General features: G+C 37.6%; 3 protein-coding genes and 1 long non-coding RNA gene across 26 annotated transcripts; 1 reads left to right on the top strand and 3 right to left on the bottom strand.

Moving 5' to 3' along the window:
• Positions 1–41,109: 41,109 nt before the first annotated feature.
• Positions 41,110–45,105, top strand: LOC114293908 (heavy metal-associated isoprenylated plant protein 29). Of its 3 annotated transcripts, none has more exons than XM_028237996.2 (4): positions 41,110–41,242; positions 42,645–42,720; positions 44,504–44,574; positions 44,728–45,105. In XM_028237996.2, exons 1-4 carry the CDS (start codon positions 41,237–41,239, stop codon positions 44,956–44,958), a joined length of 384 nt encoding a protein of 127 aa, XP_028093797.1. In that variant the 5' UTR covers positions 41,110–41,236; the 3' UTR covers positions 44,959–45,105. The 3 variants fall into 3 exon arrangements, with proteins under 3 accessions (XP_028093797.1, XP_028093796.1, XP_028093793.2); XM_028237995.2 differs by having other exon boundaries at positions 44,725–45,105; XM_028237992.2 differs by having other exon boundaries at positions 44,504–45,105.
• Positions 45,106–63,628: 18,523 nt separating this feature from the next.
• On the bottom strand, positions 63,629–71,083 carry LOC145798768 (uncharacterized). The gene is made up of 3 exons (XR_014340330.1): positions 64,503–71,083; positions 64,323–64,421; positions 63,629–64,118 (listed from the first exon to the last, which is right to left on the bottom strand). It is a non-coding gene; the product is annotated as an uncharacterized LOC145798768 (long non-coding RNA).
• Positions 71,084–83,751: 12,668 nt separating this feature from the next.
• Positions 83,752–115,612, bottom strand: LOC145798767 (uncharacterized). Of its 10 annotated transcripts, none has more exons than XM_082887697.1 (7): positions 115,268–115,612; positions 115,072–115,165; positions 114,878–114,966; positions 113,339–113,472; positions 112,465–112,697; positions 112,130–112,371; positions 83,752–83,999 (listed from the first exon to the last, which is right to left on the bottom strand). In XM_082887697.1, exons 1-5 carry the CDS (start codon positions 115,464–115,466, stop codon positions 112,656–112,658), a joined length of 558 nt encoding a protein of 185 aa, XP_082743823.1. In that variant the 5' UTR covers positions 115,467–115,612; the 3' UTR covers positions 83,752–83,999; positions 112,130–112,371; positions 112,465–112,655. The 10 variants fall into 10 exon arrangements, with proteins under 10 accessions (XP_082743823.1, XP_082743820.1, XP_082743822.1 ...); XM_082887694.1 differs by lacking the exon at positions 83,752–83,999 and adding an exon at positions 91,033–91,298 and having other exon boundaries at positions 112,130–112,374; XM_082887696.1 differs by lacking the exon at positions 83,752–83,999 and adding an exon at positions 91,033–91,298.
• Positions 113,365–138,506, bottom strand: LOC114293905 (lipid droplet phospholipase 1). Of its 12 annotated transcripts, XR_014340329.1 has the most exons (14): positions 138,274–138,495; positions 137,916–138,060; positions 130,890–131,034; positions 128,976–129,043; positions 128,111–128,181; positions 127,255–127,521; positions 123,257–123,420; positions 123,107–123,162; positions 122,935–122,987; positions 120,258–120,408; positions 120,077–120,174; positions 119,840–119,985; positions 115,384–115,420; positions 115,141–115,267 (listed from the first exon to the last, which is right to left on the bottom strand). XR_014340329.1 is itself a non-coding variant. In XM_082887680.1 (13 exons), the coding sequence occupies exons 1-12, from the start codon at positions 138,478–138,480 to the stop codon at positions 119,869–119,871; spliced, it is 1,542 nt and encodes a 513-aa protein (XP_082743806.1). In that variant the 5' UTR covers positions 138,481–138,495; the 3' UTR covers positions 113,365–113,483; positions 119,840–119,868. The 12 variants fall into 12 exon arrangements, 11 of the variants coding, with proteins under 11 accessions (XP_082743806.1, XP_082743808.1, XP_082743807.1 ...); XM_082887680.1 differs by lacking the exons at positions 115,141–115,267; positions 115,384–115,420 and adding an exon at positions 113,365–113,483; XM_082887682.1 differs by lacking the exons at positions 115,141–115,267; positions 115,384–115,420 and having other exon boundaries at positions 119,783–119,985; positions 137,916–138,163; positions 138,274–138,506.
• Between the last annotated feature and the right edge of the window lie 5,673 nt (positions 138,507–144,179).

The raw sequence follows: 144,179 nt of genomic DNA, 5'->3' as shown, positions 1-144,179 counted from the left end.
GTGTGGTGGAGATTAATTTGTGTAGTGTGGGGTCCATGTAGGATGTGGTGGAGATTAATTTCTGAGTAATTTCTAGGTTGATAAGGATGGGTTTGTACTATTACTCTTTTTAAATTTTAAAAACACAACTTCGTGCCTAATCAATAAAACATAGACTTCCAATTAAGAAACTGAGACATTCATTTCATAAGATGAGCTTTTTTTTTTAATATGTAATAGAAAAGAAGTATGAAAAACAAAAAAATTTGGGGGAAGAAAACATTAAATCACAGAACCGGCAGAAAACCATTCTTAATTGTTCTAGTAGAGGTATATAGTTTCTTTTTATTTCAAAATGAAATTGTATATTTTGATTTTCAATTGTAGACACAAATTAACTGATTAACAATTATAGACACAAATGAAGGAGCTCGCGACGCAATCCCGTGCTACAGATGAGGAAATCTTCACACAAGTTCTAGGCCCTGAGCAACCTAGTCATGTTCCGATAGATGTTTTGGAGGTGGATATAGGCATTCACAGGAACAGACTTGTCCCTTCTAGAAGCAAGTCCAAGAGCAACTTAACCAACATAAAGTACAAATGGAGCTGCAAATGAAGGAGATGATGGATGCTATGCGTAATGAGATGCAAGGCACAATCCAAGCTCAACAAGCACGAATAGAGCAGTTGGAGTTTCAACAGGCCATGGGTGGACCTGTTGCACCAGCTGCTACACATGTGCATTCACAACAACAATCCTATGCATGCACCTCATTGTTCAATTGCCATCGTTCATCCCAAGAAGTGAATAAATAGTTAATTATGAAATTTTCAATATGACATTTTATTCATGTTGCTTGATTTTGTTCTTGTTAAATGTTGTTTCAAATATCAAAGGGGAAGGAAAAAAAGAAGTGAATGTGACAAACTGAGTGAAAGAGGGCCTCATTTTTCTCGTAAGTTAGCTTATCACTTTGATAGTTTCTAGCATCAGTTGTGCTATATGATGGGGTTGTTCACTTAGTAAGATTTTTTTTTTTTCTTTGAACAGGTTCACTTAGTAAGATGACACTGCCTTAATGAAATTCCATTTTATTTTATTTTTTGATAAGTACATCTATTAGGATAGATAAACTCAATATAGCAATGTCTTAACTCAATATAGGATACTCATTGTGCTAATCTTGTGGGACATATTTGTATTCTGTGTTTTTTGATATTTCAGATTTATTGGACGAAAATTTGGAGATAACAACTGAATAGATAAGATTTTGCAATATTTATTAATGGGAAACTTTTAGAAAGTCTTGTCTATGCATTTATTTATTGTCTGATTTTGCCTAAATGAGGAAGACCATTGCATGGATGTTGTTTTCAACTTTCTTACAACAATTTTGTCATGTGGACAACCTTGCAATCTCATGCACATTTGATGAACACATAATGCTCTTGCTTTTGGTTTTGTTTATCCATGGCATATGTTTCCCACCCAAATTTGATTACCATGATTGTATCATCCCTTTATATGATCTTACATTTTCTTAGTTGTTGCTTGTTTTTATTGTTTTTGTGCCTGATATGTCGACATTAGGACTTACATGTGTACTCTTCAAACCCTTGATGGAGCCTTACTTAAGTTTTGATGCATTTTTCTTTGACACTCTTTTTACTGACTTCCATATTACTACTGTGAATCTGCTTCTACTTTTTATAGTTGTAAACAGAGTAAATCTCTCACCCTGTTTAAGTGAGCATTGTCCTGGGGCCTATCCTATCATATGTGATGTTTCCAGGATAGTTAGTATTTGAAATGTGCATTCTATTGTGGGGAGAGAGACAAGCTTCCAAGAAAGGACCACACGGTACTATCCACGACTACTCTGTCTCTCTGTGTGTGTACTGATTACATAACTCAACCAGTAATCAATCATCACGTCCTACGCGGCTATGAACACAATTGAGCTCAATGCACCAATTCTAATAATTAACCCATAGATTATTAAACACACCCATTCTCAGAATGACAGCATCCCTATAAGTAGTATCCATATTTGGTCTACCTTTTTCTGAGTAGTGTCTAAGTAAATGTGACTAAAGCATTTGAAGCTCAAATACAGATACAAAGGTTTGAACTTCTCTACATTAAATTCTTTATACCAACCCTAATTGCAAAGAGATAACTTAGGAAGAGGGACTCAGTATGTGTCTAAGACGAATTGAAAGGCATCATCAAGACACGAGCAGGTTTCATATTTCTTAAATACTTCTAAAGTCATAGAGACGAATCTGTTGTGCCTGGTAAGGGGTGAATATCCCAAATTAGGATATGATATCGTATTGGTTGACATTTTCCATTGCCTACCATTATTAGTTACGAAAGTAGTAATGAGTTTTTTTTTTTTTTCCCTTCAGAATTTTTTTTGCTTCTCTCTTGCATTGGTGGTGGATATCCATTTTTCAGTTTGAATGCTCTAATTGTTATTGCATACTACTCGATTGACATGGGCCTTTGGAGATGACAGAAGTGCCCTTGGTTGGTGCTGTGTTCTTGTGAATAGGGTTAAAAAAAAAGCTATTCTAGTATAACTTGCCCCCTTAGTTGCTCTATTTTAATCTGTTAATCACAAAGTAACTAGTTTCATGTTTGTATTTTTTTTCTCAGATTTGTGTATCAAAATTGGATTCCTTTGTTTATTTATGTATAGAATAACTGGCGAAACTGTTTTGTGTTGTTCTCTCTTACCCCTAATGCAATTATTGTATTAAATGTGTAGCCTACTTTAGCTTTGTACCTAGACGAATGACATTTGTGTTAAATATATATGCAGATCATGATAAATTTTGAGAAACATGAAAGATGAAGAAGACCACTGAATGTGCTTTTGTATGGGGCATGTATGTGGGTGGAATTTGTGTATTTGTTGGCCTTTTATGATTGAACTGGAAATTCTTAATTTGTGTTTTCTTAGTTAAATGTGAGAGACTTACTACTTACGCCATGGATTCATATAAACTTTTGGGCTTTTCTTGTGATATTGTTCCTATTGCATTAATGGGTTTGAATATAACTTTGTTTCTAATCTTTTTGGTTAAATTCAATATTTTGTTTCTGATCTTGTTGGTTAAATTCAATATCTTGTTTTAATGGTTTGAATGATATCTTTATTTATGTTTTTGTGGGATAAAATTAAATCATTTTATCATCTGGTTAATTGTAATTAAATTTTCAGTGTATATATCTTGCTTTTGGTTCAAGGGCACTAGAAAATGAGTGATTGTATATATTTTTAAGGGGAAATTATTCAATAATCTCATAACACTACGTGGTCATACTCCAAGCCAATCACCAATTACTTAGTCCCATGTTGTTCCCTCATCCCCAACATAAATCGTGAGTCCTTACCTCTCTCTACCAATCAAAACCTTATAGAGCACCACGTGTCCATACTCTGGGAACACTAAATAATCACCCATATTTTTACAATAAATAAATAAATAAGATGCAAATTTTTTATTTAAAACGCCCCTGAATGATTGTATTTATTTTCACAAAAAATGAAAAGGATAAAATGGCATTTTTTGAAAAACACTACTAAATGATGTCATCATGACATCATATGTTAACTGTGACGGAAATAAAGTTAGCAGAGGAGCGTTTAAAAAAGCACCGCCTACAAACATTGACAGCGTTTTTAAAATGTTGCAAAACTAGGATGGTTGTTGCATCAACGATAAAAATTGTGAACGTCATTATAGTCTTTTGTGGCGTTTGTAAGGCTCATAGCAACATTTAAAAACGCTACTAATTTTGAATTTTCTTGTAGTGATTCCCTCCGACCTAGATTTTTGTTTGGGTTTGTGGAGTCCACCACGGATTCTGTTTTGATGATTCAAATTATTCATTTTGTTGGACACTTTGGATATTCCATCTGTAAAAAAAATTTAGGTCAATCCGATAATTATAACCTATTCAATTTATGACGTTTATCATAAAAAAAAATGAATGATTTATTTTTTAAAATACAATTATTGTTTTTTTTTCTGTGTCAAATGTGGTAAATTTTATAGAGTACGATTACCTGATCAACCTAATTTTTGTGTAGATGAAATGCACCTCTGCCCGAAAAAATAAAAGTTTCAAATTATCGTAACATGACTCGTGATGAACCCCACATGCCTAAACAATAGCTTCTGATCTAAATTATGGATGGGAGAGAATCCATTACATGCACTTCAATAGTTGATGATAAATGAAACCGTACAAGTTAAGAGTCGAAAGTATGTTGGGTCTGAAAATTTTTCCCTTTTCTTCTCATTGGGCTGAGTGTGTCTCACTTTTCTCTTATCTCTCTCTCTCTCTCTCTCTCTCTCTCTCTCTCTCTCAAAACACATTTCTCCCCCTTCTCTCTACTTTTCCCTCACCAAACTACATTAAACCCCTTGATTTCTCCAAATCCATTAAAGTTTTGACCTAGTTCCCTCATCAACGTTTGAGAACTCTTCGAGGGTTACAATTTGTGCGGTGGAGATTAAGTTTCAACACCGTCAAATTCAAGAGTTTTCTTCTATCTCCTTCTCCAAGGCTTGAGGTAGGGATTTCTTAGAGTTATATATATATATATACATTTTTGCAAGTATTCTTATTGGGAGCTTTCCTTATATTTGAACTTATGATTTTGGATTAATGTACTCCAAATGATTTTTAAAGTGGGTTTTCTTTATATTCTCCAAATCTTTGAGAGTATGAGCAATGTTGTCTTGTGTATGTGTGTGTGTGTGTGTCGCTTAGGCAAAGGCCCTTTCAAAAAATGAGGAAAGATCAAGTTTTGGTGAAACCCTAGAAATTTGGACATTTTGGAAAAGTGTTGAGATATTATGAAATTTATGATTCATAAAGTATTATGGTTTATAAATTGTGGAGGATTGCCATGTTTGTATTTAAATGAGGAAATTCTTGGAAAGATGAGAAATGTTGAATTTGGATGCTTGATATATATATATATATATAGTATATCACTGAATTGTCTTGAAGTGGCTACTTTGAAATAGTTGATTAATATGTGGAGGATGCATTGAAATGGTATTGTTATTTACCACTTAATGGATTTATTATGAAATTACTGTGAGAAGTGGTATGGAGATTTTGATCACAATAAAAGATTGTGTAATGGAAATTAAGATTGGAATTATTCAATTACATTGTTGCATATCGTATTACCATTCCATTTCATTTGTTATCATTGATGTCGAGTTTCAATTGAAAACTATTGCTTTGAGAAAAGAACTATTTTGAAAATGGAAAGTGATTTGTGAAACAAGATCATATCGAAATTTTTTGAGGTAAATACATTGGTAAGTCTGGATAGGGGGTGTAGATGGTATTGGTTAAGTTGGCCTGAGTATCCATGGTGAAAGACCTAAAACACACACGAATGAGGTATCATGTGCCTTCTAGTTAGCTACCGGTAAAGTGGGGATTTGGTAGTGCTTGTTAAGCCCACTTGCAGACACCAACCTAGGGACTACCCGAATCGTATTTATCACCCCTGTTAACTACAATGAAATTGTTAAAATGTTGATTTCTCATGATTGCATTATGCACGAAGGTTTCTTTTCAAAAGATAAAAATATGTGTTATATTGAACATGGGATAGCATGTTCATTTATCTTGTGAGATTGTATAAAATGTATATATTTTGTTAAGTTTTTCTTATTGGGCTTTGTGCTCACTCCTATGGGATTTTGTGGAGGAAAATATGTGGTGATTCCGCCGAGTTAGAGGGGTGTGATATGTTTTGAGAGCACGAGGATCTTTCTTTTTGTTAAAGTTATTTTTGCAAGCCAAGGGCTTTATGTGTATAGGTTGAAACCATTTTTGTATAGCCGGGCTTAAACCTTAGAAATTGTAGCCTTAAGGGCATTTAATTGTGTTTGAACTGCTATGCCACGTGTTATAAATTCACATACTGGGAATGTTGAATGTATAATTGCATGTGAAAATACCTTTTGTAAATCTTGTTGTATAACTGTGTACTTAAATAAAATAAATAGATTCATATTGAATAACCACTTTGAATTTCAGAACAAGAACATGCTAAAATTTATAGAAATTCATAATAAAATAAAATTAGTAGAAGGAAGTAAACCGAAACTTGTGTGATACCACAGTGTCCTCAAAACAAATTAGCCGTCTCACTGTGGGTGTTGGAGGAACGTCGACTTCTATCTCCCAAGATACGACGGTTTAGACCGAGCTAATGCAGAAGCACCTTCTGTTAGCTTTGGCGAACTTGATAATGGTTACACTCTCTCTAACAAGAACCAAATAAGGGACTAGCAAAAGATAGGAAAATTTTTCTTTGGTGTGAAAAATCATCTCCAACTTTTTATCTCAAAACAACATCTCCATTTTCCAGGAAAAAAAAAAAAAAAAAAAATCTCTTAGAAATCTTCTTCTAAGTTGGAGGGGAAAGGCCATTTTTATACTTGTAGGAAAGAGGTCTTAGCCATGAAGGCTACCATAAAACCTAGCATCAATGGTCATCAACTCTAGCCTTTAGGGCTAAAGTTACAAACGTGCAAAACTCTCATGTGCATAATGATCATCAGCTCTATCATCAAAAGATGAGAGTTACAAAGATTGAATAAATATATATATATATATATAGATATAATGCTATTTAAATAATCCAACTAGATGGGTCGCAAAATGGATACGGGTATTGGGTCACAACCCAATCCACACCCAGTCTAAAACATATGCATAAGACAAGCCCAGTCCAGCATAGCATAATCCAGCCCATGCCCAAGACTAAGTCCAACACATGCACATACACAAGCCTAGGCCAGTCCAGACCAGACCAAGACTAAACCTAAGTCCAAGTCCAAGTCCAAGTCCAAGCTTAGGCCCAAGCCCAACTTCTATTGATGCTTACTTTATGAGACAATTTTCATTCACAACTCAATGGTTTCGGTGTAATCTTCTCACTTGAGAGAATACAAAACCACTCAGACCCACCTCAACCGGCTGTTGGGTCCCACTTTAATTTCGAATTAAAGTTGCTAGAAATCCATTATTTTCCAACAATCCCCCACATGAATAAAATTGACGGAATAAAGAAAAACAGACAACGCTTTATAACAAAGACACAGAGAAAGAGAGCACAAAGAATAACCCTGCATCAGAAAAGATAATTGTCAGCCTTGAACCTTTCATAGTGAAAGCCTATCGGATTTACTAGCTGACCAGTGAACGTGATGTCTTGAACTATTCTGCCGTTTGTGTAAATCGAGACAATAGATCTCACACAGGAGTTACTCCAACCATTATTCTTGCTCTCATTGGTGTGTCCAGTTTGGCCCTAGAATACTAGCTTGGTTCAATGAGTGTTTTTAAAGAATTCAGCCTTGTCAATTCTTAAAGAAGCGGCCCCACTTTGCACTCACATAGGTGACCTACATAAGGTATCTCTCTATACCACGGTTGACTATTCACAACACTTAGGTCATTAAAAACATCAGCTTAACCTCGCACCCCACAGGGTATAACTATATAAAAGAATGGGTAAGAGAATTTACCTCCACAGTGACTCATTCGTTATATGCAATTAGGTTGTCCCTTTGAACCTAAATCTTGGGATCTCCAGTCAACTAGGTTGGGTTTTCCATTCCGGTAACATTACTAAAGGCTTTAACCTCATTCCTCTTGACGACGTTTTTGCTAACTCTCGAATTAACCCTTTGGTTAGCGGATCTACAATGTTGCCCTTAGACTTTACATAGTCTAGAGAGCCAACTCCATTTAAGAGTAGTTGTCGTATAGAATTATGTCTATGACGGATATGTCTAGACTTTCCATTATACATATGACTCTGTGCCCGTCCAATCACCGATTGGCTATCACAATGAATACATATAATAGGCACAGGCTTCGGCCAACGTGGAATATCCTCAACGAACTAGCAAAGCCATTTAGCTTCTTCAGTTGCTTTATTCAAAAGCAATAAACTCAGATTCCATCATTGATCTCAATATACACGTTTGCTTGGAAGATTTTCAAGATAGGGCTGCCTCTCCGAGGGTAAACACATAATCACCAGTGGATTTGGAGTCCTTTATACCAAATATCCAATTAGCATTACTATACCCTTCTAGCACCGCTGGTATCTGCTATAATGCAGCCCATAGCCTTGGGTGTAGCGTAGATAACCTAACACCCGCATAATGCCCCTCCAATGAGTAACATTCGGATTACTTGTATATTTACTAAGCCTGCTAATAGAGTAGGCTATATCCGGCCTTGTACAGCTTATCAGATACATCGAACTTCCAATGACCCAAGAATATTCTAGCTGAGAGACACTTTCACCATTATTCTTGACCAAATGTAGACTCACGTCCTCCATTGTCCTAGACACACTTGTATCTGATTTACCAAATTTCTCAAGTATCTTCTCAAGAATAATGAGATTGAGAAAGTACAATACTAGATGTTCTGGTAATCTTAATACCCAGAATGACATTTGGAAGGCCCATATCTTTCATGTAAAACTTAGAGTTTAACAATCTCTCGGTAGTTCGAATCATTTCATCATTACTACCAACAATGAGTATGTCATCAGTGTCCCTAACATATACGCAATTGTTACACTCATTGATTCTAAATCCATTTGACAACATAACGTTGTCAAATTTCTCATACCGTTGTTTAGAAGCTTACTTCAAATCATACAATGATTTGACACGCTTACAAACTTTCTTACTTTGTCCTGGAGCTGAAAACCCCTCGGGTTGCTCCATATAGATTTCTTCATTCAAATCTCCATTTAAGAAAGCTGCCTTTACATCCATCTGATGTATCTTTAGACCACGTAAAGCTACTAGCCTAATCACAATGTGAATGGATATAATCCTTGTCATAGGTGAATACATAGCAAAGGAATCCAGGTCTTCTCACTGCATATATCCTTTGATAACTAGCCTAGCTTTATAATTATTAATTAATCCATTTTCTTTCATCTTTCTTCTAAAGATCCACTTGCTCCCCAAGGCCTTATTGCCTAGAGGTAGATCAACCAACTCCCAAGTATGGTTTTGTAAGATGGAGTCAATCTCACTCTTAATTGCTTCTTTCCACGAAGGACTTTCCAATGAAGTCACAGCTTCATGGAAAGTTCAAGGTTCTCCCTCTTACATATAAGTCAAAAAGTCTGAACCAAAGGACTTTGCGATCCTAGCCCTTTTACCCCTTCTTGGCTGATCTACATCTTCAGCTTGATCATCAACTTGATCATCAACTTGATCATCTAAGTGATCATCTATTTGATCAGCTATGCGATCATTGTCTCCTTTAACCTCTTTCATGGAACTTTGAATCCCTCCTAGGAGACGACATTGAAATACATTTTCAAATAAAAATGTATTTCTTGATTCCATGATAGTATTCTTGTGTATATCTGGAATAGCATATTTAAACACAAGAAATCGATATGCACTGCTATTATGTGCATAACCGTTAAATTCAAAGTCAATGGATTTTTAAGCTTATCCTAACCCTCTTGGGTTTAGGTATTACCACCTTTCGTATAACACCCGCACATATGTAGAATTTATACAAAGGCTTTTGGCCTTTTCCAAAAATTCATACAGGGTCTTTAAACAATTCCTTGTATCACAATAATTATGAAACTCTCAAAATCATATCATAGTAAATATATTTCCAGAATGTCATCAACAGAATTAGGCACCCAAGCAAATTTGGTCCAACCTATCACTCTGAAGCCAGTAGTCTTACTATTAGGAAACACAAATCTAGTGTTCAATAGTCTACTATTCAGAACTTCATAACATGGTTAATAGTCTTATCACTAGGAATCACTCATTTCTTATCATGTGGTCAGTAGACTCTCCACTATTAGGAATCACAATGTTTTGACATGTGATCAGTAGTCACTCCAATACTAGGAATCATAATGTCTTGACATAGGATCAGTAAACCATTTCATTAGTAGGAATCATCATGTCTTGACATATGATCAGTAGACTCTTTTACTACTAGGAACCATCATGTCTTATCATATGATCAATAATCTATTTACTACTAGGAACCACAATCTCATAACTGAGTAGCCAGTGGTCTAACACCTCCTAGGAACCACTAGTTTCCTATCTTTGTGATCAGTGATCTTACACTCACTATGAGCCACCAATTTAAGAATATATTTGGAATTTTTAAAAATATATTCGCCCACCCTATCAAGTTGTCTCATCTTTGCTTTCAAGCAAAGTCACATAGTAATTATATATGCTATAATTGACACAAAGATAGCATACTAATTGTCTCTGATAAATTCAAAGATGCAATCTTATGATTTCCTTTTATCATATTTGATCTCTCAAAATCTTCCTCTAAGAACCTCGCAAGGTTTAAGATTTTCAGGTGGAACAACATTTATGTTGTCACCTCTTGAAGCCATTTCTAAAAAATACAATATAATTTCACTTTCTGTGTTTCTAGAAATTAAACTTGACACTAGAAAATCCTACAATTGGAAATTTAATTCAAAACTAGTCTCACAACTTAACCTAGAATCGAATATGGCCAAGAATGTTCCTAGGAAGACTGGAGGAGTCACATTGGTCCCACTTAAAACCCAGTTAACCATTTGACAAAACTTTCAAGAGTATGTTGACTCCTAGTTCATGGGAAACAATTTAGAATTAAGTTTTCTAGGGGATAAACCAGGTTAAAACAAACAAATTCCCAAGTAAATAAAATTTGCTGCCAGAATTACACCACTCATAAAAGTTAACTGGTACTCCCGGAACTGAGCCTATTATTTTTTAATAAAAATTAGAAATATTTTAGCTAATGCTAAAATTTGGTTTCTTTTCTCAAAACCAAAACACTTTAGAAATAATCAGATTATAGCTGAAGACTTTCTGCATACTTGGTTTTCTAACACTTTGGGAATAAAATGATTAAACTCAAAGACTTCTTCAAATCCCAAAGGTTTGAAACCAAATCTGTCTTAGTTTGTCATTTCTAAACAAATAAGAAATACTCTTTAACCAAGGCTAAACACTTTGGTTTCTATTACAGAAAACCAAACTAAATTCCAAACTTACAAGCAAATAAATAAAATTGCTAACAATTACAAGCAATATAAAAAAATGTTACAATAATGATTAAGTAAATAAAATGCTTCTAACAATACAAGCAAATAAAACTTGCTTTTACATAATTGGTAAAAACCAACTAAACCCAAGCCAAAAATTGCTTCACTAAACAAATGTAAACCAATCCAAATAGGATTATCCATTTTCGAACCTCCTTTCCTTGCTTAGCTATTTTTGTTCAACACAAATGGTTAGTAGTCCAAACTTATGATTTTTTTTTTTTTTTCCCAAACCCAAATACTATTTGTTTGGATTTGTATTTTTGTTTCCATTCCCTTGCGGATTAGTATTCCTGCAAAGAAGGTTAGCAGAAAATCACAAGAAAACACAAGCCAAACAATCTAAAGAAACTTGAAACCATCTAGCAAACTATTTAATAATAAAATTAATTAATGAATTAAAATGCTAGGTGAGTTACAAAAATAAACTTATAACTCTACAATTAAATTAAATTAATACTAAAACTCCAAAATTAAATTTACAATTTAATTTACACAATAAACAAGTAAATAAATATAGGCAACTTACAAAATTAAAATTTATGACCCCACAACCTTAAATTAAATTTAATAGGCAATAATTATATGAATTTTTTTCCAATGCAATAAACATGTAAATTATTCTAACAATTAACATGCAAATAATTCTATTAAAATAAAATTTTAAAAACTAAAATCCAAAAAAATTAGAACATGCAAATTATGCTTCAAATCTATGATCTAATGAACATGTGTTTATACTAGAAAAGTAAAAACCAATTAGCACGTCAATTTTAATTTAATCACTTACAAGCACGCAAATTTTATTATAAAGCTATAAAATAAAACATGCAAAGAATGGTAGGAAATTAAAAATCATACTCATAAAACTTATGCATCTATGACAAACAATAAACCATTTATTTAATTATCAGCAACCTAATTTTTTTTTCATGAAGCAAAATAAAACATGATAAAGATATTTATTTATTTAAATTGTAATCATGACATTTATATATGTAACAGTAGCCTTATTATTAAAGCATGTAAAGTATTGAAACAGTAGCAATTTACATGCTGTAACGGAAGAAAAGAAAAACCAAATTAAAAAACTCTGATCATGCACTTAAGTACTTGAATAAAAAAGCAGTACAATAGTATGCAAATACAATTAAATTTATATAAAACATTGGCCTTGTACACTGTACCACGTCTTGATTTTTCCAAAAAATAAACATAGCAGTAGCAATAAACAAGTCTATGAGTCAATAAAATTAATTCAATTTTTTATGCAATTATAGAAGCAGACTATGAATATAATAAAATCAATTAATCTATTGTAAACTGCAACTATGACACAGTATGCAATCCTAATAATATATGAATCTATTTATCATAATTCGTGGAAAACAAATATAACAATCTATTTTAAGCTTGTTGTATAATTGTGTATTTAAATAAAATAAATATCTTCGTATTGAATAATTACTTTGAATTTCAGAACAAGAACATACCAGAATTTATAGAAATTCATAATAAAATAAAATTAGTATACCGAAACCTGTTTAATATCACAGTATTCTTAAAACATATTAGCCGCATGACCATGGGTGTTGAAGGAACGTCGACTTCTGTCTCCCAGGATACGACGATTTAGGGCTAACACAGAAACACCTTCTATTAGCTTTGGCGAACTTGATAATGGTTGCACTCTCTCTAACAAGAATCAAAGAAGGGACTATCAAAAGACAGGAAAATTTGTCTTTGGTGTAAACAATCATCTCCAACTTTTTTATCTCAAAACAACATCTCCATTTTCCATGAAAAAAATCTCTCCAAACTCTTCTTCTAAGTTGGAGAGGAAAGGCCATTTTTATACTTGTAGGAAAGAGGTCTTAGCCATGAAAGTTACCATAAAACCTAACATCAATGGCCCTCAACTCTAGCCTTTAGGGCTAAAGTTACAAACATGCAAAACTCCCACGTGCATAATGATATCAACTCTATCATCAAAAGATGAGAGTTACAAAGGTTGAATAAATAAATAAATAAATAAATATATATATATATATAATGCCACTTAAATAATCCAACTAGATGGGTAGCAAAATAGATATGGGTATTGGGTCACAACCCGATCCGCACCCAGTCTAAAATATATGCACAAAACAAGCCCAATCCAGCATAGCGCAATCTAACCCATGCCCAAGACTAAGTCCAACACATGCACATACACAAGCCTAGGCCAGTCCAAACCAAGACTAAACCTAAGTCCAAGTCCAAGCCTAGGCCCAAGCCCAACTTCTATTGATGCAGACAATTCTCATTCACAACTCAATGGTTTTAGCTCCTCATTTTTATGTTGTAATCTTCTCACTTGAGAGAATATAAAACCACTCAAACCCACCTCAACGGGCTATTGGATCCCACTTCAATTTCAAATTAAAATTGTCAAAAAATCATTATTTTCTAACAAAGCTCTAAAGGATTGATGAATACAAACGTAGGAGGTTTGTATATGATGTTGACATTGAACACTTACTCATTCTTATATTTAACAATGGGAATTGGTGAATATTTATTGTGGAAATTATCGGGCGTGATATTAGACATACAAAACAAACAGATCATAGACAAACTGTCGTTACAAAGGCCAAATCAAACAATCTACTAAATACGGCTCCGCCCCTCTCACCTGGTCAGCAATTGCCCAGTGTGAGAGTTTGGTGGGTCCCGCTGTCAAAAAAACCAAAACATTCCAGGGCTCTCCTGGTGTGGGCTCAGACTTCCACCATCATTGGGCCTCGCATGCGGGGTGAGGCTTTAGGGCCTGTGCTGGTTGGGCTGGGGCTATATCACATCGGATAGTCTTTGGGTGTGTGTGTGAGTATTTAAGGCTCCGCCCCTCTCACCTGGTCAGCAATTGCCTAGGGTGAGAGTTTGGTGGGTCTCGCTGTCAAAAAAAAAAATAAAAAAAAATCTACTAAATACATATTGTGCATAAGCACTGAAAATATAAATAGAGACAAAGCAAAAATTCCAGTGAGAACAAGCCAAAACTTCAAAATAAACATTTTAAGCATCTAAGCATAATCATGAGAAAGCCCTGGAATGCCTTGGCAGCAACACGGCAAAAAGTAAAAGGCAGTGCTCCTCTCCCGTCTACTAGAGTGTGTTGTTAAGTCTTTGAGCCTATCACGAAACTTATATTGATAGTTTGAATCGTTGGATGTGTATAATTTGTCGAGTATTTTATCTCTACAAAATATCACGTTAATCGAATATTGATAGTCATTTGATCAGATCAAATTTGTATCAACAGTAATTATGATTTTAAAAATATATTATTGACACAAATATGATATGATCAAGTGGCAATTAATATCCGATCGACATGATTTTTTACAAAGATGAAATACTTAACGAGATTTACACATTGAAATATTTCGGATTATCAAGACAGATCCAAAATGGGTCGGACTAGACCCTCCAATTGCAATAGTGAACTAGAGACGGTCCAATCCCAAAGTAAAAATAACTTGTATATGTTGAAAAAATAAATATTATTAAAAAGCAAATAGAGAGTGGGTTAATTGGTGAAATCTAAATTATTTTATTTTAGATTTAAGGGTGAATTACATTAATGATCCCTGTAGTTTGGGATTTGTGCCACTTTGATCCTTAATTTTTTAATTATAATATATTTGATCTTAAATTTTAAATATTGTTCCAAGTAAGGACAATTGAAGATACTGTTACTCCATTTCAAAGGTAAAGTCATCAATTTGATAAAATATAAACTAGTTTGATAAAAATAAGAGTCAAAAAATTATTTTTGAATTTTTAAAAATTATTTCTACCCACCAAAGATAAAATTATATAAAAATGATAAATCTTTTACATTTTTATTTTTTTTATTTTTTTACCAAATTAATTTTTAGTATATGTCTAGATAATGACCATGTAACGGGTGATTGTTTTCGTTGATGTTTTTAGATTATTATCATGTAATAGATGATTATATTTGTTAGAGATATTTTTATATGGTTATCATGTAATTGATAGTTATTAGACTTTAATATGTAATTGATATGTTTAATATAGGGCAAATTACACTAACGGTCCTTATAGTTTGACTCTTGTGTCACTTTGGTCCTGACCTTTCAATTGTAATATATTTGACCATAAATTTTGAATCTTATTCTAAATAAAAATAATTAAAGACATTGTCGTTATATTTCAAGGGTAAAGTTGTCAATTTGATCAAATATAAACTAGTTTGACAAAAACAAATGTGAAAAAAACTATTTTTGAATTTTTAAAAATTATTTATACCCACTAAAGATAAAATTATATAAAAATGATAAATCTTTTACATTTTTTTTTACCATATTAATTTTTAGTATGTGTTTGGTTGATGATCATGTAATGATTGATTATTTTTGTTGATATTTTTTTTATGGTTATCATGTAATAAATAGTTGTATTTGTTGTTAATAGATATTTTTGGATGGTTATCATGTAATGGATGGTTATTAGGGTTTTATATGTAATCGATATATTTAATATATGAAACATTTATAATTTTGGATTTTTTTAATTTAATGGATGGGTTTAATAATGACATCAATATTGTTGCAATGTTTGACTTTTGAAAGAATAGAAACTAATTTAACTAAAATAAATATAAATAATAAAAAAAAAAGTTTATTTCTACCCCCCCATAAGATAAAATTATATAAAAATAATTTGTTTTTAAATTTTTTTCATAAGTCAAACATGGCGATAATTTTGATATGACATTAAACCAATCCATTAAATAAAAAAATCCAAAATTAAAAATATTTCATATATTAAACATATCAATTACATAATTAAAAGCCTAATAACCATTCATTATATAATAACTATTCAAAAATATTTGTTAACAATAAATACAACCATCTATTATATGATAACCATAAAAAAATATTAACCAAAACAACCAACCATTAAATGATCATCATCCAAACACATACTAAAAATTAATTTGGTAAACAAATAAAAATGTAAAAAATTTATTTTTTTTACATAATTTTATCTTTGGTGGTTAGAAATAACTTTTAAAAATTTAAAAATAATTTTTTTTCACATTTGTTTTTGTCAGACTAGTTTATATTTTATCAAATTTTCAACTTTGCCATTGAAATGGGGCAACAATATCTTCAATTGTCTTATTTGGAACAACACTCAAAATTTAAGGTCAAATGTATCACAATTGAAATGTTAAGGACCAAACTGACACAGGGACCATTAGTGTAATTTACCCTGTAATATATAAAATGTTTTTAGTATTGAATTTTTTTATTTAATGTATTGATTTAATAATGGCATCAAAGTTGTCACCATGCTTGATTTTTAAAAAAAATTGAAACTAATTTAATGAAAATAAATATTAAAAAATGATATTTTGAAAAATTATTTCTACCCTCCCAAAAAATAAAATTATATAAAAATAATATTTTTTTTACCAATTTAATTTTTAGTTTCTTAGAAGAAAAAAAAAATTGAAAATAGATTCTGAAAACCAAACAAAAAAAAAAAAACTTTATAAACATGAAAGTTCCAACATTATTTATTGAAAAAAAATCATTACATTTCAAACAACATACAAGTTAATCAACACAAGATAAGTTGTATGACAACATTACTTTTAAAATGAGCCATATGCAAAAGAAATATTTTTGATTGTCCTTCTTTGGAACAAGATTCAAAATTCATGGTCAAATGTATTGTGTGAGTGATTTTCTGATCACACTGCCAACTTAGTATTCAGCTGGAGAGTACTGACAGAATAGATGACACCTGGCTGACCTGCAATAGAAAGAGAAGATTCCGGCGGTGGTTCGTCCACCCGGGGGCACTCCGACGATCAAGTCAGTATATCTCTCAAAAATAATCAATAGTGCTAATCTCACTGTTCAGAATACAAATTGCGTACCTTAAACCCATGGGGGTGCCTCTCTTTTATAGTTAATTCAATCTTAGTCCCAATAGAAGTCTTGCTCTAATGGACTTAGGGTTACTGCTAATCTTGGACTCTCCAATTGATAAAGATAAACTCCCTAAGAGTGTTATCATTATCCATGCTAAAGTCATTCCTCATTCTAGAACTCTTGTACCTTATCCGCTTATCTCGGATTCCGATATCTTCGGAGATAACCTCGGCCTAACCGAGATCACCTCGGCGTCATAACCTGGACACGTGGCACCTCGGCTGACACGTCGGCATCACCTTGGCCACGTGTTGGTACTCAAAAAATGTATCCCCACAACTGCCCCTTAGGTTCTATTACCTCGGCATTCTGAGGTGATGGAACCTATATCGGTACTTCCTATCATTATGTCGGCTTAACATATCCCAACCGAGATCATCTTTTAGGCCAATATGCCTTCTTATAGAACAAGAATTTCCAAGTTCTCTTTCATCCGTATGAGCTGTCGTGCATAACAACTCAACTGTTTTAGCCACACGTCTTTCTTTCACTAGATCGTACAAGATACGCACCTATAAATCGAACCATTTTCGCGTGCGCCGTCTAACGCATACGTTCTTCTAGGCTCATTAATGACCTCTTTGCCGCCATTTCTATGTTTTAACAAAAATCAATTCCTCTCTCTCCGTCTTCTCACTTTTGTATCCCCAAGCTCTCAATTCTCTCTAGATTCTGAATACGCCATTGTTCCAGTCTTACAAGCTCTATAACCGTTTTCATTCGTCTCCTCCGGTGAGGTTTTCGCCGTTCCGCCACTTTTGCAATCGTTGTTTGACTTCGGCGATCCCCACACCGGTCTGACATTCTCTGGTAAACCACTGTTCCTTTTGCTTTCAGTTTTTTGTTGCCCTCCAAGGAGTTTTGCCTCATTTTTAATCGCCATTGGTGTTTTACTCAAGTATTTGATTCATGAATCATGCATCTGAGCGTATTTACTTCACGATTTTGATCTTTACCCATATCTTGAATATTCGTACTGCTCACGACTTTTCAACACTTTTGCCATTGTTCTTGACCTTATACCCTTCGTACTTACAACGTTCTTGATCGTCCATCTTTGTTCTTGATTCTGAAGCACATTCTTGCTTTTCTGTTTTTCAGATATCGCGCCTTCAATCTTTGTTTCCATAGATCTAGGTTTGGGATTTGCTTGTAGAACCCATGATTATTAGGAAAAACTGAGAACGATCCCCACAATTTCTTACCCCACAAAGTTTTAGGTTTTTGCCGAGGTCCCAATAACCCTTTTAAAACACCTTCATTCTGAAACCCAGTTCCTCCTAGTTAGGCCGATATCATGGGTATGTGGAAACATAGGATAGATACCCCGAGCAAATTAGAGCACTTTAGGCAAGAGTTTGACATCCCGGCCGACGTTCATCTGAGGTTAGCTGGGGAGGATGACTCCATCATGCCCACAGCTGATTCCATGCCCCTTCCTGTTGCAACTTTCATCGAGTGCGGACTTTGGCTCCCACTCAATATCCTTTTTCGTGAGATCATTCACTACTATAAGTTGAACCCAATGCAGCTTGCCATCAACTCCTACCGAGTTATTAATGGCATCATAGCCTTAGCCAAACAAGAAAACTTTAGGGTTACCTTAGCCGATATCCAGTTTTGCTATACCATGTGTGGCCTCAAAAAAGATACGGGCTACGTTTACTACCTCAAGCCGAGATCTACAGAGTACAAAATCGTAGCCGACCTCCCAGACTCCAACAAGGGAGCTGGAGACGACTATTTGATTACCTCGGGGAACTGGGAGTTCGCTCCAAATGAGGACCTCCATCTTTACCCTCTTCCTCGAACAGTTTTTGTAGAGGGCAATGGTAAGAGCCCTGTGTCCATATTAACTTGTTTGTTTTAAAGTCTTCAATACTTTATTTGTTTCTAATGTCTGCTTTTCTTGCAGCTCTTCCTCAGCCACCAAAAGGCTTCTGTCAATCTTTCTTTCCCAGCAAAGGCTTGAGGAAACTGTTAGACTTGCCAGTCCACAAACGGAAGGCCCCTCTTCTTCTTAATTTCATTCCTACGTACAAGTCAGCTCTTCCCGACGTCCCCAAGAAGAAGAAGAAGAAGAAGAAGAGTCTATCTCTCCCTTCTGCCACAACTCTTCAGACTGCCTCCACATCTCGGCAAGATCAAGGATCGACTTATGATCTAGCCGAACAGCCGTTAACCTCGGCTCCTTATCTGATCCCAATATCCCAGCGCCAACATCGGCGACGAATTGTCTTTCTTGCCGGGATGGGTCGCCAGAAAACAGTTGCCAAAGATCTCTTGGCCAGCATCCCACCAACCATTGACGCTCCACCAGCGCAATCTTAGCCCCCTACGAAGCCGAAAAGAATAAAGAAGGCTCAGCCAAAAGCAAAGGTGACTCAAGTTGACACAGAAAATACTTTGTCAATTTCGAAATTGGCTGAGAGTGAGAAGACCACATCTGCTACTGAAAAGAGGTTAGCCGAGGCCCAACTATCTGAATCCCCAAAATCAAAGAAGCCGAGGTCATCCGCTGCAACCACATCGGGTTCTCGAAGGCAAAATTCCCCCTAGGCTCCCCAAATCACACTGGAGGATAAGCCAGTTAGGGCTAGCGACAGCGCCGATGACTAATGTCGGCGTTGCCCTTAGTACTGCTCTGCTTTGTCCCGGCGATCTCGACCGAAACGCCGAGTTGAGTGAATTTGAAAACTATGCTCTGATGCTTCAACGCTCTGTCTAAGTGAGTGTCTTTATTTGGTCATTTTTCTTTCTTTCTTGTACTTAGAAAATTTTCTAATAACTTTTGTCTTGTTCACTTTCAGGCCATCCAGCATGCTCATTCCTTCTCAATTCAGTCCTTTGAGAACTGGAAAGAACTGGCCGATAAGAAGAGGGAAGTTGCCAGTCTGCAAAAGGCCAACAAAAGCTTACAATCAAAAATGAAGAAGTTGGAAGACCAGGCCGAGGCTTCCATCAAGGCCCAAAATGTCACCGAAGGAAAAGCAGAATCTGCCGAGGCCATTAAGAAGGTCCTAGAGGCCGAAAAGAAAGAGGCCGAAGAGAAGATGACCCACGCCCAGAAGAAACTTCAGGATGCCTTGGCCACAAAAGACGCTTAGCTCAAGGTAGCCAATGAGAAGGGCTACAATGAGGGGTTGGCCGATGTCACGGCTGACTACCAAAAGCAAGTGAAGCAGGCATGTAACAAGGGTTTCACCCTGGGTTCGATGTCTCTTCTAAAAAAGCTTGAAGTCCCCGAGGACTCGCCCCTCAGGAACGCTGACGTCATTCCTCTTCCATTCCCTCCAGCTCCAAGTCAATCCGACAACGAGTCTGAGTCTGAGGAGAAGACCTTGGTGAGGAAATCCAAGGAGGCTGCTAGAACCAAGTCCCCTTCTCTAAATGAGCAAGTTCTAGACTTGACTCAAGATGAGGAGGGTGAGGAGGTTCCCAAAGATGCTATAGCTAAGAAGGCATCAGCCGACATGCTTCTTGCCGACAAGAGCCTTGACGAAACCCTTCAAGAGATTGATGCTGAGCTTGCGGCGGAAAAGGCTGCTGAGGTGTCTTCCCAGCTGTCGTCCAAACTTCAGACCTAACCATCTGTCGTCGCCGAAGAGTCTTGACTTTGATGTCTTTTTCCTTTGTATTTTGTATTTTGTTTTTCTTTTTGAAGTAATGTAAACTCTTTACATCGTTGATGTGCCTTTAATTCAACTCTTTTGTTTTGAATGCTCGCATGTTTGCCTTGTATGCTTCCATACTTGGAATATTTTGTATATCTTTAATAATCACTTCAATACTTGTGCAACCTTCTCGGGGTGACACACCTCGGTTATACAAATTGATGATTTACCTCGGCAAGTACCCAAGTGTCTTTCTTGGTAAAACCTTGGTTTCATTTGTAAATTTTTTCATAAAATTTCAACAAGTGTTTAACCTTAGTCTAACTTCGACTTGTAAACTTGTTAAGTTTCAACAAGTGTTAAGCATAATCTCGTTTTAACTTTATCTTGTAAACTTTTTAAGTTTCAACAAGTGTTAAACATAATCTCGATTTAACTTCAACTTGTAAACTTTTTAAGTTTCAACAAGTGTTAAACATAATGTCGGTTTAACTTCAACTTGTAAACTTTTCACAAGTTTCAACAAGTGTTAAACATAATCTCGGTTTAACTTCAACTTGTAAACTTTTTAAGTTTCAACAAGTGTTAAACATCATCTCGATTTAACTTCAACTTGTAAACTTTTCACAAGTTTCAACAAGTGTTAAACATCATCTCGGTTTAACTTCAACTTGTAAACTTTTCACAAGTTAAACATCATCTCGGTTTAACTTCAACTTGTAAACTTTTCACAAGTTTCAACAAGTGTTAAACATCATCTCGGTTTAACTTCAACTTGTAAACTTTTCACAAGTTTCAACAAGTGTTAAAACCATTTTTCTTCTCTCTGCCCCCTAATGTGAACCTAACTTTCACTTGGGTTCTCATTATACATGTATTCTAGAAACATTGGCGAGTATCTTATCAGTCATAAATGTAGAAGAATTCTGCTAAAATTTTATTCATTACTTCGGCAAAAAACAAGGAAAATCTAATGATAGAAAAATTTCAGATTATAAGTATTCCAAGGTCTTGGCAACTCTTTGCCTTCATTATCTTCAAGCCGATATGCCCCATTGCCCAATATCGAAGTAATTCTATAGGGTCCTTCCCAATTTGGGCCAAGCTTGCCCTCCCTATGATCTTTCTTGTTGCCGACGACTTTTCTCAAGACTAGGTCGCCGACTTGAAACTCCCTTGGGTTAACCCTTTTATTGTAAGCCCTGGCAAGCTGCTGCTGGTATGCTTCTAGCTGAATTGCAGCTTTCTCCCTCCTTTCTTCTAGTAGATCCAGATCTCGAGCTAAGAGTACATCATTAGTCTTATTCTCTACTCCCTGGGTTCTGATCCCTGGGATGCCGACCTCCAGTGGAATGACAGCTTCTGTGCCATAAGCCGTGGCAAAGAGGGATTCCCCTGTTGATCTTCTCGGCGTAGTCCGATATGCCCAGAGTACACTTGGCAGCTCGTCCACCCATTTTCCTTTCGCTGCTTGCAGCCTCTTCTTTATTCCATCCAGGATAACTTTGTTGGATACTTCTGCTTGTCCATTGCTTTGAGTAAAGCTTGGGGTTAAAAAATAATTTTTGATCTTGAATTTTGCACAGAAGCTTTTGATTAGCTTGCTGTCAAATTGTGTTCCATTGTCGGCAACTATTGCTCTTGGAATCCCAAATCTGGTAATGATATTTCTCCATATGAAGTTCTTCACGTCCACATCTCGGATCTTGGCCAGGGGCTCAGCTTTTATCCATTTGGTGAAGTAATCTGTTGCTACCAACAAGTACTTCCTTTGTCCAGTTGCTTGGGGCAGTTGCCCAACGAGATCCATGCCCCATTGGGCAAACGGCCAAGGACTGGATATTGGGTTCAGGTTTGCTGCTAGTTGGTGTATCAGATGTGCAAACCTTTGGCATTTTTCATACTTTTTCACATAGGCTTCTGCATCTCTCTGCATGTAGGGCCACCAATACCCCTGCGCAATGGCCCTATGGGCAAGTGATCTACCCCCTGCGTGGCTTCCACAAACTCCTTCATGTATTTCATACAAAAAATCTTCAACTTGTGAAGGATGTACACACCTCAAAAGGGGTCCAGTGAAGGATCTTCTGTAGAGATGTCCTTTCGCTGTCAGACTGAATCTTGCCGACTTCAATCTGATCTTGTGTGCCTCTTTGTGGTCATCTGGCAACTTCCCTTCTTTTAAGAATGCTACAATTGCATCCATCCAGCTTGGTCCCATATCCACACACATTGCTTCGTGCTCTGTGATCGGTGTTTCAATGCTCGGGCCCGACAGGTATTCGACCATTATCATCCTTGCTTTTCCAGGCTGTATTGCACTAGCCAGATTGGACAGTGCATCGGCGTGACTGTTATCATCTCAGCTAACCTGATGTAGTCGGCAATTCTGAAACAAGGCCACTAACCTGTTGACTTCCTTTGCGTAGGCTGACATCCTTTTATCTCGGGCTGCAAACTCGCCCGTTGTCTGGTTAACTATGAGCTGGGAGTCACAAAAGACTATCACTTCATCTGCTTCTGCTGCTACCGCCCGCTTTAGTCCTGCAATCAATGCTTCATACTCTGCTTCATTGTTCGAGGCCTTAAACCCCAATCGAATGGACTGTTCCAATATCTCTCCATCTGGAGATACCAGTACTACTCCTACCCTCGCTCCTTGCCAGTTTGAGCTCCCATCGACAAACAGTCGAAAGGAGTCGCCGATATAAATGCTGCAGGGTCTGAGTTTTTCCTTCTTCCTTTGTTCTGTTGCATTCGGCTGGGCTTCTTCTTGCCTGTTTGGACATCGTTCACCTCAGCTCAATGGAGCCTGATGTACGATGGATTCTAGTGTGAACTCAGCCACGAAGTCGGCCAAAACTTGGCCTTTGATTGCTGTTCTAGGTCTGTACTCCAAGTCATACTGTCCCAAGGCCACTGCCTATCTGGCTATTCTTCCTGTCAGGTCTCCTTGTTGCAGCAAGGACTTCAAGGGGTGTTCAGCTAGCACCACAATTTTATAGGCCTGGAAGTAATGGTTCAGTTTCTTTGAAGCCATTACTAAAGCCAGTGCCAATTTCTCTAAGGGTAGATACCTTGTTTTTGTATCGGCCATGGTTTTGCTTACATCGTAAATAGCCCTTTGCTCCCCTTTTTCTTCTCAGATTACCACTACACTTACTGCGTGTTCTGAAACTGCTAAGTACAAAAACAACTCCTCCCCAAGTTCTGGATTTGAAAGAACTAAAGCTGTGGTCAAATACTTCTTCAAGTCGGCCAGGGCGACCTCGCATTCTTCTGTCCATAAAAAATCTGTGGCTTTCTTCACTAAGTTGAAGAAAGGTTTGCACTTGTCTAAGCTTCTGCTTATGAACCTATTCAGGACTGCGGCCCTTCCAGTCAACATTTGTACTTGTTTTGCCGGCGTCAAGCTCTTCAATTCCAGGATGGCCTTAATCTGATCTGGACTAGCCTCAATGCCCCTTCTAGTCACCAAGTATCCCAAAAACTTACCAGATCCCACTCTAAATGCACACTTCGCTGCATTGAGTCGGAGCCGATATGTTTTGAGGATGTCAAAGACTGCTTTCAGGTCGGCCAAATGACCTTTAGGTTCCTTGGTCTTCACGACCATGTCGTCAATTTAAACTTCCACCGTTCCGCCAATCAGGTGTTTGAACATCTTGGTTACCAGTCTTTGGTAAGTTGCTCTTGCATTTTTCAACCCAAAAGGTATCACTCTGTAGCAGTACAGACCTTTTGAGGTGATAAACGCAGTCTTCTCCTCATCTGGGGGATACATGGCTATCTGATGGTATCCCCTGTAGGCGTCCAGGAAGCTCATCCTTCCATGCCCCGAAGTGGCGTCTACCAGCTGGTCAATCTTGGGTAGAGAAAAACTGTCTTTGGGACAGGCCTTGTTCAGGCTGGTAAAGTTCACGCAGACCCTCCATTTACCATTCTTTTTCTTCACCACCACTGTTTTTGATAGCCATGTCGAGTAATTTACCTCTCGAATGGCACTGGCCTCCAGAAGTCTGTCTACTTCCTCTTCCACTGCTTCGACGTGTATCAACGTCGGTCTTCTTGCTCGTTGGATTATGGGTTTTGCCGATCTATCCACATTCAGTTTATGGCAAGTGACCTCGGGGTCAATGCCAGGCATCTCGTAAGATGTCCAAGCAAACACCTCAATATTTGCTCTCAAGAAAGCTTCCAACTCTCTTTCTTCTTCTTCGGCTAAGCCTGAGCCGAGAAGAAAGAAGTGTTCTTCATCCCCCTCCTGGACGAGGATTTTCTTCAGTACTTCTTCACTCTTCTCGGCTAGCTCCTTGCTGACATCCTCTAAGACCTCCATGTCTTCGTCTTCGATCTCTGCCTTCTCTGGTTCTCTTATGCTATAGGTGGATTTCATTGCTGCCATGGAGCAATTCTTTGCCTACAGCTGATCTCCTCTGACCTCCTCAATCCCATGCTCTGTTGGGAACCGCAATAGTTGATGCAATGTTGAGGGAACAACCCTCATTGCATACAACCATGGCCTTCCTAGGATGATATTGTAAGGGGAAGGCGTGTCGATTACGGTGAACTCTGTCTTTATCTTCTTGGTGCCAGCCTGTACCTCCAAGCTCGTTGTTCCCAGAGGCCATGTCGGCATTCCATTGAACCCAACCATTGGGCTATTGGATTGCTCCATATCGTCTGGGTAAAGGCCAAGCTCCTTGTAACATCTGGCGTACATGATGTCACAAGAGCTGCCTTGGTCGATTAAGATGCGTTTCACTTGGCATTCCCCAACCTGGAGGGATACTACCAAGGCATCGTTATGCGGATGTTGTACCATCTCAAGGTCGGCTTCAGTGAAGGACACTACTGGTCCTTGGCACTCCTCTACCCGATGTCTCTTCTCCCCGACTTGGTAGACATGTTGTAAGTGTTTTACCTTCTGGGTCTCCCCCCGAATCTCTTTTTCGCTGACCTTCGAGTGAATTACATTAATTACCTGAGGTCCTCCTGCTTGAGGTTGCTGTGCTGGGGGAGGTGGAGCTGCTGTCGCCTGAGGCAATCTTGCCTGTTCTTCCCTTGTCCTGGCCTCATCAACAAGGTCTCTCAGATGGCCTTGCCTCACCAGGTCTTCTAAGTGTGTTTTCAGGGCTCTACAACCCTGAGTCATGTACCCATCTTCATTGTGGTAAGCACAATGTCTGTCGAGGTTTCTTTCCATAAACTCTCCTGGTGCCCTTGCTGGTGCTTTGAAATAGGGTTGGTTCCGAACTTTGTCCAGGACTTTGTGAATTGGGATTCGGAACACAGTCGTAACTGCCTGTGTAGCCCTCAGTCCTATTTCTTGCTTGCTGGATCCGTTGTTACCTCGGCCTCGCTTCGGCGAGCCGTTTTCTTTTTCTTGCTTTGCCTCCTTAGTCCCCGATGTATCTTCCTCGGCTCTGGCATACTTCTCGATTCTCGCCATGAGCTCTTCCATACTTTTTGGCAATGTTTTTGCCAAAGATTTTCGTAGTGGACAGTCATCTTTTAGGCCGTTCTTGAAAGATACAACTGCCACCTCTTGATTACACTCTGGTTTTCAGTTGAACACCTCATAGTACCTTTTTGCATAAGCCCTAAGGCCTTCATCCTTACTGATCTTCAGAGCCATCAATGCATTCACCCTTAATGGCTGCAGCTTGTTTGTCACGAACCTGACCACAAACATCTCGGCCAGGCCTTCCCAGGTCTTCACACTTCCCTTCGGTAGTTTGTGAAACCAATCTGATGCAATCTCCCCGAAGGATGAGGGGAACACTTTGCAGAGCAACGGCTCGTTCCCACTATATAATGCCATTGAGTTCAAGTATAATCCAACGTGGAAGTTGTGGTCTGACTTACCATCATATATTTGGAACCTCGGCACACTTAATCTCTTCGGCGCCTCAAATTTGTCCAATTCTACCGAGAAGAGTGTTCTTGGCTTAACAAGTGAAGTTACTTCAGCATCAGCATTATGTTGTTTCCTCTTGAGGTTATCTCTCAGGTCTTCTTTGCTTCGCCCAAGAGCTCAACTATCTCCCGACTTCAGTCTTTTCGGCATACTACTCCCAGCTTCGTTGTGGGCCCTTTTCGACCTTTCTCCATGAGTTGTGTCGAAGCATAGCTCCTACCTTTGAACATGTCAATGTTCTTTGGGGTCTGCTTCTTTAGTTCAATGTGTCCTTTGTGACTCTTCTTTCCTCGACTCTCCTCGCCCAACCTCCTTGGAAGGCTGGTAAGAGTGTTTTTCGCTTCTGGTGTGCTAAGGGGCTATTAGGATTGGCTTCTGCCCCCTCTTCTGGGTATTGGCCGCTAGAATCGGCGTGTCCTGCAGCGGGTTTGGTGGCTGCATAACATTACTTTGCATCATAAAATTGACGATCGATTGCAGGTCTGCCAACTTGTTTGCCATATTTTTCACCTCTTCGTCCCTCCTCAGGCATCTATCCTTTCATACCTGGAGGTCGTCCTCTTTGTAGTATCCGCTTCGATCTGGTTTCTTTGGCACGTTGCCATCCTGATCGACGTCTTTCTTGCTGTGATTTTGGTTCTGAGTCTCCTCATTGCGACCATCTTCTGTCACGTTTGGGTCAACGTGTTTTCCATTCCCAGCAGGGATTTCGTCCCCAACATTATCCTTCTGTCCGTCATTGGCCATCTATTCTCCTTTCTTTCCACAGACGGCGCCAAATTGTGTGAATGATTTTTTGATCACACTGCCAACTTAGTATTCAGCTAGAGAGTACTGGCAGAATAGATGACACCTGGCTGACCTGCAACAGAAAGAGAAAATTCCGGGGGTGGTTCGTCCATCCGGGGGCACTCCGACAATCAAGTCAGTATATCTGTCAAAAATAATCAATAGTGCTAATCTCACTGTTCAGAATACAAATTGTGTACCTTAGACCCATGGGGGTGCCTCTCTTTTATAGTTAACTCAATCTTAGTCCCAATAGAAGCCTTGCTCTAATGGACTTAGGATTACTGTTAATCTTGGACTCTCCAATAAAAATAAACTCCCTAAGAGTGTTATCCTTATCCATGCTAAAGTCCTTCCTCATTCTAGGACTCTTGTACCTTATCCGCTTATCTCGGATTCCGATATCTTCGAAGATAACCTCGGCCTAACCGAGATCACCTCGGCGTCATAACCTGGACAAAAGGGAGGTAAAACCTGTTTTTATTTGTCATCATTGTGGTAGGTATGGCCGCATTCATCCTTATTGCTTTGAATTGTTTGGTAAGGTGTCTCAAAAGGGTAGAAATTCGAATACTTTTTGGGTTAGGAGACAACCTTACATGTCTAGGCGGAATACCAAGATTCATGAAGGTGTTCACAACGCCAAGATATTTACCAAGACCGCCAGACCTGATGTTGTTACGACCAAAAAGATTTGGGTAAGAAAAGATGATTTGACTTGTTTAGTTGTTCACACTGCTCTAAAAGCATATGACTCACACATGTGGTGCCTTGATAGTGGGTGCTCTCGTCATATGTCAGGTGACAAATCCTACTTCACCTCCCTTGAAAAATATGAAGGAGGAATTGTTACCTTTGGAGATGGTGGCACTTCTAGAGTCATTGGTAAGGGCTCTATAAGTGTAGCTGGTCTTCCCAAGCTTTATAATTCTTTACTTGTTGATGGTCTTAAAACAAATCTTTTGAGCATTAGTCAAATGTGTAATTCCCACCATGAAGTATTGTTTTCAAAAAATAAATGTGAAATTTTGGATAAAAAGGGAAATACTGTCTTGTATGGGGTTCGCACATCTGATAACTGCTATGGGATTGTTACTACTAATGATCTCACTTGTCACTCTGCCATCATAAGTAACATTGATTTTTGGCATCAAAGATTAGGTCACATGAATTTCAAAGACCTAACTAAGATAGCCAACAAAGAGCTTGTGAGAGGAGTACCTAAACTGGGTAAGAATCTGAATCATGTGTGTGGACCATGTCAACTTGGGAAACAAACCCGTGCCCCTCATGAATCATGTGTGTGGACCATGTCAACTTGGGAAACAAACCCGTGCCCCTCATAAAAAGGTGAACAGCTTTACGACCAAACATCCTCCTGAATTGGTTCACATGGACTTAATGGGACCTACTTGCACCGAAAGCATTGGAGGTAAAAGATACATTTTTTTAACTATAGATGATTTTACTCGATTTTCGTGGGTAAATTTTTTAAGGGAAAAATCTAATACATTTGATGCTTTCCAGGCCTTAGTCCTTAAAATCCAAAATGAACAGGGTGTTTCCATTGGGCGTATCATAAGAATCCGAACTGATCATGGTCGTGAGTTTGAAAATAGTTCATTTTCGGATTTTTGTGATATGCATGGAATTAAGCATGAATTTTCTACACCTATTACACCACAACAAAATGGAGTGGTTGAGAGGAAGAACAGAGTTGTTCAAGAAATGGCTGGGGTCATGCTCCTTAGTAAGAAACTTCCTCCAAAGTTTTGGGCTGAAGCCGTAAACACTGCTGTTTATGTCATAAATCACGTGTATTTAAGGCCCGACACTTTACAAACTCCATATGAATTGTGGAAGGGATTGAAACCTAATGTAAAATACTTCAAAACTTTTGGGAGTAAATGTTACATTTTCAAAGATAGAGAGCCTTTGGGAAAATTTGACCCCCGAAGTGATGTAGGTATTTTTCTAGGGTATTCAACCACTAGTAAGGCTTTTCGAGTCTATAACCTGCGAACTTCTTCTTTAATGGAATCAATCAGTGTGGTTATAGATGACACAGTTTCCCCTACTCCAGCAACAAATGAGGATGAAAATGGTGAATCTCCAATCTTGGATATTGAACCACAAAGTCAAAGAGAAGTTGAGGTCCAATCATAAGAAATTGAGACAGCACCATCCTCACAGGTAAGTCAGAATCCAAAGAGTGCTCAGAAAGACACCACTACTGATGCTTCTATCACCGCAAGTCCTGAGTTCAAACCATCAGCAAGGGTGAAACTGAATTATCTAGCTCAACAGGTGATTGGAAGTGTATCGAATCAAATGAAAACCCAAAGACAGATTTGGGGTGAGGTATCTCATATGTGTTATGTTTCATTAATTAAACCTCAGAATATCAAAGAGGCCTTACTAGATGATAGTTGGGTTAATGCTATGCATGAAGAATTAGGTCAATTTGAACGTAACAATGTTTGGACTCTAGTTCCCAGACCTAGAGACATGAACGTGATAGGTACCAAGTGGATCTTTAAAAATAAATTTGATGAGAATGGTATTGTGGTTAGAAATAAAGCCAAGTTGGTTGCTCAAGGCTACACACAAGTACAGGGTGTTGACTATGATGAGATGTTAGCCTAGCTGCACATCTCGAATCTATTCGTATTTTACTTGGTGTTGCTTGCTTTCTTGGTTTTAAATTGTTTCAAATGGATGTGAAAAGTGCCTTTCTGAATGGGTACTTGAAAGAAGAGGCTTATGTTGAGCAACCAAAAGGGTTTGAGCACCCTAAATGTCCAAACCATGTCTACAAGTTACACAAGGCTTTGTATGGGTTGAAACAAGCCCCTCGGGCTTGGTATGATAGACTTATTACCTTTCTTCTTGATAATGACTTTAAAAGGGGTAGTGTGGATAAGACTCTATTTGTGAAACATACTAAGTCTCATATTCTTGTTGCTCAGATTTATGTTGATGATATTGTGTTTTGATCCACTGCTGATCATCTTGTGAAATATTTTTCAGATTGCATGACACATGAGTTTGAGATGAGCATGATGGGAGAGTTGTCTTATTTCTTGGGTCTTCAAATTAAACAGTCTCCTTCGGGTATATTTGTTTCTCAAGCTACGTATGCCAAAAATCTTGTGTCAAAATTTGGTCTTGAGTCTGCCAGACATGCACGCACTCCCATGAGCACCGGTCTTCACCTGTCCAAAGATTCCTCTGGTATTGATGTCGATCCTACCCTTTATAGAAGTATGATAAGGAGTCTTCTTTACCTCACAGCCAGTCATCCTGATATTGCTTTCAGTGTAATTGTTTGTGCCCGTTACCAAGCCAGTCCTAAAGAGTCTCATCTTCTTGCGGTCAAACGCATCATTAAATATGTTAATGGGACATTGGGGTATGGGTTTGGATTTCTACTGATACTACAGCTGAAATTACTGGTTTTTCTAATGTCGACTGGGCAGGGTATGCTGATGATAGGAAGAGTAAATCCGGGGGTTGTTTTTACCTTGGGAATAACTTGGTTTCCTGGCATAGTAAAAAGCAAAATGCTATCTCTCTTTCGACTGCTGAGGCTGAGTACATTGCTGCAGGGAGTTGTTGTGCACAAATGCTATGGATGAAGCAAATGCTTCATGATTATGGGATAGACCAGAACACTCTCACTCTTTTCTGTGATAACACAAGTGCCATAAACACTCAGTTACTCTTGCCGGAGGTACAACCATCCGATCACTATGAGGATTAATTCTAGTTCTGTGGCCTCTCATGGATTGCACACACATACATTATTTTTGTGAGCTCTCATACTGGTTTCTGAGTTGTACATTCTCATGTAGCTTATGTTCATTGTTTTGAGTTTATCTGACTTGCTCATGATTATTTGCTTCATCTTGTCAAAATTGTAGGTTAGCGGGCTTCATGGTTTGTAGATTATTTCATCTTAGTATAACCTTCATGCTCTTGTGCTCACTCACTTGTGTTTCAAGTTTCACGACATAGTGTGAGTATTGGATTTTTGTTTTAAAAAAAAAAAATGTTTTTTTTTTGTTGTTTTGTTTTTTTTCCTTCTTCGCTCGAGCGAAGGATTTCTCGCTCGAGCGTGCTTCTGTCACTGATTTAGACCTGAGAGCGTGCTTTTTAGGCTCGAGTGACAAGATCTTGGCTTGAGCGAACCTGTGCGCATAAGTGCTCTCGCTCGAGCGAGAGAGTCTTCACTCGAGCGACCTATCGTGGTTTAAATACTGCTACCGCGTCTCTTCACTTCAGATTTTTCCCTCTTTGCTTCGAGTGTTGTCTCTTTCACTCCCTTTGGGCGATTTCACTTTCATTTGTGTTCATCCCTTAGATTTCACTCGTGTTTGGGGGTTTTTCTCTTCCTCTATCCAGCATTGTCATTTTTGGTAAGATTTCTTTTTCTTTTCTCTTTGTTTTATACTTCTCGTTTTTTTTTAGTGTGTTTGTGAGTCTGCTCTATTTTAATCTAGGGTTCGTCATTGATGATTGTGGTTATTTCATATGGTTTAGAGTCTCTCTTTTGCATTTTGGTTTACGGGTATAGAACATTTTTGCTAGGTTTTTCTGCTAGGGTTTCATTTGGGGTTTTATTTTTAGTGTTTAATATACTAATCTATGTGGTCTTAGTACATTGATTTTATGATTATTCTCTTAGCGATATCTCTGTGTCTGTGGTCTTTACCCTAATTTTGTTTTTCCTCACATTCATCTTCTGCTAAAGTTTTATGTTTATCTTTTTAACAATATTGGACGAATGGTGTTTTCATGGTTACTGTTGTTTTCTTTTGGGGTTCTAATATTGTCATTGGGTGTCTTGTGTTGTCGGTTGTGGGTTGTTTAGTAATGGCTAAGTCCTCCAAGCGTCATAAAACCACTATGTCTCGCCCAAGTTTCAATCCTGACAAATTTGACTCTAAGGAAAAATCTAAACTATTTAGAGAGTTCTATGCCACTAGAAAAGTCCACCTTGAGAGGAATGTTCTATCGAGTGCCTTTGAATTACTTCTCATCCGTTCCTTATTTGATTCGCTAGGTGGTGATCAAGTTTTGGTTTTTTTCGGCCCTCAAAATCTCAGTTTAGTCTGTGAATTTTATTGCAATATCCATTCTATTCGTAAAGAAATTTCTTCCACCTTTCGCACTTGGGTTAGAAAGACACCTTAGACATCACAGAAGAAGTTTTTCGATTATTTCTTGATCTTCCAGAAGTCCCTAATTTTCATTATCCTCTCCTTACTCGTACTGGTGTCGATTTTGATCGAGTTGCGTCTGAGCTGTGTGGATGTTCCCGGACTTGGTTTTCCAGGGCACTCATTCAACAGAATGAGCTTCTCCCTAGGTTTCGTCTTCTTAATATCATTGTTTGTGCTAATCTGCATGTGACTACTCACTCTTCACATATTACCCGAGATCAGGGTTATGTGTTGTATTGTATCGATCACCGGCTTCCCATTAACCTACCGGCCATGATAGTTTCCAAAATGATTGCGGTCTTTGATGGTTGCAAGTCATTAGGTCTTCCATATGGGTGTTTTCTCACTCACTTTCTCTCGTCTCATGGTGTTCCCACTCTTGATGATGATGAGTTTGCCCATCCTATTAAACCCATCACCAAGTTAACAGTTTCTTAGAGTCAAGCACATGTTAGGGGGGGTGTGTCGGGAGTTGGGATGTCTGACACAGGTGATGATCCCCTTGCTGAGGAGGAGGAGTTTGATACAGCTACTGCTGGTCCACCAAATCTGCCTGAGATGCGTCCTCGATCATTTCGTGGCCAGCTGCAGCAGTTTGAGCAGTCTGCCACGCATCGACTTGACTAGTTGGATGCTCGGATGGATACCCTTAATAGTCGACTTGATGAGAAGAGTGTTATGCTTGCACAGATTCTCTCCTTACTCCAGATGCAGCAGCCACCTCCTCCTGATTTTTAGTTTTTGACAATCTTTGGATCATACTTTTTGGATAGTTTTTTTGTTCTTTTCTTGGACACTTTTTCTGTCTGTCTATTCTTGTTTCTTGTTTCTTTTGTCACTCCCGGACAGAAAGGGGGAGAAATTTTTTGGGGGGTATATATGATTTTTTTGGAGGGCATATATATGGATGTATATGAATATATGTTGTGCACTCATGGTGGTTTTTGCAGGGAAATAGCATTGGAGTAGAATTGGACTAATGTTTTGTATGGGATATTCATTTCATTTGTTTTCTAATTTATTATGTCTTGATGGTCTTGATGGTTTCTTATATCTCTGTTTTTAGTTTTATAGGTTTCCATCAAGATTGGTTTGTTAGTTCAAGATTGTTTTGAGATAGTTGTTTTCCATTGAGTTGGTCAGATTTGCTAGTACTTTTGTTTTCTAGGAAATTATGTTAGAAAGTTTTGTCCAGGTATTGACAAAGGGGGAGATTGTTAGGTCCCTTAGTCTTGTCAATCCCGCGAATAAACTTGTGTGATTGAGTTGTAAATTTCCTTGTTGTTTTGTCTTGCTCGCTCGAGCGAAGGAGTCCTCGCTCAAACAAAGACAGCATCTGGCAAAAACCTGAGAGAGGTGAATGTGCGCTCGATCGCAAGTTGCGTGGCTAGAGCGAAGCCACTTATGGAAATCACGTGGGATGAGTTCCTCGCTCAAGTAAGAGAAGCTTCGCTCGAGCGAGCTTCGCTGTTCCAGATTTCTATAAGTATTTGTTTTAATCCGAAACTAGGATTAGGTTTTTGAGATCTACTTTGAGGTTTTCTAAGGTTTTCTTCTAGAGTATTTTTGTGAGTTTTCCTTGATAATTTGAGTGAGTATTAAACTCATGAATTGATAAGCACATATCAAGGAGGTTGTTTGATTATATTCAAGTGTGTTATTCTTCGGTGGATTCTGGAGATTCAAACGTGGAGTTTCAAAGGAGTGTGACATTGTGCGTAGTCGTCGAGTTGACAAGTGAAGTTGTGGATTCAACTTCAGATTAATCAGTTTTTAAAACGAAGGCTTGGTGAAAGAGTTACAAAAGGTTTGAAGACAAATTGGATGAGTTGGGTAATTTGTTTGTTATCTTTGTAATCTTTCTTTCTTCAGTAGTAGATTGATTAGTGACGTTTCGCCCGTGGTTTTTTATTACAATTGAAGGTGCTTCAATTGTGGTTTTTTTACGTAAAAATCGTTTGTGTCGATTTATTATTTTTGAAAACAACAACCTAAATCACTTTCGTAAGTGCTTTGATGATTTAGATTATGTGATTTGTATAATTGGGAATTTGAGTAATTAAATCTTAATCTAATCACGAATCACTTAGGCTTTTCAATACAATAAGTGTGAAACACGTGGAAGACATAAGGGCGTTATATGCTCATTTTTTAATTTCAAAGGGGTAAATCACAAATAGAATAAAGTATAGGAGTTTAAGTGCACTTTGCCTTCTAAATAAATGACGAAAATATCTGTAATTCACACACTTAAGTTACTTATATACATGGGTATTTTAGTCTTTTTTATTAAATCGTTAACAGACCTAACGATACACTTCAGTCCACAAACCACGTGGGGATTATGTGATCATTTCCAAACGTTAGGGAGGTAAACTGCACATGGCTCAAATCAGAAAGGGATAAAGTGAAGTTTGCCCTATATTATAGTATAGATATAATATTATAGATATAGATAAATATGTTAACTGTGGTTTCATTTTTTCCATGTTAACATCTTAACATGAGAAAATTTGAGGGGCATATCGTTTTGATAATTCAAGTCTTTCATTTTGTAAGACCTCCAATGTATATCATTCATAAAAGTAATTAAGTCAATTCAATAAGAGAAAATTGGTCTAAAATCCCTCTCTAACATTTAGTAATAAGAGAGGTTCACAATATTTTTTTTGTAGTCTAAGGTCTCTCACCCACACTCATGTATCACACATACACACACTCTCTCTCTCTCTCTCTCTCTCTTTCTCTCTCTCTCTCTGTATATATATATAGCAAATCTTTATTCCTCTCTCTCTCTTCTGTCTCTGTATTCTCTCTCTCTATATATATATATATATATATATCTGTGAATTTTGGTCCACACTTCAAATCTTTGATTAGGGTTTTCACTTACTCTATCTCTCTCTCTCTCTATATATATATATATATAAGAAGGATTGATGTTTGTGGTGGTGTTTCAGGAAGAATTGGCTAAAAGATTAGTCCAACACGCAGTTTGTGCTTGGAAACGTAAGAAACTAGGTATGGTAGTGGATGATATCTCTGCTATCTACCTCTTCTTCTAAAATTCGACATCATCAAGCTTCCATAGGTGTCTGTGGTATATTCTTTCTTGACTCTAGTGTACTTAAAAATGAATATAGAGTTAAATGACAAATATATTGGTGACCAAGTCCTTGTTTTTTGTACAGGCGATACATACATTTCTAAGACAAATATTTGTATCACTTGTTGAATTACTTCCCTTATAGAGGGAAGAATTAAAGGGTTGACAAAAAACTATTCCATTTTTTTTCTTCTTCTCATCTCTGTATGATACATAGAGAAATTTCTTCAAACCAAAGAAATTTCCAAAACACAGAGAAAATCAAAGAAATTTCTTTGAATTTCTCTAAGTTAGGCGAAATTTTTTTGAATTTCTCTGAATTGGGCCAAAATTTCTCTGAGTCGGGCGAAATTTTTCTAAGTTTGGGCCAAAATTTTGATTGATTTTCTCTAGCATTTGAATTTTCACTGACCCATCAAATTATGTTGCTTGTTTGATTTTCACTTGTTAGTTGTGTCCTTGTATGTAATTTTCCTCTTGAAATGAATTTTCTTTGGCATCACAATTTTCTCTAAACACATTGGATTCACTTTACTTTATGTACCTTGCTTGATTTTCTATCGCTAGTTGTCTCTTTGATTTTCTCTCTAATTTTCTCTGGCATTTTAATTTTCCCTAACCACATTAAACTCCCACTAATTTGTGTTGCTTGTTTGATTTTCATTGGTTAGTTGTATCTTGAGCTGAATTTTCTCTGACATTTGAATTTTCTCTGAAAACATTAAACTCCCACTAATTTAGGTTACTTGTTTGATTTTACTGATTAGTTGTCTCCTTGTGTGTAATTTTTCCTTTGAGATGAATATTCTCTAGCGCTAAGATATCCCTTTTAAATTAATTTTCTCTAAACACATTGGACTCTCTTTCTCTCTGTGCCTTGATTTTCTCTAACTAGTTGTCTATTTGATTTTCTGCCAAATTTTCTCTGGCATTTGAATTTTCCTTACCCACATTAAGCTCCCACTAATTTATGTTGCTTGTTTGATTTTTACTGAATTTCTAACTTCAAATTTTATTTTTGATCTTTTAGGATGTGTAGTGTTTGTTGTTTTTTAAACTATAATTAAATTTTGTATTCTAAGTTCTTTGATGAACTTAGCATGTGTTTTCTTGTAAAAAAAATATAGAAAAATTAGTTTGTGAGTAGCTCAATTTTTTCTGTAATTTTCTCTGATTTGTTCAAAATACAGAGAAAATTTTGAGCATATCAGATAAAATTGGTCAAAACACAAAGAAATTTGTGAGCAAATCAGAGAAATTTCAAACTAGAGAAATTAAATTTCACTGTGTTTCAAAATTTCTCTGGATTGAAATTTCTCTGCTTTGAAATTTCTCTGTAAAAGTTTGAGGAACCTCAACTATTGTGAAAATATATCATGTCCTTTATGCTATAAAATCTTAATATGAGGGACCTTAAAAAACATTTCCCATCCAATAACCGTAACTTTTTTATTTTATGGCATTTGTTTAAAAAAAGTGGATAGTCTATTTTCAATAATATATTTTCGTCTATTTTTTTCAAAAACAAATACGATAAAATGAAAAGATTACAATTATTGAATCAAACTAATTTTTCTTTTGTGTGAATGATATATCAAACAAGGTAAATTATTAATGATAATCCTAATTATGATTAAATTTTTACTAGGTTTGATGCCTTGATTTAGTGATGAAGGAGACCCCCAACTACGGGTGTTAATCTGGCTCGGGCCGGCCCATGTCGGGTCTCATGTGCTCCTGCTAAAATTTGGATCGGGTTGGGCCGAGCTGGCCCACGGGCCAAAAAATTAAGCCCAAGGATATTCGAGCCTTGGGCGGACAGGTGGGCTGTCGCAATGGGCTTGGGCTTGGGCTTGGGTGGGCCTGATCAATTTTTTATTTTTAAATTTTTTCTACCAAAATTTTATTATTTTTCATTAAAAAATATACTAGGCCTCAGGCTTCGGACCGGACCCTAAGTGGGCCTTAAGCAGGCCGATGGGCCGGGTTTCAAAATGATGACCCGGGTCCTAGTCCAGGGGCTCAGACTAGGCTCGAGCATGGGCCCAAGCGGCCTAAACGGGCCTGGCCCATCTTGGGTCATGGGCCATTTTTACACCCCTACATCCAACCATTAGGCTAGGTACTTTGCTCAACTGTAAATTGATTTATAAAAAATTTACAAAATATATATATATATATATATATATTTCTTTTTCTCTATCTTTGAGTAGGGAATACTCCAATCTTCATTCTTCTTCTTTGTGCTTTTCTTGCCCTCCAAGTTGAAGAAAAGTTGGATAATATTCACACATCTGATAAGATACATGTATAAAATTATATTTTGATTTTTCCAAAGTTATGAAATTCATGAGTTTAAGTAATATCAATAAAATTTTTAAATATAAAATTCACAATTTTAAATCAATCAAATAATATATTATTGTTCACAGACCTTATCAATCAGTGTGTGTGGAAAAAAATGCATATTGCAACTTGCATGGAAGATTCATGACAGGCTAGACTTTGTCAATGACAAAAGGCCACTAATGTCTTTTGGGGGTCATCATCATGTAAATTACTTAGCACCTGCATCCCTTTCAACTCTTTCATTAGTTAGTTTTATTTAATTTTATTAATGCTTAGATGTTTTCTACATCTCTTGTCATGCTTCTGAGATCATGCCCTGATGTGAAGGAAATCATCACTTCTAGAATAATGTTTGCAAACATTATTCTAATAATAAAAGAGAAAATTACATTAGGCATTACAAGGAGCAGTTGTAAGTCAACAAATAATTCAAAAATTATCATACAACTGCTGATAGTAATAAAAATATTATTAGGCATTATAATAAAAATTATCATACAACTGCTAATAGTAATAAAAAATTATTAGGCATTATAATAGTTTTATTTGTTTACTCACAACTGCTGCGTGTAATGCCTAATGTAATTTTCTCTTTTATTATTACTTGTTTAAAAATAAATAAAAAGATATCCTCTTTTGTTAGTCACTGAACATTCATTTATTTATAGATTTTAAAAATAATATCTTTTCTTATTACATTATGTAATTTGTTACTATTGCATTAGAAATAGACATAACTGATAGAATCAATAAAACCAATAATTAGGCTTTGTTTGAGCTCATAAAACCCACCATAAGTCCTGTTTTCAAAAACACACTAATTTTTTTCGAAGCAATTACAAAAGTATTACAATTATTGAAGTGATCTAATTTTTTTCCATGGATGATATATACACGAAAAATCTGATAAAATAACTGATTCAAATTATCGAAATAAAACACATAATAGGTCTTATGGGCTCAATCAACTCTCTCAAGTTCATTCAAATCTAAGCATGAGGGAAATCCAACCCTTCAATCAATATAATTGTGACAAATTATATGATAAATAAAATATAATAAAAAATGTAATTATGATAACATATATGACAAATAATTAATTTTAGGAGGTAGGTGTCCAAATTAGACATAAAGCATTATATTAAGGGGTGTCATCATCTATTGATGTCCCAAAAACTGAATAAAAACAGAACACCAAAGGTTTGTCATGATAAAAATTACCCAACACCCACCCTTCCTTACATAGGTTTCCAATTCAGTTTCAGTAATCTTACAAATTCAGACATAAAAATTTAAAAATTATTTAAAAATTTACATTAATAATTTAAATTTATTTTATATGTGAATTTCAAATTTCATCAATTTTATTTCCGCTACATATATTTATTTCGAGATAAATTTGGAATCCCAAATTCTAACACCCTAACTTTTTTGATTTAGTTTTAGTATGATCAGTGATATTATAAAATCATCAATCATGTTTGAAGCTAATCTCACCAGTTGGTATCATGGTCAACCAAAAACGTGGCAGGATTTTATTGGAAGATATTCACACGTGGCATTATCTTAATGGATGGGAAGGGTCACTGGCCTCTCTGGAAGGGTGAACACTGAACAGAGCAGGAATCCATTCAATGTACCTCCTTTTTGTGCTCTGTACAAGGCCCACAAAAGTGTATTGTACTTAGCAAACCAAAAAAAACAAAAAAAAAAGGAGGAAGAAAAGTGGGGTTCGGACCATTTTTGTATTTTGTTTCTTCAAAAATGCTTTAGAACTCTAATAAAAGAGCTCTAATAGCTCTAATGGGAAGGTGGGGCCTACTCTGATGTGATGTTTGTGTCTTGTTTTGTTTTATTTTTATTTTTTTTTTGCTTTGACACATCACTAGAGCTCAAATTAGAGCTCTAGATTTAGAGCTCTCTAGCATTTCCCTTTGTTTCTTACCTTACTTTCTCTGTCCTATGTAACTTCTTATCCAATTAAAATGAAGAAAAAAATTTATTAATATATAAAATTTATGATGTGTGAGTAGATTATTATAAATATAAATAATGTTTTGTTTTAAAATGAAATGTCACTATTAAATTACGTCATTATGAGTAAAAATTATATATAAATTTTCTTTTTATATATCATCACTAAAAAAAAAAGGCTATAGAGTTATATATATGATATGAAAAATAATTAAAATATAAAAATGAGTGGATCAAATTTATTTTTGGTGTCACCATGTTATATAATACTATAGACATTACATTTTATGCCTATTTTTTAGACTAATTTTTTTTGTTTCCATGACTTTTTTTTAGGATACCTTACTGTCCATCCTATTGATAAAACTTATTTACTTATAAGACGTGCTCTTTTTTTCACCTATTAATATTTTTTAGATGGAAAAAAATTGGAACAATAAGCATTTTAGAACTTATTGATGTATTAGAAAAGTGTACAAGATGTATAAGTATTTAAGTCCATCACATAGGATTAACTTATAATTTATCTTCTTTTTTCAAGGAGATGGTTGTTGTTAAATTCATTGGACCTACTATCATGATTTAAATCGTTTATTTTATAAGGTTTGCCAATAATATAATTCATGTAAAAAAATTTAAATTGATTAGATATCAGTAATTACATAATCATATCACATTTATCTTATAAAATTAAACAACAAACAAGATTTTGACAATAACTGTTTATTTATTTATTTGATACAAATATAATTTAATTATCAAGTTATTATGTTCGATTAATATAATTTTTAAATTTTTAATTTTTTTTATTTATAAAATAAATGATTCCAATAATTTAAAGTAGGACTCAGAGTGAGCCCACCAATTTAATAACACATCACAAATTGAATAAACCAATTTTCAACGACGAAAAGGGCGAAGTCTTTCTAAATCCATTTTTTAATGACGAAAATGGTGAAGTCTTTCTAAAAATTCTATATATATACACACTGGTTAGTGGGTTACCTTCACACACTCAAAGATATTCATGCATCCTCAGAAATCTTAGGAAAGACTAGTATTTCTCTACTCTCAAGGCTCATCAGCATGACGGTTAGCTTCTCCCTCTCTCCCTCTCTTTCTCTTTTGTGTGCTATTCACAAAGGAACATTCTAAACATATATAAAATTTATATAAAAAATTTAATAAGAATGATATGGTAATATCATCATTGTAAATAAATCCATCTTCAATAGTGTTTTATTTTGAAATAAAATATTCACAATGAGTTATATCATTATGTATGAAAATTATGTATAAATTTTTTATTTGTATAACATTATTCATTTGCAAATGCTTGATAACATGCAAAAATAATGAGGTTTTGACATAGCTAAATATATAGTTAACCTTATTCATAAGTGTATTTATTTCAATATATATTGTTATGTATTCCGCTCTGATGCCGATCTGAACTCCCTAACACCTGAAAAGAATAAAATCTTAACAACAAAGGTGTGGTGTTAGTGTTGGTGTTGGTATAAGGTACTCTGACGATCAAATCAGTTGTTATAATGAGAAACTCTCTCCTTGTATTAAAAAAAATTGCTTACCTTTTACCAGAAATGAAAGGAGAATATCTATAAGCTACGAGCACATGCTTAAAAGTGGTCTCGCATTCTATTTTGCTTTGAAACCTCCACGTATCCTCCTGATAGTAGAACGGTTATAACGGTTTTGTTGATTTGTGTGTCAACTGGGTTGGGTGATTGTATTATGGCCAATCAACAAGTTTTGTTTTGGTTATGGGCTGGACCAGGCTAGGCCAGTTGACCAAGCCGAGCCCAACTCATGTGGGCACTAACTGAGTTTTTTTCTATCGATTTACTCTAAGGTTTGAGAACATCACTTTCTATTTTAAAAGTTAAAAAGTCTTAAAAAAAAATCAAAAAATCAACAAATTATACAAAAAAATCAAAGATTTTATTTTCTTTTTATTTTTTGTACATCTTTTCATGAGAAATCAAAAAATCATCCTAAACATACTAATTTTTTTTGTCTCATATTTTAGCCAAAAATCAAAAAGTTATTAAAGTAATCTGTTTCCAAATATATATATATATATATATATATAGAAATTGGGACACTATTATGATGCTTCAAAAATAAAAAATAAAAAAACTTAAAAATAAAGAAAGTAATATAGATTTAAACTTGATTTCATGTCAGCTGCACTTGAAATAAATTTATTTCACACATTTTTATTTTTAAAATACTTTTTCTGAGTGTTCAGAATGTTGAGTATATTATGTGAAACCAAATGGTGCTGTTGATGTTCAGAAGTGCTATAAATTCCACAAGTCTTTGTGGGGCATGTCTCACTAAAATTCAAACTTAATCATCCTCATGGTGGGTCCTCATAGCTGTCTAATTGTAGGCATGATGATATATATTAACTATAACTAAACTAGTCCTATATGAATTTTAAATCTCCAATGTTTCTTTGTTCATTCAGATTGTGGAGATGAGAGTGCACATGGACTGTCCTGGATGTGAGAGCAAGATTAAAAAAGCTCTTCAAAAATTAGATGGTACAACTCACTTCTTAATCTCCATCCCTCGTAATATATGGTGGTGGTTGGCAAGGGTTATTTTAGTCTTTTTCAAGTTAAAATTTATAAAAAGATAAAATAGATTAAAATAATTAATAAGATAAAATATTACATCAAATTTATAATGATTTTATTTTTTCTCTCACAAATATCATATTCAACTACAAAAAAATTCAATATTTCCAAACACAAATTTTAACCTACTAAAATAGTTAAAAATTAAAATAACCTACTAAAATAGCAACTTTCTAAACACCCACTACATGTATATATACATCCTTATTAAGGCTTCGTTTGGGAAGCCATGGTTTGAGTTTTTTTGGCTATTTTAGCCACAAAAAACAAAATAGGCTATTTTAGCCATAACAAACAAAACATCACATCCAACCCATAATCATTACATTCTTCTCTCACAAAAAAACTCAAAAAAGTCAAAAAGCCAAAAAACCCTTTCCAAACCAAATTTTTAAGCCCAGGCTAAAATAGCCAAAAAAAATCAAAAAGACAAAAAACCAACCCACTTCCCAAACGGAGGCTAAATTACTTACGATTTTGTAAGTAAGAAGCCTTGATCATCCATGCAACCAACTAAAATATTGGGAAATAGGTTCTTAGAAGTGTTGATAGAGATAACATGAGTAATAAGATGAATACAAAATTTCTTGGTATCAAAGTTTTATATAGTTTGTTTGGTTTGAGTTTTCTGGATTAAATTTTTTAAAATTGACTTTTTTAGTTTTTGTGTTTTTTTATTTTTAGTGAATATTTTTAAAATTTTAAACATTTTTTTTACTTTTTTAGATTCACCTTACTTAAATGTATCTAAAAAATAAAAAAATTGTGAAAAAATATTTTAAAAAATTAATAAATACATAAAAATACAAAAAATATACTGAATTCTTGTATTTTTTTTATATTTTTGGTATTTAGTGAATTTTTAAAATATTTTTTTTACAATTTTTTTTACAATTTTTTTACTTTTTAGGTGTATTTATGTTAGGTGTGTCTAAAAAGTAAAAAATTGCTTAAAATATTAAAAAAATTCAATAAAAACAAAAAAATATGGAAAATAAAAAAATAGAATTTTTTGAAAATTATTTTTTAAAAAATAGAAACAAGCAAGGTGATAACTTTTTGAATTATTAGTTTAAGAGAATTAAAATAACTTGTAATTTTGTTTGGTGAAACATCTGATAATTTATTGAGAAGAGTTGAACATGTTTCATTAAATAAGTTGAAATAGTTGTTTTTTATTTTATTTATTTATTTATTTATTTTTGTGTGCCAATATCTAAAATACTTTCCAAAGTCATAATTCAAACAAAAGAGTTGGCTCTTTATTCATACGAATTTAAGAGTTTCAAATTAGAGGGGGAAAAAAATACAAATCTTAATTTTTAGGTCAAATATGCCAAAAAGTCAACAAAAAAAAAATTCTAATTTAAAATTAGAACAAAACACCATTATATGCGAACAAAAGAGACCAATGTGTAGAACTTGTTTAGTGTAGCTTATTGAGACTACCTATAACTTCTTATTTTAAGATCAAATATTTAGTCCAATTTTTATTTAAAATTTATGAATAAAACAACTTAAACAAATTTTTTTAAAAATTAAATATTTATTGAAAAACTAAAAAGAGGTGATTTTAACTGTTGCTTTCTAATTGTCTACTTTATGTAAACTATAATCACAACGGCCCTTTTTGGTTCGATTTGGCCATTGAGACATCACACTTAAGAGGGTTTGAATGTGATTTCAGGAGTAGATGATATTGACATAGACATGAACATGCAAAAAGTGAGAGTCACTGGTTGGGCAGATCAAAACAAGGTACTAAAAACAGTGAGAAAGACAGGAAGAAATGCTGAGTTATGGCCATTCCCATACAACCCAGAATACCACAGCTTCACCCATTATTATAATAATAATAATAATAATAATAATAATAAAATTAATAATTACCACCATGATGATCATCAGCAGATTCAGTACCATCATCAGAGCCGTCGAAAAGCAAAGTACTATCATCAGAGCCGTCCAACAGCAACGTACTACATGTCTCAGCCTTCCTCTTCTTCATACAACTATCGGGTTCATGGATACAACGGTCATGACCATGGTTACTATCCTCAACCTCTTTATTCAACAATACTTGATGAGAAAACCAGTTCTATGTTCAGTGATGACAATACCAATGGTTGTTCTATAATGTGATGATGATTTATAAGTAGACATCAGTGTGTGTGTGCGCGCGCACTTGTGTTGATCTATTCAATAATATGTAATCTGTTTGTAAGAATGAGTGAATTGTATGTGCCTCTTTAGGCATTTTTGTGAATTATAAATCTTTGGTCTTTCTAATTTGGGAGCTTTATTTCTACACACTAAATGCACTCCATGCACACATTTAATGAATTTTTTAATTATTATTTTATCTTAAAATAGAATTACCATAATACCCCTGCCTTCTACATTTCAAACCCTATTTCTAAAACCATCAGTACAATTACCTTTCATTGCCAACATTGCATCTCCTCTCTGCCATTCTTCCCATTGTTTCTTTCCTTCTACCACTGTGATGTCCTTCCACTTGCGACCTCCCTTTGCCACACACCACCGACTCTTGCAAACCCTCTCCATCCAAGCCCCTGCTGCCATGAGCAACTCCCAGCTACGAACAACCAATCGCAAAACTACCTCTGTCACGAACAACCCCTATTGCAAACCACCTTCACTATGAACCCTCTTTGCAAGAGAGAGAGAGAGAGAGAGAGAGAGAGATGAGGAAGTGGGGATTGCAATGGTGGCGTTGGTGTGTGGATGGTGAGGCTGTGAAGGGATTGGGGGTGGCAATTGGTGTTAGGAAGTAGTTAAAGGTGACAATTGGCACTGGAAAGGGACAAAGGTGGCAATTAGAAGTGGATAAGGCTAGGGAGGTGGCGACTAGGAAGAAAGAAGGTCACAGTGACGCCGACATTGGTGGTAGTGGGTGGTAGCTAGTTAGGGTTAAGGATTAGAGTTAGAGTTTGAATGATGAAAAAGATTAGGGTATTTTTGATATGGTGAGCTGTGTAATGAATAAAATATGAACTTTTAAAATTCATTAAATGTGTTTCTTGAAAATAGATGTGCATAAAGAGCATCCTATGTATGAAAAAAGAAGGTCTCTTTTAATTTTGTAAAGCCTTCATATAAAATTCTTAAAATGCCCTTGTTTCCATTATTGATGACAAACATTGACGTCAAGGTATAACGTTTAACAAATTATTTGTTGGGGAATTTTCAAAATGGTTTTTAAAATTTATAGTTTAGTTTTTGGATGTTTCCAAAATCTTTCTTGATTTTCTTTGGAAAGCATTAATTAAGTTTGGGGACTTTGTCCCACATTAAAAAGAGAGCAAAACATGGAGCACTTAATAAAGTGCTATATGAAATATTCTTTTGAATATAGAATTATGGGATGAAAACTAGTGTGCATGCACCCACAACGCAAAGTTGGTGCTTCGCACCATCCGCACACGCGCGCGCGTGCGTAGCGTAGGCAGTGGGCTGTGTGGCGTTTGATGGCGCACTTTGCACTTAGCACAGACACATCGGTGCCATGAGGGCGCTTTCCTATTTGTATCGGGCAGATTAGAGCGATGATGTGGATCCGGCTGTATTGTCATCCGTTGGCGATGAGTCAACCAACTGATCAAACGATTGTGTGTCTGATCTGGAGTGGGTTGATCATAACCGTTGATTGGAGATGCGCGCGATCATACGGATGAGATGGCACCCAATCCTGATCACGTGTGATTAGTCAAGGCATCTATTCTGTGTTAGAATGATCTGCACCATAGATCGTCGATCCAATGGTCAGATCTGATCGGATGCGATCAAGGGACATGATCATTCGATTAGATCCATTAAGGCCTATAAATAGGCTACGAAATCAGCCATTTCATTCCATCCAAAATCCTGAAAAGCATTCCTGTAATTCTCTCTCTCTCTCTTTCTCTCTCTCTCTCTCTCTCTCTCTCTCTCTCTCTCTCTCTCTCTCTCCCTCTCCCTCTTGATTTTGAATTTTCGATCAAGAGTTTCTTAAGCAAATTTCTGTTTTTCTTATTGATAATCAAGTTCTGCAGAGTTGATTATCATTGTCTTGGTTTCTTGATTATATCAAGAGTGTTCTGATCTATTGTCGTCAATGCAGACGCCGATAGACTAGATCTTTATATCAGGCTTCATTGTATCCTGGAGGCAAATTTGTTGTAACCCCCTGCACACTTTTTGGTGGGTACAAATATTGTCTTTAGGAAAGCGACTTAGTAACGCGACTTGAAACACTAAGGACTCAAGATTTGAAGAATTCAAGACCCTTTGTTCCAACAATCTAAAGACAATATTTGGATATGGCGATGTCTATTCAGAAAATGACTCAAGATTTCATGAAGCTTGACCGTTTTGATGGAGGAAATTTCCAACGCTAGCAAAAGAAGATGCATTTTTTTTTCACCACTCTCAAAGTGGTCTATGTGTTAATTACTCCCTATCCGGACACAAGTTCAATTGCTCATCGGGCATTCGACTTTCGCGGCAGAACGTCACAGATTTGAGCTTTCCAGACCCTGTATCCTTTCTGCCTCATTCTTGGACCATGACTTGGTCCTTTCAGCATCTTTCTCCTGGTGCACTGCCGGCCATGGTCTGGCACTACCAGCCATGGATTTGTTTCTGCCGGCCATTGAGTGAGCCTGCCGGCCATCACTGATGGCCGGCAGAACCCTTGTCTCAGCTGGTTTTACTCCAGATATTTTGAGCCAGCTGGAATCCTTTTATCTGCCCTCCATACATGTGTATGGAGGGATGAAGCTCTTGCCAAGCTTCTTGAAGAAGCTTTGCATTGTTTTCCTTCTATATAAGAAGAGAGCCTCTCTCCTTAGAAGAGGTTCAGTCTTTTGAGAAGGAAAATCTCTCTCTCTCTCTCTCTCTATATTGTTGTCCATTTGTGCTTTGAAGTCCATTTTCCTTGCACTTTTACACTACAACACTTAGAGATACACCACCACCTTTGGGTTGAGGTTCTTGGGAGGACTTCTTGAGCTTTGAAAGTAAGTTTTTGGCCCCTGAAGTTGCTGGTCTCGAAGTGGTTCTTCAAGGGTAACTTTCTTCCGCTTTTTAGCACTTTCTTGTACCTCCTTTTGGCCATACTTGCATGACGTTTTAGGCCTTGCTTTCAACTGAAAAAAGTCTTGTATTTAAGTGCTTTTGAAGTTTGCTTAAGGTCTTTTGACTGTTGGGGGTCTTTGTAGACACCCCATTTTTGACCGACCTTAAGACTCAGACGTCACCAGTTGAGCGCTCGGTGATATTGCATTTTGTGCTCGTTCAGAAGTTTCAGAGTCTCGGCTGCGAGCCTTGCCTCCGGACTTCCGGAATCTTTCGTGCCTTGCCTCGGTTTGCAAACCAGGCTCTGTTTTCTCTATTTTCTCTTCCTGAAGGGAGAGAGAGGTCTCGTAGATCATCTCTCAGTGGCCGTAGGCTACGTTTTGTGGTCGTAGGCCATTTTTCCCATTTGGAGCCTGGTTTCCAATTTTTCAGAGCCGACGACCGTGCGCCTCGGTTCGGGACCGCCTAACCATCTCCGTTTGCTCCGGTTTTTGGTATACACTTTATTTTCTTTCTTTTGAGGAACACTGTGGATTGAGAGACCAACTTCGTGGTCGAACGCCACCTCCGGTGCTTAACAGCCCATTTTCGGGGCCACGGGCCGCGCGTTTCGGTCCCCGAACCTCCGTTTTGCATCCGTTTTGGTTCATTTTTGGTGGAGACCTTATTTTCATAGTTAGGAAGCTTGTAGGAGGGTGGGAGGCCAGCAATTGTTCTGAAAAGCCAGCTTTATTCCTTTATCGCTCTCCGACGCCCGTTTTCCTCACTTGAAAGCCAATGTTGACCACCCCGGGGCCACTTTCTTGAATCCTAAACCCCATATTTGTGTTGTACACACCTGGAAGGCCACCAATATTTGGTGGTCGACCAGTAATTGTGCCTGACCCTTTTAACCCCCTCTAAAAATTGGTCTTTTCTCTCTCATGGTTCACTTTTTCTGGGTTCCAACCATATAGTTCTGTTGTGCACACATGGGAGGCCACCTTTTTGAGGTGGCCGACCAGTAATCCTGCTTGCCCCTTTTGGCCCTTGGTCGGCCGGCCATGGGAGGTGGTCGGCCGGCCACCTGAACCCTCAAAACCTGGCCGGCCATGACCCCCTCACCTGGTTCCTTACAAATGTGACCTCTTTTTTTCCCCAGATCCTGTATCCGAGGGGGACTCTTTTGGGGGGGGAAATTTGAATTTCATTTCCCCCCCCCTTTCCTCCATTCTTTAGCCTATATAACCAGCACCCCCAGCTGCATTTTGAGGGGTTACCAAAAATTGTTTAGGGCTCTTGCATTCAATCTCCCTCTCTCTCTACTCCAAGCCTCAAAACCACCTTGCTCCTACAATATTTCTACACCAACCCATAGCATAACACCACCATCATCCATTCCAACCATTTGAGGCTGATTTCCAGAGGTTGGGAGCTCACAAGCCTGGTCCAAAGGCTACTAAAGTTTGGTTCTACAAGGGTGATTCCCATTTTCCCTCTTTTGTGCCTTATCTTGCTTTGTATCTAAGCCATACTTGCTAGCATTTTTAGGCTCCGACCCGAACTGTAAATAGTCATATTTTGTGTTCATCTCCATGCTTTATTAAGGGTCTTTCTCTGTTTGAGGTCATCTCCTCACCCTTTGTGTTTAAACTCCCTTTTAGGCCAATTTTTGCATAGTATTTTAGGCCTATTTGTGAGTTCGTTTTGGACTTTTCCATAAACTATAAAATAACTTTTTTTGAGCCCCTCTTCAACATTGTTGAAGGTCTCTCCTCTGTTTGAGGCCTCCTTCTATCACTTGCTTCTTTAACTCCCTTTTAGGCCAATTTTTGCATAGTATTTTAGGCCTATTTTTGAGTTGTTTTGGACCTTTCCATATACTTTATAATAGCTTGTTTTGAGCCCCTCTTCAACATTGTTGAAGGGCTCTCCTCTGTTTGAGGCCTCCTGCTATCACTTACTTCTTTATTTCTCTTTTAGGCCAATTTTTGCATAGTATTTTAGGCCTATTTGTGAGTTGTTTTGGACCTTTCCATAAACTGTAAAATATCTTGTTTTGAGTCCCTCTTCAACATTGTTGAAGGGCTCTCCTCTGTTTGAGAACAGAAGCTGCCACTTGTCTCTTTACCCTTCTTTTAGGCTTTTTCTTGCATGATAGTTTGGCCTTATTTGTGATTATTTTCGTGGCTTGATGTAAACTGTAAAGTGCCCTGTTTTGAGCTCCTATTCAACTTTGTTGAAGGGCTCTTTGCCATTTGGGGCTAGATGCTGTCCCTTTGTGTTTAATCTCTATTTTGGGGCTATTTTTGCATGATAAGTTAGCCCTATTTGCGTTTATTTTTAGGACTTGTTATAAACTAGAAATATGCATGTTTTGGGACTTTCTTATATCTGTCTTTATGCTTCATGATCAAATAATGCATGTTTTGTATAGCTGTAAGTCATTCCATGTGCCTAGTTTCGAATTTCGGGGTTCATCTCGTGCATCAGGTGCCATATTACCATGTTTCGGGGTTGTTTAGCATCATATTTTAGTGCTGAACTTTGCATGTTTGCATACCATATTCCATGCCTTGCCATGCTTTGGTAGAGTGGCATTTGTTGCCTTAGGCTCGGTCCTCGGTTTGCATGCATGCGTGCACGTATTTCGAGAGTCTCATTTTTCATCCAATGGCTACTGATGTGAGTGTGGCTGAGGTCCACTCATGTTGGTGTAAGTCCATTGTGCATTGTGTATGCCATTTTATTTCATAGCATTGTGTATGCTAGGTTGTATGTTAGAGCATTGTGTATGCCTTGTTACATCGTGCATTGTGTATGCCATCTCATAGCATTGTGCATGCTAGGTTGTATATTAGTTGCATTCATGCATGTCATGCATATTGCATTGTGTTTGGGATAGGAGTTAGCCCGAGCACGGGAAACGAGGGACGTTTCGTACTTCGAGTGACGGAACGTGTCTCAATTCCCAGTCACCGACACTCCGAATTATCCATGATGGAGTTTAGGTCTTGTTGTGTTTATATGTGCATTCATTTCATATTGAGTCGTGCAATTCGACTCCTTGGCCATCATGCATCGATATGCGTGATTGGTGGCACGAGGATTGAGGACTACACTCCCTGAAGAGTAGTCATGCATACATATGTGAAAATACTTTGCCATGCCCCTTCGTTGCTCTTTGTTGCAGCAAATCAGAAATCGACAGCCTTCCGGAGCTTGACACGCATTCCAAGAACAATTGCAAACAGAGGCAAACCGGGGCATCACAAGGGATTTTCCGACAAAGGCAACCGGAGCATGCATCATTCATCATTCGGAACAAAGCCGAGGCAGTCCCTGGCTTGCATACCAATTTATTGCTTTCCTGATTTAATTTGTTAATTAATTAGGGTTTTGTACATATTTGGACTGTAATTATTCATTTGGGACTATATATTATTTATTCGGACCCTCTGCGCGAGGGCAATGTTGTAATAAGTGTGCGTGCGTGTGATGTATGTCTTCCAACCCTACGTCTTTCTCCCTTTTATTTACCCGCTTATGATGGTTAGATTAGGGCATGTTTCAATTAGCATACAGTATGATAGCATGTTTGCATTCATTCATCTATCTTGCATGCACCGGGCTCGGCGCATCACACTAACTGCATTTGTATCTCAATTCCAAGTTGAATACATGTTAGTTGTAGCATTTCACATGCCATCTTTAGAATAGCCGAGCCTATCTTAGTTGCATTTTGCATGTGTTGCACTAGGCATTTCTGTATAGTTAGGATCATGCATGGATTTCTAATTAGCTTCTGTTTTGGCTTGGAGTACTCGGTAAGTTTAATGCTTTAGCATCCTTGCATGCGTGTGAGTGACTGCCATGATAGCATGCTTACCATGAGGCTAATTGCTTATGTGATATAACTGCCTGAGTGCCTGTGGGTGAAGGTTGGGTTATTTGGATTGGAACAATTCATTAAATGCGAGTTTAAGCCCCCTAGATAGTGGCAAAATCATGTTTTCTAAGCCCACCTGAGGGTGGCAAATCCACGTCTTAGCCTACTTGCGGGTAGCACCATCAAACCATTTTCAAAACAAACAAACATGAAATGTTTTGTTCCAATTCAGGCGACCCAGTCTATACTTGTATGCTGTGCGCATCACATAGTAAATCTAGGCTAAAAACCGGAATAAGAACGCATAATGTTTTCAAAAATAAATATCATGGTTAGTAGAGGCCGATCTTTGATCGGGCGAGCGGGGGTGCTCACGAAGTGACCTTCCCCAATCGTACCCAGGTTCCCGAGCCGAGGCAACTTTGGTGATGACGGACACGTGGCCTTAGGCAAACAAGTCAGGGTTTCCTAAATTTCTCCAAAATAAAACATTTAGGTGGCGACTCTGTATCTGGCAGAGCAGTCCATGTTTGGCACTTCTTTCAAAAATCTGTTTTCTCAAAACGATTTGCCGGATTTGGACTCGTTGGTTCAGATTTAGAACTGTGACAATTTGAGAGTCCGAACTTGTAGTGACCCCAAATGAACAGAACGGGACCTCATCCTCCCGGGGCGTTCGGGGACGTCTACAGTTTCTGGCGACTCTGCTGGGAAACTTAGAGAACTTGACTCGAACTCATGATATCTTGTTTTGACTACACTTGTGTGTTTCTTTGCATTGCATGTGCATTGGTGCGCCTAGGACACCGTGTTTGCCATCTGCTATTCCTGAACGGTTTGCCGGAGGCTTGTCTTGTCAAGGCATGACCATAAGGCTGACTGGTTATGGGCTCTACCAGTATGGGAACACAAACCCCGGTTTTACCGGGGCACCCTTTTTAACCATTCAACCTAGTGCATATTCGGATCCATAGTGACCATTCCAAACTAGGACAGGTTGCTTACTCGTTTATAGGTTGTTTGAAACCGCTGCATGCGTAGTGAAACCCTAGCTCCTGACAAAATAGGACAGGGAAAACCCTACCCCAACATAGGGGTGTTTTGGCTCTCACTTATCTGCTATGTGCTTTTAGAGTGCGTCTCTACAGGGAAATGCATGTATCAGTTTATGAGTTTGGACATCAAGCCTGCAAGCATCAGTCAGTATTTGAGAATCAGTTATCCGTGGGTATCAGATTCAGTATTGGGAACAGTGATTCAGGGACAATGATCAGTGTTTGAGGACAATGGGTATTCAGCTTATCGACCGTGTGTTGTTATACCCAGCTGTGTGTTGTGCATTTATTTTAAGCTGTTATGCTGTCCGTTTATCTGTTTATTTATTTCCTTATTGCTTTATTTATCTTTTTACTAGGGGCAGTTTTAGCACAATTGCTTCCGACCCAGTAGATATTCCCCAAGCACTTTGGACAAGAGGCCGTCGGCTCAATCGATCCGAGGATCTGGTTGACAGACAGCCAGTGTTTCATTCTCTACCCCCAATTGTCAGAAGAAGGCCAAAAACACGCAGTATGTCTGAGCAGAGGTTACCAGAACAGTGGTCTACCTTAGCAGTGAACAGTCGGGCTGGGTTTTAGTTTCTGCCATAGAAATACACATACTAGTCAGTCAACAGGATCAGCAGAGCGTAGCCGGATTGGAGGAAATGATGCGTCAGCTCCAAGAGAGCATGAAGCAAATGTAGGAGGACGCTGTCCGCCAAGCGGAGTTCTCTAAATAGCAGGCCGCAATCATGGCCCAGCAGGCGGAGCTAATTACCCGGCTCCAGCAGCAAACCGAAGCGTCAGCCTCACATCCAGTTCCTCCCCCACCAGGGATCCCGTTACCAGAGCAGACACCAACTGTCCAGAATGTCCTGCCAAATGCCCGGAACACCTTGCCAAATGTCCAGAACGTCCAGGAGGACACAGACCTTCCAACGGGGCCGGCTCCGCCCCCACTTCTGCCTCAACAGTCCAAGGCGCCTACGCCTATCAACCAACCGGACTCTCCCTTCGAGTTCGAAATAGACCCAATGGCACTGAAATTGAGCAAGCTCGAGAAGATTTTTAAAAAATCACAAGGGGTAAAGGCTATTTTGGATATCGAAGACGGATATACCGATGTGGCCGTGACGCTACCGGATAGATTTAAAATGCCGCAAATCGATCGCTTCGACGGGTCTGGGGATCCCATGGTCCACCTCCGGCTATTCTCAGATATACTGTGGCCAATGGGCCTAACTAGACCCCAGAAGCTTTCACTATTTGGCCGGACCCTGTCGGGTGTGGCCGCCATCTGGTATGCAAAATTGAAGAATGATGTCAAGCGGAGTTGGGATGAAATGGCTGAAGCCTTTGTTGCACAATACTCTTATAACAGTCAAATTGAGATTACAACTCGTGATCTCGAAACGACAAGGCAGGAGCCCAAGGAGAATTTCTCGGATTTCGTAACCCGGTAGAGGGCGAAGGCCTCGATGATGACTTTAAGGCCCACCGATAAAGACCAGATCAGGATGATTGTGCGCAATCTCCAGCCAAAATTGATGCAAAAGATTATTGTACTCCCCTTCCCCACTTTTTCAGATCTGCACGAGATGGGGGTACAGATTGAAGATGCAATGAAACAGGGTCTGATCGACCAAGATAGGGAGCAACCAAGGAGGACTTTCAACCGTAACAACAATGCAGGCCCGAGTGGCGCTGCAACTGCAAGAGCTTCAAAGGTGAGCATGGTCACTACCATTCCCCCTCCCCTTCCAAGGCCCATGGCAGCCACGCCCTTCTCCGGTGCATCCGGAAGTAACACCCAAACTACCAAATACCAACCCAGAGGCCAAAGAACCTTCACACCCTTATACATGCCCCTGTCCAAAGCTCTAGGGGTATTAATCTGGAAAAAGCATTTGAAGCCCCTAGAGCCGAGGCCACTACCAAATCCACTCCCTCTCTCTCATGGCCAAGCAAAATACTGCACGTATCACCAACAGCACGATCACGACACCGACCGTTGTTTTAGATTGCGTCATGAGATCCAGGATCTTATTGACAAGCAGGTGATTGCGCCTCCCGACAAACCCAATGTCACAACCAATCCTCTTCCACCGCATAACCAAGCTCCCCCTCCCAATAGAATCAATTTTATCCAAACTGGGGTCGCATCTTATGATCCTAGTATCTATATCACCCCATCCCACCTACCCAAGCCGGAGGTGCTCCTTCCTGACTACACCGACTCTTTGTGCATGATGGACATCTCCACAACCCAACCAGAGCCGACGGTGGTGACCATCGAAGATGGGGCAGTGCAGACTTCAGAAAAGAATGGAATTGTTGAGTCTGGGATTGAACAGTCTGAGAGTTTTGCTGGGGAAGTCTATGATCCGAGTGAGTACATCTTGTCAACAAGCCAAATTGGGCTGGGTATAGAATTGCCAGAGAAGGAAGCGCTGTGTGTGATCCAGGAGGATGGATTTGAGCAAGGGGCAAATAATTTGACAGCTGTGGAAGAGGACTTTGCCAACCTACAGTTTTTGGATGACCAAGAATCGGGGGGCGCGGCAGTCAACTGGTTTGATTATAAGGAATCAGCAGAGGCCACTGGGTGGCTGGATGATCAATCGGATGTGGTGGAAGAGTCCCAACAAGAACAGGGCCCAGCAGGGGCGAGAGTATCAACTGTGGCCGGAAGGGCCGGAAGTCAGATTACATTGCCAAAGAGCGCCGGTATGAAGAATTTCGCTCGGAACTCGAGCATTGTGGATGCACAGAAAGTTGAACAACAAACTACACCGACACCGGTAGAACAAGAAAAGATTTGGGATTCCGAGAGAATCAGGAAGGCAAAATCCCATGAAGGGGCCGAGGGTGCTGTGGGCACAAGAACAGAAGACACTGCGGGCATGCGGGCTGAAGGTACTGCGAGTACAATCATACCAAGGCCGGACAGGTGTCTGTCGGCCGCTGACGGAATGTGGTGGGAAAACGATGATTTATGTCTTGCCCACACAGATGAAGATTGGGGAAACCATCAGCCAGACGACACCTGGTATGTCGGAGAGGTCGACCATATGACGAGGAGCGGGCGGTATTTCAAGCCCCCACACCTGGAACAGCCAGAGGCATCTGAGAAGGATTAAGAAGTTGAGAAACAGAAGGAGAAACAGCTTGAAGAGGAGGCTGTACTCAAACAGTTAAAGAAGATACAAGCAGACATCTCCATCTGGGGGCTGCTTATGGCTTCACGAGTGCACAGACAGGCTGTCCTATCTGCTATGGACAAGGCCAAACTCTCTATAGATACCACACCAGAGCAGCTGGTTGGACTGGTCTTTCCGAGAGGAGGTTCCCCGACTCTGACCTTTTTTGACAAAGAACTACCGCCTGAGGGCGCAAATCACAACAAACCTCTCTACATCTCGGTGGAATGTAGAGGCAAATGGGTACCAGTGGTTCTCATCGACACGGGATCCGCCATTAATGTATGCCCGTCAAGGACGGCATATGCGATCGGGTTGAAGCCCGCGGACTTCGTGCCGACTACTCAAGTGATCAGAGCCTATGATAACACCAGCAGGGAGGTAATGGGGACTGTCAAAATTCAGACCCAGGTTGGTCCAGGACAACACAACATTGAATTCCATGTCTTGGACGTTCCCGCAACCTTTAACCTACTTTTGGGGCGACCGTGGTTGCACCAGGTCAAGGCAATCTCTTCCACCTTGCATCAAATGTTGAAGTACCCTCATGGGAAAGGGGTAGCTATTGTTTTGGGGAATTCATCAATCCATCCACCGCCAGAAGTGTCTACACCAGTCTTGGAAATCGAGCACGGCATGGAAGATGTGTTCTTATCAGGGTTTACTCTGGCTGAGGCCCGGGTTGTGCAGAATATCATGGTTGTTAATGAGGGAGTATATATCAGCACTCAATCTGTATACCTCATGAACAAGCTACAACACATCCCCGGGATGGGATTGGGAAAGAGCGGCCGGAAGGGCGTCGCAGCATTGGCCGAAGTGCCGCACAATCCACATACCTTTGGCTTGGGTTATCTGCCCACCAAAGAGAACTGGGTGAGGAAGGGTAAAGAGATGGCTGGGAGAGCCAAAGCAAAGAAGGTAGGGAAGCCTTTTGAGTTAATGCATCGACCCATTCAGGGTACCCTAAACGGACGCTTCGTCCGGAAGGGGGAGGACTTCCCATTTTGTGGCTTCCCAGAGCCGTGGCTGAACGCGGAGAGGAAGCGCGTGCCGGGGTTTGAGATTTTCTTTGACCTGCAGTTATTCGGGGATGACATTGTCGAAGAGCAGACAGACCCATCAGCTGAGGTTGAACAGAGTAAGAAAGTGCAGTCTGAGGACACCGAACTTGAAATGGGGGTAGCACTGGCATGTCTACTTTCAGATCCTTTGATCGACCAGGAGTGCTTGGGGGATAGCTTCTCGGTATGCGTGATCAGGAATGGAACGGCTGCGGGCCCGCCAGCAACTATTTTGGATGCATCTATCGCACCCTCTCTCATTTGGCAATATGAAAAGGGATTTTTGTCCAGCAGTACCGAGTCAGGTAGTGAGCCGGAATCTAATTCCACTGAGTCTTGTGAGTTAGAATCAAGTTCCAGCTCGACTGAATCTGAGTCTGGTAATCCTGGGGATGATAACCCGGATGCCACAGTCTTGTCCAGGTCGTCTTTTTCTTTCTCTTTTGAGTCTGTTGTAACCGAAGAATCGGACGATTTGGATGTGCTTAATGAGAATCAAGTAGCTGTGGTTTCTGAGTACTTTTCTGTGCCCTTGATTTATTGCATTAACTCAGACTTTCAAAATTTTGACAAAAACGATGAGGACGAAGTTCCTCCGATTTTGTAACGCTTAATTGAACAAGAGTAGGAAAGATTTGTTAAATCCCTGGTTGATGAAATCACTACAGTAAATATTGGTACTGAGAAGGACCCGCGGCTGGTCCAGATCGGGTCCACGTTGTCTTCGGAGGAACGCGAGCGCTTAGTCGCTTTATTAAAAGATTTCAAAGATGTTTTCGCGTGGTCCTACGAAGACATGCCTAGAATCGATCCTGAGATTGTACAGCACCGGATCCCTCTTGACCCCGAGGCCCGACCTGTTAAGCAGAAACTCAGGAGGATCAGCCCCGACTGGGCTCTCAAGATTAAGGAAGAGGTCACCAAGCAAATCGACGCAGGCTTCCTGCTGGTATCCGAATACCCGACTTGGTTGGCCAACATCGTCCCGGTGCCGAAGAAGGATGGCAGGATCCGAGTGTGCGTCGATTTCAGGGATTTGAACAAAGCTAGTCCGAAGGAGGACTTTCCCTTGCCGCATATTGATGAGTTGGTGGATTTCACAGCGGGGCATGCTTTGCTTTCGTTCATGGATGGCTTCTCAGGCTATAATCAGATAGTGATGGCACCAAAAGATAGGGAAAAGACTGCTTTCACCACCCCGTGGGGGACTTACTGCTACAGAGTGATGCCATTTGGGTTAAAGAATGCTGGAGCTACATATCAACGGGCTGCGACTACAATATTGCATGATATGATCCACAAAGAGGTTGAGGTGTACGTGGATGACATAATTATCAAGTCCAAAGAAAGAGAGGGCCACTACACTGCCTTGCAAAAGTTCTTTCAAAGGATCAGAGAATTTCGGCTGCAGCTAAATCCTCAGAAGTGTATGTTCGGTGTTGCAGCGAGAAAAATGTTGGGATTTCTGATTACACAAAGGGGCATCGAGGTCGACCCTTCAAAGATCAAGGCCATCTTAGAAATGCCATCACCAAGGACCGAAAAGGAGGTGCGAGGCTTTCTAAGTAAAGTGCAATTCATAAGACGGTTTATCTCAAAATTAACCTTGACTTGTGAACCACTTTTTGGTCTCCTGAAGAAAGGCAAGAAATTCCAATGGGACGGCCGATGCCAAGCTGCTTTTGAACAGATCAAGGAATACTTACAGAACCCGCCCGTGTTGTCACCGCCAGAGCCGGGGAGACCGTTGATATTGTACCTTTCAGTGACCGAGACCATAATGGGCTGTATGCTCGCACAAGAGTCAGAGGACAAGGTGGAGAGAGCCATCTACTATCTGAGCAAGAAGATGCTAGAGTATGAGACTCGCTATACGCCGTTGGAAAAGGCTTGCTTAGCTTTGGTATGGGCTACCAGGAAGCTGCGGCACTACCTGTTAGCTCACTCCGTAATGTTGGTTTCACGACTCGATCCCATCAAATATCTTTTTGAGAAACCGACACTTACGGGTAGGCTAGCTCGTTGGTTGTTGTTGCTCTCCGAATTCGACCTAAAATATGTAACACGCAAGTCAGTCAAGGGAAGAGCAGTAGCAGAGTTCTTAGCCGATCATCCGGTGGAAGGAGGTGAAGCAGTTGAATACTTATTCCCAGATGAAGCCATTTTTCACATCAACGACGAGTATTGGACGATGTACTTTGATGGAGCGTCAAATCAGTACAAGTATGGGATAGGAGTGTTGCTAATAGCACCCGACAATTCCCGTATCCCTCTAGCCTTCAAACTCCGGTTCAAAGTCTCGAACAACAAAGCAAAATATGAGGCATGCATTGCCGGTCTAGAAGCAGCCCTGGAACTAGGAGCAAGATGGTTGGACGTCATCGGGGATTCAAACCTTGTTGTGTCTCAAGCAAAAGGAGACTGGAAGGTCAAAGAAGAAAGGATGATGATGTATCACCAGACCTTGGACTTGTTAATTCCTAGGTTTGAGAAGCTAAACTTTGCTCATCTTCCAAGAGAGAACAAGGTTCGCAGATTCGTTAGCAACTCTATCTTCCATGATAGACATCCCGTTTGGAATCCAGATGCGTCCAGTCGTCATTGACCAGAAATTTGCGCCAGCCTATGAGTCGATCACTGCTATGGATGAGGTTCAGGACGAAAACCCCTGGTATTATGACATTTGGAATTTCTTGGAGAAGGAAGCATACCCGCCAGGGGTAAATGCCAAGGATAAAAGGGCAATCAGAAGAATGGTCGTTCAGTTCATCATCTGTGGGGGGTAAGCTGTATAAGAGAGGTCATCTAGGAATGCATAAGCTGTGTGTTGAAGCCGAGGAATCGAAGCGCCTGATAGAGGCCATCCATGGAGGAGAATGCGGTGCACATATGAACGGAGTAATGCTAGCACGGAAGATCCTCAGACAGGGTTACTACTGGTCCACCATGGAGGAGGATTGTATCGGTTTTGTTCGGCGATGCCACAAGTGTCAGATTCATGCAAACCGCACGAATATCCCGCCGTCGAAGCTGTACAACATGACTTCGCCATGGCCGTTTTCAGTTTGGGGAATTGACGTGATCGGGGCTGTCACTCCGAAGGGGTCGAATAGGCATGAGTTCATCCTGGTCCCGATAGATTACTTTACAAAGTGGGTCAAGGCCCAATCGTATGCGGTGTTGAAGGCGTCGCACGTTGCAAAATTTATCAAAAACAACATCATCTGCCGCTACGGGGTCCCAAACGAGGTCATTTCAGATAATGGTTCCCACTTTAAGAAGGAAGTGATTGACTTGTTGGAAAAATACAACGTGGCTTTCCATAAGTCATCCACATACCGGCCGCAAACCAACGGAGCGGTCGAGGCCGCCAACAAGAATATCAAACACATACTGCAGAAGATGGTGGAAACCTACCGGGATTGGCCAGATAAGCTGCCATTTGCTCTGTGGGGCTACAGGACTTCAATTAGAACTTCTACCGGAGCGACTCCGTATTCATTAGTTTATGGGATGGAGGCCGTTCTAGCTATCGAGATTGAGGTTCCGTCATTGTGAGTATTGGCTGAGTGTCAAATAGCCGAAGCAGATTAGCAGCAGAGCAGGTTTGAGGAACTCATGCTCTTTGATGAGGGAAGAATGAAAGCACTGTACCATGTTCAAGGTTATTAGCGCAGAATTGCCCGGGCTTTCAACAAGAAAGTTAAGTCCAGGAATCTAAAGGAAGGAGATTTGGTGCTCAAGGACAACCGAGCTCCCATCCACGACCCAATGGGCAAGTTCAGACCCAATTGGACTGGTCCCTACATCATTAAAGCTCTCTGGTCAGGTGGAGCTGTGGTTCTGATGGACCTAGATGGCCTAGAATTTTCACAACCGATCAACATGGACAAGTTGAAGAAATATTACCCCTGAGAGGCTTGCTAGGCCGAAAACCCGAAAGGGCGACCTAGGCAAAAGTTAGAGCATTGAAAAATTGGAAAACATAAAAATTGAGCTCGCAAGGTTGAAAACCCGCAAAGGGCGGCCTTGGCAAAAGTTAGAGCATAAAAAGAGAGTGAAAATACTCGAGTGAAAATACTACGTAAGGCTTGATTCCCATCTTCGGGATACGTAGGCAACTTCATCCTGAAGTTCAGCCATAAACATTTCCCTGATCAACTTTGTCCATTTGATCATATCGGTCATCTTTGTCTATCAGCTTCCCTTTGAATCTCCTGTGCAGTGCTATTCAGACTAGGGGCAACTTTCCGTTGCCATGCAGTGCCGCGGTACTCTTCAAACTATGGGCAACTTTCCAGTTGCAGGGATCCGGGGTTGTGCATCTCAGTGACAGATCTCAGGCGTGTCCAGTGCCGATCCATATCGAAAATGGTTTTGAAAAATTTTAATAAAAAAGTTGACTTTGTTCAAATTAATCTTTCTATAACTAAGACCATTTTTGGACCAAAGCGGAAAATTTTCAGTACCACAACCTTCAATTTCATTGATTTCAAAACAGAGTTCTCCTGCTCTTGCATACAATTGAAGTTGCTTTCTATTACATTCATAAAGAAAACTTGAAAGTACTAATAAAGCAATAAATCCGGGGCATAGTCAAGTCAGGTGTCCCTGCACCCCCTCCCAGAGCTGGTCAAAGCTTCTGATACCAAGCTGGGCCCAATCTGTGCCTATTCATTAAGCCAATCCAAGCACTCGTCAGACAAAGTGCAACTAAAAGTGGGAGCGGGGGCCAGGAGTTCTCTCGTCCTCCATGCTGTGGCATATCGGGCAAGATGTGCACCTCGAACTAGGAAGGCAGACGGATACTTTATCCCCTCTGGCGGGCAAATCTGATCATGACCAAACTGGCGTTGGAACCGAAACGGAAAGTAGAATACACAGTGAGTCAGACCAACCAACTGGATCCCGATCTGCCGGAACATACTATAGCTCATTGCCGGGAGACTGAGCCAAAGGCAGCGCCAGGTGATGCGATCTGCAGACAAATTGCACATCCAGTAGAACCACCATCCCTCATCAAAGGCATCGACTAGGCGTTGTCGAAAGAAGTAGCCGCGAGCTGAGTAGGCTGGGCAAGAGTCCACGACTTGCAATTTATCCATCAACCATACCTGGGGAGGGATGAAAAATGAGAGAATAAAGAATAGAGAGGTGTACGATGAGAGAAAAGTAAGACAATGGTTTTGTGAGAAAAATCGAGCCTGAGGGTCGAGTGATGTGAGCATTACATATGTGAGATTGGGTGGGAAACATTACCTGCAGCAGTAGTGGACTCTCCGCAAATCTGGTCGTCTCCCGGCGATGGAAAGCATCCAAGCCCATCAGCGTCTCAGCCAGTGTCATCGCAATACAACTTTTTCCGTCCTTCAAGCCTTAAGCAACTTCAATCAGGCGAATGCTAGATCCACCAAAGCCCGACACAAGCAGAAAGTGAGATAGCATACACAATCAAATGGCATGTTGTCGAAAACCTTGCCAATGATGGTCGCCACGGTCACCGGTGTTAGAAAAGCGATAAATCAATCCGAGGATGTCCAGTTCCCCATTACAGGTCAGAGACCGAGCGTCATGCGTGGTGAGTCCACACATCCGCCCTAAAGCTTGGGCGTGGCCAAAGTGAAACTGAGGCAAGATCTCTTCATAACTTTTGGATTCCATCAAAGCTTGAAAGTCTTCAAAAGTTGGACATACTTTTTGCCCGCTGAAGCTAAAGACATACGTTATCGGGTTCCAAAACCTTGCCGCGGCATGAAGGAAAGGAAGGTGTAGCGGAGTGCGGCTCAGCGTGAATAGTGCATTCAAGCCAAAGCCCCAGAAATTCAACTTTTCCGAGCCGTCTAAGGAAGTAATCCAAGCTGTGAAATTTTCGAGGAGAAACGCTTCCATTTTGGTGCAAAACTGAGATAAAATGAATGAGCCACGGAGCTAGGACTTTTAAAGAGGATAAGGCACTGTTCAGGGGGACACGTGTCGAAAATTTGGTGGTGGCTGAATTAAGTGGCCGGCCGGCCACCTTTTCTAGCAGGCCGGCCACCTCTACCCCTCTCAAATGCAAAAAGCTGGTCGGCCAGCTCCCAAAAGTGGCCGGCCATGTAGCAATCTGCGTATTTGGCCCTGTTTTACTCTCCAAAAGAAAGTTCCTAACATTTCCATGCATTGAGAGTGTCAAAAGCCTCCATCTCTCTCGGTTTCGGATGCGTTTCGTCGCCCAAATCGTCCGAAATACACTTTGTTTATAGAGTTGTTAAAATTTTTCTTGTCGAGTTGTTGTTTTGCTTATCGAGTTGTTGTTTTGTTGGTCGAGCTATTTTATGTACCGAGTCTTGTGTAATCGAGTCGCCGAGTCTTGTACATTTGAGTTGTTACTCTTTGTTTATCAATTTTGTTGTGTTTTGCTTATCGAGTTGTAAACTTGCTGAAGTTCAGTAAGATTAGGTTGTTTAGTTTGTCATGTCGGTTCGCTACCTAACTTGGCACATACACAATGCACATTTACCGTTCAATCTCTTTACTTACAAAATGATGCGATGCGATGCTGAGAACATAAAATACAACACCTTTTCAAAAAAAGTTGTTTCATTCCATCATGCTTCCTTTGTTACAACATTTTACAGCAAAGGTACAAGTTTTACAGAAAATAAAACTGCCTAATAATGTACAATGTGCTATAACTACTAGTAAAAAGATAAATAAAGCAGGAAACAGCTGCACCAATGCTCTCAAGAGCAGGAATAGAGGCCCTCTTTATCCTCTTCTGCAGAACAGGCTCTGCACCACCGGCACCATCTGAGTCGGAACTGTCATCCTCAGGATCCTCCTCTCCATCCCCGGAACTAGGGTCGGAACCCTCCTCTCTGTCGGTAGAGGTCTCTGACTGACGATCTGTAGCCTCCTCCTCCTCCTCGTTCTTATCGGGCTCCTGCTCTACGATGTGTACCCCACGTCTGCGGGACGACTCCCCTCTCCCGGCCCCGCAAAAAGGCCGAGATGGCTCGGCTCCCCGAGAAGGTCGAGATGGCCCGGTTTGTGGCAGATATACTGGTGGCATCTGAAAATAAAAAGTGCAATTTGGATACATCAGCTCAAAATGTGTGTATCAGATACAGATGCAAGCAAACTACATGAAATGAGGGTGCATACGGATACAGTATATGAATGTGGTGTGTCAGATATGCTCTACACATACAATTAATCAAAGCAGTAAAATGTTCAAGGTCAGAAGTACGGTAAATGTGAGAAAACTAAAGAGTACCTAGAAACCCATGATGGACAGCTGCGCCTCTCTCCGCATGACCATGCCCTCGAGTGAGGCCACCAATCCGATCACCCCCTACATGTACTCTCTGGGTGGCTGCAAATACAAGCTCAAATCATCAATGAATAAAGGAGTGTCTAAGTATTTGAATGATAGATGAAAAGCAGTAGGGCATACCGGCGGTGAGTCGGGATCAATGACATATCGATGATCAGGCATGGGAGGCTCTATCGGAATTGGGTAGGAGGTCCTGTATCGCCATCCTGTCAACTCGGTCGGCATGTCTGGCCATCCGGCATGATGATGAGTTGGAGGAATCGGGGGGACCAGTCCAATCCCTCCTCTCGATGTGCCAGCCCTGCTGGTAGAAGGGGCGCTGCAGCTCGAGCTCGACTCAAAGACGGCATGTCAATAGACCTCCTCGAGGGAGTATGGACACCTGTCAATGGAGGCATCAAGTAGGTGTGACGGTAGGTCGCGTACTCCCCGTCCTCTATATGCGGCAGTGCATCAATGCCCAGCCTAGCGTCAATGACACCCTGGGGAGTAAGCCTATCAGCGAGCCGCATATCGTCTGGAGGTGTTGAGGGAACACTCGGCTCAGGAAAGCCCATAGTCTGACGAAGGAAGCGTTCTCCCAGGAACCAGGCCCTACCAACTGGCCCCTCGAACAAGATCCTATACCGGGAAGAGCCCCATCCTCCGGCAAACTGAAATCGAAGGTCCCCACCCAAAGGCAACCAGGGCAGCCAAGCAATCTGCGGGTAACCAATGCATAGGCTGATCAGAAACCGTAGATGTATGGAATAAACCAGAAATGAAAACATTGGGAATTAGGAATTTTGGATTACCTCTGATGGTTGCACCGTGTCGAAGTACAGCCATAGGTAGAGAAGAGTCTCCCGAGGCCGCGGCCGGTACTGGCCCTTGAAAACAAGCAAGTAAGGGGTCACAAGGGGCACCTCCACCTCCAGCTCTGGCGCTAGTACGGGAAAATATGCGAAAACCCATAGCTGCGGAAAACGGGGCAAAAGCCATCAGAATGTAGAATGCTGAGTGCAGGATGTCAGGACAGAGTATAAAATGTGTCGTGTGTGCAATATACATACATTGAAAAGCAAAAATGTAAAATCAAGAGGGCAGAAGGTACCTCCCAGGCTCTCCAGTAGCCGCCGACTATGTTCTCCCGTCCGCGGGAGGTCACGCTCATATAGCAATAAAGGGTAGCCAAGCTGGCGCCACCGCAATCATACCGACTAACCTGTGTGAGGTCTGCCAAGGCACGCAACAGATATAGCCCAACAGTGTTCCCCCTACTGGCGAACAGAGTGGTCCCAAAGAGGAACATCAGAAACCCGCGGGCGTACTGTGAAATCTCCTCCAGAGTCTTGGGCTCAGTATGCCTAAAATGTGAAGAAAACCAAGTATACCGAACTCGGCCCGACGATCGGTCGACCGGTGGACAAGCTCCTAGTAAGTAGATCCAAGCGGCCTCCCACTGGCCCATATCCTCGTCATATGGGATCGCCCAGCCTCCCACATCAAGGCCGGTCAATACGGTAAAGTCAAAAGGAGTCATGGTCATATCCCCGGTAGATGAGAAATGAAAGGAGTTAGTGGTATCCCACCACCTCTCCACCAGGGTGCCCATCAACGTCCTGCTAGCTGGATAACGAGATATCCCGGAACAAAAAGGCCCGAATCCTGCTAAATCAACCCAATCGCGGACGGCCTCTGGGAGCTCCACGTACCAGTCTCTCGCAATAATGGAGCCGTACCCCCGTGTAACACGGGAGGACACCTGCATTCACGGTAAATACGTATATTCAGTTTCAGAATGAAATAAACAAGCTGCGTGCAAATGGGATATACAAGCTGCGTGCAAACAAAATGTATAAAGCTATATGCAAAATCAAATCAGAAATTCAAAATATTTGGGCTATGTGTTCAGATTCCAAAATCAGTGGACTGTGTATTCACCTCAAAGTTCCAGCCGAGTGTTCAACATCAAAATATTTGGGCTGTGTGTTCGACTCTCAATCAATGTGGACTGTGTGTTCACCTCAAAGTTCGAGCCAAGTGTTCAACATCAAAATATTTGGGCTGTGTGTTCGACTCTCAATCAATGTGGACTGCGTGTTCACCTCAAAGTTCGAGCCGAGTTTTCAACATCAAAATATTTGGGCTGTGTGTTCGACTCTCAATCAATGTGGACTGTGTGTTCACCTCAAAGTTCGAGCCGAGTGTTCAACATCAAAATGTTTGGGCTGTGTGTTCGACTCTCAATCAATGTGGACTGTGTGTTCACCTCAAAGTTCGAACCGAGTGTTCAACATCAAAATATTTGGGCTGTGTGTTCAGATTCCAAAATCAATGGACTGTGTGTTCACCTCAAAGTTCGAGCCGAGTTTTCAACATCAAAATATTTGGGCTGTGTGTTCAGATTTCAAAACCAGTGGGCTGTGTGTTCACTTCAACTTGGGCTGCGTGTTTAGAAATTCAGAGTTTGGGCTGTGTGTTCTACTCTCAACAAGTGTGGGCTGTGTGTTCACCTTCAACTTGGGCTGCGTGTTCAGAAATTCAGAGTTTGGGCTGTGTGTTCTACACTCAACAAGTGTGGGCTGTGTGTTCACCTTCAACTTGGGCTGCGTGTTCAGAAATTCAGAGTTTGGGCTGTGTGTTCTACTCTCAACAAGTGTGTGCTGTGTGCTCACCTTCAACTTGGGCCGCGTGTTCAGCAATTCAGAGTTTGGGCTGTGTGTTCTACTCTCAACAAGTGGGTTGTGTGTTCACTTCAACTTGGGCTGCGTGTTCAGCAATTCAAAGTTTGGGCTGTGTGTTCTACTCTCAACAAGTGTGGGTTATGTGTTCACCTTCAACTTGGGCTGCGTGTTCAGAAATTCAGAGTTTGGGCTGTGTGTTCTACTCTCAACAAGTATGGGCTGTCTGTTAACCTTCAACTTGGGCTGCGTGTTCAGAAATTCAAAGTTTGGGTTGTGTGTTCTACTCTCAACAAGTGTGTGCTATGTGCTCATCTTCAACTTGGGCCGCGTGTTCAGCAATTCAGAGTTTGGGCTGTGTGTTCTACTCTCAACAAGTGGGTTGTGTGTTCACTTCAACTTGGGCTGCTTGTTCAGAAATTCAGAGTTTAGGCTGTGTGTTCTACTCTCAACAAGTATGTGCTGTGTGTTCACCTTCAACTTGGGCTGCGTGTTCAGAAATTCAGAGTTTGGGCTGTGTGTTTTACTCTCAACAAGTGTGGGCCGTGTGTTCACCTTCAACTTGGGATGCGTGTTCAGAAATTCAGAGTTTGGGCTGTGTGTTCTACTCTCAACAAGTGTGTGCTGTGTGCTCACCTTCAACTTGGGCCGCGTGTTCAGCAATTCAGAGTTTGGGCTGTGTGTTCTACTCTCAACAAGTGTGGGCTGTGTGTTCACCTTCAACTTGGGCTGCGTGTTCAGAAATTCAGAGTTTGGGCTGTGTGTTCTACTCTCAACAAGTGTGGGCAATGTGTTCACCTTCAACTTGGGCTGCGTGTTCAGAAATTCAGAGTTTGGGCTGTGTGTTCTACTCTCAACAAGTATGGGTTGTGTGTTCACCTTTAACTTGGGCTGCGTGTTCAGAAATTCAGAGTTTGGGCTGTGTGTTCTACTCTCAACAAGTGTGTGCTGTGTGCTCACCTTCAACTTGGGCCGCGTGTTCAGCAATTCAGAGTTTGGGCTGTGTGTTCTACTCTCAACAAGTGGGCAGTGTGTTCACTTCAACTTGGGATGCGTGTTCAGAAATTCAGAGTTTGGGCTGTGTGTTCTACTCTCAACAAGTGTGTGCTGTGTGTTCACCTTCAACTTGGGCTGCGTGTTCAGAAATTCAGAGTTTGGGCTGTGTGTTCTACTCTCAACAAGTGTGGGCTGTGTGTTCACCTTCAACTTGGGCTGCGTGTTCAGAAATTTAGATTTTGGGCTGTGTGTTCTACTCTCAACAAGTGTGTGTTGTGTGCTCAACTTCAACTTGGGCCGCGTGTTCAGCAATTCAAAGTTTAGGCTGTGTGTTCAACAATCAACATATATATGTGCTGTGTGTTCACCATTAGGTTATGGGCTACGTAATCAAGAATTCAAGCGTTCAAAACGCAAACAGAATACTGTACTATGGGCTAAGCATCAGAACAAGCTACGTTCTAAAAGGAGCAGATATGCATAACAAGAGGCATGAAACGTGCAAAAATGCAGAATACGTTGCAGAAATGTAAAAAGGGGCGAAGTAAATACCTCTCGTGTCTCATGAGAGAGGTAAGACTCCGGCTCTCGTAGAAGCAGATCCCCAGGCGCTCGATCATCAAAATCAGCGAAGTGATAAAAAATAGCCCGCGGGAGCACATGTGTCGGAGGGTCGTACCTCTCGGGTATGAAGGGTCGAACCCTCGGAGGCAGAGCCATAATATCGGGATCATCCCCGGCGCCCGGAGGACCTCCACTGTGAGGGAAATGACCAGCCATTTCAGAGAATCTGCAAAAATGAGCAAAATGAGCCAAAATTGGAAAAAGTCAACAAAAGTCAACTCTCGGGAAAGAAAAAAGTCAATAAAAGTCAACCCCCGAGGAAATCTTCCAAATGTTGAGACAAACTTACCTCAAGTGGTGAAAATGAGAAAGAAGCGCCGAAATTAAAATTTAATCGGTCCAAAGTGATGAAAACTAAAAGATTTCGCGAAAACAACTTGCGTGGGGCGTTGAAAAACGCGTATAGAGCTCAGATCTGAAAGGAAAAATGGTCTAGGAAGGTGGGGAAAGTATTTTCGGGGCTGAGGTTGCGAGGACGGAGGCTTTGGCCGAGTGTATTTAAAGAAATGAGAGTGAAATGACCGAACTGCCCCGGATTTGGGCTAAGTGGTCGGCTGACCACCTTTTGTGGCACACCGACCACCCCCTTTGCAAAATGCTGGTCGGTGGCCTCTCCCTGGGACGAGACCTGGTCAGTGGTGTTCCCCAAGTGCCCACCAAGCTCTCTGCAAATTTTGGGAAGGATTGGAGTCCCCGAGACCTGAAAAAGTACAAGAGAAGTGCACTTTCTGTCGCGAAATCGCTCTACCGGAACATCAACTCCAACTTTTGATGCGTTTTTCATCGTTACTCATCAAAGTGAGATGTATCCTTTTTGAACATGTTGCGACCCTTCCGGGAGTTAAACCGGAGGTCACAATTGGGTCACCCTCATCAAAAACTCGCATTTCTTTGCTCATCATTTTACGACAAATTCGCATTCGAATTCACATTTATTCTGCATTGTTATGCACATCACTTGCATTCTCATGCACACCACTCATACTATTGTGCACGTTTCACAGGTGTAGTCAAATCCTCGTGCTTAACCCGCGTTGTCACGCGTGTTACTCCTCGCATTGCGATGCACTTTTCTATTGACGCCGCGATTGTCTGCATTCAATATCGCTTTGAACATGTGTTGCTAATTATGTTGTGCTTGTCGAGTTTCTTTCTTTTGCAGGCACAATATTGTATGTACGGTTCATTTTAGGCTTGTGCGACCAGACAAACTGCGCAGGTATTGTATCTTCTCCGTGTGAGACGTGGCGAAGATTGAATAATTCTCCGCATTCTTAAACTACATGAAATGTAGTTGTTGCTTTGCATTCTTGCTTAAAACTGTTGCATCTATTGTAAATATGTGCTTCATTACAGCTTGCTGCATTTGCATGATCATTGAGTTACCTTCGGCTTCTTGCATTTTCGGTTTCATTTTGCCCCGGCCTGCGGGCATGCCTGCGGGCACATCTCTGTTTGTCTTGCCTGTTTGTCTAAGTCTTCAACCTTGTCAAAAATGGGTCGTCTCTGGCTTTGACATTCACTCCCGTCACTTATGACTTCCAAGTTCTGTCAAAGAGGGGCAACTGTAGACACCCCATTTTTGACCGACCTTAAGACTCAGACGTCACCAGTTGAGCGCTCGGTGATATTGCATTTTGTGCTCGTTCAGAAGTTTCAGAGTCTCGGCTGCGAGCCTTGCCTCCGGACTTCCGGACTCTTTCGTGCCTTGCCTCGGTTTGCGAACCAGGCTCTGTTTTCTCTGTTTTCTCTTCCCGAAGGGAGGGAGAGGTCTCCTAGATCATCTCCCAGTGGCCGTAGGCTACGTTTCGTGGTCGTAGGCCATTTTTCCCGTTTGGAGCCCGGTTTCTAGTTTTTCGGAGTCGACGACCGTGCGCCTCGGTTCGGGACCGCCTAACCATCTCTGTTTGCTCCGGTTTTTGGTATACACCTTATTTTATCCCTTTTGAGGAACACTGTGGCCCGAGAGACCAACTTCGTAGTCGAACGCCACCTCCGGTGCTTAACAGCCAATTTTCGGGGCCCCGGGCCGCGCGTTTCGGCCCCCGAACCTCCGTTTTGCATCCATTTTGGTTCATTTTTTGTGGAGGCCTTATTTTCATAGTTAGGAGGCTTGTAGGAGGGTGGGAGGCCAGCAATTGTTCTAAAAAGCCAGCTTTATTCCTTCATCGCTCTCCGACGCCCGTTTTCCTCACTGGAAAGCCAATGTTGACCACCCCGGGGCCACTTTCTTGAATCCTAAACCCCATATTTGTGCTGTACACACCTTGAAGGCCACCAATATTTGGTGGCCGACCAGTAATTGTGCCTAACCCTTTTGACCCCTTCTAAAAATTGGTCTTTTCTCTCTCCTGGTTCACTTTTTCTGGGTTCCAGTTGTGTTGTGCACACATGGGAGGCCACCTTTTTGAGGTGGCCGACCAGTAATCCGGCTTGCCCCTTTTGGCCCTTGGTCGGCCGGCCATGGGAGGTGGTCGGCCGGCCACCTGAACCCTCAAAACCTAGCCGGCCATGACCCCCTCACCTAGTTCCTTACAAATGTGACCTTTTTTTCCCCCAGATCCTGTATCCGAGGGGGACTCTTTTGGGAGGGAAATTTGAATTTCATTTCCCCTCCTTTCCTCCATTCTTTAGCCTATATAACCAGCACCCCCAGCTGCATTTTGAGGGGTTACAAAAAATTGTTTAGGGCTCTTGCATTCAATCTCCCTCTCTCTCTACTCCAAGCCTCAAAACCACCTTGCTCCTACAATATTTCTACACCAACCCATAGCATAACACCACCATCATCCATTCCAACCATTTGAGGCTGATTTCCAGAGGTTGAGAGCTCACAAGCCTGGTCCAAAGGCGGCTAAAGTTTGGTTCTACAAGAGTGAGTCCCATTTTCCCTCTTTTGTGCCTTATCTTGCTTTGTATCTAAGCCATACTTGCTACCATTTTTGGGCTCCAACCTGAACTGTAAATAGTCATATTTTGTGTTCATATCCATGTTTGATTAAGGGTCTTTCTCAGTTTGAGGTCCTCTCCTCACCCTTTGTGTTTAAACTCCCTTTTAGGCCAATTTTTGCATAGTATTTTAGGCCTATTTTTGAGTTGTTTTGAACTTTTCCATAAACTGTAAAATAGCTTTTTTTGAGCCCCTCTTCAACATTGTTGAAGGGCTCTCCTCTGTTTGAGGCCTCCTGCTATCACTTGCTTCTTTAACTCCCTTTTAGGCCAATTTTTACATAGTATTTTAGGCCTATTTGTGAGTTGTTTTAGACTTTTCCATAAACTGTAGAATAGCTTGTTTTGAGCCCCTCTTAAACATTTTTGAAGGGCTCTCCTCTGTTTGAGGCCTCCTGATATCACTTGCTTCTTTATCTCTCTTTTAGACCAATTTTTGCATAGTATTTTAGGCCTATTTGTGAGTTGTTTTGGACCTTGCCATAAACTGTGAAATATTTTGTTTTGAACCCCTCTTCAACATTGTTGAAGGGCTCTCCTCTGTTTGAGAACAGCAGCTGCCACTTGTCTCTGTACCCCTCTTTTAGGCCTTTTCTTGCATGATAGTTTGGCCTTATTTGTGATTATTTTCGTGGCTTGATGTAAACTGTAAAGTGCCCTTTTTTGAGCCCCTCTTGAACTTTGTTGAAGGGCTCTTTGCCATTTGGGGCCAGCTTCTGTCCCTTTGTGTTTAATCTCTATTTTGGGGCCATTTTTGCATGATAAGTTAGCCCTATTTGCATTTATTTTTAGGACTTGTTATAAACTGGAAATATGCATGTTTTGGGACTGTCTTGCATCTGTCTTCATGCTTCATGATCAAATAATGCATGCTTTGTATAGCTGTAAGTCATTCCATGTGCCAAGTTTCGAATTTCGGGGTTCATCTCGTGCATCGGGTGCCATGTTACCATGTTTCAGGGCTGTTTAGCATCATTTTTTAGTGCTGAAATTTGCATGTTTGCATACCATATTCCATGTCTTGCCATGCTTTGGTAGAGTGGCATTTGTTGCCTTAGGCTCGGTCCTCGGTTTGCGTGCATGCATGCACGTATTTCGAGAGTCTCATTTTTCATCCAATGGCTACTGATGTGAGTGTGTCTGAGGTCCACTCATGTTGGTGTAAGTCCATTGTGCATTGTGTATGCCATTTTATTTCATAGCATTGTGTATGCTAGGTTGTATGTTAGAGCATTGTGTATGCCTTGTTACATCGTGCATTGTGTATGCTATCTCATAGCATTGTGCATGCTAGGTTGTATATTAGTTGCATTCATGCATGTCATGCATATTGCATTGTGTTTGGGATAGGAGTTAGCCTGAGCACGGGAAACGAGGAATGTTTCGTACTTCGAGTGACGAAACGTGTCTCAATTCCCAGTCACCGACACTCCGGATTATCCATGATGGAGTTTAGGTCTTGTTGTGTTTATATGTGCATTCATTTCATATTGAGTCGTGCGATTCGACTCCTCGGCCATCATGCATCGATATGCGTGATTGGTGGCACGAGGATCGAGGACTACACTCCCTGAAGAGTAGTCATGCATACATATGTGAAAATACTTTGCCATGTCCCTTTGTTGCTCTCTGTTACAGCAAATCAGAAATCGGCAGCCTTCTGGAGCTTGACACGCATTCCAAGAACAATTGCAAACAGAGGCAAACCGGGCATCACAAGGGATTTTCCGACAAAGGCGACCGGAGCATGCATCATTCACTATTCGGAACAGAGCCGAGGCAGTCCCTGGCTTGCATGCCAATTTATTGCTTTCCTAATTTAATTTGTTAATTAATTAGGGTTTTGTACATATTTGGACTGTAATTATTCATTTGGGACAATATATTATTTATTCAGACCCTCTGCACGAGGGCAATGTTGTAATCAATGTGCGTACGTGTGATGTATGTCTTCCAACCCCACGTCTTTCTCCCTTTTATTTACCCGATTATGATGGTTAGATTAGGGCATGTTTCAATTAGCATACAGTATGATAGCATGTTTGCATTCATTCATCTGTCTTGCATGCACCGGGCTCGGCGCATCACACTAACTGCATTTGTATCTCAATTCCAAGTTGAATACATGTTAGTTGTAGCATTTCACATGCTATCTTTAGAATAGCCGAGCATATTTTAGTTGCATTTTGCATGTGTTGCATTAGGCATTTTTGTATAGTTAGGATCATGCATGGATTTCTAATTAGCTTCTGTTTTGGCTTGGAGTACTCGGTAAGTTTTTTGCTTTAGCATCCTTGCATGCGTGTGAGTGACTCCCATGATAGCATGCTTACCATGAGGCTAATTGCTTATGTGATATAACTGTCTGAGTGCCAGTGGGTGAAGGTTGGGTTATTTGGATTGGAACAATTCATTAAATGCGAGTTTAAGCCCACCAGATAGTGGCAAAATCATGTTTTCTAAGCCCACCTGAGGGTGGCAAATCCACGTCTTAGCCTACTTGCGGGTAGCACCATCAAACCATTTTCAAAACAAACAAACAAACATGAAATGTTTTGTTCCAATTCAGGCGACCCAGTCTATACTTGTATGTTGTGCGCATCACATAGTAAATCTAGGCTAAAAACCGGAATAAGAACGCATAATGTTTTCAAAAATAAATATCATGGTTAGTAGAGGCCGATCTTTGATCGGGCGAGTGGGGGTGCTCACGAAGTGACTTTCCCCAATCGTACCCAGGTTCCCGAGCCGAGGCAACTTTGGTGATGACGGACACATGGCCTTAGGCAAACGAGTCAGGGTTTCCTAAATTTCCCCAAAATAAAATATTTAGGTGGCGACTCTGTATCTGGCAAAGCAGTCCATGTTTGGCACTTCTTTCAAAAATCTGTTTTCTCAAAACGATTTACCGGATTTGAACTCTTTGGTTCAGATTTAGAACCGTAGCAATTTGAGAGTCCGAACTTGTAGTGACCCCAAATGAACAGAACGGGACCTCATCCTCCCGGGGCGTTCGGAGACGTCTACAGTCTTCAACCCTCTTGTTGTCCTTGTTTGGCCTTGTTTTGAGCCATGCCTTAAGGCCTCCGAGCTAGCCTTGGTTTGGCCTTCTAACCACTAAAATCTAGTGGATTTTTAGTGGTAGGCATGAGGTTTTGAGGCCTCAAATCAGAGGGGGTGGCCCCCTCTCTTTTGGTTCTTGTTTGATTGCATTTTTGGCCTTCTAAAGGAGCATGCCTTTATGTATTTTTGAGGCTTGGTTCAGGCCTTTTTTTCTGACTTTTAGGACTTGCCTTGGCCCTGTCCATGGCTGGTTTGGTCACATTTTGCATGCATCTTGTATGTGTAGTGTAATCCCATTTGTATCTTATCAAAGTAGCATGTTTGCTTAGCTTGTGTTGAGTCCATTTCAGTAGGTTTTTGGTGATGTTTTACCATGCCATAGATCTGTTTTGGTTTGGTTTTATCACTCCATGCATGTGCAATACACTTGTAGTGTAAATCCCATAAACTAGCTTTATATGCTTCTTGCTTTAGCATGTTATCCTAGCTTATGTTGAGCCCATTTCAGCATATATTTGGTCATCATTTGGTAGGTCATGACTTTATCTTTTGCTAGTTTGGTCATATTTTGCATGCCCCATGTACTTGTAGAACAAATCTTGCTTACTAGCTTTATGTGCATGATGCTTTGACTCATCATCCTAGCATATTTTAGCTTAGCTCCAGTATGATTTTGTCTTTATTTTGGGCTGTTCTTGGACTATTTCGGGCTGCCATGACCATATCACTCATGCTTTGTGTAGCTATAGTGTAAATGCTTAGGCTAGTTTTGGGTTTTGAGGCCCCTACCATGTCATATATTTGATGTTTGCATGCTTTGCCATCATTTCATATGTTATTTCAGTCCATGAAATGTAGTCATACACTTGCATTTGACATGCTTTTAATGCCTTGGAGCCTTGGCTCTTTATGCCTCAAGAATGAACTTTTGTGCATGCCATTAAGCCTAAGCATTTGGCTCATCATATCAGTGCATTTTTGGTCTGGTCATACCATGATGTAACTCTGTTTTATGCTGTCCAAGTCATGCCATGTTTGGTTCTAATAGTTATAGTGTAATGCCTCTTTATAGTTGTGCATGTTCCATGTTTTCGGACTTGTGTTCTAGCTCGTGTTGGCTAGCTTCGAGCTTGTTTTTGGCCTTGTTTGGACCTGCCTTGGAACTGTTTTAGGTCCCCTTGGCCCTTTGGAGCTTGCTTTGTATGGCCATGACTTAAGTCCCTTTACTTATTTTGAGCTTCGAGCATCCTAGCATGCCATACTTGCATTGTTGAGTTGATTTGGCATCAATTTACATGAGATTTCAGAGCTTAGGGTGCTGTCACATATCCATGTTTATCACTCTTTAAGTGTCCTTAAGAGTTGCATCCTTGTGTCTTAATCCTTGAGCCAATTGGCATGCATGTTTGTCTCGCCATTTCATGTTTTTCATACCACCATTCCAACACTTTTGGCCACTGATTTAGACCTATTTGAGAGCTGTCCATTTTAGTTTAAGTCCATCTCCCTTGCATGTTGTTGCACACTTGCATGTTTGCATGTTGTTACATGCTTAACTATTTTGTGTGTTGTCGCATGCTCGTTATATCACATGTTGTCACATGTATTGATACATGATTGCATACTTGTTGCATGCCATGATGTTTACATGTTTAGGTTGCATTACCTTGATTGCATACACTGTATTGTATTTGGCATGCTTGCATCGCATTGTTGTTTGGATTAAGTGTTAATCCAAGTACGAGAAACGAGAAACGTTTCATACTTCAAGTGATGAAACGTGTCTCAATTCTTGGTCGTCGACGCTCTTGATTATCTATGATAGAGTTCTAGGCACTTATGTGTTTATTTGTGCATTCATTTCATATTGATTTGCACAAGTTGGATCATTGGCCATCATGCATCGGGATGCGTGATTAATGGTCGTGGATCTGATTATGCTTCCCCCTTAATGTTTTGAGGTGATATGGAGTGGCATAGTGCATACATACCCTTGGGAGACCCTCCATTTTCTCTATTTTGTGCTCTGTTGCAGCTTGGTGTCCCAACACATCAGTGGCCGGCAGTACCTTGTAGATGGCCGGCACCTCCTCATCCTTGGCCGGCAGTGTACCATCTTTGGCCGGCAGGTGGTCGGCAGCAGCTCCCCATAGCCGGCAGGCCACTGATGCATTCCCCAGACTGGTTTTGGTAAGTTCCAGCAGCAAGGTCTCAAGGACACCCTGCAGACAGAGCCTCAAGAGAGCAACCGGAAGGTGTTTCAAGGCGAGAAACCGAGTGCGAGCATGCATCCTTCTTTGAACAGAGCTAGAGCAGCATTGTTTGTTGCTTCTCATTTGTAATAATTAACTAATTTGTTAATTAATTAAGTTTTGTAATAATTAGTTGTAGCTAGTTATTCATTTGGTTGTGTAATAATTAATTGGCTTGTTAGTTAGTTAATTAGTTGGCATGTATTATTCATTCGGACCCTCCGTTGAGAGGGCCAATTTTGTAACAAGTGTACGTGCGTGTGTGCATGTCTTCCAACCTCCATTTCTTTCTCCCTTTTACTTACCTACTTTTGTTGGTTAGTTTTAGGTCATGTTTCAATTAGCATACTTACGTTTTGCATGTTTGCATCCATTCATTTGTCTAGCATACTTATGCCTACATGTTTGCATCCATTCATCTATCTTGCATGCACCGGGCTCGGCGCATCATACTAACTGCATCATATTTTAATTCCAATTTGAATACATGTTATCAAATGTCGCATTTTCTATGCCATCTTAGAATAGCCGAATCTATTTCTAGTTGCATCTTGCATGTATTGCATTAGCCATCTTAACATGAACGAGGATCATGCATTGATTTCTAACTAGTTCTTTGTTTCAGCTCGGAGTACTAGGTAAGCTTTTATGCTTTAGCATCCTACGTGTGTCATTGATTGCCATGATAGCATGCTTGCCATGAAGCTAACTGCTTGTGTTTAACTGCTTCAATGCCTATGGGTGAAAGTTGGATTACTTGAATTGGAACAATTCATCAAATCCGCATTTTAGCCTACTTACGAGTAGCAGACTTCAAACCATTTTCCAAACAAACGGATATGCAATGCTTTGTTCCAAATTAGGCGATCTAGTCTATACTTGTTTGCTGTGCGCATCACATAGTAAGACTAGCTAATTAACCGGAATAAGAACACATGTATTTTCAAAAACAAAATATCATGTTTAGTACAGACCGATCTTTGATCAGGCGAGCGGGGGTGCTCATAGCTGACCTTCCCCAATCGTACCCAAGTTCCCGAACCGAGGCAACTTTGGTGATGACGGGCACGTGGCTTTAGGCAACGAGTCAGGATTTCCTAAATTTCCCCAAAAAATAAAATATTTAGGTGGCGACTCTGTATTTGGCAAAGCAGTCCCTGTTTGGAACTTCTTTACAAAAATCAGTTTTCCAAAACGATTTGCCGGATTTGAACTCTTTGGTGATTTATCGGTCTTGTATTGCACTTTGCGAGATTAGATTCAGAACCGTAACAATTTGAGTCCGAACTGTAGGCATGAGGCCCTCGGGGCGCGTCTACAACAAGGAACCTCCGGATCCGGGTAACAGAGAATAAACACACTGAGCCCCATAATGGAGCCTCCGGTACGGGTAACAGAGTGCAGACAGATTAAGTTCCATGATGGAACCTCCGATACTGGGTAACAGCCAACAGATATCACATGATGCTAAGGATGTCACGAATACATATCAGAAATTGAACAATCATTCATTGTACAAAACATATCATTTCAGAAAACAGATCTTAATTCATCACACAGAAAATAAATAAAGTTGAACATAGCTTTACTATGTTATTACTCACAGTTGGCCTTGAGACAGATAGACGGAGTGGATTGGTCAAACGGTACGCGACACGTGACCTACATAACACATAATAGGCACACACTTGAAACACACGTTCTAATTGTACATAACTTACTTCGTTGGCTCTTAGTGTGTTTCTAACCTTTAATCCTCATTATGGAATCTTAAACATGGCCTAGGAATGCCTAGGATGGAATGAGGATGCAAGAATGCATTGGAAAACATTTCTTAAATCTTGCTGAAAATAGGGTCCACGCTCGACCGTGGGTTTCCTCACTTGAGCAGACATTCAGACAATGAAGCTCCGCTCGAGCGTGACTTTACCCGCTCGAGCGGACTGTAAACTCTTAGAAAAGTACTGGATGGATGATTTTCACGCTCGACGGACGCTCGACCTCCGTTCGAGCGTGAGACTCATAACATCGCTCGAACGTGAATTCCATCGCTCGAGCGGACTGCAAAACACACAAACTTCTGGGTATATGCATTTCACGCTCGAGCGTAAAACTCAACGCTCGAGCGGATGTGAATGTACTCAGAGTGCACGCTCGAGCGTGAAGTTCCTCGCTCGAGCGAGGATCAAATTTCTAGAATTTCCAGATTTGATCACCAAGCTCAAATTCAACCCCAAATGCAACAAACTCAATTTTCTAGGCCCAAAACTTGAGGAAATATATGAAAACTCATAAAACAACATGTTTTAAAGATCATTTTGCAAAATCAAAGCCCAGAAGTATGCCAATTGAACAACATTCAACTTGAAACTTGAAATTAATTCATGTACATGACTTGTATGCAATTCTTTGAACTCAAGTCTTCCATAACATGACCAAATGCAATGTTCAACCCAAAAACATGATCAATTATGACAATATGACATGGAACGTGAAGAATTTCTAAAACAAAGCTTGGATTATGACATGCGTGCAAGGATTCATTAGAAAGACAACCTCAAATGCCATGAATTACACATGCATGTATGTATTGAGCTTCAATTCAGCAATTCTTAGCTTAATCCTTACATGAGTTCATTTACTTAATGTCTTAAATACAAAGTTTAAGAGTATAGCTCTTACCTAGGTTGATTTCAAATGTGATCCTAACCCAAAGCTTCAAATTATCTTTAATCTCCTAGCCAATTCCCTCTTGTGAAATCAATTCTTGAACCTAGGACCCAAATCCCTCAAATCTCTCTCATTCTCACGTTGAGCACCAAGTTGAGGAAGAAAGGAAATGAAAAAGGCAACTTAGTGAGGTCAAAATGGCCTTAGGTAGTAATTGATCAAAAATAACATATGGCATTATTTTAATCAAATTTAATCGTTCCGAACCGAATTTTAATTAAACCTACCATAAAATTCTATAAATCCTAATTAGCACATAAATCAAGTCAATTTCTGATTCGGACGCTAATAAGGCTTTCAATTCGCAAACCGAAACTAAAACGTGAACAGATCTTTCTATGGCCTAACAGACATAGACACAAACAATGCATCACACACATGCAGCTTAATGCAGAATTCACCTTAATTGCTAATTAGGCATAAATAATCATGGATTAACGTTAATCAAACGTTGGGGTTGTTACAAAGAACAAGTTCGTGGCTGTTGTATCCGAGGTGAACATGCTTGAAGATGCTGGTGACTAGTGGATTGACTCAGGAGCAACAAGGCACGTCTGCAATGATAAAAGCCGTTTCACTACTTATGAACAAGTGAGTGATGGAACAGTTCTCTACATGGGCAACTCTTCAACTGCTGCTCTCAAAGGCAAAGGGACGGTGGATCTAGAGTTTACATCTGGAAAAGTACTAACTCTTAATGATGTTTATCATGTACTTGATGTCAGGAAAAACCTTATATCTGGAAGCCTGCTTAATAAGCATGGTTTCAAGTTAGTATTTAAGTCGGACAAATTTGTCTTGTCTAAGGATGGGATTTTTGTTGGGAAGGGCTACATGTATCAAGAAATGTTCAAACTTAACATTATTAATAATACATCTATTTCTGCTTATATTATTGATTCTCTTTCTTTATGGCATGCTCGTTTAGGTCATGTTAATACTAGGAAAATGCATAATATGGTTAATTTAGATTTAATTCCTAAGTATAATATTGATATGTTTGGAAAATGCAAATTTTGTGTACAATCTAAAATTACTCGCATTCCATTTCTTAAAATAGATAAAACCACGTCTCTGCTTGGACTTGTGCATAGTGATGTATGTGACATGCATAGTACCCCCACTAGAGGTGGTAAGAAATATTTTGTAACATTTATTGATGATTTTTCTCAGCACTGTCATATCTATCTTTTGCATTCAAAAGATGAGGTACTTGATAAATTCAAGATTTTTAAGACAGAAGTAGAAAATCAAAGTAATGTCAAAATAAAGAAACTTAGGTTTGATAGAGGCTGTGAATTTCATTTTCCAGAATATTGTGAAAATGTTGGTATTATTCATGAGAAGTCTGCACCCTACACACCACAACAAAATGAAGTAGCTGAAAGAAAGAATAGGACATTAACAAAAATGATTAATGCTATGCTTTCTTACTCCAGTTTAAGTTCTGGTTTTGGGGGGTGAAGCCTTACTCATTGCCTGTCACATACTCAATAGAATTCCTCTTATGGGAAAAAATATTATTCCTTATGAACTTTGGAAAAACAAGAAACCTAATCTTGGTTACTTGAAAACATGGGGCTGTAGAGCAATAGTCAAATTGCCTGAATCTAAAAGGAAAAAATTATGTGAAAAATGAATTGAATGCATATTCCTTGGCTATGCTATACATAGCAAAGCATATAGGTTTCTGGTAGTAGAGCCCAATGGTTCAATGGAAACAAATACCATCATTGAATCACAAGATGCGGTATTTTATGAGAATCGTTTCACAACCATTCCAATGTTGGATTCTAATTAAGGCCTGGTTTGGCATAGACTATATAATCCATCTTTTTATCTTTTTATCTTTTTTTCATCGCATCACCTCTCTACTTTTCTGCACATCTTTTCGTAAAAAGACAAAAAGTACACTTTTTTAGGACACCCCAAACCAACCCTAAGAAAATGAATCAACTCCTTTGATGTCTACAGAGGAAAGTGAACGACACGAACCTATTGAGTGTAATGAACCTAATGAGCTTATTGAACTAAGGAGGAGTAAGAGGGCTAGGACTGAGAAGTCATTTGGCCTTGATTTCATTGTTTACCTTGTAGAAGGAACTAGAAAAGCTTATTATAAGCAAATAATGATTTCTTTGAATATGGATTCAGACCCATTAACCTCTGAGGAAGCTATGAAGTCTCAAGATGTTACATTCTGGAAAGAAGGAATAAACGATGAGATGGATTCTATCATGGGTAACAATACCTTGATACTTGCTGATTTGCCACTTGGATCCAAACCCATTAGTTGCAAATGGATTTTCAAAAGGAAAATGAAAGTTGATGGCACAATTGACAAGTTCAAAGCAAGATTAGTTACTAAGGGTTTTACTCAAAAGGAGGGTATCGATTATTTTGATACATATGCTTCGGTGGCTAGAATCGTCACCATTCAAGTGTTGATTGCCTTAGCCTTAATCTATAAGCTTCAAATCCATCAAATGGATGTTAAAACCACTTTCCTAAATGGAGAGTTAGATGAGGAAATCTACATACAACAACCAGAAGGATTTGTTGTACAGGCTCAAGAGCACAAAGTGTGTAAACTCGTGAAGTCACTATATGGACTGAAACAAGCTCCAAAACAATGACATGAGAAATTTGACAAAGTAATAGTGTCAAATGACTTTAGGATACATGAATCTGATAAGTGTGGTTACAGTAAGTTTACTGGAAATAGAGGTGTAATCATATGTCTGTATGTGGATAACATGCTTATTTTTTGTACTGACAATGATGTCATTGAAAGTACTAAATATTTCTTATTGTCTAGCTTTAGTATGAAAGACATGGGCTTGGCTAATGTAATTTTCGTTATTAAGATCAAACGAGAGGACAATAATTTGATTCTAACCCAGTCACACTATATTGAGAAAATTCTTAAGAAATTTAATCAATATAATTGTACACCCATGTCTACACCTTTTGATTCAAATTTGAAATTGTATCCTAATACTGGAAGAGATGTTGATCAGCTAGAATACTCAAGAGTAATAGGTAGCCTGATGTATGCCATGACTTGCACTAGACCTGATATTGCTTTTGCAGTGGGAAAACTTAGTAGATACACTAATAATCCCAGTAGTGTGCATTGGCATGCTATTAACCGAGTACTTAGGTACTTGAGGAAAACAATAGACTATGGAATAGTCTATAATGGCTATCTAGCAGTGCTGGAAGGATTCACGGATGCTAGTTGGATAACTGACCGTGAAGATCACTCATCCACGAGTAGTTGGATTTTTACTCTTGGAGGAGGAGCTATCTCCTGGGATTATAAGAAGCAAACATGCATAACAGACTCAACCATGGCGTCAGAGTTTGTAGCATTAGCTTCTTGTAGCAAAGAGGCAAAGTGGCTAAGGAATCTCTTGTTAAAGATTAAGATATGGCCAAAACCTATGCCACCAATATCTTTGCATTGTAATAGTGAAGCAACTCTATCACGGGACTATAGCCATGTCTATAATGGAAAGTCCAGGCATATAGGACTGAGACATGGCTGTGTCAGACAGTTAATCACAGAAGGTGTGATTACTATTAGTTATGTAAAGTCAAGTGAAAACTTGGTTGACTGCTTAACAAAGGGACTTGCAAGGGATTTAGTGTGGAAAACATCAAAGGGGATAGGTCTCAAGTCCACTTAACATAATCACTCCCGGTGGAAACTCGACTCAATACTTGAAGAAATATCAAGTCTTGAGTTCATTGAGCCTAAGTACACTATACGTCGTGATTGCAAGCACTTAGTTTATTTCATTTTCATCTCAAGGTTGAAGTGCTTGGTACTTGTAATGTGAAAAGAAGAGGATGAGTTAGCAAACTCTTAATAAGCTTACAACTGGGTTGTTAGGTATCACAACCCGAACCCTCCCCATTGGGTTTAGCACCGTAACCGGCCAGTAATCCGTGATTACTGAAGGCCTGCTTAACATTAATGCCAGTAATACAGAGTAAAGGGGTTGGCGGAAGCCAAAATAGTAAATAAAATATGTCCAATGAGCTGTGACAGTCTGAATGCAAAAAGACTCTTATGAACAAGTCACATTCGTAACCAAAACACATTTACATACCAGATATACATACATACAAGTTAGGGAATCAATCCCTACGCCATAACTGTATAGTAGGAGTCTATAATATCTACTACAAAATAGAAACATAAGGGTGAATCCGAACACCCCAAAACAGCCGTAGCTTGAATTGACTTGGAACCTCGAGGCGAGGCACAAAGGTTGGCTTGACAAAACAAGAGCTAACCCGACGCTCCTAGCTCCGGTCTGGTGCCTGGACACCTACATATATATATATAAACAGTGAGTTAAAGCCCAATGAATAACAGTTATGTAATGAGGTTAAGAATGAATGTCCTTTCAGTAGTTAAACAATCATATCAATCATTTAGAAACCATAGCAGTCATATATGGTACATCCAATAGCAAAACAGTACAGTAGGTCTTAACAGACCGAACAATTAGTTGACGGCCATCATAACAATAAACAGTAGTGGTTCCAAACATGGGAACCGACAGAGATCTCTGTGACAGTAGTAGTAACTGCACAGTAACAGTAAATTGCTATGAATGCCACGAATACAGTTTACAAATCGGACAACATTCATTCATTAAACAATAACGTTTCAGTAAGCAGAACAGTTGATCATACAGAAGATAATCATAATCGAACATATCTTTATAACATTATTACTCACAGAACACTGGGCTATAAGCAGCTAGTGGGCGTCCTCGGGTGCCAACCCTACACAGTTATAGAACGAACACACACTAAGTTACACACTCGGGAATCAACAACTTAGTCCCTATCTTGACTCGGTGTGGTTCTACATCAATATCCTCATTAAGATGTCTTAAACATAGCCTAAGAATGCCTAGGATGGAAAGAGGATGCAAGGATGCACTTTAAAACACTTCTCAAAATTTGCTGAAACAGGGGTCCACGCTCGAGCGTGGCTTTCTACGCTCGAGTGGACATGCAAACAAAGGAGCTCCGCTCAAGCGTGACTTCGTACGCTCGAGCGGACTGCAAACTTCGTGAAAAGTACTAGATGCATGCAATTCACGCTCAATGGACGCTCGACCCCTGCTCGAGCGTGAGACTCAGGTCCTCGCTCGAATGTGAACTTTCTCGCTCGAGCGAACTGTAAAACACATGAACTTCTGGGCATATACATTTCATGCTCGAGTGTGACTTTCCACACTCGAGCGGAGGTGCATGACTCAGAGTGCACGCTCGAGCGTGGGTCCAAAATCTGGAATTTCTAGATTGAACCTCAAACATGAAATTCAACTTTTAAAGCTTCAAATTCGATCCCCTTGGGCTAATTTTCTGGGAAACTCTTGAAAACTCATAGAATAACATGCTTTTGAAGATCATTTGTAAAATCAAGCCCAAAGGTAAGCCAATTGAACACAAAAAGTAAGTGTAAGCACGAAGAACATTGCAAGATCATACATGCATGAGTTCTCATGAACTCTAGTGTTTCAAAACAAGATCAAATGCAATGTTGAGCTCAAAATCATGATGAATTCATAGACCATAACAAAAATATGAACTTGCATGTGGAAATTCTCATGAAACAACTCCAAAATTCAAGAATATGCACATGCATGCAAGGATTAACTCTCAATTCAACATTTTAAATCAATTCTTGACTTAGATCACTAATTTACGATGAACCATGCAAGAAACAATTTAACTACATAAACCAAAGGATGAATTCTCTACCTTAGGTCTTGAATTCCAAGTATTGAAGCTTCAATTACACAATCTCTCTTCAATTTCTCCTAAGTTCCAAGCCAAACTTTGTTAAATCAATTCTTTCCTTCCAATTCTCTCTCTCTCTCACAGGTTTGTTCTCCATGATGAGATGGATGGCATATCAAACATCAGTGAAGTAGAAAAAGAATGGTCTTGAATCAAGCCACTAAGTGGCAATTGTGTAAATATTCCAACTAATGTAATTTAACTTTATTTAATCTAATTTAATCGTTCCAAATCGAATTTTAATTAAACCTGCCATAAAATTACATAAATTCTAACTAGCATATAACACTAATCAGTTTCTAGTTCGGTCGCTGATAAGACCTTCAATTTGCAAATTCAAAATTAAAACATTAACAGATCATTCTATAATCAAACAGATAGAAATGCAATTACAAACAATACACTCATGTAATCAATTTAGGATTTCATCCTAATCTGTTACTTATCATGTTTAATCGTAGAATAGTACTAATCAGAGGTGAGGGTTGTCACAGTCTTCCCTCCTTAAAAGAGTTTGGTCCTCCAAACTTGAATTACCTTCATTTTGAAAGAATACCGGATTCAATGGGAACAATTCAGGATATCTCTTTATCATATCGTCTTCCCTTTCCCAAGTGGCATAGACGCCACCATGGTTTCGCCAGTCCACTTTCACTAACGGAATTTCTTTATTCCTCAACTTCTTAATTCGTCGGTTTACAACCTGAATAGGCCATTCTTCATAAGTGTAGTCATCACTTAGCACTACACGGGTAGGCTCGATCACATGAAAGGGATCCCGAAGATAATCCCTCAACATTAAAATATGGAAGACATTATGCATATGCTCCTTTTCAGGAGGAAGCGCTACTTGATACGCTACCAGATTAATCTTTTCAATGATTTCATATGGCCCGACATATCTCGGCGCTAGCTTACCCTTAATCCCAAAACGGGTCTGGCCTTTCATTGGTGTTACTTTAACAAAAACATGATCACCTACTTTATATTCCCTATCTCGCCTTCGGACATCCGCATAACTTTTCTGTCGGCTTTGTGCGATTTTCAGTCTCTCTTGAATCAGTTTCATTTTTTCGGTAGTCTCATGTACAATTTCGAGGCCAAGCAAAGGCCCATCTCCAACTTCTGCCCAGCAAATAGGAGATCGGCATTTTCTGCCGTAAGCCTCGAAAGGCGCCATACCAATGCTCGAGTGAAAGCTATTGTTGTAGGCAAATTAGACTAAAGGTAAATGGCTTTCCCAATTTCCTTGAAAATCAAGGACACACATTCGCAATAAATCTTCCAGAGTCTAGATGGTTCTTTCTGACTGGCTATCTGTCTGAGGATGGTATGCACTACTCAGTCTCAGTTCAGTACCCAATGCTGTCTGTAGGCATTACCAAAATCTCGATGTAAACTTCGAGTCCCTATCAAAAACAATGGACACAGGCACTCCATGTAATCTAACAATCTCCTCAGTATAAATTATAGCCAATTTGTCCGCATTGTAAATTATTTTGACAGGTAAGAAGTGAGCAGATTTAGTCAATCTATCAACAATAACCCACATTGAGTCCATACCTTTACTGGAGCGATGTAAACCAACAATAAAATTCATAGTGATATGTTCCCATTTCTACTCTGGTATTAGTAAGGGTTGCAGTAAGCCTGCGGGCCGTTGATATTCAACTTTAACTTCTTGGCAATGAAAACATTTCGATACAAAGTCAGCAATCTCTTTCTTCATTCCCGGCCACCAGAAATTCAGTTTCAAGTCTTGGTACATTTTCGTATTTCTTGGACGGATAAACAGTTTCGAATTGTGGCCTTCTTGCAGAATTCGTCTCTTCAGTTCAGAATCATTCGGTACACACAACCTTCCCTGGAATTTCAACACATTATTCTCAGGCCTCATTTGGCAACAGGCCGGTTTAGCTAAAAAGTCAAAAAATTATTAAAAAAGTCAAAAAATCAACAATCCATAACATAAAGTCAAAGATTCTCTTTTTTTCTCTACTTTTTACATATTTTTTCGTAAAAAGCCAAAAAGTCATTTTTAAAGTCCGGCCTCGGTTTGGACTCCCGTTCATCAATGACCTTTTTTAAAAAGTCATCATGTTGTTGTTTCTCTTTAATCTCCTCAATCAGTGCCGGTTGAGCAGAAATAGCAGCTAAGGTTCCACCTTGTTCACGCAAAACAATCTCAATTTCAAATTTTTCAAGGTCACATAGCAATTCTTTCCGCCCGGTGAGTAAACAAGCTAAATTTCCAACTGATTTCCGACTCAGTGCATCGGCAACGGTGTTAACTTTCCCCGAATGGTACAAAATTTGCAAGTCGTAATCTTTTAACAGTTCTAACCATCTCTGCTGCCTCATGCTCAATTCTTTGTGTGAAGAAATATTTCAAGCTCTTGTGATCTGTATACACTTTACACATTGCCCCATAAAGGTAGTGACGCCACATTTTCAATACAAATACCACTGCGGCAAGTTCTAAGTCATGGGTCGGGTAGTTCTTTTCATGTGATCTCAGTTATCGGGAAGCATATGCAATAACTTTACCATTCTGCATCAATACACATCTCAAACCCTTATAAGAAGCATCATTAAATATGGTAAATCCATCCGTACCTGAGGGTAGGGTAAGAATCAGTGCAGTCACAAGTCGAGTCTTTAACTCTTGAAAAGCTGATTCTCTCTGGTCAGTCTAGTCAAATGATATCCCTTTTTGAGTCAACTGAGTCAACGGTAGGGCAATTTTGGAGAAGTCCTTCACAAATCTTCTGTAGTATCCGGTTAAGCCTAAGAAACTTCGGACTTCAGTAACATTAGACGGTCTGGGCCAATTCACTACTGCTTCAATCTTCTGTGGGTCAACTGAAATGCCATCCTTACTGATCACATGTCCTAAAAACATTACATTGTCTAGCCAAAATTAACACTTCGTTATTTTTGCATACAGTTTCCGTTCTCTTAAGGTCTGTAAGGCAATGTTCAAATGATGTTCATGCTCTTCCGTGCTTTTGAAATAAATCAAAATGTCATCTATGAAAACAACTACAAATTCATTGAGGAATGGTTTGAAAATTCTATTCATAAGGTCCATAAATGCAGCAAGTGCATTAGTAACTCCGAAAGGCATAACAAGGAATTCGTAATGTCCATACCTCGTTCAAAAGGCAGTCTTTTCAATGTCCTCTGGTTTAACTTTCAATTGGTGGTATCCGGATCTAAGATCAATTTTTGAAAAAACCTGGGCACCCTGTAACTGGTCAAATAAATAATCAATACGAGGTAATGGGTACTTGTTTTTCACTGTTACCTTGTTCAGTTCACGGTAGTCAATACAGAGTCTCAATGAGCCGTCTTTCTTTTTCACAAACAAAACTGAGCGCCCCATGGCGAAGTACTAGGCCTGATGAACTTCTTATCCAACAGTTCTTGTGGCTGAATTTTCAATTCTTTCAGTTCGGTAGGTGCCATTCTGTACGGAGCTTTGAAAACTGGTTGTGTACCCGAAATCACATCAATGGTGAACTCAATGTCCCTGTCAATCAAATCTCCTAGCAAATCATCTGAAAAAACATCTGGGAATTCTCTGACTATGGGAATACTGTCCACATTAGCTTTAGTATCAGTAGGTACAGTCAATATACAACATAGATACCCTTTACATCCCTTCTTAATTAGTTTAAAAGCTTTCATAGACGAAATCAGAAATGGGGGAGGCACTACACCAACTCCGTTAAATACAAATTCAGGCAATCCAGGTGGACGGAAAACAACTTGTTTTGTTACACAATCTATGGTAGCATGATATTTTCTTAACCAGTCCATTCCCAATATCACATCAAAATGATCGATATTCAAAGGCAGTAAATCAATATACAAATGCATATCCCCAACAATAATTTCACATACAGGGTACATGTAAAGCACAAGTCATGGATCCCCCAATAGGTGAAGATACAGCTAACAAATAATTCATGGGTTCTAGTGGTCTATTTAGTTTTCGTGAAAAAGCATGCGAGACATATGAATGTATAGACCCCGAATCAATCAGAACATAAGCATTTTGAGTACAGATTGAGAGTATACCTGACACAACGGTCTCGGTATTTTGCACATCTCCCGGTACAAGTGCGAACACTCGGCCTTGCCTAAGAGGCTCCTTTCCAGTAGCTTTGGGATTAGGTTTCGGTGCAACAGTTGATGCTGCTGCGCTAGCTGGAGCTTTACTATTGCCTTGAGAAGTGGAAGGGCAATCTTTAACCATGTGACCCACTTTGCCACATCAATAACAAGCACCAGAGATTTTATAGCAAACCCCCTTATGCCTTTTCCCACATTCAAAGCAGGATGGTATGGAATTGTTTCCCTGGCTAGAACTGGTTGTTGACCCTGTATTTTGCTTTTTGTTCAATGGACTACTTCGACCTTTCTTAAACTTAAAACCCCGTCTCTTACCACGTCATTCAGTCGCTGGTGTTTCGGTCTGTTTGAATGCCTCGATGTTCGACTCAGCTATTATCGCCCGGTCAAGAACATCCACATATTTCAGTAACTTCAGCACATTGATTCTGTCAAGTATCTCTACATTGAGGCCGCCTTCAAACTTCCTGACCTTTTTGTAATCAGTGTCCACCATGTGTGGCGCGTATCTGGCGAGTTCAGTAAACTTTATTCATACTCTGTCACTGACATAGTACCTTGTTTCAACTGTTCAAACTCAGTCACTTTGCGATCCCTGACACACTGAGGAAAGTATTTTTCAAAAAAGGCTTCTTTAAATTGGGCCCAAGTCAAAGCAGTATTGGTGTCACGAACAAGCATCCACCATCTTCTGGACTATTCTTGTAAAGTGAAGGTAGCCAGCAATACCTTGTGTGCTTCGGAACACGGAAACACTTCAAATAATTTCTTTGTTTCCAGAACCCATGCTTCGGCCTTTAACGATTCAAGGCCTCCCTGAAAGGATGGTGGTTTCATTTTACTGAACTTCTGTGTCAAGGCAATTATATCCTCATTAACATTTTGCTCTAGTTGAACTGGAGGAGGTGGGAGCTATTGGTTCTATTGTAGCCTCAAGGCCTCAGTCAACAGTTCAACCGTTCTTTCTAATATTGCCATCCTTGTCTCAGATGATTCAGATTCATCAGCATTTCATGCATTGTCCACTTCACTATAGGCAATATGGTAATAGTAAACATAGGCAGCTACATACTTAAACACATTAGCACATTAGCTCATATATTCATGTCATGGCCACACACACTTTCTCATGCTCATGCAATTCCCTAACTACTTTTCTAGCACATCCTATAACTCATTTGGACACGTGTGTGCGGTATAACTCGTGGTTTGATATCGCTCTAATACCACTCTGTCACGACCCAAACCCGTCCCTATGGGTTTAGCACCGTAACCGGCCAGTAATCCGTGATTACCGAAGGCTTGCTTAACAGTAATGCCAGTAATACAGAGTAAGGGGGCTGGTGGAAGCCAAAACAGTAAATAAAATATATCCAATGAGCTGTGACAATCTGAATGCAAAAAGAATTTTATGAATAAGTCACATTCGTAACCAAAACACATTTACATACCAGATATACATACATACAAGTTAGGGATTCAATCCCTATGCCATAACTGTACAGTAGGAGTCTATAACATCTATTACAGAACAGAAACAGAAGGGTGAATCCGAACACCCCAAAACAGCCGTAGCTTGAACGGACTTGAAACCTCGAGGCGAGACACAAAGGTTGGCTTGACAAAACAAGAGCTAACCCGATGCTCCTAGCTCCGGTCTGGTGCTTGGACACCTACATATATATATATATATATATATATAAACAGTGAGCTAAAGCCTAGTGAATAACAATTATGTAAAGAGGTTAAGAATGAATGTCCTTTCAGTAGTTAAACAGTCATATCAATCATTTAGAAACCATAGCAATCATATGTGGTACATCCAATAGCAAAACAGTACAGTAGGTCTTAACAGACCGAACAGTCAGTTGACGGCCATCATAACAGTAAACAGTAGTGGTTCCAAACATGGGAACCGACAGAGATCTCTGTGACAGTAGCAGTAACAGTACAATAACAGTAAATTGCTATGGAAGCCACGAACACAGTTTACAAATCGGACAACATTTATTCATTAAACAATAACGTTTCAGTAAGCGAAACAATTGATCATATAGAAGATAATCAAAATCAAACATATCTTTACAACATTGTTACTCACAGAGCACTGGGCTATAAGCAGCTAGTGGGCGACCTCGGGTGCCAACCCTACACAGTTATAGAGCGAACACACACTAAGTTACACACTCGAGAATCAACAACTTAGTCCCTATCTTGACTCGGTGTGGTTCTACATCAATATCCTCATTAAGATGTCTTAAACATGGCCTAAGAAGGCCTAGGATGGAAAGAGGATGCAAGGATGCACTTTAAAACACTTCTCAAAATTTGCTGAAACAGGGGTCCACGCTCGAGCGTGGCTTTCTACGCTCGAGTGGACATGCAGACAAAGGAGCTCCGCTCGAGCGTGACTTCGTACGCTCAAGCGGACTGCAAACTTCGTGAAAAGTACTGGATGCATGCAATTCACGCTCAACAGACGCTCGACCCCCGCCCGAGCGTGAGACTCAGGTCCTCGCTCGAACGTGAACTTTCTCGCTCGAGCGGACTGTAAAACACATGAACTTCTGGGCATATGTATTTCACGCTCGAGCGTGACTTTTCACGCTCGAGCGGAGGTGCATGACTCAGAGTGCACGCTCGAGCGTGAAATCCTACACTCGAGCGTGGGTCCAACATCTGAAATTTTCAAATTGAATCTCAAGTATGAAATTCAACTTTTAAAGCTTCAAATTCGATTCCCTTGGGCTAATTTTCTGGAAAACTCTTGGAAACTCATAGTATAACATGCTTTTGAAGATCATTTGTAAAATCAAGCCCAAAGGTAAGCCAATTGAATACAAAAATTAAGTGCAAGCACGAAGAAGATTGCAAGATCATACATGCATGAGTTTTCATGAACTCTAGTGTTTCAAAGCAAGATCAAATACAATGTTGAGCTCAAAATCAGGATGAATTCATGGACCATAACAAAAATATGAACTTGCATGTAGAAATTCTCATGAAACAACTCCAAAATTCAAGAATATGCACATGCATGCAAGGATTAACTCTCAATTCAACATTTTAAACTAATTCTTGACTTAGATCACTAATTTACCATGAACCATGCAAGAAACAATTTAACTACATAAACCAAATGATGAATTCTCTACCTTAGGTCTTGAATTACAAGTATTGAAGCTTCAATTACACAATCTCTCTTCAATTTCTCCTAAGTTACAAGCCAAACTTTGTTGAATCAATTCTTTCCTTCCAATTCTCTCTCTCTCACGTTTGGTCTCCAAGGATGAAATGGATGGCATATCAAACATGAGTGAAGTAGAAAAAGAATGGTCTTGAATCAAGCCACTAAGTGACAATTGTGTAAATATTGCAACTAATGTAATTTAACTTTATTTAATCTAATTTAATCGTTCCAAATCGAATTTTAATTAAACCTACCATAAAATCACATAAATTCTAACTATCATATAACACTAATCAATTTCCAGTTCGGTCGCCGATAAGACCTTTAATTCGCAAATTCAGCATATCTCTTCATCGTAGATTAGCACTAATCAGATGTGAGGGTTGTCACAGTCTTCCCTCCTTAAAAGAGTTTGGTCCTCCAAACTTGAATTACCTTCATTTTGAAAGAATACCGGATTCAGTGGAAACAATTCAGGATATCTCTTCATCATATCGTCTTCCCTTTCCCAAGTGACATAGACACCACCATGGTTTCGCCAGTCCACTTTCACTAACGGAATTTCTTTATTCCTCAACTTCTTGATTCGTCGGTTTACAACCTGAATAGGCCATTCTTCATAAGTATAGTCATCACTTAGCACTATACGGGTAGGCTCGATCACATGGAAGGGATCCCGAAGATAATCCCTCAACATTGAAATATGGAAGACATTATGCATATGCTCCTTTTTAGGAGGAAGCGCTACTTGATACGCCACCGGTTAATCTTTTCAATGATTTCATACGGCCCGACATATCTCAGAGCTAGCTTACCCATAATCCCAAAACGGGTCTGGCCTTTCATTGGTGTTACTTTAACAAAAACATGATCACCTACTTTATATTCCCTGTCTCGCCTTCGGACATCCGCATAACTTTCTGTCGGCTTTGTGCAGTTTTCAGTTTCTGTTGAATTAGTTTCACTTTTTCGGTAGTCTCATGTACAATTTCGAGGCCAAGCAAAGGCTCATCTCCAACTTCTGCCCAGCAAATAGGAGATCGACATTTTCAGCCATACAAAGCCTCGAAAGGCGCCATACCAATGCTTGAGTGAAAGCTGTTGTTGTAGGCAAATTCGGCTAAAGGTAAGTGGCTTTCCCAATTTCCTTGGAAATCAAGGACACATATTCGCAGTAAATCTTCGAGAGTCTGGATGGTTCTTTCTGACTGGCCATCTGTCTGAGGATGGTATGCACTACTCAGTCTCAGTTCAGTACCCAATGCTGTCTGTAGGCTTTGCCAAAATCTCGATGTAAACTTCGAGTCCCTATCAGAAACAATGGACACAAGCACTCCATGCAATCTAACAATCTCATCAATATAAATTATAGCCAATTTGTCTGCATTGTAAATTGTTTTGACAGGTAAGAAGTGAGCAGATTTAGTCAATCTATCAACAATAACCCAAATTGAGTCCATACCTTTACTGGAGCGAGGTAAACCAACAATGAAATCCATAGTGATATGTTCTCATTTCCACTCCGGTATTGGTAAGGGTTGCAGTAAGCCTGCGGGTCGTTGATGTTCAGCTTTAACTTGTTGACAATAAAGACATTTCGATACAAAGTCAGCAATCTCTTTTTTCATTCCCGGCCACCAGAAATTCAGTTTCAAGTCTTAGTACATTTTCGTATTTCCTGGATGGATAGACAGTTTCGAATTGTGACCCTCTTGCAGAATTCGTCTTTTCAATTCAGAATCATTCGGTACACACAACCTTCCCTAGAATTTCAACACATTGTTCTCAAATTTAAAGTCCAGCCTCGGTTTGGACTCCCGTTCATCATCATCATGTTGCTGTTTCTCTTTAATCTCCTCAATCAGTGTCGGTTGAGCAAAAATAGCAGCTAAGGTTCCACCTTGTTCACGTAAAACAATCTCAATTTCAAATTTTTCAAGGTCACATAGCAATTCTTTCCGCCCGGTGAGTAAACAAGCTAAATTTCCAACTGATTTTTGACTCAGTGCACCGGCAACGGTGTTAGCTTTCCCCAAATGGTACAAAATTTCCAAGTCATAATCTTTTATCAGTTCTAACCATCTCCGCTGCCTCATGTTCAATTATTTCTGTGTGAAGAAATATTTCAAGCTCTTGTAATCTGTATACACTTCACACATTACCCCAAAAAGGTAGTGACGCCACATTTTCAATGCAAATACCATTGCGGCAAGTTTTTAAGTCATGGGTCGGGTAGTTATTTTCATGCGATCTCAGTTGTCGAGAAGCATATGCAATAACTTTACCATTCTGCATCAATACACATCTCAAACCCTTATAAGAAGCATCACTAAATATGGTAAATCCATTTGTACCTGAGGGTAGGGTAAGAATCGGTGTCACAGGTCGAGTCTTTAACTCTTGAAAAGTTGATTCTCTCTGGTCAGTCTAGTCAAATGATATCTCTTTTTGAGTCAACTGAGTCAACGGTAGGGCAATTTTGGAGAAGTCCTTCACAAATCTTCTGTAGTATCCAGCTAAGCCTAAGAAACTTCGGACTTCAATATAATTAGATGATCTGGGCCAATTCACTGTTGCTTCAATCTTCTGTGGGTCAACTGAAATGCCATCCTTACTGATCACATGTCCCAAAAACATTACATTGTCTAGCCAAAATTCACACTTCGTTAGTTTTGCATATAGTTTCCGTTCTCTTAAGGTCTGTAAGGCAATGTTCAAATGAGGTTCATGCTCTTCCGTGCTTTAGGAATAAATCAAAATGTCATCTATGAAAACAACTACAAATTCATCGAAGAATGGTTTGAAAATTCTATTCATAAGGTCCATAAACGCAGCAAGTGCATTAGTAACTCCGAAAGGCATAACAAAGAATTCGTAAAGAAATAAAATCTTAGCTAGTCTAGATATAAAAAAATAAAGATTATAGGATTACTTCAGCACAAATAGATCATACACCAACAGACATAGAAGAATTTAGAACACAGATTAAGGAATTACTCCCTCCGTCCCAAAATATTAGTCTCTTATTCCATTTTTCATTGTCCAAAAATATTAGTCCCTCTTCAAAAATCAAGTACAAAAATAATGTAAATTTCCTATTTTGCCCTTCTTTTAAATTAATAAACAATATAAAAAGTACAATCATAACATTGATATTCCCAAAAAATGTACTATCAAAAGGGTAATTTTGGAAAATCAACTTTTTTCAAATACAATAATTGTACAACCAAAAAAAGTTGGATTCCCCAAAAGGGACTATTATTTTGGGACGGAGGGAGTACTAGATCTAGGAGTAATTAGACCCAGCAATAGCCCGCACAGGAGCGCAGCATTTATGGTTAGAAATCATGCAGAGATAAAAAGAGGAAAAGCTAGAATGGTGATAAATTATAAAAGATTAAATGATAATACAGAAGATGATAAATATAATATACCAGATAAAGACCAACTCATAAATAGAATACAGACAGCAAAGATATTTAGCAAATTTGATTGTAAGTCAGGATTTTGGCAGATAAAAATGGAAAAGGAAAGCATACCATGGACAGCCTTCTATTGCCCTCAAGGACATTATGAGTGGCTAGTTATGCCCTTTGGATTAAAAAATGCACCTTCCATATTTCAACATAAAATGGATAGTATATTTAATAAATATAATTTTATACTGGTATATATAGATGACATATTAGTGTTCAGTCCAGATAAAAATAGTCACAGAGATCATTTGTATATAACATTGGAAGAATTCATAAATAATGGAATAATAATCAACAAGAAAAAGATGGTATTAAATAAACCCTACATAGAATTTTTAGGAATGGAGCTAGGAGATGGAAAAATTAGGTTACAACCTCATATAGTCAAGAAAATTTTAGACTATCCAGATAAATATGAAGAAACAAAACAACTTCAATCTTTTTTAGGAATTTTAAATTATGCACGAATGTATATTCCTAACCTTAATAAAATAATAGGACCCCTTTATAGTAAAACCACAACCACAGGACAAAAATATTTCAATCAGCAAGATATAGCTCTAGTTAGAAAAATAAAGGACATTTGTAAAAATCTACCAGACCTACAACTTCCCTTAGAATCAGAATACATAGTTGTAGAAACAGACGCAAGTCAATTAGGATGGGGAACAATATTATTAGCTAAACCCAGTAAATATGACAGTAAAAATAAAGAACGCATTTGTAAATACAGTTCTGGAAAATTTAAAGAAAAATATACAACTATGACCAGCCTAGATTTTGAAATACTAGGAGTAGTATACGCAATAAATAAATTTAAATTATTTTTGCACAAACCTTTTACAATAAGGACAGATTGTGAAGCCATAGTTAGATTTCATAACAAACTAAACGAGCGTAAATTAAGTACTACAAGATGGGCAAAATTTTTAGATTGTATAGTAGGACAAGGATATAAAGTAAAATTTGAGCATATTAAAGGAAGTGATAATAGATTAACAGACTGGTTAAGTAGAAAAATTTATTTAGAAAAAGAAGATAACCAGTTTAATTTTTGTGCATATAATGGAAAACAGCAAGACCATGAACTTTGGGGGATTTTCTCTTCCCATTCATGAAGGCAGAACCAAGTTCAGACCTTTAACAGGGATTGAGTTAGACCCAGTTCAACAGTGTCTTTTAGATAACCTTTGGACCAGTCAAAACCACCCAGCTAAGCGCCTTTCAGCCCTAAACTCTCTCAGTATATATTTTTCAAAAATCCAAAACAAGCCCTTGTCTAAAAGTTTTTCTTTTTATGTAGTAGCTAAAGGAACCAAGCCTGGTATTTACCATGATTGGACAGAAGTAGAACCTTTTGCCAAATATTTTCCCACACCTTAGTTTAAAAGATTTTATGATTTTGAGTCAGCCAGTACCTATGCCCGAAGACAAATAGGAACCAGTTACTTTATTAGCCAGACAATTGGAAGCAGTAGTACAGGCAGTAGTAGTTCTAATCCTCAGATAGATTCTCAGAATCCTCTCCAAATGTGCAGACATTGTGAAGGCCTTTCCAGAAATTTCAAGAAAATTATTGATAAAGGCAAGAAGGTCAGTGAAGAGCTAGACCAGCTCCGAGACGACGAAAAACAATTGAGAGCAACCGTTCGAACCCTAACCAACCAGCTTAAAAAATTAGCTCTAGAAAGAACACCTACCTCCTTACCTAGCCCAGAAATCAAACAACTCACTAGTGAGGAATTTGACCAATTGAGTGCTAGAATGTATTTCTTCAAGCATTCTATCATTCGATCCTTTTGTGAGAAAAGCCAAGTAATGGAAGACCTAAAACCCTATATTTATACCTTAGCCGGAGATAGTAGAAATAACTAGTTAGTCATTATTCAGCAATTTATTCAAGATCTCTCCATAGCAAGAGTTGACTGCCCCGGCCTAACTTATCAATGGACCTATACCTATGAAGATGAAGAGCAACCCTGCTTAGACAAAGAAAAATGCAATAAGTGGTCAGAACATTTTGGTAGATGTCAGTGTAACCTAGACTTCAGCATTTGCCTTTGCCAGATAAATTTAGCTACATTCGAGCCGTTGGAGATAGAAATTAGTGGCGAAACTCGTTATCTAACAGCCCTAAAATTGTTAGATTACGGCTTTGTCTCTAGACTAATTTTCACAGATCCAGATCAGACAGATAACTTTGGACACAAGCTTGCTCATGCAGTACTGTGCGTAATGGAAGAACATCATCCGTATGTGGAAGCTTTGATAGATAGCAAACTACCATAGTGGAAGGGAATATGATGCAATCCAACTAAACACAAAATGTACCTCAGAAGAACCTCTACATTCCCAGGATACCCAAGACTTCTCAATAAGAGACCCTGGCCATGCAGAAGATTTTCACTCAAAGACCAGCTCAATAAATGGAGAAAATTTGCTAGCAACTATCTCTTAGCCTATAATGGAAATTATGGACATCTAGTGTGTGAAGATAGACATCAGAAGATACATTGTAATTTAGCCATCCCAGGATATCCATTCAGCAAAGAGACATTTGTCGATGAAAGTCAGTACCCGAACTATCAGCATGGCGTCTCTCATGAATCACCGGTGATGGGAGAGAATGATCAAGAATGGTACGATGAACCACCCATGGGAGATGGGGATGACTTTTACGACCAACTCTCAGCAGCAGACCTTGATGACCTAGCAGACAAAATGTATGGGTGAAAAAAAAAAAAAAAAAAACAGGGAGTCCCACTACAAGACTCATATAATCTTTTAAAAAAGTATTTCTACGTGACTCTTTCAATTTTGCAAAACATTCGAGAACCCGCCTAGAAGCATCACTCCATGGGTCAGCATCAATAATTGACTCTCCGTCAAAAGAAGACAAAATCCTTAGAAGATAGAGATTCTCCTCAGATATCAGGAAAATGCATGCCAAGAAAAGACAAAAAAAAATTTTGTAGATATTTTGTGAGTCTGTCAGTGATAAGGATTTTCCTTCACTCACTACTTTAATAAAGTGGATATCTCTTATCTTGCTTTATTAAAGAAAAGCTGTGAAAATCTTTATACGTGTCTTGTAATAAATTATAGTATCAAAATTTTGTCAAAAGAGAAGGATTAAATGATATGCGATGGGGCCCAAAGTAGTACCCGATATCATTATCCTAGTCTTTTATTGATAAAATTTATCTATATCCAGAATAGTGATTTAAGTCAAGCATATAATTGTATACATATATGTCTTGTCTTTATATGCATAGAATTTTCCGTCGAAGTTTACATATGTTTTCAAAAAGCCTAGAATCTAGAATTGTAGGTTAGTCATAAGTACCAATTTTTGGGGGTTGAGTTAGTGGTTTACCACTATTTGGAATTGGGCTGAGAATTATCTAATTAATTCTACAGTTATGCTAAAAGATCTTCAAGCTGTTGTATGGCTAACTTTAAGGCTTCTTGTTTTATAGTTAGCTGTTTATTTATTTGAGAAAATTTTAAACTGTAATTTTCTAGAGATCTGTTAGAAGCTAATGATAAAAGAAACTGATATCTAAATTTTTGATCTTCTAATTCTTGTATTAGTTCAGTACTAATTTTAATTTTATTCCTAAGGTCTTCGTCTAAGGGCATATACTTTTTTGATTTTTTAATTTTTATTTCTAAGGTCTACGTCTAAGGGCATACAAATTTTTGATTTTTTGAAATTCTTATATGGACAATATTTCCTTAATATTTCTACTCGAGTTGCTCTACTTTTATTCTAAAATTCTTTTCTATGGCAAAAACTATTTTTAGGCTATGTTTGTTTTCATTACATGTACTCCCACCTTGAGACTAAGCCTCGTTCAATATAGTATATTTTTATTTTCCATTTTTTACTTTTCCCTTTCTGCCTACAATTCGCCCTCCAACGCCTAACCATGGCTCACACGGGCTCTTCAGCTAAGGTCACTCAGTAACAAAATAGAAAACTGAAAATATTACGAAGGTTCAAAGCATGTAATATTAATGAGTAAACAAGCATTCCATAAACTTAGTTTTCCCAAAACGAAAATAAATTTTTAGAATAGAAGTTACCCTTTCGAAATATTTAAGGAAAAAAAGAAACTACTCACACTTCATATTAACAAGAAATATACTTACAAAGATTATATTACAGACCCTGAAACTCTGAAAAACTTAATACACTTAGAGGTTTTTGAGAGGGGTTGGAAAATTTACAACGCAGAGTGAAGTGTTTTTCATTCTGCTTTCTTCGTTGGCATGCAAGCCAATTTATACAACTCAAAAGAAAGATAAAAACAAAAACCCTAATCTATGTCCTATGACTAACCTACAAGCCTAGATTCTAGGCTTTTTGAAAACATATGCAAACTTTAACGGAAAATTGTATGCATATAAAGACAAGACATATATGTATACAATTATATGCTAGACTTAAATCACTATTCTGGATATAGATAAATTTTATCAATAAAAGATTAGGATAATGATATCGGGTACTACTTTAGGCCCCATCGCATATCATTCAATCCTTCTTTTTTGACAAAATTTTGACACTATAATTTATTACAAGACACGTATAAAGATTTTCACAGCTTTTCTTTAATAAAGCAGAATAAGAGATATCCACTTTATTAAAATAGTGAGTGAAAGAAAATCCTTATCACTGACAAACTCACAAAATATCTACAAAAATCTTTTTTGTGGCGTGCATTTTCCTGATATCTGAGGAGAATCTCTATCTTCTAAGGATTTTGTCTTCTTTTGACGGAGAGCCAATTATTGATGCTGACCCATGGAGTGATGCTTATAGGCGGGTTCTCGAATGTTTTGCAAAATTGAAATAGTCACGTAGAAATACTTTTTTAAAAGACAACTAGATATGAGTATACAATTACAGCCAGTCCATAATCAAGGAACCCTTTTAGATTTAGCTAGATTCGACCCTCAGATATGGCAGGAAGTAATAGAAAGATGGGAAAAAGATGCAGTAAAAGCATAGATGACTAGTCCCTATGAATCAACGGATATGTGGGAATATATGGAGACACTTCTAGGAGATTCAGCTTATAATATTTATTTAACTTTCAAGGGGAAATATGAAGAAACAATTAAACAGCTCAAAGAATTAGGAAATAACCTGTGGAATTTTGCAAATTTTATTAAAGAAATACTTATAGGATATGATCCTTCTAGAGGAAATGATTCCGCTCAAAGCGTAGCATTAACTGAGTTAGACCAAATAACATTATGAAGTTGGAAATATATTGTACCTTTTAGTAAAGAATACTTAGCCATAGCAGCAAGAACTGGAAAAAGTTTTGATGAAGAAATAGGAAATAAATATTTTAGAAAACTGCCAGGAGAATTAGGAAGAGAGATAGAAAACAAATGGTCAATTTATTATGCAAGTTTACCAGCAAAAATAGCCACATGAGAGTTAAGAATAAGAGGAACTTTAGGAATAGGACCTAGAATAGTTTTTACATTTTATAAACTCAGAGAAAAATGTATAGAAGTTAAAATACAGAAAAACTTGAAAAAACAAAGTTACGGCTTTTGTAGCAGTGTAATATATACTCCTCAGCAATATGAAGATGAATATAATAGGAAAAAATACAAAAAATAGGAAAAATATAGAAAAGAAAAATATTGGAAGAAAAAATGTAGAAAATCATGGAAAAAATTAAAATTCATTAGAAAAAGTAGAACTTTTAATAGGACAAATTATAAGAAATTACCCAGAGAAGAAAAAGATAAAAGAAAACAAAGATATGTTAGAAAACCCAACAGTAAAAAATGCAATTGTTTTATATGTGGAGAACCCAATCATTTTGCAAAAAACTACCCAAAAAGACAAAGACCAAATACTAATAAACAGATAGAAAGACTACATATTATAGAAGACTTAGAAGAACATATAGTTAGCATAACTAGTGATGATTCAGAAGTATATAGTATAGTTAGCGATTATGAATATCAAATAGAAGCCATAAGTTCAGATAGTGATTCAGAAAGTGATACTAATATAGATAATCTTTTAGGACAACTCAACCAAGAAATAGGACTAACACCTTCCCAAGATACTTTCTTTATGATGGAATGTAATGCAGATACTGAATGTCAGCATAACTTTCAAATAGGATTAGGATTTGATACCACTAGGTGCAGCTATTATAATTGGTTTCCAGCTAAAGATAAACGAGCTCAATGTTTATTATGCAGTATAACCTATTGTATAGTCTGTCTAGAAAAATTAAATATGACACATAAGATAGCATTAGGAAATACTAAAGAAGATCATAGTCTAGAAAGCAGAGAATTACATTTAACAATTAGAGAACTAGAACTACAAGTAAGAGAACTTAAGATACAAATACACGAGATAGAAACTAAGACTAGTTTTGACATAAAATGTTTAGAATTAGAGAATAGACAGCTTAAACAGCAGCTAGAACAATTTCACAATAAGTATCCTTTAAAAGACAAACTGATTGAAGAACATATGAATTCATTAGAATTAGACAACCTAGTTGATTCTCAACCATTTAGTCAATACTCTAAAGCCCAACCAGATACTACATCTTTACCATTCAATTATCCGGTTATACCTAAACCAAATCTAGTTGAGATCTCTTGTGTAATCAAGTTTGCAGCAAAAACCCTTAGTATAGATGTCATGATAGATACAGGAGCTAGTAAATCATATATTGAACAACAAGTAGTTCCCCTAGGATAGAGCACAACTTTAACAACCCCAGCTTTAGTTAGTATAGCCGACGGCACTAAACAGATATACACACATTGCATCAATGGAGCACAAATTAGTTTTCATCATCTAGGTTCTCAAGATCAGCATATAGAATGGTTTCCTTTACCTCAGGTTTGGATTGGAAATACCCGACAGAATCATCCTTTCACCTTAGGAGTTAATTTCATCCTTAGTTTACAAGGTGGCATGTTACTCAGTCAACACAACATTAGTTTCTTCAAGCGAACTGTACATACCCCAACAGCTTATGCCCTTAGCATCATCGCTCATTCCTCAGAGTTACGTGCGAAACGTGGTGGTACCATAGGAGTAGATTCAGTTCCCGCTAGTTTTTTTATTTCCAAGTAGAAATATTTTTCACGACCTAGCCCAAAAATATATACCGAATGAGATATCAAATACGTCTTTAGAAAATTATGATTTAAAAGAATTTGATTTTGAAAATAAGGAAGATTATTGGAACCTAGAAGATTTTAAACAACCAGCTAATTTAGAATTAATCTTTGCAAAAATAGGAAAAATAAAGAAAAAACCCATATACAGGAGAACCGAAAATGATTTAGATGAGATAATAAGATTAGCTGAAACAACAGAAATTTTAGGAGAACAGCCCATGAAATATTAGGAAAGAAATAAAATCTTAGCTAGTCTAGATATAAAAAATAAAGATTATAGGATTACCTCAGCACAAATAGATCATACACCAGCAGACATAGAAGAATTTAGAACACAGATTAACGAATTACTAGATCTAGAAGTAATTAGACCCAGCAATAGCCCGCACAGGAGTGCAGCATTTATGGTTAGAAATCATGCAGAGATAAAAAGAGGAAAAGCTAGAATGGTGATAAATTATAAAAGATTAAATGATAATACAGAAGATGATAAATATAATATACCAGATAAAGACCAACTCATAAATAGAATACAGACAGCAAAGATATTTAGCAAATTTGATTGTAAGTCAGGATTTTGGCAGATAAAAATGGAAAAGGAAAGCATACCATGGACAGCCTTCTGTTGCCCTCAAGGACATTATGAGTGGCTAGTTATGCCTTTTGGATAAAAAAATGCACCTTCCATATTTCAACGTAAAATGGATAGTATATTTAATAAATATAATTTTATACTGGTATATATAGATGACATATTAGTGTTCAGTCCAGATAAAAATAGTCACATAGATCATTTGTATATAACATTGGAAGAATTCATAAATAATGGAATAATAATCAGCAAGAAAAAGATGGTATTAAATAAACCCTACATAGAATTTTTAGGAATGGAGCTAGGAGATGGAAAAATTAGGTTACAACCTCATATAGTCAAGAAAATTTTAGACTATCCAGATAAATTTGAAGAAACAAAACAACTTCAATCTTTTTTAGGAATTTTAAATTATGCACGAATGTATATTCCTAACCTTAGTAAAATAATAGGACCCCTTTATAGTAAGACCACACCCACAGGACAAAAATATTTCAATCAGCAAGATATAGCTCTAGTTAGAAAAATAAAAGACATTTGTAAAAATCTACCAGACCTACAACTTCCCTTAGAATCAGAATATATAGTTGTAGAAACAAACGCAAGTCAATTAGGATGGAGAACAATATTATTAGCTAAACCCAGTAAATATGACAGTAAAAATAAAGAACGCATTTGTAGATACAGTTCTGGAAAATTTAAAGAAAAATATAAAACTATGACCAGCCTAGATTTTGAAATACTAGGAGTAGTATACGCAATAAATAAATTTAAATTATTTTTGCACAAACCTTTTACAATAAGGACAGATTGTGAAGCCATAGTTAGATTTCATAACAAACTAAACGAGCGTAAATTAAGTACTACAAGATGGGCAAAATTTTTAGATTGTATAGTAGGACAAGGATATAAAGTAAAATTTGAGCATATTAAAGGAAGTGATAATAGATTAACAGACTGGTTAAGTAGAAAAATTTATTTAGAAAAAGAAGATAACCAGTTTAATTTTTGTGCAAATAATGGAAAACAGCAAGACCATGAACTTTTGGGGATTTTCTCTTCCCATTCATGAAGGCAGAACCAAGTTCAGACCTTTAACGGGGATTGAGTTAGACCCAGTTCAACAGTGTCTTTTAGATAACCTTTGGACCAGTCAAAACCACCCAGCTAAGCGCCTTTCAGCCCTAAACTCTCTCAGTATATATTTTTCAAAAATCCAAAACAAGCCCTTGTCTAAAAGTTTTTCTTTCTATGTAGTAGCTAAAGGAACCAAGCCTGGTATTTACCATGATTAGATAGAAGTAGAACCTTTAGTCAAATATTTTCTCACACCTCAGTTTAAAGGATTTTATGATTTTGAGTTAGCCAGTACCTATGCCCGAAGACAAATAGGAACCAGTTACTTTATTAGCCAGACAATTGGAAGCAGTAGTACAGGCAGCAGTAGTTCTAATCCTTAGATAGATTCTCAGAATCCTCTCCAAATGTGCAGACATTGTGAAGGCCTTTCCAGGAATTTCAAGAAAATTATGGATAAAGGCAAGAAGGTCAGTGAAGAGCTAGACCAGCTCCGAGACGACGAAAAACAATTGAGAGCAACCGTTCGAACCCTAACCAACCAGCTTAAAAAATTAGCTCCAGAAAGAACACCTACCTCCTTACCTAGCCCAGAAATCAAACAACTCACTAGTAAGGAATTTGACCAATTGAGTGCTAGAATGTATTTCTTCAAGCATTCTATCATTCGATCCTTTTGTGAGAAAAGCCAAGTAATGGAAGACCTAAAACCCTATATTTATACCTTAGCCAGAGATAGCAGAAATAACGAGTTAGTCATTATTCAGCAATTTCTTCAAGATCTCTCCATAGCAAGAGTTGACTGCCCCGGCCTAGCTTATCAATGGACCTATACCTATGAAGATGAAGAGCAACCCTGCTTAGACGAAGAAAAATGCAATAAGAGGTCAGAACATTTTGGTAGATGTCAGTGTAACCTAGACTTCAGCATTTGCCATTGCCAGATAAATTTAGCTACATTCGAGCCGTTGGAGATAGAAATTAGGGGCGAAACTCGTTATCTAACAGCCCTAAAATTGTTAGATTACGGCTTTGTCTCTAGACTAATTTTCACAGATCCAGATCCAGATCAGATAGATAACTTTGGACACAAGCTTGCTCATGCAGTACTGTGCGTAATGGAAGAACATCATCCGTATGTGGAAGCTTTGATAGATAGCAAACTACTAGAGTGGAAGGGAATATGGTGCAATCCAGCTAAACACAAAATGTACCTCAGAGGAACCTCTACATTCCCAGGATACCCAGGACTTCTCAATAGGATACCCTGCCCATGCAGAAGATTTTCACTCAAAGACCAGCTCAATATATGGAGAAAATTTGCTAGCAACTCTCTCTTAGCCTATAATGGAAATTATGGACATCTAGTGTGTGAAGATAGACATCAGAAGATACATTGTAATTTAGCCATCCCAGCATATCCATTCAGCAAAGAGACATTTGTCGATGAAAGTCAGTACCCTAACTATCAGCATGGCGTCTCTCATGAATCACCGGTGATGGGAGAGAATGATCAAGAATGGTACGATGAACCACCTATGGGAGATGGGGATGACTTTTACGACCAACTCTCAGCAGCAGACCTTGACGACCTAGCAGACAGAATGTGTGGGTGAAAAAAAAAAAAAAAAAAAAAAAAAAAAAAAAAAAAAAAAAAAACAGGGGGTCCCATTATAAGACTCATAATCTTTTAAAAAAGTATTTCTACGTGACTCTTTCAATTTTGCAAAACATTCGAGAACCCGCCTAGAAGCATCACTCCATGGGTCAGCAACAATAATTGGCTCTCCGTCATTAAATCACATTATAAATAAAACATGATAATAAAAAAATATAAAAACAATTTAAAAATATCCTTAAATCACATTAATTATATTTTCTTAAAATTTCGAAAGAAGAAAGTTTAATTTACCCTTGTATTTTTTACTCACCTGCTTTATATGTGACAACAGTAATAACATACATTCGCATTCCACCTGTTAATGTTAATGTATATTAGCTTTATACTTATCTATCTATATTAGATATATCTCATCTTATTTCCTTATACCTCTATCTTTATCTCTTTGTATCTCTATCTCTATCTCCTTCTATTCTTATCTAGATTTTTTTTCAACCTATATATTTATAAAGGCTTCTGCTATTGTATGTTATTCAATTTCAATTTATATAAAATGCACAGCTTTTTCTTCTTTTCTCTTAACCATTGTAACATGGTATCAGAGCACATGTCGTAAATCCTAGCTCCTCTTTTCTCTTACTTATTGTCCGTACACAGTGGCATTATCAAAGCACAAAGCATAGGGTTTCAGATTACACCATTCTTTGTTCAACAACATTGTTTCATCATCGTTGTTGACCAAAATTTTACAAACTTTTTATCTTCGTGCTCGGAATTCTCTCTCAGTTCGAACGCCACTAGGCCCGTCGCCAAAAACCACTACATGCGCCCTCGCGTGCCATTTTTATCGTCGGTATGCCCATGTCTTTCGTCGTCACTCTCACATGTGCCCTCACGCGCCCTTCAATTGTCGCTCACGTCAGCCTGACGACCCTTCCTGCGTCCTCCGTGCGCTGTCCTGCTACTGTGCATCACGCGCCTTCTCTGCTCTCCTACGTCGTGCCTCCGTTCTGCTTAAGTACGCCGCGTCTTCTGCTAACATCACCCACCCCTTGCTAACGTCATCTCTAGTCTTTCTCTTTATTTTGCCTATTTTTAGGTGATTTTGCTCCTTTTTTTTGGCTATTTTCGATCTTTCGGACTTACTAGTACGCTCTGTTTTACTTGATTTTGCTTCTACAGTACTGTTTCTATTTATTTAGTCCTACCATAATGTTATTATGGATCGCCATGATGCCTCCCGTCCAATTTTTGTTATTCTTGATGGCTCCAATTATGTTCTGTGAGCCCAAGCCATGTCTTCCTTCCTAAAAGGCTATTATTATCACCGGGGATGTGACCAAACTAGTGAAAGAGGCCGCTGAAACTGTTGCTAAGTATGAAGACAGATTAGAAGATTGGGACAATAAGAACTTCCAGATCATTACTTGGCTTCGGAATACCTCTATTACTTCTATTAGTCTTCAGTTTGGATGTTTTTAGCTTGACTCTGTTACCACTCCTACTCAAGACATTTGCAATTTTTTGAAAGAACGATACCAGACTACCAGTCTTGCCTATCAATATCAACTTCAGAGTTAGCTTCATTGCATGCGCAACACACTGGTCAGTCTATTAATGACTTTCTTTCTCAAATGTATTCTGTTTAGGACCAACTGGTCAGTCTTGCCCCTCACACTGATGATGTTGCTTTATTTACTACATATCGTAATCAGCAGCGATTGGTTCAATTTCTCATGGCTCTCACTACATATTTTGAGCCCGTGCGTACATCTCTCCTACATCGCACTCCCTTGCCCACTCTTGAGCAGGCTATTTCAGAGCTATTATCTTAGGAGACTCATCTCGGTACCCTCCAGACTCCTCATGTAGATTATGTTCTTGCTAGTCCTCAGTCACGAACTTCTTCCATGTCGAGCCAGCGATCCACTGCCTGCATTTATTGTCAGAATCGGGGCCTTCCTTTTACTCATCTTCTGGTTCATTACCTAGTCAGACCCTATTGGTACTGCAACAAAATTGGTCCTGGTCATCTGCAGCAGGATTGTTTTCACTTACCCTCCCTCTCTACTTCCATCATGTTTACTAATCCTTCTATAGATCTCTTCTCTAATGAATTTGATGCAGCTTCCTCATTTGTAGAGACGCCTTTGCTGACACTTGATCCTATCCAAACTGCTCTCCCTGATGGTCCACCTCTCATTGCACCTTATAGCTCTTCTCCTACCTTCGAACCAGATCTTCCCACAAGTCTTCCTCATAAGGTAACTCAACCACCTATTCATCTTTGTGATTATATTATCGGGTCTACTGCCTTTTCTACTTATGAACCTACCTCCTATCGTGAGGCTTGTACTAATCCGCTTTGACAGCAATCTATAGCTGGTGAACTACATGCTTTAGCAAAAACTCATACTTGGGATATGCTTGATCTTCCTCCTAGAAAGACTGCGATTGGTTGCAAATGGGTATACAAAATCAAGACCCATTCTGATGGTTCTATTGAACGCTACAAAGCTTGTCTTGTTGCAAAGGGCTTCACCTAGGAATATGGCATTAATTATGAGGAGACCTTCGCTCATATTGCTCGGTTTACCACTATTCGTAGCATGATTGTTGTTGCTGCTGCTCACCACTGAGAGCTTTTTTAGATGGCCGTCACAAATGCATTCCTTAATGGTGATCTTCTTGAGAAGGTCTACATGCAACCTCCTCCTGGCTCTGCTTATCCGGCTCATAGGTTTGCCAACTATAGCATGCTCTCTATGGTCTCAAGTAAGCCCCACGAGCTTGGTTTTCTAAGTTCAACTCTACCATTTATGACTTCAGCTTCACCTCCAACTCATATGATTCTGCTCTATTTGTTTGGACTACTACTCATGGCATCACTCTTCTTCTTCTTTACGTGGATGATATCATTATCACCGATGATGATGTGGTTAGTATTCTTAGCCTCAAACAATTTCTCAACCGACAGTTTGAGATGAAGGACCTTGGTACTCTTAATTATTTCCTAGGGCTTGAAATCTCTCATGATTCCACTAGTTATTATTTGTCACAAGCCAAATATGCATCCGATCTTCTGGCACATGCTGGTCTTACCAATTGCAAGACTACCTCTACTCCCGTTGATCCTCAGACTCGTCTCACTCCTCTAGATAGGGATCTTCTCTCTAATGTTACTCTTTAACGCTAGCTGGTAAGTAGTCTTGTCTATCTCATTGTGACTCGTTCTAACATTTCCTATGTTGTCCATCTTGTTAGTCAATCCATGTCTGCTCCCCACACCCCGCATTATACTATTTTACTTCGCATACGTCGCTATCTCAAAGGCACTATGTTCCATAGACTCCACTACTTTGCTCACTTTACTCTTGAGCTTCGTGCCTTTTCTAATGCTGTTTAGGCTAGGGATCCTACTGATCAATGCTCCACCACGAGTTTCTGTTTCTTAAGGGATTTTCTTCTTACTTGGCGCAACAAGAAACAATCCCTCACTGCTCGCTCTAGTATTGAAGCTAAATACCGCGCTCTTGCTGACACTACTCAGGAACTTTTGTGACTTCGCTGGCTGCTTCCTGATATGGGTATTTCCTTCCCCTAGTGCTACCTCTCTCTATTGTGACAATCAGAGTGCCATTCAGATTGCTCACAATGACATCTTCCATGATCGCACCAAACATATTGAGATTGATTGTCATTTCATTCAACAGCATGTTACACGTGGCACTGTTCATCTTTTCCATATTTCTTCTACTGATCAACCTGCTGATATTTTCACCAAGGCTCATTCTTTTGGTTGTTTCAGTGATCTAGTTTTCAAACTCAAGTTGGTTGATACTTACCCACCTTGAGTTTGAGGGGTGGCTGTTAATGTTAATGTATATTACCTTTAAATTTATTATTTGTATTAGATATATCTCATCTTTTCTCCTTCTATCTCTATCTCCTTGTATCTCTATCTTCTTCTATACTTATCTAGATTTCTTTTCAGCCTATATATAAAGGCTTCTCTTATTGTATGTTATTCAATTTCAATATATATAAAATACACAGCTTTTTCTCCTTTTCTCCCAACCATTGTAACAGCACAATTCTCTGTAATTCTTTCTAGTTTATTCTTCACTAGTTCTCCCATCACAATTTTTGTGAAGCCACGTGGATTTCATTTTTTTTTTTTTAATTTTCGAAATAATGTTTTGTTAGTTAAATGAAAAGCCACCTCCTATATGAAATTTACTACAGGAATTACTTTAACATTCTTTTTTTCCTTTTTAGCAGGACAACAATGGGAATATTTAGCTGCAAGTTTCAAAACAGTGCAACCAAAATAAATAAAGCAAAGAAACCAACTAAAATTACTAGAATAAAACTAAGCCATGGCTAGTTGAAGATCAACAATATTTAAAGGGACATGTAGGTCTTGATAAATGACTATATTATCAAATAGATCCTATAATAATTAATATTTTCATCAAACACTAGTAAAAACTGTCACCAAAGGAAATCAGCTTTTTAGGGACAAATTTATTCCGTCCCTAAAAGTGTAATATTTGTTAGGAAAAACTTTAGCCAACTAATTTTCTCCGTCGCGAAATTTGTCCCAAATGGCCCTTTCGGAAAAACCAAAAAATGACTTTTAGAGACAATTTTGCATTTGCTACTATAAATAGACTTTTAAAGACAAATATATATGATTGCAAAAAGTTTGATTTTGAGACAACCAAAATTTGTCTCTAAAAGTCTAATTACAGTCCAGGGCAAAAGAAGCAGTTATGGAGACAAAAATTAATTTTTGAGACAATACAAATTGGTCTCTAAAAGTCTTAGTTTTGGGGACAAATGAAAGTGGTGGCTAAACGTAAATTGAATCGAATCAAATTTTGTGAATCGAATCAAGAATCATTTAAGAATATTGACAGAAAATTAGCCCAAGATTACAAAGTTACCTATAGTCCATGTCTGACCACTTTTTGCACAAGAACCTCCACACCTCTTTTTCCATATTTTCAGGTGGATCTGCAAGGGCAGATCCCATTGTAGGGAAACTTCTAAAGCATTATCATAGGTCATGGCGATAGTTCTTATATCGGTTGTGCATCAATTTGAGGATATATTCAATAGCATAGGGTTCATTGGTAAACTTAAAACCTTCATATCATACTATATCAAACAAAAATTGAATAGGCACTGTTAAATTATGCACTGTTATATTGAATAGGCACTGTTAAATTATGCACTGTTATGCATTGTTATAATAAATAGGCACTGTTATATTAACAGAAAATGAGCCCGAGATTACAAAATTATACACTGTTAAACCATAACAAACAAAAATGAAATTTCTAGCAGAATGTACCACTTACTTGAAGGTATGCAATCAATGTTTCTTTATCCTCTTCGCTAATATCGGTCCACAATGGCACATTTTGTGAGGCAAATTTCCTAGTGACAATCCCTAATTCACTGGTAAATTTTTCAGATGCTTCACCATATGGTCGTCCACTAACCTTGCAAATCTGAATAGGCAATCGCACCCCTTGATTTTTTAGCTTGGCTAATTTGAGGCTTCGTGACTTCCCATGTCCTCTCTTACCCTTGGATGTGCCTACTAGAAACAATGAAAAAGTAATATGTTAATGTATGGATTGAAATAATGAGACCAACCAAAACAAAACATAAACTTAAAATATTTACAAACCATTAGTGCTGCAATGTGTGCTAGAAGTATCCGAGTGTGAACCTTGTGACGTAACTTCATGCACCGATTCTGATATAAATGGGTGTAGCGTAGATGATCGAACTGATTAAATACATACATAGGGTGCAGGTGTTGATTGAGTGGATAAGGGAACTGATTTAGTGGACGCATGGGGCCTAGGCGCATGGGGCCTAAGTACATACCTGCTCGTTCTTTGCCTCTTGTAGACATACCTGTTTACATATGAATTTCAAACTCAACAAAAAATATACCCAGAAAAAGAAAATGGAAACAAACAACATTTGATCCAAAAAAAACATGTCATTTAAAAGCTCTGAGCCCCCCACAAAATACTGAATGACAGAGTATTGAATGTATAAGCTTAATCCCATCAATTCAAATGCCCATTTGTTCACTCAAACACAATGAGATGATCAGTGCAGTAACTGCAGCAACAATAGCAACAACAACAGCAAAAGCAAGTATGTTCTCTATTAGTTTGTGTTCTAAGAATTAGAAGAACTAGAAAAACTATGTACCAGAACCCATTTAGACTTGTGACCAGAACCAGAACCCATTTAAACTAGAAAAACTATGATCTTCTTGTGATTGAAACTAATCCTACTCACGACACAATATAACTCTACTTAGTACTTACCGTTGGATCTGACCTTGCTTACCACAAAATATAAGGTAGTCAAACTCAGATGCTACAAGGAAGCATAATCAAATTTTATTGCATATAATTCAATAACAAATAATAAAGTAGTTATGCAAAACTGAGCTAGGGTCAAAAAATGATCTCATGCAGTAGTGCTTAAACACTTATCAACTGTTCTTATGTCGTGCAGAGATGATGATATCAACTTCATACCTGGTTGCAGGCCCTTTCACATGAAATACAGATCCACCAGACAGAGAGAGTGCCTCCCTGAATGAGCTCCACAAAATCAGGAAACCAGTAAGTTTGTTTATTGTTTTCTAGCAATTGATCTTTCAGCTTTTCCACTGCACCAAATCTAAACATTTATGATAAAGATTCAGCTCAATAAGAATGAACCTGCTAATCAATCAAACATGAAAAAGCATGGAAACCAACAATAAAAGCATAAACATGATGAGTAAGACAACCCAAAAAACAAACAAAGAAAGAAAAGATAAGAAATAGATTTCCTAGTCTCTAATCAATCTTGAATCATATAGTCAGGTTCATCAAATCAAAAGTTACCAAATCAAGGTAAGGTTAACATAGAGATTAAATAAGTCAAAGAGCATAAAGAAGAGATTTCCTAGTCTCTATGCTGCATAGTTTCCAAACGTGATTATTCATTGAATCTGACTATTGGATCACAAGCAACAACATGCCTCATATGGCATAAATTTGAGTTTTAAAGTTTTTTTTAGTAGAGGAGGACAAGTTAGTTGCCAATGGTTCCAAGTAAACATGAAAATGCAAACATGAAAATGGCAGTTGAGCCTCCACAAAATACTGAATGACAGAGTATTGAATGTGTAAGCTTAATCCCATCAATTCAAATGCTATCACACTCATTTCTGCATCAAAGATTTCACTGAAAGTTAAATCATATCATCATTGACTATCATTATCAATCATATCATCTTCATGATCACTATCATCATCAATCATATCATCATTGATTTCATCATCTTCAAGTTTCTCCTCATGGAATTCACCATCAATATCAACACATATCATTTCCATGTCTTCTTTGTATAATTCTATGGGTTGATCATCCATGTGCACTGCATTTCCAAGACCAAATTATTCAAACTCTTGGTATGGTTCATCATTGTCTTTTTCTTCCTCTTCATCCCTTTTCACTAGAATGTCATATATTGCCTGAGGTATTATTCTTTGTACAACTCGATAATTGTTGCCAAATTTCATGTCCTTCATATAAAACACTTGTACAACTTGGCATGCTAGCACAAATAGTTCATCCTTGTACCAAGTTCTCATAACATTCACACTAACATATTTATAATCATCAAATTTCATTCCATTTTTTTCATTGCCAACATCCCACCAATCACACTTAAAGAGGAACACCCGATTTCTCCCTAGATATTTCAACTTGACTATATCTCTAACAACTCCATAAAAATCAATAGCTTCTCCTTTATGGTCACCCTTAACAACCACACCACTATTTTGAGTTTTTCGGTTCATGTCACGATCTTGAGTGTGAAATATGGTCCCATTGATAATGCAACCACTGTATCATGTCACTCGACTATTAGGACCTTGGGCTAGGTTCGTAAGTAAAGCATCCATGGTCCCTTCAAGTTGTTGCTTTGTGACCTAATTCCATTTATGATGTGAAATGTATTAGCATATACTTAACTACATTATTTAAATGCACAAATAAGGTTAAAAATTTATAGCTCTTACGTATTTTAGAAACCATGTATGGAAACTCTGATTCTAGCCTCTCTTGAACATTCCTCAAACCTTGTCTCTCAAGTTCATCCATGTATTGCCTATAAATTATTACACAACATTATTTGACACATATAGTTGTGAAAGTAGTAGAATTCAAAAAGAAAAATTTTCTAGTGAATATAATCATATAGTGGTTTACTTACCTCACATACGGTTGAACTTCATCACAATTATTCAACACGTACCATCGAGCTTTCTTCAAATCTTTTAAATTCAACACATCATTAACTGCAGCTCCTATTCCACGTACTTTTTGCTTAAATACAAAAATATTTCCATCTTGTATAGCTTTAATAGGCCCGTCATAATTCCGCTATGGTCTATTAAATTTTGTCTCACCTTCATTGAAGTATATAGAGCAAAAGGTAAGAGCCTCATTATCAATGTAACCTTCAGCAATAGAGCCTTCTGGATGGGCTTTGTTACGCACATAGCCCTTAAGAATATACACGTACCTCTCAAATGCATACATCCACTGGTATTGCACCAAACCTGCAAGGATTGCTTCACATGATAAGTGTACGAATAAATGGATCATAATATCGAAAAAAAGATGGTGGAAATATCTTCTCAAGCTTGCACAATATTAAAACAATATCTTTCTCAAGTTGTTCTAAGACATCAACTCTTAATGTTTTTGCCGATAACTCCTTAAAGAACAAGCAAAGCTCAATTAAAGCCTTGCCCATATCCTTTTTCAAACATTCACATAGGGCAACAGGAAACAATATTTGCAAGATAGCATGGCAATCATGGCTCCTCAACCCTGTAATTCGACGATCACTAGTGCTCACACAATGTGATATGTTTGATGCATAACCATCTAGCAACTTAATTGTACTCAAGAATTCACAAAAACTCCTTTTCTCAGTTGGAGAGAGCATGAAGCAAGGAGTGGGTAGGAAATTTTTTCCATCTACTTGCCTTGGGTGTAATTCAGGCCTTATACCTATAGCCACTAGATCAAGACGAGCCTTGTGTGAGTCCTTGGTTTTTCCATCAACGTTCATCAATGTTCCCATCACACTATCACATACATTCTTTTCAATGTGCATAACATCAAGGTTGTGGCGAACTTTGAGGGTTTTCCAATAAGGTAACTCAAAAAAGATGCTTCTCCTTGTCCAATTTAAATATTGAGGAGAACGTTTTCGCTTCTTCCCACGTTCATCTATCTTCCCAAATACTGTCGAGTCAAGATGCTCCAATTATCCCAAAACCTACTCCCCAGACAACTAGGGTTCTAATCTACGCTCTGGCTCACCATTGAATGCCTTGCTTTTTAGTAAAACATGATTATGCTGCAAAAAACGACGATGTCCCGTGTAACAAGTTTTCTTCCAATGATGCAAGTATTGGTGATATGCATCCTCATTACATGAAAGACAAGCCAATTTCCCTTTGGTGCTCCAACTAGATAGGTTACCATATGTAGGGAAATCGTTGATGGTCCATAACAATGCGACACATAATTGAAAATTTTGGCCATTTGATACATCGTATGTCTCTACCCCTACCACCCATAACTCCTTTAACTCAACTATCAATGGCCATAAAAACACATCAATGTCAAACCCGGGAACCCTACGCCCAGGAATAAGCAAAGGCATCATAAAAAATGGATCCTTCATACATTTCCATGGTGGTAAATTGTATGGGACAAGAAAAATCGACCATATGCTATATGAGTTACTTATGTTTCCAAACGGATTAAAACCGTCACTAGCTAGTCCGAGCCTAACGTTACGAGGATCTTTGGCGAATGACTTATGCTTTTTGTCAAAGTCTTTCCACGCTTCAGAGTCAACCAGATGACGCAATACATTTTCCTCCTCTACATGTTTATCCTTGTGCCGCTTCATATCAGTAGTCGTCTTCCTTGATATGAATAGCCTTTGTAGCCTTGGTTTTAAAGGAAAGTATCACAAAACCTTCTGAGGGATCTTTTTACCTTTACATTCACCTTTACGAACTTTGTATCTTTGCGCTTTGCAAGTAGGACACTCATCTTTATTTTCATACTCCTTTCAAAAAAGTACACAATCGTTCTTGCATGCATGTTTTTTTTTATAGTTAAGGCCCAAATCTTGAATTATTTGTTTAACCTCATTGTAAGAGCACGAAAGCGTTTCGTCAATGGGAAGTGCCTCCTTCAACAATTCCAGCAACATCGTGAGTGATTCGTTGCTCCATCTATTAAATATCTTTAGATGTAGCAACTTAACCATGAATGATAGTTTGGAGAATCGTTGGCAATCCAGATACAAATCTTGCCCCGCATCCCTCATTAATCTTGCAAATTTATTTGTTTCTCCACCATAACTACTAGGTAAGTCAGGATTACGACTACTAGATGCTTCTCCCACATAACCAAATGTGGTTGTTTCATTTCATATGTCATGAATAACTTCTCACACCTCAATATTGGGGTTATTTGACTTCTCTGTCACATTGTCGAGATATTTGTCATTTTCATTTTGTGAGTCATCATTGTCATTCAACTCAAAACCTTTCCCATGATACACCCACCGAGTGTAACTCGTGACCACCTCATATGCATACTATGGTTGTTACATCTATAACATGGGCACCAAATCTTATCTGCCCCTAGTTTCATATGACCACGAGCAAACAAGATAAATTCCCTCACCCCATCAATGTACTAATGTGACCTTCTATTATGAAGTTGCATCCAACTCCTATCCATGGCGCAAAAGAACTTAAAAATAAATAAATAAAATAAATAAAAATAAATAGGGTAAAAGCTTAAAAATTACGACATACTAAAAATAGGAAATATGATGCTAGAATTTTCGACTCTAATAAAACAAGCGAATCAAAATAAATTTAACAATGCAATCAATCGAATTGGCATCTACATTTCCAAATAACACAAATATAATCAAATCAAACAATGTGATAAGTAAAGCCTTTCTATGTACCAGAGTACTACAGTGTGAAGGCAGTGTATCTAAGCATGAGCCATGGTTGTAAATGCATAAAATAAATTAATGATTACTATAGCATTCCAAGGGCTGTGGAACAGAACTATAGGTGATCTGAACTTCTACAAGTTCAATGGAGTCTCCAATGTATTTCCTGAAGTTAAAAATTATTTTGCCTTTACATTTGTATCTTGATTCACAGAGAAAACCTGTGTTTCCCCTATGTTCTTGCTTTTCCACCTACATAAAAAAGAAGTGCCTGCTTTTCGACCCACTAAAAATCTGTATGAATTGCATGGAAGTCTTATTTTTAAAAATTTCAACTAAAAATTATAGAACTTGGCCTAATTCTTTTCAATTTTGAGAATTGTAATTTGCATTTCAAATCATGAAATAAATTGGACTTTGAGAAAACTATTGTTGAAATTGAAATTGCGAAGTGAAAGACTTCACCTAGAATGAATCCCTCAAGGGATTAAAAAAAAAAATCATCAATTGCAGCAAAATTATTTGACAACAAGAGAAATAATTCACTGAGATTCTCTGCGAGAGAGGCGTCTCTCGAGTTTACCATTATTGGAGATTTGCTTAAACCAGTGAGACTTTTTCATGGATCAAAACAACTAATAGTACTTAACAGAATCATCAAATCTCAGCCCCAAAATTAATACTACATTTCTGCGATCGTGTATTTGACCCAGCACATCATAAATCAGCACGACGAAGTGAAATCATTAACATAAACAATACACTGATAAATAAGCATTTTCAAAGAATAAATGCGAACAATAGATCAAGAATCAAATCTATGAGACTGAAATCGATTAATCGATCGAACCTGGATGCTGAAATCATAGTGGAGAGAGATGCTATGAGACTCCTTGGGGATGAAATTGTTGTCGAGATTAGAAGCAATCAACGAGATTCGTAGAGAAGAACCATTGCATTTGCGAGAGAAAAAGAATTGGGGATTTCAGAGAGAGAGAGAGAGAGTGATGAAATAGAACCTGGATCCTTCTTCTTTTTTAAGATAATCCCGACTATTGAGCTCAAAAATCAATATGTAAAATAAAACAATGCATGATTTGGGTTTATTAGGGATAAAATTGTAAGTATAAGTGACTGATTTTATTTTTATTATTATTTTTTTTTTTTTTTTTTTTTGAAGAATCAGATTGATTCTCTTACAACTAAATAAACTTGTCTAAAAAATGTAATAACATGATTAAATCTATATATTTTTTAAATTCCTTCATTTTGTCCTTAAAAGTATAATTTTTGTAAATTATTTTTGTCCCTAAAAATTTGTCTCTAAAATCTTAATTTCTTAAAGTGCTAATTGGTAATTTTTAGCAACAATTTAAAATTGTCACAAAAATATCACTAATTATAAATTTTAACGACAATTTTAAAAAATCATCACAAAAAAATCTACTAATTTTTAACTTTCAACGTCTATTTAAAAAATTCATCACACAAAAACGTCATTAATTGTAAATTTTAATAACAATTCATAAAAATTGTAATAAAAAAATTACTAATTGCCAATTTTTAGTAGTATGCAAAAAATCATCACAAAAAATTATTATTAACGATGATTTTATTAAAACTTATTTTAACAGAATTTGATAGGAATTAAATCCAATTATTAAAATCTATTAATAATTTGACTTGATGAGAATTTAATCAAACTAATAACCCCTATTGATATGGTTTGCCCATATTTTTAAAAGCTGTTTTTTCATTTTTCAATTTGACCCAGCTTGCGTTTCTTCGCTTAACCCACCAAGTTTCATCCATAATCAATAGTACTATGTTCATATTATTCCGATCTTATTTTCTCTTTACTATAAGAAACAAATAAAAATCACATTGACTTGACAAGTAATTATTTAGTAAGTCGGCATCATAAAAGCAAAGAAAATTTTATTATTGGCCAATAAAAATTTATCATAACATGTTTAACCTTGGCATGTACTAGCATTCATTTCAATGCTAGAAGCTAGTGGCAATACATGAGGTAGAGTCTTGTTGCATTTCTCCCTGTTTTACGCTATCAGCAACATGAGCGATTACTCCTGCTCCAGAATTATGAAGCCATTCATTTTTCACCTGTTTCGAATAATAAAAAAAAATTAGGAAATTCAAAATAAAGAAACCAAGAACACAAATGAAGCAAACAATGAAATTTTGACTACATTACATGAATATAGTTATGGGCAAAGAAGGGCAAGAATGCCGAGTGAAAGCTGACATCAACTTTTTTCCATCCTAATTGTTGTAAGCCACGTATCATTTCCTCTGTTAATGAATTGAAAACCGTTATTACTGTTTGTGACAGGAACCAATTGAACTATAGTCCGAGTTTTGGCACGGGTATTTACCTTCCATAATTTCATGATAATCCACTGCATTCACTGGGCTGGGTGCAATTTGTGCTGCTTCCGGAGGAAAATGAGTACCCTCAGACGAAATTGGTGGACAGTACTGAACATCCACAACATGCTTGTAACCGTCCAGAGATTGACGAGGAGGCTGCCAATTTTTGTAGGAAACATCAGAATGGTACAAGAACTTCATAGCATACTGCCAACTTGAAGTTTATTTGATTTAGGTTTGTTCCAATTCAAGAAACACTATTGTCACATACACACCTAAGGTCAATACTCGTATTTATATCAATACAGATGCATGCCATGTACTCAATTCCTAGAGTACGTAATGAAAAAAAAGTTTTTCTTATTAAACACACTATCCCACTGCCCCTCAACACCAAAATATAAATTAAATTAATTAAAATCTAATCAAAAAGGGTCAGATGAAACCAACAGAAAGGGAACCTTGACAGCAATCTATAAGGGCCAAGCAATTAGAATTTGCCAATCCAGTCACAAAAGTTTATTATGTAAGCTCAGAGAAAGAAATGGGGAAAGAGACAATCTCATAAGAAGCTAATAGGTGTGAATGGACTATAAACTGTACAGCATGGTCATGAATAATAGTTCTGATATAACCATAAACTATCTATTCATTCATTGCTCAGTGGCTAGGGAGATTTCGATGATGATCCCAAGCAAATTTAGGGTCCAATGAGTCTTCTCAGAAAGTGTGGTAGATCTTATGTTTGGTCGGAAGTTAAGAACAATGGGTAAAAGAAGAAAGAAGGCTTGGCTTTTGGCATTGTTGAGCTTGATATGGATCGTTTCAGGTGAGTGCAACCAAAGGAACTGTTGAGTAAGTGGAGCAACCCTTTTACACTAAAAAGTAATTTTTTGTTTATTTTTTATAGTTGGTTATTGGGGAATGTCATCTCTTGATCAATTTTTAGAATTTGTAGACATATGAGGTAAAAGTTTCTATATATTCTGTTATTTTTTCCTTCTGTTTTTTCTTTTTTTCTGAATTGGATCTTTGGATTTCAGTCGATTTTTTTGGGTACTTTGGTAATTTCTTGTTGCTTCCGCGTTGCCCTAATTCTATACTTATAAATAGATAAAAAGCTCTTTTCTGCAAGAGAGTTGTATTGTTTTTTGATCATAGTAAAAACCACAGCAATCATGAACGAAACTCTATTCTGGGGAACCACTTAAATCCTTGTATTTGTGTGTGTGTGATTTCTTTGATTTGTTTTATCTTTCTTATTCGTTATTTCGTGTCTCACCAATCCTGATTAGGAAGAGTCAACTCCTAACATTTTCGTTCAATATTTGTATATGGGTGGCATCCCCTTGATGCCTTGTCAATAAAATTTTAAAATAAAATAAAATACAAGGATGAATTCCATGTCATGTAGCTTACTAAATTATTTAAAGATTGACCTTCTTAACTTACTCCACACTTCTTGAACCTTTTACAGTACTCCTAAATCTAATACTGCACATGGAGACTTGAAAAAATAAATAAATACGGTTCTTAAAAAAACCGTACGAGGAAATAAACTCAAGTTCTATAAGATCCACTTAAAATATCAAATAATGAAAACAAAGCTAAAGAAATTAAGCAAACTAAACCCTTTCAGATAGCTCAGAGCAGTTGGATGTCACCACTCAACTTCAAAACTATTAAAATATAAGGTAAATTACAAATAGATTTGCTTAAAATACGAACTACCCTTGTGGTTTGGGAATTACAAATATCCTCTTGTTAGAATTTTTTATTTAACAAAATTAAAAGAAAAAATAAGGGTATGTTTGGTTTGTGTTTTGAGATAAATTTTCAAAAAAAAATTTGGGGAGAGTATAGAAATTTTTTTAGTTTGTTTGCTTGTATATTTTGAAAATAGTTTTGGAGTTTGAGAGTTTGGGATGATTTGATGTTTTGTTGTAGCTGAGTAGATGTGTGTGAGAGAAAAAATGATTAATTGATGTGTAATAGAGAGAGTACTTTTAGAATTTTTTTGAGAAAATTTGTAACCAAACATGTTTTTAAAATTTTCTTCCAAAAACATGTTTCAAAACACAAACAAACATACCCTAAAATTCCTAGCTACTCTCTTATACAACAATAAAATTACCAAAATTGTTTATTGAATTGAAATATATTTTTGACATTGTTAAAAATTGTTAATTGACTAAATGATTTATTAATAAAAGCGGTCATTTGTTATGCGATTAGAAATTTGAAGGGCATAATGTACTTTCTAGAACCACAGGGGGAATATTTGTAATTAACCCTAAAATATATAAGAAAAAAAGAAAAAAGAAAAAGAGAGCAAGGATTATAGAAAATGTTATAATACATGTATTGAATGATATTCAAGTGAATCAGCTGTTAAAGTTTCCATCAAGTATACACTCAACACCACAAACTATGCAGCGAACATAACAAAATGCAACAATGGACTCTAATCAGAAGTGTATGTAAACATAGATATGTGACTATTATTTATTATATTCAGCACCACAGACCTGGACCTTAAAGTTGGTCATTGGATGGAAGTTACACCATCACTATTTAGTCTTCTTATTTAATCTCTAATTGGATGCTAACATCTAAAATACCTGTTGAATTTTAGTCAGCAGCATGTAAAGCAGTTTAGGAGAAGAGAGACCACTAAATTACCTTGAAGAGTTCTGTCTCCCTTCTGATAGAGGATGTACGCCAACCAACCATATCTGAATAGTGTCAAGGAAGGAAGAAAATCTGATTTGTTGAGAACAGAAAAGGCCTAAAATAGATAAACAAAGCATCCCACTTTGTTGCAGCAATAAAACATTAATATGCAGGAGGATACGGTCAAAAGAGACATTCGCATAAATAATACGGCATCTAAATGCACCAAGAGCTGACCTGCCACATAACAGAAGTATACAAGAAGCTTAAGAATGGTGTTTAAAAATATATCCGTATCATTAAAAAGACAACCAAAAAAAAATTTACTTACATAAATTTTCCATCTTCACAATCCGATGCCATTCTTAATACAAGAGGTGGCTTGTTGGGTTCACCATCAGTGAGGAATAACTGGCTACCAGTTCGGCCAACAAAAATGGAAGCGATTGATGGAGCAAGCTTTTCTAAGATCGGAACGCCCAAAAGAAATGGAAGCTGAATCAAAATAAATGAATCAACTGTCTGGAGGTCAGGTTCCACTAGGCTAACCACTAGCCACCACCAATGATAAACTCTTCATTATTTTTTCAAAATTCAAGATCAAAATGAGCAAAAAGAAAGATAAAAAGCAGAGTTCATGCAGTATCAATGAAAAATTAAAACAATAAACTAGTTCATTAAGAAGTCATCATAGAATAACATATGTAAATGACAGCCATGAGAGATGAAAATGGAGATGCTTGATTCCTTGAAATAATTCTGTTGGGTTCTGTAATACATATAAGGCAAATAAGATAGAGGATCCAAGTTACAGTTATCGTGAAAGAATCCCAAGACTTGTTTTCAATAAAATTGCATGAACCAATACATTTTATTTTGTGATTGTATCAAATACCAAACTTGAAGCTGAAGGCTTCAAACAATCAAATCTTTAAACCACTTGATAAAGAGCAAGTTAAGTAGAAAAGAAACAAATTGGAAATTTTACATGAAACCCTCTTGTGACCTTGCTTAATCAATCCCAGATGAGAGTTTAGTTTTGCGGATTTTAGATTATGTTTTGCAATGAATCTAACAGAAAGCCGAGAAGCACGGTCACTTCTACAGAAGAAGCGTGTCATGCCCAACAACCGCCCAACAACCATGTCCGACATCGAAACTCTTCGGACACTCCTAAAAGCATGTCTGACACCCTAGGAAGCACGGATACGGATACGAGATACGGATACGATATGATACGGATACGACGATACGACAAAATTTGAAAAACTAGGATACGGGTACGGCGGGGATACGTTCGTAAAAAATATTATTTTAACAATTTTTAGTAATGCAATATGCATAAAAATAAAATCTAAAGCAAAAGACAACTTGATAAAGAAGAAAGATTCCTATAAAACTAAGTGTCTTCAAGGTCAATAGTTTCAACTTGTTCCCCTTCATCATTGAATATTACAAGACCTTAGCTAAAGCCAAAAAACCATTCTTAAATAAAAATTTCAGCAAATATACTTTTTTAAGTCATCAATAATAGCCTAGGAAGCACGGATACGAATATGGTGATATGGGGATGTGGATATGGTGATATGTCAAAATTTGAAAAAGTACGATACGGGTATAGCGGGGATACATTCATAATTTTTTTTTTATATAATTTTAATAATGTAATATGCATGAAAATAAAACTTGAAGTAAATTAATAAATAAGGAGAGGGATTCCTATTAACCTAAAAGTGCTCAAACATTCATAAAACATCCAAAACTAAAAGTAAAAGCAAAAGCAAATGCAAATGCAAATTAAACATCATCCTTACATGTCAACACCAAAAAAAGAATGAGAGCAGAGAGAAGAAACGTGAGAGAGTGAAAAAGCGAGAGAGAAGTGAGAGAGACAACAAGAATACATTAATTTGACAAATTCTATTACTTTAACTCTCACTATATTCCTCTTATCAAAGAACTAAACAAAATATTATAAGTAATATATAACTTCGAGTATCCGATACTTCAAAATTAAGTATCCGATACTTCAAAATTAATAAAAAATTAATTAAGAAGTATCTGATACTTTTAAGAAGTATCCGATACGTATCCGCGAGTATCCGAGGAGTATCGATATCCGATAAGTATCCGATACGGATACGTCACCCTTTTTGAAGTATCCGTGCTTCATAGCTGACACCTCTTCAACATGTCTTAACTAAAACATCAATTCATAATATTGAACACTTTATCGACACTTCATTACATTTCAGTGACTCTTCTTGAATCATGCGAACACAGCCTATATGATGAATCCCTTCAAAATAACATTGTTATGCGTTCTTTTAACACAATTTATGCACTCTATATATGTTTTGAAATATTTATAAGATTAATACATCATATACATTACAATGTTCTATAATTGTTTTGCATTATTTAAAAAATCTATTTGTTAGGTAAAATAGCATATTGATGTTTACTTTATGAAATATATAGCTTTGTAATGGAATTAGTGTTAGATTACATATTTTTCATTATCTTTGAATAGATTATTCATATATATGACACAATACATTTGTGAAGTTACAAAATTTTATCGTGTTCCAATCATGTTGTTTCCATGTTCGTATCATGCCGTGTGTCCATATCTGTGCCACTTAGACAGAAAGGAGTGATACCTATAAAATTCTGGATGTGATCCCTAATTGCTAAATTCCTCTCCTTCCACTACTTTTTAATTCTCTACAATCAGATTTTTTGATTTAATCATTACCATACCTTAATTTCTTTATTTTTCACCTGGAAGTCTATCTCCTCCTTATTTAACCTTTTACCTAACAACACAGGTCCAGAACACAAAAAGACATGCTATATAGAAACTTCCAGCATAAATTCCAGCACCCCCAGTTTAAGACCAAGCCAATCAAGCACCAATCGATTAATGAATCCCACAACTTTCTTCCACCCCTTAAAACTCTGAAGGTAGAAGCTATAAATGAACTTACCTCACCACAAAATCAACTGCATTACCTGAAACTTTGTCCATCTTTCTGTACCGGATGATAACTCTTATCCCCCATCCACTTCTAGATATTCCACATTTGTCAGCAGCAACCAAGCAACAAACAGAAAAATGGAAACTGGATCCAGTACTAAAGAAAATGGCAGGGAAAAGCCCATTGGAAGGGCAAGCTTTAAAATATGCAATGATCATGTAATTACTTCAATTAGACAACATAAAGTGACTGATATCTCAGGGAATAACCTATAAGGACCTCTGTGAAACTTTTTGGTAGTAGAAATCCTGACAGTATAATCAACAACCTTAGGTGGCTGAGAGAAATTATTATCATACCTAAGCTCTAATGACTCAGTGCAAGCAGGGCTTCACCTGCGATAGGATAATAATTTATGCTCTGTCTAATATGTCCAACATAGTAACTTAAAGCCCAAATCTCCATGTAACTAGAGCCTCAATTATGCGAGCCCCAACACATGTCAGCTAATATTTCAACATGATAAAGTAAATAAAGTAGCCATGACCTTGTTACTTGAAATAAACTTCGACAAGATGCATTCATGAATTTGAAAAAAGATTGCTGTTGATACCATCTCAAAGAAAAACTTTTTCCTCTTCTTCCAAATGCAGCCCTACCAATTCTTAAACTTCTAGAGATTTTCGAAAACTTTATGGGAGTAAATAACAGCCATCCAATGATCCAACACCTCCAAATAAGTAGGTATGAAAAGGAAAACCTGAGATCCTAAACCTTTGTGCCCCATTGTTCATGTGTCAAAAGCTTATAAGTACCCCAAATTTATTACTAATGTCTTCATTTAAAATAAAACGAGGCTAAAACATTCCTGGTAAGTTGTAACCTTCTCTACATCACTCTCGCACTCATTCTCCACTTGTATCTTCTTTAACTAATATAGGCCATGACTTTCTAAAGCAAGTCATGCCAGCATCCAAGTAAGATTCCCTGTATATTTTTATGTAAGTGATTATCTTTAACCATGTAATAATAGCCAAGCAATTCTATATTTGCCAAGTAAAATAGACAAATGGTCAATTTTAAAGAGCCCTTCTTCAACCAAGGACAAGAGAGAAGTCATAGAACCTACCAAGATACCATCCCTCCTACTACCATGATTAAAATGGGAAAAAATTACAAAAAGAAATATCCGTGTCTCCATGAAAGTCTAAGAAAATTGGAAGCAAAGAACAGTACCTCAAACCTAGCGTCAAAGAAATTTAATAATATTGAAAAATAAAAGAACCAAATATATGAGTTGCCACATAGAGGCTAAATAACAGAACAGGCACAACGCACGAGCACACACCTGCTTCTTCCCTCTCACACCAAGATGTGGAGTTGCCAAGGTAATAAAATTGACTGGCTCCAACCCAGCGATCGTACCTCGTTTTGAAGAGCATGGTGTTTTTGAGTTTGCATTGGTAGAAGCAGGTACATCATTAGGCTGATCACTGCTGAAGGCATCTGGTGAATAAAGGACAGCAATTGCATATCTGGCAAACAATCCACCAAGAGAATGGGCTAAAAATGATATCCTCTTCAAGCTCTCTGTCCTTTTTACTATTTGTATGACCTGTTTAACCAAAAGCCAGCAGAAAACATAAGTAATTTGTTACCACAGCCACAGATTACACAATTGAAGCTAGGAATGGCCACTAACTGTGTTGATAATCAATACTCCAAAGAAATCGGTTTCAACTTGTATCCACTACCCAGCATGTTAACTGGAAACAGTTCCAATTAAGAAACATGGACATGCCAACACAACAATTTTCAAAAAACAAAGGACATGATATGTGGGGACATGTGCAAAATTATATATGAATATTTCATTCAATGTTAATAAAAATATACAACATGAATCATAAAGTTTAAAAGAGGATTGATTAATAGGTATAAATCTAAATTGTTTTACTTTTATCATTAGATCCTAAGTTATTTATCCCAAGTTAAAACAATTAATAAGACATGTTTGGATGCGTGTCAAACATGGACATGCCACCTTCTTAGAAGTGTCCATGGCTTCCAAATTGTAAAGCATCAGCCCAAATTCAAACCCAAATTTTTACGCCTCACAACCTGAGCTTTTACCGTTACAACAGGTAGTGGCCCTTAAGATACATAATTGAAATTGAACACATGCACAAAAATAATATTCTTACTTCATCTGCTAATCTTTTTCCAGCTCCATCAATCCCAGCAAATGTTTTTGAATAAGTGTTACAGGAACTTGCTGCATAGAAACAGTTAAACCTTAAGATTGTAATCAATTAGCATAACATGAAATTATGTCAGAAAAACACTAGATTCCAAAACATGTCTACAACCAATTGACAGACCATCCAAATCAGTGAACTAGAACTGGAGAAGTTAGAAACCTCAATAAGGAGAAGAGGGAAAAGAAGTAGCCCTGTGGATGAGAACACTATCATCATTATTCCATGCGCCTCATTGAACTTTCTATTGTCATAAAAACCAGAGTCTTAGTTTTCTTTTTTCAACATGTTTGATTGTGGTCTCCCTTTTCCTTTGTATTGTAAGAGGACTCCTTGTCCTCATATTTCCTTTTCATGATTTATAAAATTCTTTTGCTGTTGATAAAAAAAAAATTAAAAATTAAAAATAAAAACAAACCATGTTGTTTCATAGTCCATCAAGAACCATGTCCTCAAAAAAACAATAAGATTGCAAGTATTTTTCACAAACTCAATTCCTCAATTCTTCATCCCAGCCATCCCCATCAGACACCACCCTTGATTATGCATTAACCACCAAAAACCATGTCTTTCATTAAAGAATGAGTGTGCAATTTTTTTTTTTCTTCACACCAACTTATTTCTCCTTCCCCGCCTCCTATTCCTAATAATGACCTCGCACATACTGGGTAATTCTCCCAAGTGATGCCATCAGTGCTCGTCTTCGAAATAGCCAACCAATCTAAATCAACTATCCCTATTGATCACTAATTTGAGAATTTAGTGAACGATATGAAAATGAAAATATGGATCTCTGTGCATATGACCATACCGTAAATTAAAAAGTTCCTTCCAAGACGCCTCTTCAACTCTGTCTCTACATATATCCAATCACTTGGACTGCATTACTTAGATAAGTTAACTCAAAATTAGTTTGGATATATAAGCCGAAACAAGCATAAACATAGAAACATAAAGTACGATTATTTAACATCATTACCCTCAGTGTGAGAATCAAACACTAGATTTGAAAGCAAAGAAAATCAAATTGGAGCATAAAGCTAAAACAGAACGAACCATGTCTTCGATAATGCAACCAAACACATACATAGAAACTATTACATAAAGGGAACACAAACATTTTTTTTAAAAAATATTGACTAACAATCTTTTTATCAAGTATGCGTAAGGATGGAACTTCAAGGTTCGTTTAGTTTTGTATAATACGTGTATACAAGGTTAAGCGACTTATACCCCTTTTTGGTTCTTCTATAATGTACAAGAATGGTACGAAATATGTGTCCGACATGTGTAATTGGACATTCACTTAGCAAGCATATTTAGTAATTCTAGTTAACCATAAAACTATGTATAAAATCCCCATATTATGCATGAACTGCTCTATGACTCCTTATATGTAAACCATAATACCCTAGAAGATGTACATTAAGAAATATTAATATTTTGCCATATCCCTATGTCCTTGGGTATGAAAATTATAGATGGATCGGATACTTAGACACACACCCGTACCCAACACTCATACCCAAATCCATGTAACATAGCCAGTCAGCCTTTTATTTTGTAACTAAACAAATTTCGTATTAATTGAATAGGAACAGGAAAGGTGGAAGGATTATATTCAACCATGCAAACAACACACAACAGAATGTGCATCATCTAGACCAAGCACATAAAAATTCATGCATAGAAGTACCTGTGTCCTTGGGTATGAAAATTAGATGAATCCGTACCAGTACCCAACACTTGTACCCAAGGCCTTCTATTTTTTAATTAAATGAATTTCATATTAATTTGAATAGGAACAGGAAAGGTGGAAGGACTACATTTGACCATGCAAACAACATGCAACAGAGTGCCCCTTCTAGACCAAGAACATAAACATACATGCATACAAGTAATTAAACAGACCCAACAAAGACTGTTTTGCTAGCCATAGATTGCTCACGGACAGAATTCTCCTAATTTGGCTAGGCACAGGCAAAAGTGCCTGACCATGCTTAAATGATAATAGTCAGGCTATCCAAGTAGAAAGGTTTCCCTAAACAGGAAAGCATAACTGAGACATCCATGAAAAAATCTCCTCAGCCACCACTTCTACCAACATATCTGTCAGAAGATTCAACAACCTGTCGTCTTTCTCTATTTTAACCCTTTCTGCGGAGCCATTATTAAAAGCAAATCATATACTCTGGCTACTATTGTCCAACAAAATACTAGATACATCACATGGCCCACCTTGTAAACCTTGGATCTTGATATGTTAAATCCCAAATTAAGGCAAAATCAGTGCTACAAAAAGACCAATTTTACATCTCATCACATTCTGCAATATTTGTAAGCATATGTAAAAGTGCTAGCTACCATGCATTTAAAGCCACAACAACTCATCTGAAGTATATAGATCCTGTTCTTTTTTTAATATCCAAAAAAGAAACCCAAATCACTTGATTGATGAAGAAGACTTTCATAGAGTCAACAGACAGAATCCTAAAGGTGCAAGTCAAAATAATCTGTAGAAGAAAAATATACCAGAAGGCATCACAAAGCAGCTAGACACACTTGAACCCACCACATAAACAGGCACGTAATAACAATTGTAGAAAATTAATACGGCATGTAATGATCATTTGTTTTCTTTGATCTTTTTATCCTTTTCCATTCCATTTGGCAAGCTCTTTGTTATGAATAAATTTATAATATATTTTAATCAATCTGTACATACCTCCCCAAGATGCCATGAACAAGGACAAGAAGATGATCAGGTTCATCTTTCACATTAGTAATACCCCTTGGTGATGCAACATTTCCTTGAGTGGTACTCATAGGTTGAGCTCTAAGGCTTTGATGTTTCCAAATATTGTTTATTCCTGGGCAAGTTTAGTTGACAACCTCAGACCAAAGGGAAGAAAGAGATTTGAAAAACAATCAGTATAGGGAATTATTAAACATCAGCTGCTAGTAATAAGTTAGAAGCAGCCTACAGACATAAGACACAGCTCATTGATTTCAGATATCACTTTGGGACCAAAAAGAGTGGCTCAAATGTTCAGTGTACAAAAGGACTAAAAGGCCAGTTTCAATACTCAGTTTCTCCTCTGGCATTACCAGACCGGGGAACACATCACATACAATACCTATATGACCTACTTGAGTGAGTCTACAATATTCCTTGATTCGTAAGCCGATCTATTTGAAGTTTTCCAGCTGTTGAGGCCAGTTATTTCAGGTCCACTGATTAAAGATTGCATCATTTTTTATTTACCATAGTTTGAAGTGGGTAAGGTTTAAAATTTTAAGTTAAATGTGTAAAGCTGCAAATTCATAGCAGTCAACTTGATTAGTGTTTTTTAAGGTCTAATTTGGTAGTTAATCAGGTTATAAATTCACACAGGATCTCTCTTCCAGCAAAGGAGAAAAATCAATTGAAGAATGTGGTTACAAAGCTTTTCGCCTAGAACATGCCATTGTTTCGATTCCTACCTGTGAATATTAAGGAAACTATTAGTGTGAATGTCCAAGTTGAAAAAGAACATAGTTGCGTAAGTTAACTAGTTGCTTGCCTCTTGAAAGTAGAGTTTACTGTTAGGTAGTCAACTAATATGTCCTTTGATGGGGAATGTTCTCAATATATAATCGAGCTTTCTGTACAAGCAATTGTAAAATCTAGAAGTTAACTCTATTATCCTTTCTATCTCCCATCTTCATTCTGTATTCTCTTGCTTGTCAAGAATTTTCTTCGTCTTTGCTCTCCCGACTCTTGCTACAATTTCTACAAATATCTCATCAGCTTACTTTTGCAAGAAAGCCGTGAGGTTTAAGACCTCAAAGGTTCTCAAGTGTCAATATAACCATGATGCACGTTTTCCTCCAACCACTATACGGATATCATTAGCTGCTATTTGATCCTTTGATTGAAAAAATTGTGAAAGGTCATGCCTATATATACCCATAACCACATATTTCAAAAAATAATAGTAATAAAAAAATCGAAATAAAAATTACAAACTAAACACAACCCTCCAATCTCTATTAACAAAAATACAAAGGAATCCCTTTGAAAGCAAGTGGCATTGATACAGATAGGTCAACTTTATCACACATTCCATCCAGATGTTTCTAAACAAAACCAAATTAAGCCTTGTGTCCACAATCAAGTGGAGTCAGTAATTAGTAGAACAGAAACCCATAAAATCAGTGAAAAGCTATAAACACAAGATAAAGGGGCCACCTAACCTAATCCGACCAATTGAAACAATCAACTAGTGTGTTAAATTGCTCTAGGCGCACTGAGGCGATGAGGTCTCCTATAGCCTAAGCGCGAAGCGCGAGGTGTGAGGCGAAGCGCGCGCCTCACCAAAGCGAAGCTCAAGTTGTAGAAGAAAAGCAAAATTACGAAATAGACAAATTTTTCAACATAACAAACATATATAATATTTAAAAAATCATAACCATTTTCGATAATCTCTAAACATAACATTCAATCTTCTAAAAATTAGAAATATAATATCCAACAAAAGATATAAAGCATAACATTCAATCTTTTATCACTTTTTGCTCTCTTTTGACGTGGGTGTTTGGAAAGTTGCTATTTTAGTAGGCTATTTTAGTAGGCTAAAATTTTTGTGTTTGGGAAGATAGTTGAATTTTTTTGTAGTTGGATGTGATGTTTGTGAGAGAGAAAGTGAAATGATTATGGGTTTGATATGACATTTTGTCTTATTGGCTATTTTAGCCTATTTTGTCATATATGGATTTTAGCCCAAAAAGCCAAAAAAAGCCTTTGCCAAACACCCCCTACATTTGATCATTTTATATTGAAGAGTTTTGAATCCATGTGGGTATGTCCACAAAAAAAACACTTAATCAACAATTGGAGTGAAAAAAAGGTAAAGCCCATGCCTTGCGCCTCAAAAAAAAGCCCTCGACTCAACGCCTAAGCTGCCCCTTGTGTGTTGCGCCTCGCCTCGATCTGTTCGAAGTGCGAGGCTGCACCTCGCGCTTAGGCGCGTGCCTTTTTAAACACTACAATCAACATCATAATGCCATACCCACTAAACAATACAAAAACAATTTATCGATGCTCCCCACTCTTCCTAGACATAACACATTGCTATGGATGTAAAAAGCAACTAGGCCTTCTTTTCTTCATTGATATCAAGTTTCTTACGAATTTTTGTCCAAACAAATACTTTAAAATTAAATGGTACATTTGCATTCCAAATCATCTTATGATGGCTAAAGGATGATACATTAGGATCATCAATAATCATCTCAAAGAATGATACAACTATATTTCTCAAAGATACCTCATCCAAAAGATTAAGCAAAGAAACAAGATCATTGACTTCTAAGCAAGGTTCTGAAAAGCGGTTGCGGTTGCCGTGACGGTAGCGGTGGCCCGGTTGCGGTTGCGGGGTGTAAAGGCCGTAGCGTAACGGTTGCGGTAACCGAAACCGTGAATTTTTTTATTTTTTGCACAATTTGAAAAAAACTTACCGATATGCACATTTTTTTTCCATGATCATATTTATTGGGTTTTAAAATAAATATTGATCAATTTTTATAAATTTGCAAGTTTGATCCAATATATTTCATATTTTTAAATAACTATAAACTGAGTTTTTTACATTTTATTTTAATAATTAATGTCTTTATATTATACAAAAAATCAATCACTAACTATTATATATAAGATAAACAATGACAAAAGTAAGAGAATAAATAAAAACCTAAATATATATATATATATATATTAATCAAGCCAAATAGATAATGACCACACTTATATTATTATTATTATTATTATTATTATTATTTTCAAACAATATATAGATAGACACACACAAACAAAATGGTTGAGTGATAGTAGCTGAATAGAATAGCATAGGTCTTACAGCTTCAACAAATTAATAACATATTTTTCATCTTCCGTCTTCTCTCTCTATCTCTCTTCTCCCATTTTCAACTCTTTTTTTTTTTGTGTTTTTTCGAAATAAGCAATTCGGAACTATTACGTAACGGTGCGTAACAGGCTGTTACGGCCATTACGGCACCGTTACAACCGCTATAGCAGCCACTACGCCTGACACACCTGTGAACAAGGTTCTGAAAAGCGGTTGCGGTTGCCGTAACGGCGGCGGTGGCGCGGTTGCGGGGTGTAAAGGCCATAGCGTAACGGTTGCGGTAACCAGAACCGTGAATTTTTTTATTTTTTGCACAATTTGAAAAAAACTTACCGATATGCACATTTTTTTTCCATGATCATATATATTGGGTTTTAAAATAAATATTGATCAATTTTTATAAATTTGTAAGTTTGATCCAATATATTTCATATTTTTAAATCACTATAAACTGAGTTTTTTACATTTTATTTTAATGATTAATGTCTTTATATTATACAAAAAATCAATCACTAACTATTATATATAAGATAAACAATGACAAAAGTAAGAGAATAAATAAAAACCTAAATATATATATATATATATATTAATCAAGCCAAATAGATAATGACCACACTTATATTATTATTATTATTATTATTATTATTATTATTATTTTCAAACAATATATAGATAGACACACACAAATAAAATGGTTGAGTGATAGTAGCTAAATAGAATAGCATAGGTCTTACAGCTTCAACAAATTAATAACATATTTTTTATCTTCCGTCTTCTCTCTCTATCTCTCTTCCCCCATTTTCAACTTTTTTTTTTTTTTTTGTGTTTTTTCGAAATAAGCAATTCGAAACTATTACGTAACGGTGCGTAACAGGCTGTTACGGCCATTACGGCACCGTTACAACCGCTATAGCAGCCGCTACGCCTGACACACCTGTGAATCTCAATCACACGGCAAAAGCGGCCGTAACGGGTGGCGGTAACTACCACAACTGTTACGTAACGGCGTTACGTAACGGTTGCGGTCACTTTTTAAAACCTTGCTTCTAAGTCATTCACATTTCTTTAAAAAAAAAATGAAATTCTAGAAAATCAAAAAATAATAAGTTGAATCCATAGATGCAATAGAACCATTATGAGAACAATAGAAACAATCAAACAAGGGAACATGCGATCAAAGAAATCCTCACCTCCCCAAACATCAATGGGGATCAACAGTCAATTACAACTATGCATGATTAGCTTTGTCAATATCTGCGTCCCACTATAGTATGAGTAAGGCAACGTCTCAATCCGTAGCTCGTTTGTAGCATAATGTCATCCCTCAATGGATTTAGTCAATGCATAGCTTGATACTTTCGTTCGATAGCCCACATATGCGGTGTTGCCTTCCAACCACTTAACTTAAACCACGGGATCTCCTCGTGCAAGGTTGAACCCAAACCAAGCACTTGAGTTGGCACACAAGGCCTTTGGTGGTGCCTCGATAGCCTATTCAGTCTAAAACGAGTCCCCAATATGCCATAACGTGTGGCATAAGGGAGACAACGTGTCAAACCTCTCCCTCAGGAGGCACGTGCAGTGCTTACATTATTGCACCGTCCACGGGGCTCCCAAACCCACGTGGAGACTCTAGACACCCCTCTGAATGCCTAAAGCCCGCCCTTGAGTTGCCCCAAGGTTGCTCACTTGAAGCCCAGTTTAGGCGAAGAGGCAGGTAGGTAGCACACCTTGCCCCCTTATAGATGCTTGTTAAGCAATTAACCCTCTGGTAGGAGGAAACATGCCTTTGTCCGAGGAGTCATAATGGTTTTTCAAAAATACAAGTTGAGAAAAATCACAAAACTTGGTCGGGAAAACACTTCCCCCAAGACCTCTTTCCAATAAAAATTTCAAACCGAAACTCCTCCATTTGAATGCCCCAACAACGCGCCAAAACTGTGCACTGCTGCTCCGCTGGGCAGGCTGCGGCCTGGGCTGTGGCTGGCAATGCTGGCAGGCAGCCTGGGCTGCGGCCTGAGCCGCTGTCTGTCCGTGGCCTTGCTGCTGCTGGCTTCTTTGCTGGGCTGTTGCTTGCTGGCTGCTACTGTTGCTGCTGGGCTGTCTGCTGCTGCTGGCATGGGCTGCAGCCTTGTTGCTGGGCTGCTGATGCTGGCAGCTAGTGCTGGCTGCTAGCATGGGCTGCGGCCTTGCCACTTGCTAGCTGCTGGTGGCCTACATGCCGGGGCCAATGTTAGGCCACATTGAGGCCCATCAAAAGGCTACTCTTGAGCACTTGAATGGTCACACCAACATGAGCAAAACGTCACGGAGAGGCAACCCGTGACACACAGCCAGGGATTGAATACCCCTCACTTTTTTTCCTTTTATATATATAGGTTAGACTACTCTTCATAATTTGAATACCCAAATTCACAAATTTTGAATTCTCATTTCATAATCTTGAATAGTCAGCCCATTCAATCCAAACTATGCATATTCACTCACCCTGCAATCCACTCACAATATATTTTGATTCTGAATGTAATAACCTCACCAGAAACTATACGTACCTAGAAACGTCAGTAACAATAAAGTGTAGGGTATATATTTAAAATTGATGTGTAGTAGACTACAATCAAAATGCATCATGTCCATATATTTTTTGAGTACTAAAAAAAATATCCACATAAAGATAATTCTTGAAATATCTTGTTAATATTACTCATGCTTATTTAGGATAAAAAACATTGGAGGGAAAAAATAAAAAATTGGTTTGAAGCCCTATCAAGACTTACAAGTACTAGAATTCTTCTTTTTGCATAAATTTTAATCAAGTTGTTGAATGACTATCTTGCACAATATTTCTAGAGCAGCCACTGCATTCAAATCTGAGCTATTTAAACTGTCGATTTGAGTGATTTGGAGAGAAAAGACAAAAAAGTGGACAGAAAGGAATTTCAATCCCTTGTTTGAATTACCAAATATGAGAGAAACACAAATACATTCTCTCATAACCCCTATTTTCAATCTCTCCAAAAATAGAGAGCAATGGAGAGAAATGGAACAACAAAATATTATTTTGTTATAATAGCAAAATTACCCTTTAGATATAGAACAAAAAAATGACTGCCACCGATACGCAGATTAATTTAGTAATATAACATTACATTATTTCTTTTCTTTATATAGCTTAACCAAACACAATAGAAAAGAAATCAATATCATTTCTTTTCTTTTCTTTTCTCTCTTATCTATCCAAACAAAAAAGAAAGATTTTCTTTTCTCTAAGAGCATGTCCAACATTGAGTAAAAGAAAGATTTTCTTTTCCATGTTGACTCTTTTTTTTTCCATCAAATTTAATTAGAAGTTTCATCTCATATCGCGTGTTCCAGCACAGCAATCTAGGATTTTATCAAACCACCAGTCGACCAGAAGAACGACCAGGGGATGTAAGGCCAGTCGGGTGTAAATTTTTCAAAATTCTGAAACAAATTTTGCCCCGGAGGGGGTGACAACTGGCCGGACATCCAGCCAGTTGTCTGGTGTTCATGCATTGTCCAACAACCACAGTCACCTGTAAAGCTAACGGCTATCTACAATAATTTGGTGAAAGGTTCTAGCATCCTCAATTTGATATACTGCTCTGATGTTTGCTTGGAGCACCAATTTTATACATTTTTTATCAAATTTAAAATTGATAAAACAAAAGATGAAACGTTGGTGACGCTCTAATAACTTACTAAATCATTTCTTTTTCTGAATCCATATTCTGTGTCCAAATTTGAACAAAACACGAACATTAGATGGAACAAATTGTGAACCCAAACACCATAGATGGAGCAAGAGGCAACAATTTTACCAGCAAAATTGCAGAGATTCCAGCTCCAACCGAAGCCCAGCCGATTATCGAAGCAGCAACAACTCGACGAAGACGAAGAACTCGAAGCCGATGATGACGACGAAGCTGAGAAATTAGAAGAAGAACCCAAATGCCCACTCTTGATCTTCAACCCCGGTGAATAATGTAGCAAAGGCACCGATGATGCCATATACATACACAGAAATAAAATACTTTGTTCTTCTTGTTAGGTCAAACCCATACCCTAGCTAGTTCATTGCCATAAACGCAAAGCATATACAATAATATGATATATATATATATATAGAGAGAGAGAGAGAGAGAGAGATGTATTTGTATAGTTGCTTTGAATCACTACCTGTATTAGTGAGGAATTGAAGTGGTTTGTGTCTCTCTGTGGATTGGTGAGTCTGATAAGATTGAGAGCGTTGGGCCAAAATCTGGAAGAGAATTTTTTGTTCTTTTGTTTTCCATCATTGAAATGAAATTGACGGAGAGAGAGAGCCAGTCGCCTGGGAGAGCTGGTAGTGGGGGTTGATTTTGTCACCGGTAGGTGAATCACCATAACAATTGCGCACAAAAAACAAGGACGTGTTTGGGATGCTAACTTTTATGAAAAAATTATACTCCCTTCGTCCCAAAATAATGGTCCCTTTTGGGGAATCTAACTTTTTTTAGTAGTACAATTATTGCATTTGAAAAAAGTTGATTTTTCAAAATTATTCTTTTGATAGTACATTTTTTGAGAATATCAATGCATAATTGTACTTTTTATGTTGTTTATTAATTTAAAAGAAGGGTAAAATAGGAAATTTATATTATTTTTGTATTTGATTTTTGAAGAGGGACTAATATTTTGGGACAATGAAAAATGGAATAAGGGACTAATATTTTGGGACGGAAGGAGTAAAATATTAATTGAATTTGAAAAGATGTGTTAGAGGGAATTATGTTAGAGATTTCAATTAAATTATTAAATTTTTTATCAAAACTCTCATATAGGTGTGAGATATACGGGAGCTGGGTCACTACTGTGCAGTGTTCTCTGTTGTGCCATTTCATTGTTTTTTTTTTTTTTTTTTTTCATTTTCTCACTATATTTTTTGACATGATAAATTACACTTTTTTTTATTTTAAGGTTTAGGATTTAAAGTTTAATTCTTAAAAAAAAAAGTTTAATTTTTTTATTTTAGAGTTTAGGGTTTAGGGTTTATTTCTTAAAATTTATTTTTTTATTTTAGGGTTTAGGATTTAGGGTTTAATTCTTAAAATTTATTTAATTTATTTTTTTATTTTAAGGTTTAGGTTTTAATTCTTAAAATTTATTTATTTATTTATTTATTTTAGGATTTATGGTTTAAGATTTAGGGTTTAATTCTTAATTTTTTTTATTTTAAGATTTGAGGTTTAAGGTTTAGGGTTTAATTCTTAAATTTTTATTTTTTATTTTAAGATTTAGGGTTTAATTCTAAAAATAAATTAAAAAAAAAACCCCGGTTTATCCAAACCCAAAAAAATAAAAATAAAAAAACTTATAAGACACTGCCGTTTTATCTGCACAGCAAGAAGAGCAGTGAGGGGATCACAGCAACCCCTCATCCGTTCAGAAAATATATGTTCGGTGCAAGGGTAATTTGTGTTTAGTGTAAATGTTAGGCTGTTACGTAAGCTGTGTTTGTACGAAACGCAAGTAACACTTGCACTGAGTATGTTTTTCTAGTTACGAATGAAGATTTTGAGTCACGACGAGATATAATCTATTTTGAGAAGATGGTTAAAAATAATTTTTTGATTTTTAATTAAATTTTTGATTTTTTTAGACAAATGATTTGCGAAATTAGTAAAAAGTGACTTTTGAATTTTTTGATTAATATTTATTTATGATATCAAATCATAATAAAATGACCAAACTACCCTAATTTAGTTTGAAATAATTACAACTTCACCCATGTAACATATTTTGACCCATGAGGGATAAAATTGTAATTTCACCATTGGCTAAAAACTTCTCAAATGAAATTTTTTTTAAAAAAGCCAACTTTTGACTTTTGCTATAAACCAAAAAAAGTTACTAAAAGTCAATTTTTCAAAACAAGCCATAGTTGAGAGATTTGGATGATAGTGTTGCTAAAATTTAAAAATTATGTACAGTTTTTTTAAAAAAAAAAAAAAACAAATTTGCACTGTTTTATTTATTTATTTATTGTTTTTATAAAAATTTAACGGTGATACTATATGTATTAATTAATATACCAATTAGTGTACTAAAATATATTATAATAGAATAATGCTTGGGACCCCCTTTTGGGGGTCACCCCCTCACCCCCTTTGTCACGTAGCGGGTGGTGATTGGAGGAGCAGGAAAAAAAAGAAAAAGAAAAAGAAAATGTAACCAATGAGAGAGAGAGAGGGGGTCAAAGGGGTGGGAGGAAAAGAGGGATGAATCATTGTTGATTATAATATTATTATTTTAAAGTTATAATTCCACCTATTATATAAATTATAAATATCTAAAATCTTTAAAATTATATCATATTATCTATTAATATATTAATTGGTATACCAACTTATGCATGTAGTATTATTCAAAACTTGATATATGTATTATATAATAAAAAATTATTTAATTGCAATTATGATTGAGCCGTCCCCATTTATTAAATGCAATTTAAGAGTGTTTGGCATATGCTAAAATGACATAGGTTAAAATAACACATATTATTTTAGTATATTATCATAGATTATAATTATCTTATTTAATTTTTATTACTTCTACCAAAAAATGCTAAAAATTTTAAATAAATTATTAAATTTTTTATCAAACGTTTCATATGAATGTAGGACTGACACAAACCACATGTATGTATATCTCTGAACACGATTCACAACATGCCTTTTTTATTAAGGCTCTGTTTGGGAAGAAAAAAGCCAGGTTTTTTTGGTTAAAATAGCCACAAAAAATAAAATAGGCTATTTTAGCCACAAAAAACAAAACATCAAATCCAACCCATAATCATTACAATCCTCTCTCACAAAAAAAAGTCAAAAAAGCCAAAAAACCAAAAAGTCATTCCCAAACTAGGCTAAAATAGTCAAAAAGCCAAAAAGCCAACCCACTTCCCAAACGGAGGCTAAATTTAGTTACTCTTCGATTTTATTAGAGCTAAAATTTTCAATTTAAAAATATTAAAATGAAAATAAAAATAATTGGAAAAAATTTTAAAGTTAGATCTATTAGCTATATAACGCTAAAATATATATATTAAAAATAAACTAAATAAATTAAAAGTAGAAATACACTCAAAATCTTAACAACATGATAAAATAAACTAATTAAATTGAAAGTAAATGTTATATATTAAAAAAATCATTTTTTAATAAATTCTCTTTTTAAATGTTTTATTCTATCTAACTTTTTTTTTTTTTTTAGTATTTCATTAGGTCTTATTTAATATAATATATAACCAAATCATCCTTTTAATTTTTTTACACATGTTTCTATTTCAAAACTAATGCACAATAAAAAAATAACAATAATCTCTCATTTCATAGAGAAAATATCTCCCTCATTCTACCGAAAAATCTCAAATTATAAACTTTTAACTTTTTATAATGTGAATTTTAAAAATAACGCAATAAAAAATCTGAACGAAAATCAAAATACAATATGAATATTCACAATAAATAACAAATATATAACTAACTTTTGAAAAAATAAAACACATGCTAAAGTATAATGTGAATGCTCACAGTAAATAATAAACATACAACTAATCTTCGAAAAAACAAAACTCATACCAAAATACAACGTGAATGTTCACAATTTACAATTAACATACAATTAGTTTTAAAAAAATAAACTCATACCGATGTGAATATTTACACTACAACGTGAAAATATTAAACAAAATTGAAAAAAAATGAAAATCAACTATTTCTTTTGTTTAATGGTAACAAAAATAATTGTTCAACTAACAAACATAGAACAAAAATAACAAACATACTTTGTGAAAAAATAAAACTCATACCAAAATATAATGTAAATATTCACAATTTATAATTTGCATACAACTAACCGTAAAAAAATAAACTTATACCAATGTGAACATTTACACTGCAACGTGAAAATATAAAATAAAATTGAAAATAGTGAAAATGGACTATTTCGATTGTTCAATGATAACAAAAATGATTATTCAACTAACAAGCATAGTAACAAAAACAACAAATATACAACTAACTTTCGAAAAAAAATTAAAAAAAAAAAAAAAAAACTCATACCAAAATATAATATGAATGTTCACAATTTACAATTAACATAGTCTTAAAAAAAAAAAAAACTAAATTTATACCACCGTGAATATTCACACTGCAACATGAAAACATGAAACAAAATTCAAAGAAAAAAGAAATCGACTATTCCGATTGTTTAATGGCAACAAAAAAAAAATGATTGTTCAAACAACAAGCATAATAACAAACAATATACAATAAATATTAAACAATATATAAAAAATTATCAAATAGTTCATATATATTGAGGCAAATTTTTAGAAAAATCTATATATAATCAATGTTCGGTATAATATCGATGCATAAATAAATTGACAAAGAGACAACGATTTATGTGTTATAGTGGAAAAAAAAAATAATTGTTCATTACCGATTTACCATCATCTCTATTTCAAGTTCATCATCATCATCTCTATTATCGATCTACAACTAACCTTCTCTTTCAAATATTCTTTCATGGCACGACCTTAATGCAGAATAATAGTGAAGGAAGATCCTTGATTAAGTGAATCCCTCATATTGAGGCAAAGAAAATATTAAGAATAATAATCTTCTATATTCTACATACAATGTTTTATATATATCACAAACAAAATATATTTAATAATTGATATTATTTCTCCTAAATATATGGTATAATATATATTATAATAAAAGTTTATAAGGGTAAATAATTCATATGATAATTCTAATATGGGAAAAATGACTTTTTGGAATATAAGTTTAAATATATAGGACTTGATAGAATATTAAAAAACTTTATAGACTTATTAGACTATAAGTCTACTAAATGGGATTTATAAATAAATCTACCTAAAAAAAATATTACTTTATATGAAAGGACAACATTGTTTTAAGATCTAATTTAAAAAAATAAAAATAAAAATAAAAAACTTTATCAAAATACAAAAATAAATGTTCAAATTAAAATATTCAATCTCTCAAAAATTTTGTTGCAAATTATAATAATTAAATTGTGAGAAGATAAGTTAAGAGAGAATATATTGTGATGGTTTAATCATATACAATGGACATCAATAGAGACAATAATGAAAAGATACGATACAATTACAATAGATGGAAATATTAGAGGAATAGATAAATCTAGATTGATATGGGATAGTGTAATAAATAGATATATGAACCTCATTAATTTAACTAACCAAATAGTCTTCAAATAAAGCCGAATGGTGAACAATGATTTATGTAACTAATCCCATTTGATGGCACTTATAGCTTTGTTTGGTTTGGTTTAAAATGAAAAAAAAAAAAAAAAAAAAGATAAAGATAAACAATGGATTATAATAAAATATAATATTTAAATTAATATTTAAAAAAATGAGACATAAATTGAGATAAAGAGAAAAAAAGGGAAAAGATAGAGAGGGAGATGAATGTTGAGAGACATGTTGTATAGAAAGAAGTGAGAGAAAAGAAAGTGGTGTTAGATACTTGAGAAATGTGAAATGTGTCATGTCATGAAATAAAGAGGATAGTGGGATTGGCAGGAACAATTTTGCTCTTCTTACCTACATATTGAATAATTTTGTAATAAATAAAGATAATTCTACTTACACAATGCTTCATTGGAAATATTTTTTAATTCCAATTTTACTCATGTACAAAATTATTTTTAAGGACAAAAAATAAAAAATAAATATATTTGAATATCTTTTTATACTCATTTCACTTTAAACTCTATTTCTCTTTTTCTTTTCTTTTTTTCTCATTTCATCTTCTTTATTGCACATTTTCGTACAAAAGTGATAATCATAATATTTTGATCATAAAATAAGGTAATGGATGAAGAAATTGTGATAAATAGCCAACACAAAAACAAAATGATGATTTTTTTTCTTTTTTATGTTTTCAAATTTAATCTGGAGATGCATATTTGACTTGTACTCGATGCACCAGAACCAAACAAAACCAAAGACTCCAGAGCCCTTCACACCACTGCCGAACAAAACC

This window comes from Camellia sinensis, chromosome 9 (assembly GCF_055761805.1).
Source record: "Camellia sinensis isolate YWXY chromosome 9, ASM5576180v1, whole genome shotgun sequence".
Lineage (NCBI taxonomy): Eukaryota > Viridiplantae > Streptophyta > Magnoliopsida > Ericales > Theaceae > Camellia > Camellia sinensis.
The sequence above is the reverse complement of the archived record's forward strand: the minus strand, read 5'-3'. Positions and strand labels throughout refer to the sequence as shown.

Excerpts from the sequence above, each read along its gene's own strand:
- LOC145798767 (XM_082887692.1), bottom strand. The coding sequence starts at position 115,466 with ATGATCCATTTATTCGTACACTTATCATGTGAAGCAATCCTTGCAGGT. Across the intron at positions 114,967-115,071 it reads GAAGTTCAACCGTATGTGAG|GCAATACATGGATGAACTTG; the intron begins GTAAGTAAACCA and ends AATAATTTATAG. Across the intron at positions 112,372-113,338 it reads GTGAAAGGGCCTGCAACCAG|GCACATCCAAGGGTAAGAGA; the intron begins GTATGAAGTTGA and ends TGTTTCTAGTAG.
- LOC114293905 (XM_082887680.1), bottom strand. The coding sequence starts at position 138,480 with ATGGTGATTCACCTACCGGTGACAAAATCAACCCCCACTACCAGCTCT. Across the intron at positions 129,044-130,889 it reads GTTCATGGCATCTTGGGGAG|TCCAAGTGATTGGATATATG; the intron begins GTATGTACAGAT and ends TAAGTAATGCAG. Across the intron at positions 120,175-120,257 it reads TTATCATGAAATTATGGAAG|AGGAAATGATACGTGGCTTA; the intron begins GTAAATACCCGT and ends ATTCATTAACAG.
- LOC114293908 (XM_028237992.2), top strand. Across the intron at positions 42,721-44,503 it reads AGCTCTTCAAAAATTAGATG|GAGTAGATGATATTGACATA; the intron begins GTACAACTCACT and ends ATGTGATTTCAG.